Source organism: Carassius auratus, chromosome 12 (assembly GCF_003368295.1).
Source record: "Carassius auratus strain Wakin chromosome 12, ASM336829v1, whole genome shotgun sequence".
Taxonomy (NCBI): Eukaryota; Metazoa; Chordata; class Actinopteri; order Cypriniformes; family Cyprinidae; genus Carassius; species Carassius auratus.
The window spans coordinates 19,640,724-19,753,711 of NC_039254.1; the positions used below are offsets into that span (position 1 = coordinate 19,640,724).

The 112,988-nt window shown below is 39.9% G+C and overlaps 1 protein-coding gene across 1 annotated transcript; it reads left to right on the plus strand.

Moving 5' to 3' along the window:
- The first annotated feature begins 4,409 nt into the window (after positions 1-4,409).
- LOC113112089 (integrin alpha-X-like) lies at positions 4,410-99,515 on the plus strand. The gene is made up of 30 exons (XM_026277482.1): positions 4,410-4,486; positions 34,035-34,143; positions 40,110-40,213; positions 42,470-42,540; positions 42,948-43,062; positions 43,471-43,598; positions 43,742-43,890; positions 44,187-44,337; positions 47,511-47,661; positions 48,048-48,121; positions 48,393-48,501; positions 48,620-48,753; positions 53,181-53,327; positions 53,458-53,655; positions 53,789-53,922; positions 54,009-54,151; positions 54,715-54,863; positions 55,089-55,226; positions 55,475-55,548; positions 55,654-55,795; positions 55,941-56,039; positions 80,955-81,034; positions 81,108-81,194; positions 81,324-81,402; positions 83,217-83,312; positions 83,445-83,525; positions 83,836-83,946; positions 85,793-85,906; positions 98,970-99,080; positions 99,190-99,515. Exons 1-30 carry the CDS (start codon positions 4,444-4,446, stop codon positions 99,271-99,273), a joined length of 3,405 nt encoding a protein of 1,134 aa, XP_026133267.1. The 5' UTR covers positions 4,410-4,443; the 3' UTR covers positions 99,274-99,515.
- Positions 99,516-112,988: the final 13,473 nt, after the last annotated feature.

The following is a 112,988-nucleotide window of genomic DNA, read 5'->3' on the forward strand; positions in this document are numbered from 1 at the left end:
GTGCCAAGCTGAAATAATGTCCCAAATGGTTCTTTTTTAACCCTTTGCTGCACCCAACCGGAACCCGAAAAATCTAAAAGTGAAATAGAAAGTGGCATAACATTAGAAGTAAACAACATACAGAGACAAATGAACACATTTTCCCATACAATTCTGACCCCAGGAATTTAATAGAATGGTTATTTTTGACATCTGACGACATATTGACCTTATTTCTGGACAAAATTTGCAAAAAATGGCCAAAGATGTATAGAGGATCAACTATTTTTTTTTGTTTTCTCAAGCGAATAGGGTGATTTTTTTTCCACTACATATTATTTATTTATCATTCAAGTGTCTATTATAAGATTAAATTGGGTACCAAGCTGAAATAATCTCCAAAATGCTTAATTTTTAACCCTTTGCACCAAACCCGAAAAATCTAAATATGATTTAAAGTGGCATAACTTTTGATGTAAACAACTCACAGAGACAAATGGACACATTTCTCAATACAATTCTGACCCCAGAAATTGCTATTTGTCCTGTTTTTATAACATCCTGACCAACTGTGGTCAAAAAGAGCAAAAAAAAAGTTCATTTGACAGTGTTTTTATTATACTTAACAGTCTGAAATAGGGTTTATTTGAACCTTTTACTTCACCTATCCTGAACCTGAAGATATTTAAAATAGTTTTACTTTTGAACTTAACAAAAGAAAGCAAATTAGCTTAAATAAATAAATAAAATCAATAAATAAAAAAATACAGAAAAAATCCAAAATGGTCCAAAAAGTTGACTGAGCATAAACTGTAAGTTTTTGAATTTTGGGGCTTTGCAGTTGGTGGTCGTCGGTTCATACCTGCAGATCGACATCTCCCACTGCTCTCTCTTTTGGAAAAATTTCAGTAAGTATTTGAAGCTATAATTAAGACATACCTTTGTAGTCATATCTTAAAGTGATTTTTCAACAGTTTTTACTATTATCACAGGCTTTCGGAAATCGAATCTGTATTTTTGACTAGCAGTGGTGGTAGCTTAGTTGGTATCTACTAGCTAAAGTTTTTTTTTTTTTCCAGGCTCAATATTTCATACATACTTATCAAGGGGAAAATTAAACATTGTAACACAGCTAAAGTGCCTCCAAAGAGGATTCGTTCCCCTAACACGTATTTTACATGTCTCAACTCTTTCTAAGTATGGTAATTTTACAACACTCAACACTCAACACATTTCCATTCTTCAAATGTCCAATTTTGGTAAGCTCGTGCAAATTGCAGCCTCTTTTTCCTATTTGTAGTGGAGATGAGTGGTGGGGTCTTCTGCTGTTGTAGCCCATTCACTTCAAGGTTGTGCATGTTGTGGCTTCACAAATGCTTTGCTGCATACCTCGGTTGTAATGAGTGGTTATTTTAGTCAAAGTTGCTCTTCTATCAGCTTGAATCAGTTGGCCCATTTTCCTCTGACCTCTAGCATCAACAAGGCATTTTCGCCCACAGGACTGCCACATACTGGATGTTTTTCCCTTTTCACACCATTCTTTGTAAACCCTAGAAATGGTTTCCCGTTAAAATTCAAGTAACTGAGCAGATTGTGCAAAACTCAGACCGGCCCGTCTGGAACCAACAACCATGCCATGCTCAAAATTGCTTAAATCACCTTTTTTCCCATTCTGACATTCAGTTTGGAGTTCAGGAGATTGTCTTGACCAGGACCACACCCATAAATACATTGAAGCAACTGCCTTGTGATTGGTTGATTAGATAATTGCATTAATGAGAAATTGAACAGGTGTACCTAATAATCCTTTAGGTGAGTGTAGATTGTTTACAAGTGTCAAAGGCTTCTACAAAGTGTCAAAGGCTTCTCTGCGCCATGTCAAATCACTGTCAGTTCAATCGGAAGGAGCTCCAAGAAGATGTTCCTTCTTGTTTCCCAACTAGTGTTTTATGTGACAAAGCAAAATCCAAGTTCAAGGGCAAGACTGAAGAGCTTACAAAGTTTCAGAGTTGGAAACACAAGGAACCAGCCTGGAAAGTTATTGAACCTAGGGCACAGGAATTAAAGAAAGAGGCTCTTTATCGCAAGGTGCAGGGCAAAGACCTATTTGTAATGGAAACTAAGTATCATCCATCATGCAGAAACAACTTCAACACAGAGTACCAAACCCATGAGCGTGGAAGGGAGAGAGTAGAAAAGGCAGCAGACAACAATGACAGCCTGCAGGCCCAGAAGATAGCAGCACATAACAAGTCATATTGTGTGGTAAAGGATTACATTCATAGGAATGTGATTGAATGCAAAGAGGTTGTCCAGCTAAGATCCATATGCAACTTGTACATGAAGACATTGGAAAATCAAGGTTTTCCTAATCCTGAATACCGCAGTGAGAAATTGGCAATACGGTTACAGGGAGACAAAGATATCTCTCATGAACTCACATTCTCCAAGGTGCAACAAAATTAGTGTATTAAGTCGAACCTCCTATACAGAAATAACCTCCTATACAGAATGTCCCTTTGGGACATTATTTCAGCTTGGTACCCAATTTAATCTCATAATAGACACTTGAATGATAAAGAAATAATATGTTGTGGAAAAAAATCACCCTATGCGCTTGAGAAAACGAAAAAATAGTTGATCCTCTACACACACATCTTTGGCCATTTTTTGCTATTTTTGTCCAGAAATAAGGTCAATATGTTGTCAAATGTCAAAAATAACTATTCCATTAAATCCCTGGGGTCAGAATTGTATGGGAAAATGTGTTCATTTGTCTCTGAATGTTGTTTACTTCTAATGTTATGCCACTTTCTATTGCACTTTTAGATTTTTCGGGTTCCGGTCGGGTGCAGCAAAGGGTTAAAAAAGAACCCTTTGGGACATTATTTCAGCTTGGCACCTGGCAGATTATGAAAATAGACACTTTAAGGATTTAAAAAAAAACGGTGGCATAAAAAAAGCCCTATTTCCATCTAGACCAGTAATTCTTAAAGTGTGGTCCGCCATTGCCCCCTAGTGGTCCGCGAAAAGATGACCTAAAACTCTCCTCTTTTTTTCATGTGTAAAATCCCAGTAATTTCAGTGATATTGGTGGACATTGAGGGGAACATTCTTTTCAGCATTTTATTGTTATCATAGTTACAACCATAGACTTCCTATACCCACCACCTCAGTTTTAAACTAATGTAATGGCATTAAGTGGGACCTAGGCTGTGTTTAAGTTGCAGTGTTTAATTGCAGTTTTTTTTTTTTCACATGTGCAGTTTGTTGTTCATATTAAGCTGCAACTCATTTCGCATTTACTTTTTCAAATTAAATACAAATTAATATAATAATTTCTGATCATATTATTTGTGTATAATATTTGTGTTTGAATAATTAGTTTTTGACTTGAAACAGTTGCATATTAAACTTAAATGTAGCTTATCCTTCCTATTTTGTTGGTTTTTGGGGGCGTGTTAGAGTGGGATTCTGTTAGGTGGTCCTCAGAAAAAAAATGGGAGATAAAGTGGTCCTTCGGCTGAAAAAGTTTGAAAAACACTGATCTAGACTATGTTTAATGTCAATGCATTATAGCAGAGCTCACACAGCTATGTATTGTAATGTTCTAATGATAATACCTTCGAAATTCAGTTGATGTTGCGAGGAACTCCATGACCTTCATAAATTTCCACAGCTTCTTGTTTTTTTGCGTCTTCTGGTGCGTCAAACCAAAAAAAAAAATAAACGAAAACGAGACGTTTTTTTTAAAAAAGGACGCTTTTAAGCGTGCCGTTTTTCGCGTTGGTATGTGCACACTCACATTGGCGCCCTTTGTTTAGTCACGAGGCGTTAAATGTCTGCGAATATCGTGCGCGAAATTCGTCCCGGTGTGAACAGGCCTTAAGGCTGTCTGTTTTCAGTGTGATTCAGGTCTGTTGTGTTTCAGGGTAGCTGCTGAAACAGTGAGCGCACCTCTTTAAGAAAAATAAACTTCTTTCTTTAAATATAATTTGATTCTTTATCTCTTACACTGAGATGCTATTTGTTAGTAATTGTTTTTGCCACAACAGTACTTCATTTATTTGCTAAAATAGACTATGTTGCCTGGAGGTAACACCGTACCATAGAGGGTTAATCACATAAGTGATACTTAATTACAAGGTTAAAAACACAACCATACACCAAATTAAAATATCTGTTTTCTAATACTTTACTTGGATAACCTATTTTGTAATCCCTTAATGACTATTAAATGACTTTATAAACTGCAATGTAATTTATGATTTGACTGACTATTCTATATCTATGTATTCACTTTAAGTCTCATCTTTCTTGAATAGGTGCTCATTTCCTCTTTATAAAATTTTTGTTCCTGTTTAGTTTGATGCTTCCACCCCTTTTCACATCTGTGAACCACATCTAGTACTCACATTAATGTGTATTGACTCAATCATCATTCGTATCTGCTTTTGACAGGATATGATGGACCAGAACTTTTTCATCATATTATGCATCTTTTGTGGTAAGTTTGCTCTCTTATTCATTGTGTCATTGTAGGGGTTTAAATTTAAATATTTTACAGTTTTTATTTGACTGTGGGCTTACAGTTACTTAACATTCATTGTTGAACATAACATCTAATAAGTGTTGTGGAGTAACAAGTTAATATAACGGTGTTACTTAAGTTAATTACAAAATAAATGTTACCGTAAATGCACTGAGACAAACAGCCCTATAGTTTACGCGATGCAGAAAACACAGACTGGTTTGTATAATCCAGTCATAAAAATGGAATTCCTGTACCCTAATGTAGATGGAATATTCTACATATTGGACACATAAATGAAAAGTAGGTTAGTACACTTGAATCAAACCATGATATGGACTAGTGTCAGTGAATATTAAGCCACAAAAAGACAGTATATGAATCCTGCATGTTTTGTGTGTCTGTGGAAATCAGGTGCGGTGCCACCGTGCAAGGCGAGAGTGTTCACAAAGCATAACCAAATGTTTTCTTGTCAGCTGCAAGATGAAATTCACAGTGCTGGCTCTCTCTGACGAGAGAAATGCAACACTCACAAATTACACAATTTGTTTTCGTTTAAAAAACATTTCAAGCTTTCTGTGGATATATTTTTAATGTATGTGATACACCACGATATTATGTTAATTAAAAAAATATAAATTCATTTTCAGGAAAAAATGTAAGTGATGAGACGGCGCCTCCCTGATATTTATTGCACAAACACTTGAATATTAGCATCGTGGTTTTCACTCACTAAAAGAGCGCTCCATCACGAGTACAATTCATGCCAACAGCCCGTAATATAACTGCATATTGATCAAGAATTCATATTCAACATATTTAGCTATTGCTTGATCAGAAGGTTACAATGACTACAAGAGTCGAGCGGGATGTTAAGAGTTTGTCTGTTTCTTTTACTGATTATTTACGGGGTTAAAGCATGATTTAAACAGATTCACACACAATCGCTTTTGCAATAATGCATTCAAATAAATTTAATCTTACAGTGCTACTACATTATCAGCATATTATCTGATTTTGAAATATTGAAGAAGTTGATCGATCTGTTTATATAAAATAACTGACAAAGATGTACTGTTATTTTCATCACAAACAAAATGTTCACAGCAGAAAGCAGCAACTAAAGATATAATGCTTACAATTTTATTAGTTTCGGCATGTGATATAGGGGGAAAAAGTTTACACAAAATAGCTTAAGCCACTTTGAAACTCTCCTGTTATTTTTTTATTATTATTTTATATGCTACGTTATGAACATAACATTTCAAACATACAGAAATACTTTATTCACGAAGTGAAGGCGGACCATGTTTCTGGTATCAGTGTGCATGGAGGGGAAGTTGTTGCTGCTCACAGACTCTGCTGCGAGTGAGAGAGAGGTTTCACCTAACGAAATGAAGACGACCGCTGGAGCACAAGCACAGCACATCTGCCAAAAATCAACCTGCAGCAATGCTCGTTGATCGACTCGCCAAGCTTTACTTTTGTAGGTCGCATGGCAGTAATTTATTTGATAACATGACCATACAGTCAATACAGATATTTAATAAAAACATTAAAACAAGCAGGGCTGTAAAAAAAAAAAAAAAAAAAAAAACGCATGCCAGGTCTACACCAGACACAAGTGGAGTGATCCAACAAAAGACAACATATCCCAGTGATGGATACACTGGACACAATCCCCATCAGTGAACTGATGCTTGTTCTGTTTGTGACAAAATGTTCTGATACTGCATTCAGATGATTTGACACTATAGTGTGATGTGATCAAGTTTAGACACTTTTCGCTATGGGGGACAGATGACGACTCTCACGTCCGGTGTAGACACACAGAAAGTGTCTGCTCTATTTACAAATAAGTTCTATAAAAAAAAATTAAAAAACCCCGGCATAACGAGATGGAAACATAAACTAGAAAATATATTAACAGGTCCTCCGTCCATGACACTGACTCACTGCTGAGCTGCCAGTTTTAATCTGAATAGCTCTTAAAGCTGAGTGGATGGTTAGATGCATGATGGGCTAGAATTAAATAAAGGTCTTTCCAGCATTAAGGTAACAACTGTTACGGATCACTCGGGAGGCTGAGGAGTAACAGAGATGTTTATTTATACAGACACAAGCAGAGGAGCAGGTAGTGAGGGATGAGTGAGAGGATGGATCCGTGTAGGCTGGGTGAAGAAGTCCTGGGGTGAAGGTGAACCACACACACACTGGGTATCTGGGTCTTCAATGAATCGCTGGAGAGAGGGAAGTAGAAGAGGAGTTAGTCCTTAGAGTAAGCATACAGGAATGACCTTGTCGCGAACGTGACCGGACAATGACTGAGTGTGTGTGTGGCCAATATGGTGCTAAGGTGATTGGGTGGTGATGAGGATCAGGTGGATGTGATCAGTATGCCGGTGAGTGCGTAGAGGTGGAACCTGGCATGTTTGTAACAGTACCCCCCTCCCCACAGCCCGCTCCTGAGCATGGGACCCGGAAACGTTCCTCTGGATGATATCCTTCCCAGTCCACTAGGTATTCCAGTTGTCCACCACACCGGCGGAAGTCCAGGATGTCACTGACTGTATAGGCTGCGTCGTCGTCTAGGAGGAGTGGAGGGGGGCTTTGGCTTCGCCAGGTTCTGTGGAGGGAGAGACAGAAGGATGGTGAGGTTTAAGGAGGGACACATGGAATGTGGGGTGAATCCGGTACTCAGGGGGTAGCTGGAGCTTGTATGTGACCGGATTGATCTGCTGGATGATGGTGAATGGGCCAATGAATCTGGGACTTAGCTTGCGGCAGGGTAGACACAGGTGCATGTCCCGGGTGGACAGCCAGACCTTCTGACCGGGTTGGTAAGTTGGGGCCTCTGATCGGCGAAGGTCGGCTGTCGTTCTCCATCTGCGCAATGATCGTTGGAGTTGGTGGTGTGCCGTGTCCCTGACCCTCTCACTCTCCCGGAACCAGCAGTCGATGGAGGGGACAATTTAGAAGTACCACCTTTATCGGCTATGTTAGACTCATCACCTCTTGAGTTTCTATTACCGGAATCAGTGGAGATGACATAGACCTAAACAACACGCTACTGTTCCTAATACTTAAAATCATTAAACCTAAAGGGGGAGATATCGCAGACCCTACAAATGGAGCCTTAATAAATGACCCTGGTTCTACTATATTTTCACAAGTCGACATCAGTCTTGGATATTGATTGATATCGCAGAGCTTAAGCACTTACCCCTACCATTGCATCATTGAGAGTCTTATCAACTACAGCAAAGATGCGTTGGAGACGCTCTTCTCATCAAGTCTGTTTTTCAAAGACACAGCGGGTAACATGGACGACACCGACCCTGTGGGACGTAAAAGTGGACTGACCAAGAAATCACGCTACACTACCGGAGGCGAAGTCATGGAGCTGCTGGCTCCTATTCACAGTGATATTTTCTTTCAAGAAAAATTAATGCTAAATGGTGTGGACATAAAAATACAAATGATCAGAGGCTAAGATTAATTTTACCTGATGACAGGTTAGCATGTGGCGTATAAATTAAATGTAGTTTCAGCATCACTTTTAGGTCAAGAAAGTGTCCTTATCACCATCTGTGAGGCTTGCGCATGCCCAGAGTATGCTCTCGTCCACCGCCAAGTACCCGATAGATAGGGTGTGCCTGAGAAATGTCTCCATACTGGCAGGGTCCCGTGTATCGAATGCAGAATATTTGTTATTGGGGACTTTACATAAATCTATAGACATAGCTATGGTGGATAATGACGCTTTCACCAGTGTTTACGATAAAAATCTGTTTGCCTTCAAGCATTACAATTTAGAATTCCCGGCCGTCTACATAGACGGTCAGCAATTTCCCTCCAAACCTCTAGAACTTCTCCTCAGGGTCGGCCATACAAGAGTTTTACCAGTTGGCTACAGCGACTGGGAGACATCTTAAAAATCAAGTGCCCTCTATCAACAGAAAGGATTTTCTAAAAGGTTATTCGCTTTACGCCTTTAACCTCACACCCGACGAAGACTGCGGTCAACATGTATCTCTCATCAAGTCGGGCAATATCAGACTCGAAGCATGGTTCAAACAGCCACTGGCACATACTATTAACCTGATTCTATACGCAGTGTTTGACAGCATCATCAAAGTGTCTTACCATAGATATGGCCTGCTTGATTACTACTGATCAGAAGATGAACACATTACAACTCATAGTATATCAGGAGATAACCGTAAGGAACACTGGTGGCGTCTTGATAACATTTCATAAACTATTTTATGTTGGATGGATACATCTGACGTCCGAAAACCATCACTTGATGTTACGGTTTGCTAGTGTGTGAATGAAGGTTTCACAAGGAAGACGATATACAAAGGGTTTCTTTTAATGATCGCGGAGGAACAAGAGCACATCCAACATAAGCTTAACTCACATCAATCACGGACGAGGAAGAACTAAACAGACAGGGTATTTAAGCACATGTAAGGTAATCAGGGAAATGGAGACAGGTGGGGATTAATCAATTAACAAAACAAGAAAAAGAAGATGACCAAATAAGGAAACAGAAAGTCACTGAATGTAAGAGTTCGCCCCCTCCTGGAATGGTGCGTCCTCGCACCGCAAGAGGAATACTAGCGGAGGGAGGGTGGGGGTTCTGGAAGCGGACGTCGGGCAGGCAATGAGGCAATGGAGAGGACCCAGGATGGAGTAGGAGGGAGGAGCCAGGGAGGAGCCCGGAGCAGGAGGAGCCAAAAGGCTGCTGGGAATACACATGTTAAGGCAGAGCTGGAGGCTGGAAGTCCCGTGTCGAACCATCACGCCCAGATGGCGCTGACTGAGGGTGAGCTGCGGGACTGACTGGCACCAGCAGAGATGAAATTGAGGAACAGGCTGGTCTAGGAGGAGATGAGAGTGAGAGGATGGGAGGAAACACAGGAAGATCAGGGCTGAACAGAACCAGCAGAGACACAGGGCTGGGCGGAACCAGCGGAGACACAGGGGATTCAGGTAAAACCTCACTGAACTAACAGTCGATAAGGTCCATTTGAAAAATGTCCATCAGTTCCTCTTTATTATTTTCAGAAACCAAATGCAGCTCACCCTCAGTTGCGGGAGTGTGGGCAGGGCTTTCCTTCACGCCCTCGATCTCCACCAGTAATCCCATGACGCACAGTGTTTCCTGCTCACACACCTGGTCAGTTGCGCTCTCAAGTTCCTGCTCCCCGACAGTGATTGGCTCGGGCTCTGCGGCTGCGGTGGGCTATAATTCGGTGCGGCGGGATGGCGGTTGGCAGGTCTCTGGTTCGGGAGTGGGGCTGGAGATGTCCTATTCAGCAGGGCTGATGGTAAGTGGGGATGCATTTTTCTCCAGCACCCACTGCACAAAAGCGGCAAAATCCTCTCTGGGACCGTTCACTGGCAGGCGTGCCTTACACCGCTTGCTAGGGATGGGTATCGTTAAGGTTTTAACGGTATTACTACTCTTACCGGTACTGCGTAACGGTCCAGTACTTTAACGGTATTCTTATCGGTACTTTGTGTTGTGTGTGTGTGTGTGTGTGTGTGTGTGTGTGTGTGTGTGTTTTTTTTTACGAATTTGATTTGATTTATTTGATTATATCAAGAAAGCCTTACAGTAAACATAAAAAACAAAAAGGCATCAGATACAATCGAGGATAAAAACACAATAAAGTCCAGGACTTATTTCCATTGTGGTCCTCAATTACAAGTTGAGAACAGAATTAAGATTTTTTTTTTTCTTTTTAATATAAAATTAACAATGGGCTTGTCTTGGACCAGAGGTGTTAGGAGGAGTTAGTTGGTTCATAGTAGCTGCAGCTTAATATATATATATATATATATATATATATATATATATATATATATATATATATATACATACATATAAAGGTTGCAAAATGTGACAATTGGGTATTTTGTAAACTAACTTGAGTGCTGTGCATTTAAGTTAGCCAAATAAATGTTTACATTTACATACTGATTTTTCCTTATTTGGAATTTTAAAAACAAGAAAATCAGGAGAAATCAAGAAAATATGTTGATTTCATTCTCATTTTCCCCAAAAGAAATCAATAGAATTCTACGTAAGGTTAGCAAACCAGGGAGATTTTACATTTATTTTAAATGACGTGAACAACGTTGATTCAACATGATTTTAGCATACATACCTGACTTAGATGGGGCAACAACCAGAGACGAGCTAGCTAGGTAGTCGATATAAATTCTGATAAATTCTGCCCTTACATGCAAATATTGTTTTGCACTTATGACAACGAGGGTTGTCAGCATTAACTCTAGTGAAGTATAACCACACATTGGAAAGTTTTGCTCTCTCCACCATCGTCACTCTTTGTATTAAGCGGGAGTTTCCGTACTGTTATGCGTGTACCGCACTTGTTCTTGTGTGTGTGACTTTTGAAAGACAGCCTCCGCGGCACGCATACGAGTTCTTGCAGATCTCACAGACAAACGTCTTAATAATATCGCAAATTAGAAATGTTTGGTAATATAAAATGTGCACGATAACATTAAGCAAATCTTTTCGCCATCGTCACTCTTTATTATTAAGCAGGAGTTTACGTACAGTTTTATGTTTAATGTGCACGACAACATTATTAAGCAAAAATACATAGTACATAATTTTTTTCCTCCAGTACCGAAAGCAGAACCGATACCGTCAGATCTTACTGATACTATGGTCTTTCATAATTTAGCCCCGGGCCAGTTTAATACCGGGTTTCGGTACCCATCTCTACCGCTTGCTCAGGCCGGTGTAATAGAAGTTAAAGAGAGAGCAGTAGGGGAAGTGGGTAGTGGGCAGTGGGAAAAAAAATTGCCTCTAAACTACACTTTTGGGTCCGTGATTCTGTTATGATTTGCTGGTGTTTGAATCAAGGGCGCACAAGGAAGATGATATACAAAGTGTTTATTTTAATGATCGGAGAGGAACAAGGGCACATCCAACATAAACTTAACACACATCAATCACGGATGAGGAAGAACTAAACAGACAGTGTATTTATAAAAGTACAATAAAAGTAAGATGACCAAATAAGGAAACAGAAAGTCACTGAATGTAACACTTTATTAGCATCGCTGTTTTTTTAAACAAAATTAAATAATTGGTGTTCAAACTGATAGTTCTGCACAATTTACCTTGAGCGAATAAAGTCTGTACAATATAAATAGCGCTTAGATTACGATTGTGTATATACTATGTGAAGAGTTTCTGAAGTTCCCGACTATTGCTACATTCCGACATAAAATCATTAATCACAAGAAAATGTATATTATTACCGGTGAGTAAATAGTCATCATTCCGAGAGTCTGGTATCCCTTCAACAAATTTAATAGGGTACAATTTGTCCAATTCATCATAAAGAGGTTGCCAACAATTGTACATATATACAAAGTTTTCAATTATTTCAGAAATCATATTTAAACCATTCTCCACCATTCGCTTTACGAAATAGGTTTTACCGCTGTTGCTGGGTCCACTGATCAAGCATGAGAAAGGATGAACAAGTCGAAAGTCAAAATCAGAGAAAGTCCCAAACCCCTCTATGCATTATCATATCAGTAGGAGTGGTGAAATCAGGTAAAACCCTACATTTATTATGTATCACGTGTCATCATGAAACGTCACATAGCTATTAACCAGTCCAATCAGACTGTCTAAGTTGATAGCTCTAGAATTTTTTCTGTTCAGAGTTATACATCTAGCCTTCATGCACACTTTTCTTTCGGCGGTCCGGTAGATATACGATTTGGGTCCGGAAGATGTGTATTCTACGATAAAGTCGTTATCCCCTATTTCTTCCGTTAGCTCACCCAAGTGTGTCTCTGCTAAGATATTGGGCTTTGAATACCCCCATGCAACAACTCGGGAGGTTTGTAAAGTTGAAGGGGTTGAGTTCAGTACACTCTATGAACTCCTTTTTGTATTTAATGCATATTTCATTCATGCTTTATATTGTTCACACCGTACTTACGTAGTTCGTCCTTAAAGCAAAAGGGTTTACAAATCACGGTGCTTTACCATTCATTAAACTTTACTTGGTCTTTATGGGACGTTTTCATAGCCGTAAAACTTTTTGTCTGGGTAGGGACCCACATATTTCTAATTTTCGCACCTGTTGATATAGGTTGGGGAAAGTATCCATTCTCAGTCGTGGTCAGGAATAATGCTTGGAGATTTAATGCAGGCATCTTGGAAAGAGCCATCGGTATGAAGAAATAACTATCAATTTATCGTTGGTCATAGGCATCATCATCGCTTGATTCAGAGTCCTGAGAAGAAAACAGGAGAGGTTGATATCACAGGCAACAATGAAATGGCTACAGACCAGTGGCGGACGTAGGCAGATAATTATGGGCATATTCAGCCCAGGGGAGCTGCCCAGGAAGCGGGGTTGTGGCTCATTTAGCCTGACCACCCGACAAAAGACTGACGGAAGCTCCGCTTAAACGGCAAAATTCCCCACAGAACTGGGATGTGAATTGAGGACCCCTAACAGAAACAGGACTTGACCGAAGTTAGAGCTGTCAACGGCGCGGCCACTTGGCTGAAGTTTTGTATGAAATGCCGATAAAAATGAGCAAAATCAATGAAATGCTGAAGCGCTACGCGAGAGTCAGGGACTGGCCAATCCGTGAGCACCTGGACCTTAGTAGAGTCCATGCTTATCCCCTCTGCCGAGTTAACAGACCCGAGAAAAGTAACAGTGTGCATGAAAAGAACATTTCTCAGTCTTAACAAAGAGTTAGTTCTCAAGAAGGCACTGGAGGACCCAATGTACGTGTTGTACGTGAACTTGGAGAGAGGGAGAAAAAATATTAAGCATATCTCTGAGGACGTTGTTAATTAATGTTTGAAAAATGGCTGGAGCGTTTACAAGACCGGAAGGAAGAAGGCGATATTCAAAGTGCCTTAAAGGTGTATTAAACGCTGTCTTCCATTCGTCTCCCTCCTTAATGTGAACTAAATGGCGTTGCAGAGATCCAACTTTGTGAAGACCTTTGCTCCCTGCAAGAACTCAAAAGCAGATGACATAAGCAGCAAAGGATAGCGATTCTTAATGGTTATGTCATTCAGGCCTCGACAATCTATACAGGGACGCAAAGAACCATCTTCTTCACAAAGAATAATCCCGCACTGGCGGGAGAGGAGGAGGGAACAATCGTTCCGGCATCAAAGAAGTCAGAAAGATACTTCTCTAATGCTTAAGACTCAGGAATGGACAGAGAGTATAGCCTTCCACGGGGTGGGGTTGTACCAGGAAGGAGCTCTATACTGCAATCGTAGGGACGGTGATGAGGGAGAGAAGTAGCCCGGCAGAGATCAAAACGCTTCTCAATACGAATGGCTAGGTCAATAAGAGGGTTGAGAAGTTTGTGTATCTCACGGGCGATAACCTCATTGTTAATGTCAGCGTTAAGTCCCTCCAGAAAGTGAGTGACCAGAGCAGGCTCGTTCCAACTGCATGCGGTGACTAAGGTGCGAAACTCAATAGAAAAGTCATCGACGGAACGTCTTCCCTGACGGAGGGTAGAAAGGATGCAGGATGTTTGAACAGAACAGAACAGAACAGAACAGAATGAGCTTTAGTCGTTTTTTTTGGTCGCCGTGAGCAGAGCGATCAAACACAGGTATCATCTCTTCCTTAAACAGATCAAAATGATTAATGGACTCTGCCTCAGTCTCCCAGGTAGTGGTACGCCACTCACGTGCATGAGTGCAATCCGGGCATGATCCCTTGAGTAAGTGGCTGGCTGAAGAGAGAAAACCACCTCGCATTGAGTCAAAAAAGAACGACACTCCGTTGGCTCACCAGCGTAACAGGGCGGGTTGTTTATTCTGGGCTCAGGGGTTTCCGGTGTTCTGGAATGAGTAAGTGGATCTCGACGAAGCTGAAATACTTGTATGGAAAAATCTGACATCTGGGCGGCTTTGTTCTCAACAGCGTGTCTGGCTGCAGTCAGTTCCTCATCATACTTACCAAGCATAGCCCCATGGAGTTTGACGGCCATCTGAAGATGGTTGTCTTTAGCTGGGTCCATCTTGGCCAGATTATTCTGTTATAATAGGTTAGAAAGGACCCAAGAGTGAAATGCAATATAACGTCTTTAACCCTCTGGAGTCGATTAACGCGGATACGTGTTTTGAGTCATTTTCTCCTGATAACCCTGAAAAGAACTTAAGGTTTTAATCGTACAGATAAGAGCAATACATCAATTGAATCTGTAAAGGGTCTACTTTTTTTGGGATACAGACATATTAACAACAAAACTTTGTGCACTTATAAAATAAAGATAACAAACAAGTAAGGGTGCTCCGATCACGATCGGCCGATCGTTATGCGCATCTCGTCAGTTACTACACAGAGACGTTGTTAATAGAGAAGTTAAAGCTCCAATATGGAGGAATTTTGTAATAAAATTTCCGAAAATAACTTGCACAGTGTGATATATTTCCTCCAGTTGTGTACTTACAATATCTCAAAAGTCTCCAAAGATTTTTTTATTTCAGAGAAATTCCGATTTTAAATAACTGGCCGTCCCGGAAAAGAAATGTCGCCTCTCAGTGACGCAATGTCCGCTCTATACTTTGTTTCTGGTGTAGACCATGTGATGTTCCACCACACCAGAATATCACATGGTCAAATGCGGAAGGTGTGGTTATGTTATAGTCGCGCGTATGGTTTGGTTGTCGTTGTTATGGATCACGATTACTCTTTGGCGAGTATTGAAGTGCCAGTAAAACGTAAGCGTCCATATTCGGATACACGCAGACTGTGTGACAAACGGAGGAATAAAACCAGGATAAATATCGGCCAGGCGTTTACGAGATGGAGAGAGCTGCACGAAAATCTTGGACTTGACAGAGACTCTGCTCTCGCGAGTGTATTGATAGACAAGTAAGCAAATCAATTATTTATTTTGTTATTGTACAAGTAACGTAATAGTTACAGTAAAGATGGTCCAGGTCTCATCTGGATTTGATAATTCCAGTGAGGATGTATCTGTGTTTCCCTGCAACACATGCAACTGTCAATAATAGAAATTATAAACAAAGTTATATTGCTCTTTGTACTAAGGTAAGGATTTTTATCACGTGTGGTGACCGAGATTATGGCAGTACAATTAAATACAATAGGATATGTGTTGTTAAAAATATATTTAGTCTAGGGCTGTGCAAAAAATATACTGCGATTTTCATGCTCATCTCATCAGTAAAGACGCTCCTGTAATTAGAAGTATATATCCTTTGTCAGACTGTCAGTGAATTACGGCTCGGTGTAGTAAATGCCAACCGGTGTTGCCAAGTCTGTGGTTGTTTCTCATATCCGCGGGTCAAAGCGACCCCAATACAAATAACGTGATATTTAGCCCCTAAAATGCTAATTTTACCAGGGCAAACGTTACAAAAAAAATTATATTTTAACCCCGGGAAGCAATTTTTATCGGGGAACCTCCCGGAAACGCGATTGGGCTAGTTTTGGACTATTTTTAAGAAGCAACTAGGCAGGATTTGTTGTGAAAACCTGGCAACCCTGATCTGAACGCACATGCTGGAGATCTACTTCTAATTACAGGAGCGTCTTTACTGATGAGATGAGCATGAAAATCGCAGTCGATTTTTTGCACAGCCCTAATTTAGTCATTACTTGCAAATGAATGTTCAAATTTACTTTTAGAACGATTGGTTTGAGCACGTTAAACAACACGGCATTAACCATAAACACGTAACACTGCACAACATTAACCCAACAAATCATTTAACAAATAGCTGTAAGTTGTAACGGGATAATATAGCATTAAAAAACGCATTAAAAAAGACAACTCCCATCGTCACCTGCTTCATAGCGTCATCAAGCTTCGCCTTTGTTATTGTTGGAAATGCGCCCTCTTGTGGTCAAAAATCGCATACTGGAGCTTTAATAGCGAGATGCGCATTAACGATCGGCCGATCGTGATTGGAGCACCCCTACAAACAAGGTGCGCTGTCTGCAGCCTTTGTCTGCACTGATCTTCATTTGCAAACACATCATTAAAATGAACTGTAACTCCGTGAATATTCAACGAAAATACATGAGAGAGATATCTATAGAAAGCTTGACATGTCTATTTTTAAACTAAACAAGTGCCGCCGAAAACATATATTCTGTGATAAAGTAATCCATATGAAAACAACGCGATGTCTGTTTTTCACGTTTTCATTTATAGCCTTTCACATCGCTAAACTAAGCAAATGGTACCGAAAACAAATATTGCATACTGTGATAAAGTAATCAATTTCTGAGGGGACTGCCAGTCCTCCAGTGCATGCTCTTAGAAGGTGTCCTCAAGTGCTTGCTCCTAGAATGTTCCTTCCATTGCCCGCTCTTCGCTCCTCCACCTCTGTTGTCTGGCAGACTCTCTGCTCGCCCTCAGCCCACCATCTGTGCGCTTGGTTTGACACTCCCCATCAGTGTCATGGCTGGAGGATCTCTTGTCTCTGCCTCCAGGCTCTGAGTCTTGGACTCCACTTCAGCCCTTCGACCTGTTTGATAGGGAGCCAGTGCAGTGTGGACAGGACCGGGCTAATATGGTCATACTTCCTGGTTCTTGCTGCTGCATTTTGGACTAGCTGTAGTTTGTTTACCAAGCGTGCAGAACAACCACCCAATAAAGCATTACAATAGTCTAACCTTGAAGTCATAAATGCATGGATTAACATTTCTGCATTTGACATTGAGAGCATAGGCCGTAATTTAGATATATTTTTGAGATGGAAAAATGCAGTTTTACAAATGCTAGAAACGTGGCTTTTTTAAGGAAAGATTGCGATCAAGTAGCACACCTAGGTTCCTAACTGATGACGAAGAATTGACAGAGCAACCATCAAGTCTTAGACAGTGTTCTAGGTTATTACAAGTAGAGTTTTTAGGCCCTATGATTAACACTTCTGTTTTTTCTGAATTTAGCAGTAAGAAATTACTCGTCATCCAATTGTTTATATCGACTATGCATTCCATTAGTTTTTCAAATTGGTGTGTTTCACCGGGCTGCGAGGAAATATAGAGCTGCGTATCATCAGCATAACAGTGAAAGCTAACACCATGTTTCCTGATGATATCTCCCAAGGGTAACATATAAAGCGTGAAGAGTAGCGGCCCTAGAACTGAGCCTTGAGGTACTCCATACTGCACTTGTGATCGATATGATACATCTTCATTCACTGCTACGAACTGATGGCGGTCATATAAGTAAGATTTAAACCATGCTAATGCACTTCCACTGATGCCAACAAAGTGTTCAAGTCTATGCAAAAGAATGTTGTGGTCAATTGTGTCAAACGCAGCACTAAGATCCAATAAAACTAATAGAGAGATACACCCACGATCAGATGATAAGAGCAGATCATTTGTAACTCTAAGGAGAGCAGTTTCAGTACTATGATACGGTCTAAATCCTGACTGGAAATCCTCACATATACCATTTTTCTCTAAGAAGGAATATAATTGTGAGGATACCACCTTTTCTAGTATCTTGGACAGAAAACCTGGTGTCAACTCACAACGCCAGTTCAATAAGTCTATTGTGAGTAGGGGGCAGCTCGAGGAGGTAGATCTCCTGCTGAACATGGTCGGATAACCCATGCAGGAATCTATCCCACTGCGCCGCCTCGTTCCACTGGTACGCGGCTGCCAGGGTGCGGAACTCGATGGAGTAGTCGGTGACGGAAGAAGATACTTGCCGGAGTTCTGTGAGGTGATGGGCGGCCTCCCTGCCGGTCGCGGCCCGGTCGAAGACTCTCTTCATTTCTTCGATAGGGCGTGGAACGAGTCACAACAAGGGTGTTGATTCTCCCACACCGCCGTCCCCCATAAGGCAGCCTTGCCAGATAGTAGTGTGAGCGTGAACGCTATTTTAGATTCATCAGTAGTGAAAGTGCGGGGCTGTAGGGCGAAATGCATTGAACACTTGGTAAGAAAGGTTCTACAAAACTCTGGCTCACCTGCAAAGTTCTCCGGTGCCAGAAGTCGCGGCTCTGGCCGGAAGTCGCGGCTCTCTCCTGGGGGACGGATGGCACAGGCGGTGCGATGGGCGCAGTGGGAGACGTGAGCTGATGGATCTGCTGGGTGAGCTCGGACACCTGTGACACCATCGCTTGGACAGCACGTCTGGTGTTCGAGATGCTCTCCTGCTGCTGATCCATTCTCTTGACACTGTGGTGCATGAAGTCAGTGAGGGTATTGGTGCTTGCTGCTTCCATGGTTGTGAGATCGTTATGTGACGGTGGGTGAAAGGACAGTCTGGAAGCAAATGCAAGTTTACTAATTTAATGAGAAGATAGAGAATGAGTACATAAACAAACAATGACGACGAGACAGCGACACTCCGAGGGGATGGTGAAGAGGTAAGAAATCCAGCTTAAGGGCGGAGAGCAGGTGAGTAATCCGGATGATGACGGCGTGTGGCAACAGGAGAGGATGGCACAGGAACTGCGGGGAATAGAGCCGAAGGTAAGTGTCCGTGGCTGAGTGAACGTGCGAAGAGTGGATGAGGTTCTAGGGAAACACAGACATCCAAACGCAAACAACACTGAGAGCCAGACGAACAGGGTAACCATATCAAACATTAAACAACGATTTCACAAACACAAGACGTGAGACAAGCCATTATATAGTGGATGAGTAATGTTTGATTGGGTGGATTAATCATGGCGGGCGGTGGCTTGGCAGGAGCCGCAGGTGTGCTCACCAAACTTTTATGTCTGTTTTCATCTGCACCGTCTAAAGTGGCTGAAAAATGCTATGATCGTAACAATACTACAAAAAAAAAGTACCGGTATTTACCGAGGACTGAGGACTTTATACAGCGATCTGCCTTTTTGGTCTATATTATAGTGATCAGGTGATCTCACGAGACACCGCACTACCACCAACACAACCTGTTATACATAATGAATGGAGCCGATTCACCCTCTACACTGCAATACTACGGGATGGAAGAGCAACAGCACCATGTGAGCAAACTAACACTGTGAGTGATAGATCTAAAGCTCCACACTTTTACAGAAAGCTGTTCACATACCTGTTTGCTACACTTCACCTTGCTGGTGATGTCCAGCTGAACCCAGGACCCATTGTGATGCAAGATCTACCCCCGGCGAGCACGCTCGGAACTCCAGGTAATGCCGACAAACAGAGACACTCACACGGAAACCCGGCGGTTACAAAACATTTCAACATCGGTCTCTTCCAAACTGTTCAGCACTCCAAAATTATTTGGGACCCATGCGCAAAGCCAAGGGGCCTCATCGGAGGTCACCTTAACATTCGTAGTGTAAGAGCAAAAACGGAACAACTAGAAAACCTTTTTTCCGACTCAAATTTGGACTTCCTCTGTTTGTCTGAAACATGGTTAACCAAATCGTCACCCGAAACCTCGTTCATCATGCCTGGCTACAAGGTTTTCAGAAAGGACAGAAACAAGGGAAGAGGCGGCGGGCTACTTATGTATGTGAGAGATAACATTAGATGCGAACAAATTGATCTAACATGTGTAAATGAACTTGAATGTATTGCCATTACTATTACTCTCTCTCAGCAGATGTCATTTAATGTGATTGGTGTGTATAGACCACCGTCATATGATGTCACGTTTTATGAAAATTTTAAGAACCTGCTTAAAATATTGGATACAAAGAAAGAATGTATAGTTCTGGGCGATTTTAATTTAAATTGGACTGAAAAAGCAACTAGAAAAAAGCTAAAAGCACTTACAGAAAAGTTTGAACTGACTCAACTAATAGATGGACCCACACGAATAACAAACGTCTCAAAAACACAAATTGATCTTATGTTCAGTAACAAACCAGAGAGAATTATAAAATCTTATAATCTTCTCACTGGTTTTTTCAGATCATAACATGACTCTTATTGCAAGGAAATTAACAAAAAAACGGATTATTTACCAACGAGAGATAATCAAAAACTCATATGGAACAGGGAAACATGATATGAATGCGTTTAAGGAAGAACTAAGTCAAACTGATTGGAGGGATGTTTTGCTCATAGATCATATAGATGCTTCCTGTGAGTCCTTCATTGGTACAATAAATAGACTTAAAGAAAAAAAAAAAACTTTTAAAAATGGACGGCGTTAGGGCAACCTAGCATGGTTTAATGACCATTTGTGGGACCTGATGAAAAAACGTGACTTTGCCTTGAAAGTAGCACTGAAGTCTAAATTAATTACTGAGAGACAAATTTGTACAAACTTCGTAATAAAGTGGTTAATGAACTAAGGAAAGGAAAGACGGAAAAGGAAATAGTAAATTGATATGGAGCAACATAAATAAATTAACAAAGAAAGACAAGAAGCAAAATCAGGGAAATGGACATGAGCTAAAAATTTATGGAATTTTAAATAATGACCCCAGTGAAATAGCTTCTGTATTTAATACTTATTTTACACTTTTGGTGCAAGAATTAAAAATATAGCAACACCAGATTATAATAAGACCATTTTTTAGATAACTGAAATTCCTGAAAATAAAATTTGTAAGACAATAAGCACTTTAAAGCTCTCAAAGGCAAAGGACACATTCAAGTGGGATTCAACATTGTTAAAGAACAATATTCACTCCCTTAGCACCCCCATTACACACCTAGTCAATTTATAGATAAAGCAATCAATTTTCCCAGCTGCCTGGAAAAATGCAGTGTTAGTTCCGATTTTCAAGGCAGGGGAACCTACTGATGTGGCTAACTATAGACCTATCAGCATTTTGCCGGTGGCATCAAAAATTGCAGAAAAAGTGGTAACTGAGCAGTTAACCGACTTTCTAAATTCTGGACAAATACTTCATCCAATGCAATTTGGTTTTAGGAAAAATTACTCGACCGAAATGACTACTTTGTTTTGTTGAAAAAATCAAATCAAAACTAGACAGTGGGAGTGCTGTAGGAGCAGTTTTTCTGGATTTAAAAAAAGCTTTCGATACATTAAATCATAATGTTGTTCTTTCCAAGTTGTCAAACTTAAATTTTTCTGATAATGCTATGAAATGGATGGAGTCCTATCTCACCAGAGTTGGGAATAAAATGTCATCTTTCAGTTGCTGTTCTGTTGGCGTCCCGCAAGGCTCAGTCTTAGGCCCTTTGTTATTCAGTCTATATGTTAACGATCTACCACTAGCATGTCCTCAAGTTGACACCCAAATGTATGCAGATGACACAGTCATTCTGGCACATGGAAGAGACAGATATGAAGTGGCAACCAAATTAACAGCAGCAATGGCAAAATTGCCACTTGGCTCTCTGAGTCTTGCATGACGCTAAATGTCAGTAAAACTGCGTGTATGTATTTTTATATAAGGAAAAATGAAAATCAACCAGATGTCGTTGTACATGGGGAAAAAATCCAGATTGTGTCACATTTTAAATATCTGGGAGTTACTATTGATTCACAGTTGTTTTTTAAGAAACATATAAAGCAGGTTTTTTAATACAGTTAAATTTAATTTTAGACACATTTGTAATCAGTTACCTCTAGATGCTGCCAAATTGTATATGCACTCAATGATTTTCTCACATTTTACATACTGCATCACAAGTTGGTCACAAACCGGAAAAACAATACTTGCTCCACTACAAATGCTATATAAACAAACTCTCAAAGTATTAGATAAAAAGCCATCAGGTTATCACTACTGCAATATCATCCAAAAGCACAAACTCTTGACAATTTTATATGCTTTACCAATGTTTGTTTAGTTTACAGAGTAATTCATAATCTGGCTGCGCCCCCATTAAAGGAATTAATATTATTGCTCTCAGATAGTCGGTGTAATGAGTCATCACCAGACGGGGAATCCATCTTGCAAGCTTTATTAAACAACTCGTGGTTGTACAGGCAGGGGTCAAGACCAGCAAACACAACAGTAGAGATAACCAGAATCATCGTCAAACACAGGCAATAGATCGGGGTCACAGGCAATATACAGAGTCCAATAAACAATCCAAGGTCAAGAGGCGGGCGGCAATGGTTCAAGAAACGGCAAACTAGAGCTGTAGTCAAGTCCGGCTTTGTCGAGTCCAAGTCAAGTCCAAGTCCAGGACTAGTCGAGACCGAGTCAAGACCGAGTCCAAAGAGGTTCGAGTCCAAGTCAAGTCCAAGTCCAAAAGTTTCGAGTCCAAGTCCAAGACCGAGTCCAAATGAAAGAAAAAAGGGTCCTCTTCAAGACCACATACTTAACTACTGATAATGTTTGTGATGCGAGAGAAAGCATATCTCCTATTCTAAGAAAATCATTTTACATTATTATTTGTAATGATCAAAAAGCATGTGCAAAGTAACAACTCTGTAGGACAGGGGTCTCCAAACTACATCCTGGATGGCCAATGTCCTGAAAAGTTTAGCTCCAACTGGCCTTAAAACACCTGGAAGATTAGTGTGTCTAGTAAGAGCTTGAATAGGTTCAAGTGTGTATAATTAGGGTTAAAGCTAACAGGGGCGTTAAACAAGATCCTGGGCCCTATGCATAGGCAGTCCTGATGGGCCCCCATGGCCCCCACCCATGAAAATATCCAGGTAAAAAATATATATTTCAGATTCATAGTTTTCAAGGGCCCTCTCTTCCTTTGGGGCCTTGCTAATGAGTACTGGTTTTACCCCCAGTCCGACCCTGGGAGCTAAACTTGGATAAACAAACAGAGTTTGGAACTGTAAGGTCAAATAATTTTTATGTACTTTATTTTTTGTTGACATTATATCTGTGGTCAAAAACAGTGCACAGACACACGCAAATCGACTACTCCAGCATGCATTAACCATAATGCATACAAAGTGTTTGCAAGTACGACGTGAATTTTAGAATTACAATATTGCGTGGAGCTGTTACTATATGACCTTATCTATGTTGCATGTAAAAATAAAATATGTAATGTAATAATTAGGGTTGTGCCTGAAGCCGAATACCTTATTCGGAATGGCACGGATAATGGCTTAAAAACGAATAACGCTCAAGGAATAATTCTGCCTGAATACTCGGCTAAAGCTGACAGAGTCTGGTGTTTGCTAGATAACAGGTGAGCCAGGGCATCAGCGCCAGAAGTGAATGAATGTAAACTTTATGAGTGAAAAGAGAGCAAATCAAACACCGCATTGTTGTCGCCTCTCTGTTTATCTCTCAGAAATCAGAGCATTGCAAGAGTAATTTTACCTATAATAATACATCATAGCTACACGTTTTATTATTTGTATATATTTAAAAGGCAAATATTGAAAGCTTAGGCTACCATGATACGAATGAATGGAATAAGCACAGCGCGCTCACCAATCAAACAGCAGAGTTGCGCGTCTCAGTCTCTCAAAAACCAAATCAGTTCTCTCTCAAGAGTGGGCTAATAATCAGCTTCGATACGGATACATTGTCTACTTGTCCTACATGTTTGCATCTTTACCTTTTGCTGGTTTGCGCGGAACACACACATCTGTTTAGTGAAGTTCATTAACATTAAGACTCGCTCAAAGTGTTCTGCGTAATGAGAATGTGTGCATTGAATGGATTCAGTCGTGTTCAAATGATCACTAAACGTTTGTCATGACATCTCTCTGCTTGCATGATAAATATTATTTTAGAAATTAATAATTATTTCAGTTTAACACGACATACTTCAGTGATAACTACGAAAAATATATAAAAAGTCATAACAGTCTTATCAAGTAACTGAACGATGTTGTATCCGAATGCAGATAGGAAAAAATTTGTGATTGTTACAGATACAAATACTGGCTGTTACATGAAAATGTAAATATGTAATGTCATATATAAAATTTACATATGTAATTGTTGCATAAGGCTATACATTAATACGCGTTTATTGACAAAAAAAGGCTATCTAGGTGTAGACGTAAATAAAACACAATCTAACAGGTAGAAAATTAAATTAGAAACATCTAAACTTTTCAGGTCGCAGTAAGTGCACCACTGGTCATGCACATCCTTTCCCGGAACAATACTGAAAGCTAAGGCAAGATGGAGAAACAGATGATCATAGTTGTACAAAGATAGCCATTTTTTAAATGAATCTATTAGCAGAGCTACTGAAAGGGATGTTTAGTGCTGGAATTCCATTTATTCTTTGCTGAAACTTCTGCGTCATCATGAAGAGCGGGTCATGGTTGCCCAGCAACAGCAGACGCCACTGGAGCGCAAACGCAGATTACAGAGTGCTTTGGAAATAAGGAGAGCGGCGCGCCTAGCGTTTTCCACACGTTTTCAGTCGCGACATCATGCAAATGTGGTTTTGTTTTGAAGGAGAAATTTTTTATTTTATTTTTTTGCTGGACTCGGTCGAGACCAACTAGAAGACTTGGCGAGTCCAATGGCCAAGTCCGAGACAAGTCCGAGTGCAAATTCAACGAGTCTGAGACAAGTCCGAGACGACAGAAAAATGTCTCGAGTCCGGACTCGAGTCCAAGACCGGACTCGAGTACTACAGCCCTACGGCAAACAAACAGAACTGGTAAACGGGAAATCGAAACACGGGAAATAACGCTTGGAAATGTCAGCCGGAGCAAAACAAGACTTCGCGTTAAGCTGATGTAGTTGTGCAGCTTATATAGCAGTACAAATGAGCTGCACCTAAGTGGTGATCAGAGTCCAAGGCACGGGGTAGATGGGTAGTGTAGTTGTGAATCAGTTTAAGTGAGTGTGTGGGTGCGTGAGAGTCAATATTCAGGAGATGGGGCCCTCTGCTGGCCAGTAGAGGGAATCACGGGGTTCGTCTCTGTGACAGAGCCCCCTCCCTGCGAGCGACTCCTGGCGCGAGATGGTAGACGACGTCGGGGTCTACCGTGTGGTTGAGGGGCCGGTCTCTCCGGATGTAACCGATGAAACTCCGTGATGAGGTTGGGGTCTAGTATGTCGTCAGCATTGACCCAGGATTGTTCCTCCAGACCGTACCCCTCCCAGTCGACCAGATACTGCAGGATGCGTCCACGACGTCTGGTGTTAAGAAGTTCTCGCACCTGGTAAGTTTCCTCAGTCTCAATCTGGACGGGCTGGGGACTCTGCTCACGGGACCTCCCCTCTCCCTCCTCTCCAGGGACAACAGTGGGCTTGAGCAGAGATACATGAAAAGTGGGAGAAATGCGATAGGTGTCAGGTAATGCGAGACGGAATGAAACAGGAGTGATCTGATGTGTAATTTTGAATGGACCCACGTACCTTGGACTCAACTTCTTGCAGGGTAGTCGAAGATGGAGATCTCGGGTAGAGAGCCACACCCATTGTCCTGGTTGGTATACAGCCCCAGGACGCCGACGGTGGTCAGCATGTTCCTTTTGATGGCGGATGGCTCGTTGAAGATGTACATGAGCTTGGTTCCAAGTCTCCTCACTGCGTTGCAACCAGTCCGTGACGGCGGGTACGTCGGTGGGTTCCCCGGACCAGGGAAACATGGGAGGCTGATAGCCTAGGATGCATTTAAAGGGGGTGATACCAGTAGCTGGCTTGACCAGGGAGTTCTGTGCGTACTCAGCCCAAAGGAGGTACCGGGCCCAATCTTCTTGGTTGGAACTACAGTATATCTCAGGAACCGGGTGAGTTCCTGATTGAGTCTTTCGACCTGACCGTTGGATTGAGCGTGGTAACCGGAGGTCAGGCTCATGTTTACATCAAGGGCTTGGAAGAAGGCTTTCCAGAGACGAGATGTGAACTGAGGGCCCCTATCGGAGACGATATCTTCTGGTAGTCCGTAGAGATGGAAGACCCAGTTACAGAGTAGTTCAGCAGTTTGCAGAGCAGTAGGCAGTTTGGGCAGGGGAATAAGGCGGCAGGCTTTGGAGAATCGATCAATCACAGTAAGAATGACAGTGTTACCTTGAGAGACAGGTAGATCAGTGATAAAGTCTATTGCAATGTGGGACCAAGGTCGTTGTGGGATAGGGAGTGGTTGGAGTAATCCGGCTGGCAATTGGCGTGGAGTCTTGTGCGCATTACAGGTTTGGCATTGTTGGATGAAGGTAGTGGTGTCTTTGGGTAATGATTCCCACCAGAACCGGTTCTGAAGCAGATGAATGGTAGCCGTGATACCTGGATGGCCGGATGCGGGCAGACAGTGCGTGTGGTTGAGTATTTGATCGCGTAGAGTGGGTGGTACGTAAACCTTATCAGGAGGGCAAGTTGTTGGAGGTGCATGTTGAGAGTTGTGTTGCTGGATAAGCGTCATGATCTCCCATTGTACGGGTGCAATGATTACCTTGAAAGGGAGTATGGATTCAGGTTCGGATGAGATCTGTTCATCTTCGTGAATACGGGATAGTACATCTGCCTTTGTGTTCTTGGAGCCCGGATGGTAGGTAACTGAAAAGTCGAATCGGGAGAAAAACAATGATCATCTTGCCTGCCGTGGATTGAGGCGCTTGGCTGAGCGCAAATACTCAAGGTTCTTATGATCTGTTAGTACAGTGAAAGGAAAGTTGGCCCCCTCCAGCCAGTGTCTCCACTCCTCAAAGGCCGCCTTCATGGCAAGGAGTTCACGGTCCCCTACGTCGTAGTTACGTTCAGCAGCATTGAGTTTGTGGGAGTAAAAGGCACATGGGTGGAGTTTATCGGTATAACTCTGGCGTTGAGAGAGAATAGCCCCGATACCAGTGTTGGAGGCATCCACTTCGACGAGAAACGGAAGAGATGGGTCAGGATGGTGGAGTATGGGTGCAGTCACAAACTGTCTTTTTAGTTCTTGGAATGCTTGGAGAGCAGCCTCTGAGCAGTGTAGCCGATGGGTTCCCTTTTTGACCATAGACGTGAGTGGACTGACCACAGAGCTGAATTAAATGGCAGTAGAAATTAGCAAACCCCAGAAAGCGTTGGAGTTCCTTTAGTGTTTTGGGTTCGGACCATTTGAGAACGGTGTTGACTTTGCTCTCATCCATCGCGACCCCCTCTGGACTGATGACGTACCCCAGGAAGGTGGTAGAGGTGGTATGGAATTCACACTTCTCCGCCTTGGCATAGAGTTGGTGTTCAATGAGTCACTGCAGCACGGCCTTCACATGTTGGATATGTTCCTCCAGGGTATCTGAATAGATCAAGATATCGTCAATGTATACGATAACAGTCCTGTTTAACATGTCTCTGAAGATGTCATTGACAAATGATTGGAAAACCGAAGGACTATTGACCAGTCTGAACGGCATAACCCGGTATTTGTAGTGCCCATTGGTGGTTGAGAAAGCTGTTTTTCACTCGTCCCCCTCCCTAATGCGGATGAGGTTGTATGCGCAGCGCAAATCCAATTTGGTGTAGTATTGTGCAGTTCGTAACTGTTCTAATGCAGAGGGCACCAGTGGAAGTGGATAGCGAAACTTTACCGTTATCTCGTTGAGTCCCCGATAATCGATGCAAGGGCGCAAACCTCCATCCTTCTTACGTACAAAGAAGAAGCCAGCTGAAGCAGGAGAAGTGGACGGACGTATGAACCCCTTCTCCAACTCCTCCTCGATGTACTTGGCCATAGCTTCTGACTCGGGTAATGATAATGGAAATACTCGGCCCCGGGGTGGTGAGGAACCTGGAATTAGATCAATGGCACAATCGTGACTGCGGTGTGGTGGTAATGTGTTTGCTTGTACCTTGCTGAAGGCGGTGGCGAGATCGTGATACTCCTTGGGTATATTTGGAATGCTGGTGGACTCCGAGTCTAACGTGACGACTTGCACAGGCATGGGAGAGATGGTCGGAAGGCATGATTTCTGACACTGGGTGCTCCATCTAAGAATTTGTCCCTCTCTCCACGATACATGAGGGTCATGCAGTCTGAGCCAGGGCAAGCCCAAAATAACAGGAGTGTTAGATACAGGGAGCACGTAGAATTGAATGGTTTCTTGATGTAGCAGACCGGTAAACATTGGCAGTTCTTGAGAGAGGTGAGTAATCAGTCCAGACCCCAAAGGGCGTCCATCTATTGTGGCTACAGATAAAGGATTTGTACATGAAATTAGAGAAATGTTATTCTTTTTGGCAAATTCTTCAGAGATAAAATTCCCAGCTGCTCGTGAGTCAAGTAGAGCAGTGGTAGCCACACGATCATTGTTAGTCTTGATTACAAGAGGGACTGAGACACAGTTTAGGGGACTGACTGAATTTAAAGATGCACTCACCAATTTAGAAGTACAAGAAGAGCGACGTGACGGACAAGTAATTCGTTGATGCCTCGGAGCGGCACAGTAGAGACAGAGTCGGTTAGATATGCGGCGGTGGCGTTCCTCAGCTGTCAGATAATAGGAGTTGATCTGCATGGGTTCTGTAGTTTCTGCGGATCGTGTTGTCGTAACGGTAAATAGGCGTTGAGCGCTGACACGGCGAGAGCGTTGTAGGTTGTCAATGGTGATAGTTAGCGAAATGAAATCATTCAGGGTTCTCCCCTCATCACGGCAAGCGAGTTCGGTTTGCAGTTCGTGATTAAGCCCCTTGCGAAACAATACTTTCAGCGTGTCACTCACCCATGACGTTTGAGCAGCCAGTGTACGAAAGTTCATGGCATATTCCGCTGCTGTTAATTCTCCCTGCGACAACTCAAGCAGACGCTCACCTGTCAAACACCTCACGGGTGATCAAACACCTCACGGAATCGCACCAGAAAGTTAGTGAAAGTGGTGAACGCTGTTCCATCCTCGCGCCATACAGCCGTTATCCATTCCAAAGCTCTTCCTGTTAATAGTGAGCAAACTAAGGCGATCTTACCAGCATCAGTAGTGTAAAGTTGCTCGACGAACCGCGAGCATTGCAGTAGGAAGCCCTTACACTTGGTAGAATCCCCGTCAAAATTCTCCGGGTAAGCCAGTCGTGGATTAACTTGCGCTGGCGTTCCTGCCGCGTGGGCAATGGCGGCAGCTGCCGGTGGTGGTGACGTTACGGCAGTGCTGTGGAGTCTTTGAACAGCCTTTACCAGTTCCCCTGTGATCGAAGTCAAACGATTCAATTGATGCTGGTTAGCAGCAATTTGACTTGCCTGGGCTGCCATTGTAGCACACAGATGATCATAAGCCACTGGATTCGGTTGTGGCGAAGTCTTCTGTAATGAGTCATCACCAGACGGGGAATCCATCTTGCAAGCTTTATTAAACAACTCGTGGTCGTACAGGCAGGGGTCAAGACCAGCAAACACAACAGTAGAGATAACCAGAATCGTTGTCAAACACAGGCAATAGATCGGGGTTACAGGCAATATACAGAGTCCAATAAACAATCCAAGGTCAAGAGGCGGGCGGCAATGGTTCAAGAAACAGCAATCAAACAGAACTGGTAAACGGGAAATCAAACATGGGAAATAACGCTTGGAAATGTTAGCTGGAGCAAAACAAGACTTCGCGTTAAGCTGATGTAGTTGTGCAGCTTATATAGCAGTACAAATGAGCTGCACCTGAGTGGTGATCAGAGTCCAAGGCACGGGGTAGATGGGTAGTGTAGTTGTGAATCAGTTTAAGTGAGTGTGTGGGTGCGTGAGAGTCAATATTCAGGAGATGGGGCCCTCTGCTGGCCAGTAGAGGGAATCACGGGGTTTGTCTCCGTGACAGTCGGAGAACTACCAGGGCAAACAGTAGAGGTCATTGTGACGTACAGCACAGACGTACTGAGTTTGGCAGATCAGCCTTCTCTATCAGAGCCTCTAAGAACTGAAATTCAGTCCCAAATGAGATTAGAGACATCAGTTCATTTACTTGTTTTAAATATAAAATAAAATTATGGCTAAGATCGATACAATCATGTACCCATTAATCATAAATTCAAAAAACTCATTTTCTGTCGTATCCTAACATTGTATTGTTGTGTCTATTAATATGCATTTTATTTTATTCTGTTGTTTTGTTTTATTGGGTTTTTAAGAATGTGAATCTTTGTTGTCTGAAAAGCTACTTGCGTGATGACGTTTTATGGTATATTTATATGTGATTGTTAATCGTATGTTACCTTGTCCTGCCCAGGGACTACAGATGAAATTTAGCTTGTAGCTAATTCTGGTATGGCTGAGTGCCATACAATGTCCCTGTTAAATAAAAAAATAAATAAAATAAATAAATAAAATAAATGAGTGGCAGCTGTTGCTGATACAATTAACAGAGACGCCCACAACTAATCAGTGCAGACGCGGAACACACAGAATTCACCACAAAGTGTAAACACCCCGAGATCACGGTTTACCAACTGTGACAGTAAATAGCTATCTACCCTGGCACGAGCGCATCTTGCTCTTAAAGGGAATGAGAGATGACACTCTAATTGGTGTATTGAACATTACGCCCATTACTCATAAACTCTTTCCCCGCCAGCATTTTTTTTTAAAAGTTGCCAGCCACCGCCAGGGTTTTTGACGATTTTCGCTAAATTTTAATGGCCCACAGAATATTTTCTTCTATGAATATATGAACATGTTACATATCAAAATAAAGATCTGAGCCTCTGCTTTTAAACAGAAAAAAACTATTTTATTTTATCTTCATTTTTATTTTTTTTCCACCTGAACATAGATAGGTTTTGTCAAACAAAGGATAAACATTCTGGATAAAAAGCTGAGAAAAAGGCATTTTTATCAAACAAGTGCATTTTCTAGCAGAATACATTCAGATGTCGTTTTCATCATATATAAAATCTTCCAAAATATATTACAATTAAACATAAATCTAAAATATATTACATTTAGGCACTGTAATTTGCTTTTGAGTGGTACACAGAGTAACATTTCCTAGGATGTAAGGGGACGCCACAACTTTTGCAGTAGAACGAGGTCTCCTTCCGCAACCCCTTACGTACACAAACTCTGCATCTTCTGGTTGGGTGTTGCTTTTTGGGAGTGGGCAGGAGTGGAACAAGTTCATGAACAGCAAAACTGACATTCAGCCTGTTTTTTGGGTCAGTGTTGTATGGTGCTCTTGAGTGTTTTCAGTAGCACTTTTCTCCCCACAACTAGCACACTCTTGGCTGGTCCATGATTTTATAACACTCTGGATGAATGAGAGAAGAGTGTTACAATTACCCTGTGGGCTTTTCGCTTTGTAAATGACAAAAGCGTTGAACAGACTGATCTGAAACAGGTACATGACAAATTTCTTTGTCCACTTGTGTGACTTCCGGATAAATGGGTAGTAAATAAAGTTTTGGTCTAGTTTGTCAACACCATTCATTTCATGATTGTATTCAACAATGCATGCTGGTTTTTGCTTTGCAACTTTTTCTTGGTGGCCTCTCTGCCATACCTCAACACGTTCCATGTTGTTCTGATGGAGTGTTGTAACCATTTTCACTGTTTGTTTGTCTCTCCATGCCAAGACCATCAAATTTTCGTTGTGACGCATTATTGTTTCCCCAATCATTAGGTCAGCATTTCTGACATCTCGAATGACCAAGAAGAGAGACAACTGTGTCTCCCAGGTTAGCGCTTTCCCCACAATAGGGCTTCATGTTAAAACAGTAGCCTGTATCAGAATCGCACAATGTGTACGATTTTACTCCATATTTGATGGGTTTCTGGGAATTGTACACCCTAAAAGCTAGGCGCCACGCCACAGAAACATGCCCTCATCAATGCAAATGTTTGACTTGGGCTGATACATTTCGCAGAATTTGGACACAAGGTGATCCAAGACAGGGTGGATTTTGTAAGGCCTGTCAGTACAATTGTCTGGCCTTGTTGTATTATCACTGAAGTGAAGAAATCTCCCTACGATTTAAAACCTGTTGCGAGGCATGACCTTGTTGAAGTAGGGAGTAGCTAACTTGTCATCTGTACACCAGTTCATTTCAAGTTCAGGCTTATGAATGATACCAGTGAGAAAAAGGAGGCCCATGAAAGTTTTCATTTCTGAAACTGTGACAGGCTTCCATGCATGACATCTGGCATATTTTGAAGTGTCATCCATAGCCTGAATACACTGATCTGCATACAGGTTGGTCTGATCAACAATGTTCTGAATCAGTACATCAGAAATGAACAACTCGGCAAAGTCTACAGGTTGTTCTGACTCAAGAGCAGCAGCTTCACCGATAGGCCGAGGATTCTCAGTGAAGGGAAGTTTTTTTCATGCCACTCATTTATTTGTTATAACTTTGATTATGGCTTACAGCTTATGAAAACCTTTTTACAATATTCTAATTTAGAATTTGGAGTTTACATAAGCTGTAAGCCATAATCAAAAACATTATAACAAATTAAGGCTTGAAATATCTAACTTTGCATGTAATGAGTCAATATAATATATTAGTTACACCTTTTAAGTTGAATTACTGAAATAAATAAACTTTTGCACGATATGCAAAATTTTCGAGTTTAACCTGTAAATACATATTACAATGTGGAAAATGTGCACAAAAAGAGAAAAAAATAGGCCATTACACTCTCATATTTATGCAAACAGTCTCACATAAATGCATGCACACACATACACACACACTATAATGTGTGTGTGTGTGTGTATGTGTGATATATATATATATATATATATATATATATATATATATATGTATATATTTATTATCCAACATTGTGCATGTGTATAACGAATAGAACACGCTCATATATTTTCTTATCTTACACGTTCTGCCACCTGGGAAAGACGACTGAGATCTTGGCCTTGAATGTGTCCACTCACTGTCCGAAGTATCACTGTTTGAACTGTCACTGTCCACTCTTCGACACACAGGTGAACTATGCTTTCGTCCAGATCGACGGGTGAACAAACTATCTGCTGCTCGTCCGTGACTAGAACTTTCTGTGACGACATGTGAATCTGTCTCACTGACTACTTCGTCCTGATCAGATTCAGAATGATCAAATAAGGAGCGATCGGACTCTGAGTCCATCAACACCTCCAGTACTTGATCAGCCGTATACCTCTTCATTTGTCCGTCAGATAGTTTGACCTACATTCTCGCTAACATACTCCATTCATGTTAGAGACGATCGCAGTCGGTTTCTTTGATCAAAAAGTTACGCACTCTTTCAGAGCATGCGCAACAGTCTTCCTTACCGTATACCACCTAAAACATGGATACCCGGAAAATTCCGTGTTTGGCAGGAAAGCGTTTTTTCATAAAACCCAGAAAATTTGGACACGCCCTGAGTGCACCTGCACCGTGCGCTTTACACTTTGCATTTAGATCATTAAAATAGGGCCCTTTGTATCATCATCTGCCTTGTTAACATAATTCTCTTCTGCACCCATACTGTGACAGTAGCATGTGTTTTATTTATTTATTTATTTATTTATTTTGATCATAAGAAATTGTAATTTGTAATCAATTTGTAATAACTTCAATTAATGCTACACAGTGATGAGCAGCTGCTGAGCAGGTGTTTGACAATGGTTAACCTATTACATCCTGTATTTTAGCATGACTTGAGTGTCCAACTAAGCAAGCGGAATTGGAAATATACATTTTATTCATTTTAATTATGTAAAAAATGCAGTCTCTATTTACTAATTCTGTCTTTTTTATATTAATTTCTAAACACTTTAGTGTCTCAGTCAGTGACGGCCTTCAACATTGATCCTTCTTCCTGGAAAACATTCACTGAACCAAAGAATGTATCCTTTGGCTATAAGGTTATACAGAAAGATGCATCAAGGTGAGAGCAACACATCCACTCATAATGTCTGGAAAGCACAACATTGACAGTAAAAAAAAAAAAAATCATGCCAATAATGTGCTTACCTTCGTCACTCTTCATATTGATGAACATAATAACGAACTTTGCACAGTCTAAAATAAAAAAGTCAGTTTTCAATCAATCTGGACCATTTAAAGATAAAAGAGGATTGTATAAACCAATATATTTATTTTTGATGATGATGTTCATCATGAATGACAGTTCATCATTGAATTCGGTCATGTCATCATCACAGTTCAGTTTGTGATGAAGCGACCGCCACTGCTCACTTCTGGGGAAGGGAATAAAGGTAACTTGGGTCCGTGTGGATGTAAACAAATGATGGCTTACTCGCAGAGCACTCTCGTGCAAGGTGTAATTTATTTACAGTGCCAAAAACACAGAACGTCCACAGTGAAATATATATAGACAGGTGAACACTGTTTTGCCACAAGTATCCACTCTTCGTCTGCTCGGTTTGGCTGATGCAATGTTTACGCAACCCGTCTCTGCCCCTAACCCTGCCAAACGCCAGGCCAAGCGGCATTCCTGAGACGGGCGACCCGGAGTTGGAGACATCAGCTTGTCAGGAGATGGTAGCAGGACCACTCCTTCCCAGGGAGGAGGGCCGGGAAAGAATCCTTTTGTTCTCGTTTTCTTTTTGTTCCGCCACTGGCCCTGTTTCAATCTATCAAATCCTGGACTTGCGTTCCTTGAACCGAGCTCTGCACAGACTCGCGTTCAAGATGCTAATGCCCAAACGCATTTTCAAATGCATTCATCCGATGGATTGGTTTGCAGTGATCGACCTGGAGGATGCGTACTTTAATGTCTCCATTCTTCCTCGACACAGACCGTTTCTTCGGTTTGCTTTCAAGGGGCAGGCATATCAGTACAAGGTTCTCCCATTCGGGTTGGCCCTGTCTCCCCACGTCTTTACGAAGGTCGCGGAGGGATCCCTGGCTCATCTCAGGGAACAAGGTGTCCGTATCCTCAATTACCTTGACTACTGGCTGACCCTAGCTCACTTTCGAGAGCGGTTGTGCAAACACAGGGGTCTGGTGCTCAGACACCTCGCCCGACCGGGTCTTCAAGTCAACTGGGAAAAGAGCAAGCTCTCCCCTGTGCAGAGGATCTCTTTTCTCGGTATGGAAATAGACTCGGTCGCCATGTTCGTGTGGCTTATGTATAAGCGTGTGCAGTCACTGCTGAATTGCCTGAGACAATTTGAGGTGTTTTTAAAGTATTTCAGAGGCTCCTGGGACATATGGCGTCCACGGCGGCGGTCATACCGCTTGGGTTACTCCATATGTGGTCTACGCTCCCACCGCATGTCGCAACTCGCTCGCCATCTCCTCTTGTGGAGTCACAAGCATCTGAGGTTGCTTCGTGCCATTCACATTCTGGGCAGGCTCAATCGTGCTCCCGACGAGCCCTCTCGGCCCTTTCCTGGCCAATTTCTCTGAGGAAGGGCCTTCTATCTCAGACACAGGGCACCCTCTGGCACCCATGTCCCGATCTGTGGAACCTACATGTGTGAGTTCTGGATGGGTCACGGAAGGTGGCCGCCATTTCAGCTCACCATGACCCTGTTGAAGGTAAGTCTCTGGGGAGGCACAATCTGATCATTAGGTTAATGAGAGGAGCAAGGAGGCTCAATCCGCCTCGCCCTCAGCAAGTCCCCTCTTGGGACCTTGCAGTGGTTCTATCGGCACTGCAGAGAGCTCCCTTCAAACCCTTGCTCTCAGTAGAGCTGAAGTTTTTATATATGAAAACTGCGCTCCTGATGGCTTTGGCTTCGGTGTAGAGGGTCGGGGACCTGCAGGCATTTTCAGTTGACGAAGCATGCCTGGAATTCGGGCCGGCTAACTCTCAGAGTTATCTTGAGACCCCGGCCTGGGTATGTGCCCAAAGTTCCCACCACTCCTTTTAGGGAGATTAAAGGTGGTGAACTTGCAAGTGCTCCCCCTGGAGGAGGCAGACCCAGCCCTGGCACTGCTCTGTCCAGTACGTGCGCTCCACACCTACGTGGACAGAACTCAGTGCCTTAGGACCTCAGACCAGCTCTTTGTCTGCTATGGAGGCCAGCAGAATAGAAAGGCTAGGTTTAGCTTGGCTAGGGAAGTGTAGCTTCCTCCTAGGCACTGGCGCATGGTGCCTCGCTGACAGACATCTGTAGAGCTGCGGGCTGGGCGACACCTAACTCCTTCGCAAGATTTTATAATCTCTGTGTAGAGCCCGTGTCTTCCCGGGTACTCGCCCCTTCGGGCCAGTAAGTACCTGCTCGGTGTCAATCCGCTTGCTGTGATACTGGATCCACTCTGCGGACTGGATGGGTGCACTATTCCCCTCAGGTGAGGTCCTCAGTCAGAACTCTGGGTTCCTCCAGCACTGTTTATGTCCAACACTTGCGTACATGCCCTTTGGTCAGCCCTGTGTGGGACTAGGTGCCTCCATGTGTTGTGATTCCCCTTTTCTGGGCAATCCCACGTGTGTATGTCCACAGTAATTCTCTCCGCAGCATATGTCTTTCCCTTGGCAAGCACCCTTGCCAGCTCTGTCATTGAAACTTCCACACTGCGGGCTGGGTACCTCAGAGTTCTTATGTATCACCACCTTGGTGGATACCTGCGTTCTGTAAGTCGTTCCATGGGCAGGCAGCCTGCTAGCATACGTCCAGCTGGAATATGCTACCCAGTGTATTCTGTGTCAGCTATAGGCCCTCACTCGTGCTGGCCTTACGACGTGGTGCTATCACTCACATGGGTCGCATATTCGATAATATGACCATGCAGTCAATACAGATATTTAATAAAAACATTAAAACAAGCAGGGCTGTAAAATAAAACAATAAAAAACGCATGCCAGGTCTACACCGGACACAAGTGGAGCGATCCAACAATAGACAACAGAACCCAGTGATGGATACACTGGACACGATCCCCATCAGTGAACTGATGCTCGTTCTGTTTATGACAAAATGTTCTGACACTGTGTATACATGATTTGACACTATAGCGTGATGTCATCAAGTTTAGACAGACTTTTCAGAAAAAATTTACAAATATGTAGGGCTGTCAAATGATTAAAATTTTTAATCAAATTAATCAGCATTTTCAGTGGATTAATCATGATTAATCACTATTTGCAATTACACCTGAATCCTAACCATTTTTTTTTCTGAAATGCGTACCAAAAGATAAATAACAGGACACAGATACATAATTTTCATGTATTGATTCATCAATATGTGGTTCTTTTTTTTCTGAATTTCAAAAGTTTAACATTTACTTAATCAAATTTACCTGAGCACTATATCAAACCATGCCATTTAACTACAGATAGTGTAAGAGTTTTAGGTGAACCAGTGGTTAAATATAGCCACATATCTATGAAATTATGCATAGAGAAACTCGAAAGAATGAACTCAGAAACACAAACATGCGCCCTCTGCACTCTGGGCACTCTTGTTTTTAGGAGGTGTTCATTTGCTCTGCCACAATACTTTAGGATCGATATTTTCACGTTCTGAAATGCGTTAAAAAATTTGACGTAATTAACAACAAACAACTAATTAAGGTTGTTAACGCGCTATTTTTGACAGCCCTACAAATATGTTATATATATAAAATAAAATAAAAAACTAAACTAAACCAGCAGCATAACGAGATGCAAATATAAACTAGAAAATATATTAACAGGTCCTCCGTCCATGACTGGCTCACTGCTAAGCTGCCAGTTTTAATCTTAACAGCTCTTAAAGTTGAGCGATGGTTAGATGCATGATGGGCTAGTATTAAATAAATAAAAATAAAGGTCTTTCCAGCATTAAGGTAATAACATTTCTGTTTTGTTTTTAATAATCTTGTTGCAGTTATAAATTTGACTGCTAAATGAATGATAAAGAACTATATTAAAACTTGTTTTGTAAAATTTCTTTGTCATTTGAATATTGATATAAAAATCACTTTAAATCATAAATCAGATTTCATTATTCTAAAATAAAAATAAAATATAGGATTTTTTTTTTTTAGGCCATATGCTATTGTCCTACTTTAAAAGCAAGTAAAGAAGAATCCCTTTAAAAACACTTAAGTTGTCAATAACTAAAGCTCTTTTTTACATTGTGTGAATTTTGTTGATTATAATGAGATAACTTGAGATTAATCGTGAGGACGTTTTATCAATCCGTCCATTCTTTAGTGTTTCAAAGATTTAGGTTTAATTTTATTTGTTTCTGGTTTTAGGCAAATTAGGCCTAAATAATGGGAACGGAATTATACAGTGCTTCACGTTTAAACATGCAACAATTTCTTAATCAGTTTACAGACAAATGTATTTTTCCCAATAAGTTATGTCAAAATGAAGGACGGGTAACGGATAACAAAAATGCATGTTGTTTTATTAAAGGAAAAAAAATATTTATATTTAAAATATAAATTAAAATATAGGCATAATAAATGAAAATATTGATATTTTGCATATTAATCCATGTAGCCTACTCCACTAAGAAATGCACATAACTTCATGAATACCAAACTTTCATCTGTGAATATTAAATACACTAAATATTTAAACTACAGTGTTTTTCTTTCATTTTCCATGACTGAAGCAGTCAAATGTAACAAATCAGCGAGGCAAAACTGACGTCTATTCGCGAAAATGTGCTTTGATACGCTTGTTTGTTAACTTGTGGTTAAAGCACCACTCAGTCAAAAGCTGCAAATGCACTGTACAAACGCCGCGGCGGCGGTACCCGCAGCGGTAAAAAGGGCCTTTTCAATGTCTACTTACTGTACATACATTCTGCTCACATTTTATTATAGCCCAGTTTGTGCTGATTACAGTGATATTAGACTTTAGCCATTTAGATGTTTATAAGCAACTGAAAAAAATCAGGTCATGACACAACTTCTCCAGGCCCCGAAAACCCCTTTAGATCTCAGAGGGTTACTAGTGTTCTTTGTGTGGTTGACTATGTCTTGTATTATTTTTTTCTGAAAATTCCTGCCATATGCACATAAACTGACAGTCACCACCTATAAGCTACTTCTAAATATTGTAGAAACGTAATTTTCCGTAAAGTTGCTTTGAAATGATTTGTATCGTAAAAAGCTCTATACAAATAAACTTAAATTTAATTGAAAAATAAACATGGACAACTCATCAAAGAGCAAGTTACACAAACAAGCTAGAGAAGAGACAATAGCCACATGAAGGCCATAAATACCAAACAGTAAGGGTCACATGACATAAACCAACCAATGAAAACATGACATATAATCTAGACGCATGCAACCAATGAACCAATGAACCAATGGGAACAAGACAACTGGGGTACGTTCAACTACTAATCACACACTTTCAAACTTCTACAAGCACTTCCCCTGAAGTGGACGAGAGTAGTTTATGTGGAAAGACCCTATTTAATATGCTCCATAGACCACAATGCAACACAATTATGGTGTCATCGCAAATCACCTTTAATTTGTCCCCATACCAAACTACTCTACATTATATAAATTATTTAGTTTTTACATTTATAACACAGCCCAAGCATGCCTATATAGAATGCTGCATAGCAGATTCTAAGTGATCAAGGGCCTAGGACATTCCAGTTCATCCCATTTCAAGGGTTTCACCAGTAGTGGACACTCATGCAATGTAATCAGTGACTTATATCCAAGTAACCAGGTGTACAGTTTGCAAGTGAAGGGCATAAAGAATGGACTGAAACGCAGCCATGAGGGAACAGGGAATCACATGACTAGACAAGATCCATGACTAAAATAAAATTCTAAACTTCAAAATAAAAGACTTGAAAACATGAACTTATGCCAACACCCAAAACAAACTGTGACACACATCAGTCTTTAAGTTTGATGGTATACACTTATTCAAATATTCTTAAATCCTAACACATATTCTTAACTCTTTTGTTACAGCCTAATTGTGAGTGATCCTTTAATTCAAATCAGTCAAAGTCAAAGAGGACAGATTTATAACTGTTTGGTCACAGAAGGAAGATGCTCATCACTGAACATTAATGGTATTTGGGGTTTTGTACTATTGTAATAATTGAAATATTATTTGATATTTTCTACAAATAGGGAATATAGTTTCTGTGTCCTGACACACTGGATTACTTTTATTTTGTTTTTCAACAAATGACAGGAGACAAATGTTTAACCATCAGAACATCATCAGCCTCTTAAGGTTATACTTATCACCAAATAGGCTATATATATATATATATATATATATATATATATATATATATATATATATATATATATATATATATATACAGTATTGTTCAAAATAATATTAGTACAATGTGACTAACCAGAATAATCAAGGTTTTTAGTATATTTTTTATTGCTACGTGGCAAACAAGTTACCAGTAGGTTCAGTAGATTCTCAGAAAACAAATGAGACCCAGCATTCATGATATGCACGCTCTTAAGGCTGTGCAATTGGGCAATTAGTTGAAAGGGGTGTGTTCAAAAAAATAGCAGTGTCTACCTTTGACTGTACAAACTCAAAACTATTTTGTACAAACATTTTTTTTTCTGGGATTTAGCAATCCTGTGAATCAGTAAACTAATATTTAGTTGTATGACCACAGTTTTTTAAAACTGCTTGACATCTGTGTGGCATGGAGTCAACCAACTTGTGGCACCTCTCAGCTGTTATTCCACTACATGATTCTTTAACAACATTCCACAATTCATTCACATTTCTTGGTTTTGCTTCAGAAACAGCATTTTTGATATCACCCCACAAGTTCTCAATTGGATTAAGGTCTGGAGATTGGGCTGGCCACTCCATAACATTAATTTTGTTGGTTTGGAACCAAGACTTTGCCCGTTTACTAGTGTGTTTTGGGTCATTGTCTTGTTGAAACAACCATTTCAAGGGCATGTCCTCTTCAGCATAGGGCAACATGACCTCTTCAAGTATTTTAACATATGCAAACTGATCCATGATCCCTGGTATGCGATAAATAGGCCCAACACCATAGTAGGAGAAACATGCCCATATCATGATGCTTGCACCTCCATGCTTCACTGTCTTCACTGTGTACTGTGGCTTGAATTCAGAGTTTGGGGGTCGTCTCACAAACTGCCTGTGGCCCTTGGACCCAAAAAGAACAATTTTACTCTCATCAGTCCACAAAATGTTCCTCCATTTCTCTTTAGGCCAGTTGATGTGTTCTTTGGCAAATTGTAACCTCTTCTGCACATGCCTTTTTTTTAACAGACGGACTTTGCGGGGGATTCTTGAAAATAGATTAGCTTCACACAGACGTCTTCTAACTGTCACAGTACTTACAGGTAACTCCAGACTGTCTTTGATCATCCTGGAGGTGATCATTGGCTGAGCCTTTGCCATTCTGGTTATTCTTCTATCCATTTTGATGGTTGTCTTCAGTTTTCTTCCACGTCTCTCTGGTTTTGCTCTCCATTTTAAGGCATTGGAGATCATTTTAGCTGAACAGCCTATCATTTCTTGCACCTCTTTATAGGTTTTCCCCTCTCTAATCAACTTTTTAATCAAAGTACGCTGTTCTTCTGAACAATGTCTTGAACGACCCATTTTCCTCAGCTTTCAAATGCATGTTCAACAAGTGTTGGCTTCATCCTTAAATAGGGGCCACCTGATTCACACCTGTTTCTTCACAAAATTGATGACCTCAGTGATTGAATGCCACACTGCTATTTTTTTGAACACACCCCTTTCAACTAATTCAACTAATTGCCCAATTGCACAGCCTTAAGAGCGTGCATATCATGAATGCTGGGTCTCATTTGTTTTCTGAGAATCTACTGAACCTACTGGTAACTTGTTTGCCACGTAGCAATAAAAAAATATACGAAAAACCTTGATTATTCTGGTTAGTCACATTGTACTGCTATTATTTTGAACAATACTGTATATATATATATATATATATATATATATATATATATATATATATATATATATATATATATATATATATATATGGAAATGTTAAAGTGGAGAAAAAAAATCATTAGTTATAAGCTGATGATTAGCATTACATTAGAACATACATTGAAATGTATGCTTTTGTATGAGATATTATTTTCATTATAAAGAAGTTCAAAGCCTCCAGGTGAGCAAGGATCATTAGTTTGTTTAATAGATTATGTTGTATAATAGACTTTCTAGTATATTTAATAGTTTCTACCTCAATTCTGCGATGAGAGCATGCACTTCACCCCCATGGGTACTTTTCTTTTCTTTTTAATGAAAATGAACTGTCTGTATGTTAATGAAGTGCCCTCAGAAGCTGTCAACATGTCTCTTGGACTTTCCTTGGTTCAAGATTCAAAATCGTCAAAGGTGGCAGTAAGTTATTCAGCACACTATAGAGATCAGTTACATATTAAGTACATAGCATATCTATTTCACACTTGCAAATGTCTAAATCAATTTAAATTAAATTCTCAGAAAATTTACATTGAATTCATAAAAATAATTATAAATGTTAAAATACATGAAATGAGAAGACTGTTTCATGCTTAATATTACAGAAAAACAACCTCATTTTGTATGTATATAATAAAATAATACATCTAATATAATTAATTTGATATATGTTATTAATACACGTATGTAGGTATAATATGAAATGAGAGCATTTTATTTTATCTACTAAGCTGATTTTAGCAATAAGAATGATTGACATTGTCGTCGGTAATTACTAACTGATTCAGTATTCCTTTAAATTCATGTTTCAATTCCATCTCACTCAGATTTGTGGCCCAACCGTTCCAAAGAAATGTGCAGCAGCTACCAACTACAGAGGCATATGTTTTATAAGTACAAACAATGAAATCAAACCACCAATACCGAGCCCTAAATATAGAGGTAAATATGTTTTGTTATGTGCACTGCTCAGAGACTTGACTAGGACATACAAATACAAGCTTTATTGAGTGTAGACAATGACAGAAACCAGGGTAAATATCCTGAAACACAGAGAAAAACAACATTGCGCAAGACTTTGCAACATCTGGCAAAAACACAAAGGCTTAAATGTGCAAACATGGATGAGATCATTAAACACAGCTGGCAGGAATTGGAACCAAAAAGAGTCTAGACAACACAGTTCATGATACAATCCAGAAGACAGGAAAAGTGCCCTCTAGTGGAGCTTATGGGCACTCGGGCTGGAGATCATGACAAAATTAACTTAACAACTTTCTTCTCATTTGATGTAACTTTACTACAGTTTTAACTACATATGAACACACTTCTTCTTCTCTTTATTTACAGACTGTCTTGGTCAGATTGACATAGCTTTTCTATTAGATGGATCAGGGAGTGTAGGGAATTATAATTTTCAGATCATGAAGACTTTTGTGACAAATGTGATCAAACATTTTGCTGAGCGGGATGCACAGGTAGGAATAGCCTTAAATATTTTCATTTTTATGCATATAAAAAAGTGAAACACATGATGGTGTCTTTTTATGTATAAATATATTTTGTCAGAAAAAAAAAATGTGGCTTTACAGAGCACATAATGAGAATTTATCTGTTGCAGTTTGCCATTGCACAGTTCTCCGGTGATTGTAGTATTCATTACAATTTTGCTCAACTCAAAATTGAAGACAGCACATGGGAGAGTAAGGTGGCAGGAATACCATACTTTATGGGTTTCACTTACACTGCAAAGGCCATCCAAAAACTTGTGTAAGACTTTGTTTTTGTTATTATAATAATCTGAAAATATTTTATTTGGCAAAATGTGTGTTATCATATAAATTTATATCTGTAGTTTAACAGTTTAAATGTAAAGCATTATGAGAAATACAAATGATACACTGAACTGAAGTCAAGAGTGGAGACATAATTATCATGAAAAACTAGAGGCTTAAATTTTCTGTAAAAAGTGAGTGATGCAATGAAGTTAAGCATTTCTGGTTGGTTATTTACAAGTTATTTGGTATTTATGTGGGTTGTAATTTTTCCTAAATCTCAAATACTAGGAATGAGCTTTTTATAACAGCTGGAGGGGCAAGACCATCAGCCAAAAAAATCTTGCTTGTTATTACTGATGGACAGTCAACTGACCCGAAATCATTGCCATCTGTAGTATCACAGGCAGAGGCAAAGAACATCGTACGATTTGCCATAGGGGTAGGTTTTTTCAAGATCTTAAATATTTTAAACAGTTTATACCTGAATCTGTTGTTGTGAATTTCATGTGTTTATTTCTGAGCTGCTAACATTTTGATGTGCATAAAGCTTAAAATAAATAATTGCATGGGAATAAAAAAAAAATGAAAATTTTTTACATTAAATTAATATTTTATATTCCTATGAATGTATTGCTCAAAGTGTATACTGCATTGTGGCAAATTAGCTATACTGTCTGTTAAATGTTTTAACCAATTCCATTTTTTTGCTCATATGTTACACAGATCAACTGTGTTCACGTCCCATGTAAACAGGAACATTTTGAGATTGGTTTCAGGCCTCATTTATTTAGAAAAAAAAACATGTAAACATGCAGATCAGATTTTCAGAAGAACTGTTTTCTGTACACCATTAAAAGTGTGACAATTTCTCCATGGTGTTATGATGTCTTATTATTCTTTAAGCATGTACAATATTTTGAATGGTATGGCAAGTGTAAACACATGAATCGGACATTGGTCAAATTTGAAAGAACATGTAAACAGACATTCAAAAAAAATTATATAACCAACAAATCGGGCATTAATACCTGCAGTGTAATGAGGCCATTCTGTTTTGGTTCTGGCCGGTGACCTAGTTTTCCTCGGTCTAATTAATTGTTCTGTTAACTTGTGTTCAAGTTAATGATCTAATTTTGTTCCTGTTTATTTATTCTTCATTTAGTTTTGTTCTTTGCATTTCCTTATTTTTATGTGATTAGTATAACACCCACATGTGACAGAACACCAGATTACAGTTGAATTATTTGCATCATATTTGTTTCTTTTTTTCCCCTTCATGCTATTTACATGGACCTTTCTGCTGTACACCTGCTGTGCCTAGAGTATAGAGATTCTTGGACTTTCTTCATCTTGCACGTCAGAGGAACTACCTGGACTGTTCACTCTGTGTATTTTACCACACAAGCCTGAACAAGTGGTCTAAAGCAAATATTCAGGTGGATGGTCCAAAGGAAGATACTTATGAAGTGGGTGCTAGCAAAAAAAATATTGCCCATTCACCATAAGCCTGGCTGAGGACTCTATATCCAGAAAGCAGCCATCCACCAACAGTGATTGGTCCAACAGAGATTAAGAGATTGTTTTAGAGCCAGTAGATGGATGCAGTAGATATTGGATCTGGAAGCTTATAGAAGGACACTTTTGAGGAGACCTTTTTGAGGAGGATTTAATTGATTGGTTTGGGGAGATAATACCAAATGTTCCAAAGTCTCCTGTGTGTCCTGTACTTCCTGAATCCCCTGTGTTTCTGCTGTTTCCACACAGCTCACTGACCCATTGAATCCACCTTGGCTCCTTGCTTCCTTGTATCCACTTTGGCCCATCATCCAGCTCCACTTTGATCAGTCTTTGACCTGTCCACTCCTCTGGCTTCTCCTCATCCCTCCATCCCTCCGCATACTCTGGTTCTGCTGCAGTTTTCCAGGTCCCTGCCTCTGCATTAGTTGCATGAGCCATCACTTAGGTCTTGACCCTCCAGACTTCCAGTGTCCCCTTGGCTCTCCATCTGTTGACTCCACCTGGGTCTCCACCTTCAGCAGCTTCATCTCCATTGCTCGTCCTCAGGGTGCCTTCCATTATGTCACCTGCTACATGGCTCCTCTCTCTCTTGACTCTGCCCTGGTGTCTCATCCTGGCTGGTCTCTGGATCAAAGACTAAGTTGTGACAGAATAGAGAAAAAACCTTGGGAGAAACCAGGCTCAGTTGGGGGGCCAGTTCTCCTCTGACCAGACGAAACAAGTAGTTCAATTCCAGGCTGCTGCAAAGTCAGAATTGTGCAGAAGAATCATCTGTTTCCTGTAGTCTAGTCCCGGTTGTCCTCTGAGACAAGGTCTTTACAGGGGATCTGTATCTGGGGCTTTAGTTGTCCTGGCCTCCGCTGTCTTTCAGGGCAGTAGTGGTCCTTTCTAGGTGCTGATCCACCATCTGATCTGGATACAGACTGGATCTGGTGGCTACGGTGAACTCGGAATAAGAGAGAAACAGACAAATATTAGCACAGATGCCATTCTTCTAATGATGTAGCAAGTACATAGGGTGTTATGGGAAGTGTTTCCAGTTCCGGTTTACCTAATTAATTAATGCAGCCTAAAAATCCTTTAACGGATTTGGATATTAAAAGCATATTAGTATGTTATTTGTAAGCCAGGTTAAAGAGATGGGTCTTAAATCTAGATTTAAACTGCAAGAGTGTGTCTGCCTCCCGAACAATGTAAGGTAGGTTATTCCAGAGTTTAGGCGCCAAATAGGAAAAGGATCTGCCGCCAACAGTTGATTTTGATATTCTAGGTATTATCAAATTGCCTGAGTTTTGAGAACGTAGCGGACGTAGAGGATTATAATGTAAAAGGAGCTCATTCAAATACTGAAGTGCTAAATCATTCAGGGCTTTATAAGTAATAAGCAATATTTTAAAGTCTATACAATGTTTGATAGGGAGCCAGTGCAGCGTTGACAGGACCGGGATAATATGGTCATACTTCCCGGTTCTAGTAAGAACTCTTGCTGCTGCATTTTGGACTAGCTGTAGTTTGTTTACTAAGCATGCAGAACAACCACAACCAAGTGTAGTGGCCCTAGTACTGAGCCTTGAGGTACTCCATACTGCACTTGTGATCGATATGACATACAGTATCTTCATTCATTGTTACGAAATGATGGTGGTCATATAAGTACGATTTAAACCATGCTAATGCACTTCCACTGATGCCAGCAAAGTGTTCAAGTCTATGCAAAAGAATGTTGTGGCCAATTGTGTCAAACGCAGCACTAAGATCCAATAAAACTAATAGAGAGATACACCCACGATCAAGAGCAGATCATTTGTAACTCTAAGGAGAGCAGTCTCAGTACTATGATACGGTCTAAATCCTGACTGGAAATCCTCACATATACCATATTTCTCTAAGAAGGAATATAATTGTGGGGATACCACCTTTTCTAGTGGTTGGTGTTGTTTTTCATTGTGGATGTTATCTCATCGTTCTAACCTGTATTCTGTGGATTACTTTATTAAAGCCCATTACTTTGTATTCCTCATCTTTGTGAAATTAGTTTAACATCCACACATGATAAATATGCTTTAAAGAAACAATTTTTTTGTTTGTTTCTAGATTGGCAATGCTTTTGATTATTTCTATGCAAAAGAGGAGTTGAACACAATCGCTTCTGATCCAGACAACGATCATGTGTTTAAAGTGACAGACTTCAATGCACTAAATAATATTCTTCAAAAATTGGAAGAAAATATCATTGCTATTGAAGGTATATTATACTGTAGATATATATTTTGGAATAACTGAAAATTTTTCCCTAAAGCTTTAATGCAACTGTGGGTAGTTTTGTGAATTTTTGTGACTTTGGAACCCCTTACAATTAAGTAAGTGGAATTCACTGTGATAATTATAAATGGATACTTTAACTGTTCATGTGCATTTGTTGCTGCCTTGACGCAATCTGCCCTTTTTGCTGAATTTGGTATCTGCTTCAAAAACATACTCTGAGAACAGGCATTGAAATGAAACATTTGCCTTATTCAATGTTAATTTTATTTAAAAAGGATTATTTAAGCTAAAAAAAACTTTATATAGTTGCTTTAAATGACTTTGAATCAGTGATTAATCTCTGTAACTTCTGTTGCTTTGCTGCAGGAACTCAGACTTCAGGTGATTCCTCTAGAATGGAGTTTGCACAGGATGGATTTAGCGCAGCTTTCACATCATATGTAAATATGTGACTTTACCAAATAATTAACATTTATTTCTTCAGACCAAGTGAATGATCATAGTATGGTTATATAGTTATACTTTCATCTGAGGTTGAAAATATAACGGAATAATTAAACACTATAACACTGTGCCTCAAAGACAACATTGTACCCTTTCTCCTTGTGTAATGATTTAAAATAGTTTCTCATTTGAAAAGAAAGATATGCAGTAACTTGAGTTGCATTATATGTTCCTAATCCAGTGACAGTTTAGTTTTGCTTTGTTTAGGGAAGTGTGTTAGTGAGTGCTGTGGGAGCTTTCCAGTGGAAAGGTGGATTTCAGGAATATTTTCCAGACTATTCCTTTCAAACAGGAAGAGAGCATGAAAGCTATTTAGGTGAGGCTTTTTGAAACAACTAAATTTATAAGACATATGAATTTAAATTAAATTTCTTCTATGCATCCAACACCACTCAGAACATGCTTGCCACTGAAACTTTGAATTTTATCTGAAGGTTATTCGATGGCTGTTGCAACAGTGTCAAGCATCAGTTATGCTATTCTAGGAGCTCCAAGATACAAGCATCAAGGACAAGTTACTGTATCACAAATCAGAGCCAATTTGGATAAACTGCTGGACTCTCCTAAGGTTGTTCACTTATGTTTTTGGCATCAAAACCATGCATAAAAACTAATCATTGTTTTCACTATGCAATAATTGTGTAATAAGTCAAGAAACTACAATGCTGCTGTAAGTTTTATTTTTAACGTTGGTGAAAACCTAAAAGCAGCATCTCCATTGCCCTACACCTATTTCTGTGTTAATGATAAATGTTTCACTACAATTTAATGTAATTTAAAGCTAATTTATTTAATCAAATATATTTATATATATATATATATGGCAGCCAAAACACTCATAACTCAAAAAGGCAGTTTTTTATTATTATTATTTTTTTTTATATGAACCAACAATATTACAATTTAACTTTCTGTATTTCACTATAGATTATATAAACAAGCATTCATAAATGAATGAAACATATTTCAAGGATTGGTGTTAAATAGACTGGACCCGGTTCCCCAAAACGTTCTTATCGCTAAAGTAGTTCTTAACCTATTCCTTAACCTCTCTCTTAACCTTATGGCACGATTCCCAAGATGTTCGTACGCTAAATATATCTAAGTAAATCATCTAAGTATATAAGTCACACTTTCGTAAGGTTGGTCTGGACCATTCCTAAGCCCTCTCTTAGCGTTGTATGAGCTCAAGACGTTTGTCGCCACCACTGTGCAACAGTCTTTATAAATCAGCGCAGCGCAGTACTGTCAAACTATGGTATGGTAGTCAAACTATGGTATGACAACAATGATTTTATGTTACGGACTTTAAGACTAATAAAAAAAAATGTGTTCGCAATGGATACAGGCCTATTTATGAAGTTGACTTTATGTAGTATCAGAAATAATATGGTGGTAATTAGCTTAGGGTATTTCGTAATGTCATTAAAGCATTTAAAATGGCAATCACTTTTGATAATTAAAATCTGGCAAACAATTTGGCTCTAAATGACTAAGATCTATACATGGGTAAGTATGGTGGTGTCCAGTAAGCGGCCAACTATGGCAGCGATCCAACGTGTCCTCGTATTGAATCAAAGACAGCGCCGGCCGCGGAGCTGTTTAGTCCATGTCAGTTTTTATATTCAGCAAAACTTAAGCCCTTTTGACATTTTGCCTGACGTGGCTATATTAAAAAATAATTTGCCTCCCAAGACAACTCATTATGGTTAGGGTTAGGATTATGGAGCTGCTGGACCTTCTCAGACCTGCGCTTGCCAGGATAACGCAGCGGAATTTTGCTTTAAGCCCTGAAGTCCAGCTGCTGGCAGCACTTAGGTTTTTTGCTAGAGCTTCATCAAGGTTGTGGGAGGGGGCTACGGACTAAGCAAGACCTTGGTGTGGAAGTGCGTCCACACTGTCACCAACACCCTTCTGCGCCATGCCGGGGATTGTATCCAGCTGCCGGCCACACGTCAGGAGTTCCAAGAGGTGCAACAGGGCTAACATCAGGCGTACATATCACGAAAAGGATACGCAGCCATAAACTTGCAGGTTATAGTGGACCAGAGGGGTGTGATCTCTGACCTATGGAGCCAAAAGAGTATCAATAAAGATAAATGCACACACAGGATTCATACATGCATACACATGATTCATAAATACACACACAGGATACACAAATGTGCACAAAATTTACAAATGCACACACAAAATTTAAAAAGAACAGAAGATTCACAAATGCATACAAAATTCAGAAATGTACACAAAATTCAGAAATACACACACAATTCAGAAATTCAAACAACATTTCCAAATGCACTCAAGATTCACAAATGCACAGAACAAGATTCAGAAATGTATTTCTGATGCACACACACATATATATTGATTTACAAGCTGCTTGCGGTCTGTGAACTTCACTTTTTTTAAATAGGGAATGATCAGCAACTAATCAGATATATCCCTTCTTTTAGCCAATCACAAGAACGCACTCCACGTGGGGGATTGTTTACTTATAAGCTAATCACATGAACGTGTTCACACAGCGCAATATGCCTGTGGTGCGGCATATTATAGCCTACTTATTTATGAAATTGTATGAAAATACATATGTTTAGATTACAATTCAGGTTTATTTTTTTTTACAAAATATAAATTTAAAAATGTCTCAATACATATAGCCCAGACTGTGACTGCAGAAAAAAAGTTAACCATGGATTCATAAATTTGCAATAGGCAATTATTTCATTTTATTGAAATATTTTAATGAAAGTAAAAAAAAAAATAGCATATTTTAAATATTTAAATATATCTAAATATTCTTTTGGATGCAATATAGAAGTCACTTTAATTATAATTTTCGGTCCCTACATGAAGAGAGAGTCAGTGGTCTGCTGCGAGAGGAAAGTGACTCTGCGGCTGCGCAAAGTGAGTTGATCGTTGCGTGAGGAAAGGGAATCGTTCGTTCAACTTTGCTGGGTGAGGAAAGTGAATCGTTCGATGAGGAAAGTGAGTCGTTGCTGCATGAGGAAATTGAGTAGTTCGCTGCGTGACTCATGAGGAGAGTGAATCGTTCGATGAGGAAAGTGAGTCATTCGCTGCGAGAGAAAAGTGACTCTCCGGCTGCGGAATGTGAGTCCCCTGCTGCGCAAAGTGGGTGTCCGGCTGCACAAAGTGAGTCGCCGACTGCGTGAGGTAAGTGAGTCATTCGCTGAGGAAAGTGAGTCGTTCGCTGAGGAAAGTGAGTCGTTCGATGATTGGCTTATAAGTAACGTGGGGTGCATTCTTGTGATTGGCTCAAACAAGGGAGATATCTTATTGGTTGCAGATCATTCCCTGTTTAAAAAAAGGCATTTGTGTGTGGAGCCAAGTCACCCTTACGAAAAATAACCATGGTTTTATTATAGTAAAACTGTAGTAACCTATGTTTTTTTGGCGTATTGACTACCATTTGTACCATGGTAAAACTATGGTTAATATAGCAAAACCATAGTTAATTTGTGGTTACCATGGTTTAACTACAGTAACCATGGTTTTTTGGTTTTATTTGTAGTAAAACCATGGTTAATTTTCGTAAGGGCAGAGGAGTCTCAAAATTCACACACAAATGCAGTGAAGTTCACAGACCGCAAGCAGTTTGTAAATCAATATATATGTGTGTGTGCATCAGAAATACATTTCTGAATCTTGTCCTGTGCATTTGTGAATCTTGAGTGCATTTGTAAATGTTGTTTGCATTTCTGAATTGTGTGTGTATTTCTGGATTTTGTGTGCATTTGTGAATCTTCTGTGCTTTTTACATTTTTTGTGTGCATTTGTGAATTTTGTGCGCATTTGTGTATCCTGTGTGTGTATTTATGAATCATGTGTGTGCATGTATGAATCCTGTGTGTGCATATGTGAATGTAGTGTGTGCATTTATCTTTATTGATACTCTTTTGGCTCCATACTGACCTGGTGGCAAGGTCCAGCAAAACTTCAGTTCGATCCTCTGACGAGAAGCTTGGTGCCCTTTTTTAACGTTGCTTCCCCATCATATTCTGTATCTAACTCTCTCTCTCTGTTCATTGTAGATAGGTTGCTTTTTATTCAAAAAATTAACCAATTGCAATCAATACTGCATTAAACAGAAGTAACTGCAGCTGCTTGCCAATCAATTCTGATTGGAAAATACCTTACCATTAATATAAAAGTGTATTACATATTTTTTATAAGTCGTTAAACCCATGTCAGGAAGCGGCACAAGTGGCACGACGGGATAAGGAGGGTGGATGATTAGCGAGGGATACCCGATTCGTCTACCTGTCACAACATACCGTGTGAACATATTACTGACCATTTGATAGTTTAATTTATAGTCTATATTTTACTGATAACTTAAACTATGTTAAAATAAATCTTACTGAAATCATTTGAGGAATGTTTCATTTGCATACAACGTGTTGTCTTTCTTAACGCTGTAATGCACCTTCGCGTGAAGTGGAAAATTGATTCCTGAGCAATCGATGCCGACTAATTTAGCACCTTCAATTGGGACAGCACCTTTGTAACACCGGACGTAAGAGGCAGTGTGTTAAGAAGCTTTATAAGGGACACTTCGGGGAACACACTTAGGAACATAAACAACTTTGGTAAGATATATCTTTCGAGTCTTCTTAGCGCGCCAAGAGTGAGTGTTATTGGGGAACCGGGTGCTGTTTATTACCTTGAGACAGCTGATCAAATATTTGATCAAAATTATTGATTTTATAACAGTTATGTATTTGTTGGACATTGGTGAATATTGGACATGTTCCTACTAGATTCTTGTGCTAGAGTAAAATCAGGTTTTGAAAGAGAGGATTGGGAGAGATCTAAAGTTTTTAAGTGTAGGATCCATACATGGTTTTAAGAAGATGTGGGATGTGTGCATTGATAGTAGTAAAGAATCAAAAAACAAGTGGACAGTAGTTTGTTACCAACAGCAGAAAGTAAATAAAGATAATATTAATGTTCAACCTTCACTTTTCTCAGCCTCAGATTGGCTCATATTTTGGTGCTGAGGTTTGTGTGGTGGATTTGAACAGTGACTCCAATACAGACCTTCTCTTGATATCTGCACCGACATACATGGAGCCTGAACGGGAGGGCAGAGTGTTTGTGTATGCCTTTACAAGTCAGGTACAGTAAACGATGGGGATAACATTTTTTAGAACAATTTGGAAATGAATTCTGATTCATATAAAAATAATTTTAATTAAATATATACACGATTTTTTGTTCCTTTACTCTCCCTGATTTATCTTTATAGTTCATTTTCTCTGGGTTGGTGCTGGTGGGAATCGCAGGTCAGATGGGTCAGTTTGGCTCTTCTCTGGCCACTCCAGTAGATCTAAATGGTGATGGTTTCAGGGATGTTCTGATTGGAGCTCCTTTGGAGGAGAATGGACAGGGCAGCATCTACATTTTCAATGGAGGAGTAGATCAAATAAATCCAACATATTCACAGGTGAAGTAGACGTAGTTGGTGGCACTTAAAGTGTATAGTAGTTTAAAGCACCCTCCTTGCATTACGCTGGTTTACTTCACAAGCTCATTCTAATATTTTCATTGTCTGATTCATTCCCTGTGTGTGATGACAGAGGATTGCTGGGTCATCTGTGCAACCAGGATTGCGTTACTTTGGGATTTCATTTAGTCAGTACTCTCTGGACCAGAGTGATGACAGCCTTCCTGATATTGCTGTTGGGTCCATAGGAGCAGTTCTGCTTTTTAGGTCTGTTAAAGGAACTCAAGATATATACAAATACAGAGTTTTTGCCATAATCAATTATATAAGTGTTATATATGTGGATAATTTAGATCCAGACCCATCATGCTCTTGAACACCAAAGTAACTTACAACCCATCCAAAATACCAACCAATGTAACAGACTGCACAAAGCCACTTCAAAACATCCTGACCGTGTGCTTCACCATGAGTGGATTCAAACACAGCCTCACAGGTTTACTCATAAACTAATTACATATTAAAACTGTTTTTATATTTGTGAACAGACCTCTCAAAATCCTTTATTGTTGCATTGCTAATATTTTTAATATCTTGAAATGTATCTCTGTCTTGGGGTTTTGTTTCATGTTCTTGTTTTCATGTCTTTTATTTTGTAGTTTGAATTATGCTGTTTGTGTCATGCTTCCCTTGCCCTCTTGTTGTCTTGCTATTAGTTCCTTTTGTTCCTTGTGTCATGTTCCATTTCATGTTCTGGTTTATTGTCTTGTCATAAGTCTTGTTTCCCAATGGTTTGTTCTTGTCATGTGACCTGTATTGTTTGTTATAAGTAGTCATGTTTTTGCCATTTGTGGCTTGTCGTGTATTAATATTGTAACATGCTGCCGGTGAGTCAAGTCTGTTTCATGCCAAGTCAAGTCTGTTTCATGCCAAGTCTGTTCAAGCCTTGTCAAGTGTTTGTTTATTGTTTGGATTATCACCTTGTAAATAATCTTCACTTGGGTTCATATTCACTTGCCTTCAGTGGACTATTCGTTACATTAATAATTTTTTTTTCAGGTTTGGCTGCAATTATCAATTATACCATAATGCTGGATGCTAAGCGACAGAAATATCGAGCATATTTCACACCCAAAAACCGCCTCCACAATGATGTGATGAACATAACCCTGAAGGAAGCTTGCAAAATTCATAATTTCTTAATAGAGGTAAGCATCAAATTCATAATTTTGTTGTCTAGATTTTCTGATTAAACTTTCAGTGAATCTAATGATGAGTAAAGGTGAAAATCTTTGAGAGCCATTATTGTTTCTAACCTCATGATTTGTCATTCAAACTTTAATTATGACTTATTAGAATGAAAATTAGCAGGCTGCAAAACAGGATATTTTGGAGAATTGCTAAATTCCTTTAATATTTATTGTTTCTATCAGGCTTGTCCAGAAGATGCTCTGAATCCAGTGTCCAGTGAGTTAACATTCACATTTCAGGGTCTTCCATCTACATCTATAATAATGCAAAACTTGAGGCCAGTATTGCTGCCAGAGATAAAGACTACCACAGACCAAAATGTAAGAGAGCGTCTGTGTCGCTCCTTAATACCGTATAGTCTGTTCTTTAAAGTTCATTCCACAGTGTATTGTCATACCCAAAGTATTCTAATATTAAAGGAAGTTTATTTTGACCCTTTGACCCTTTAAATATGTACCAATGGTCACCATAGCCAGTAGAATCAAAAGTGCAGAAAGGCACAGCGGTTTCAACCTCATCATATATGAGAGATTATTCACACTTGCTGTCCACTTACTTTGTTTTACAGCTGGATTTTGAAATAAACTGCGGAACTGATAATATATGTGTCGATGACCTCAGAATGGATTTCAATTTCTCTGGGTGTGCAAATAATTTGCTCTATTTCTAACCTTTAATATTTATAGAAATTAGTAATTCAAAATTATCTTGTCACCCACAAATCTCTCTTTTGTGTCTGTGATCTAGATCTACAAACATAGAGATTGGGATCATGCAGGAGCTCAATGTGACTGTGTTTATAGAGAACAAAGGGGAAAACTCCTACAACACACTCTTCATCCTCAGCTATCCCTTTGGACTTTCCTACAGGAGAATCACATCTAAACAGGTAAAACCAGACATGGATGTACAAATGCTGAATCTAATATTAGTTAATCATAAGAAAGATGATTTATCTAAGGCAAATTAGTTACTAAAATGAAGATGCAATAAAATGTGTGTTGAAATTTATGATAAATTATCTGTATGAACAGGGTAGAGTGGAGTGTGTGTCTCTGGATGGTGTGCAGGGAGTTAAACTAGGAGAAACCACCTGTTACATCAGTAAACCCATCCTTAAGGACAACTCTCAGGTCAACAATTACAGCTGTGACACTAACCCATCATTTGCTTGTGTGTATGGCTGCATGATAATGGTTAAACTCAGTGATTCAAAAATTTGTCTTGGGAACTCCCACCACTACAAATTTTGTATGTCTCCCTCGATGAACACATTTTTCTAGTCTTGTAAATTCTACTAATGAGCTGAGTTGAATCGGGCATGTTTGATGGAGACATACAAAACATGCTTTGGTTGGGGAGAGGTTTTAGAAGCAGTGGTTTAACGCTTATGTGTTGTTGGGGACGTTTTTGTCCACTAGGGGGTAAATTTGAGTCTTATTTTGGCCACAACTTTCTCTGTGTTTGAGCTAATGGAATGATGTTTGGTGACAAATCTTATTTTGACCCATATTTTGGGAAAATGCTTTGAAATTTTTCAAAAACTCAACTGTACACTCTGGGCAAATTCACTACCCTTTCGTTATGTTTGTGGATGAAAACATCCACTAAATCAATCAATCACCTTTATTTATATTGCGCTTTAAACAAAATACATTTCGTCAAAGCACTGAACAACATTAATTTGGAAAACAGTGTCTCAATAATGCAAAATGATAGTTAAAGGCAGTTCATCATTGAATTCAGTTATGTGATCTCTGTTCAGTTTAAATAGTGTCTGTGCATTTATTTGCAATCAAGTCAATGATAGATGAAGTGACCCCAACTAAGCAAGTCAGAGGCGACATCACAGAATGCTCTCACCAACCATGGAAGCAGCGAGCACCACTTCACTATTGGAATTTATTCACCACAGCGTCATCCGCATGGATCAGCAACAGGAGAGCATCCTGAACACCGGACGTGCGATCCAAGCGCTGGTGACACAGGTGTCCGAGCTCACCCAGCAGATTCACCAACTTACCTCTCCCACTACGCCCACCACACCGCCTGTGCCGCCCGTCCCCCGGGAGACCTCCCAGGACCACTTCTGGCCAGAGCCGCAACTTCCGGCGCTAGAGAGTTACTCCAGTGAGCCAAACTTTTGCAAGACTTTCCTTAACAAATGTTCCATGCATTTTGCATTACAGCCCCGCACCCAGAGGAGTCCAAGGTAGCGTTTGCGCTTACTCTACTATCTGGTAGAGCCGCCTTATGGGGGACAGCAGTGTGGGAAAGTCAACATCCGTGTTGCGCCTCATTCCACGCCCTCTCCGATGAGATGAAACGGGTCTTTGATCGAGCCGCGGCCACCAGGGAAGCTGCCCACCAGCTCTCAGACCTGAAACAAGGGAAATCATCAGTGGCAGACTATTTCATCCAGTTCTGCACCCTGGCGGCTGCATGCCAGTGGAACGAGGCGGCACAGTGGGATCGATTCCAGCTTGGGCTGGCCAACCGTGTTCAGAAAGATATCTACCTCCTCGAGCTCCCCCCAACGCTAAATGGTCTAATCGACCTGGCCCTTCGGGTAGATGCTCGGTTTAACCGCCTGAGTAGACAAGTCAGACCTGCACGGCATCCCATCTCTCGAGTCGAGAGAACATGGTCGGTCCCGTCGATGATCAAGAACCCATGCAGGTGGGTAGAGCTCTGCTTTCCCGGAGGGAGAGAGATCGGCGGAGGTCCCAAGGACTATGCTTATATTGTGGTGGCTCGGAGCATTCCATCCATTCCTGCCCGGTAAAAATGCAGAGCACGAATTCTGAGTATGGAATTCTTGGACCTGAAGGAGGTGTTCAGTAAGTCCCGTGCTGCTTCTCTTCATCCGCATCGTCCCTATGACTGTGCAATAGATTTAGTGCCAGGTAAGTCTCCACCTAAAGGCAAACTTTACTTTCTTTCTATTCTGTATTTCTGGAGAAATACATTTCTGTTTCCTTGGCATCGAGGTTCATCCGCGCTTCCTCTTCTCCAGCGGGGGCGGGATTCTTTTTTCTGGGTAAGAAGGATGGTTCTCTGAGACCTTGTATTGACTACTTAGAGCTTAACAACATTGCGATAAAGAACACCTATCAGTTACCGTTGATGTCTCCAGGTTTCGAGAGGTTACAGGGAGCATCCTTATTCACAAAATTGGATTTATGTAACGCTTATCATTTGGTCCGCATCAGGAAGGGGGGTGAATGGAAAACCGCCTTTAACCCTCTGGAGTCTAAGGTTATTTTTGGGGCCTGGAGAAGTTTTGTCATACCCTGAAATTTGTGCTTTTTTTCAGTTTCTTATAAACATCTAAATTGGTAAAGTCTAATCTCACTGTAATCAGCACAAACAAGGCTATAATAATATGTGAAATGCCTGCAAGGACATGATTGTATTTTTGAGAAAACATTTTTTTTATGCGTGGTTAGTGAAAAACTAAAAGCGTTAAATCACTTGAATAAGGCAATAAAACACATAGAGAACATTGGTTCCCGGGATTTTTGAGAAATGGAGCTTGTAGCCTAGAATTTTTCTAAATTATGTGAAAATCATCTTGTTTACTCAATTAAAGAAAACAATATATTGATTTACATTTTCTAAGAAACGTTTTGTTGGTAAAATCATTTGTGAGTAGGCGTCAACTATCATGAATATCATTGTGATTTACAACTGAGAAGACAAAGGCCTGCATGATGAGCTGCATAATGAGCCTTTCAGTCAGCTGTGTCTCTGAGAGGGAGGAGTTACAAGAAAGAATGTGAGAACAAAATAAATGTATATAATTTTATGTTTGTAGTTTATTAAGAATATATTTAATTATCCCACAACATAATTTAATATTCACTTGGGGGAGCAGTTAAGCAGTTTATTAGAATAATCAAAGCTGACTTTCAAACTAATTTTTTGGAATCCTTACAACAGTCACACAATCCTTCAGAAATCCTTTTAACAATCTTATTTTCTACAAAAAAACCAAAACATTCATTGTTATTATTATTATCATTATTTTTAATGTTTAAAATAGCTGAGAAAATTTTTCAGATTTTTTAGCGGGAATAAATTGAAAGAACAGGATTGTTTTTACATTTGTTACAGTTATATATTTGTTACATTTATATTATTTACATCAAGCTTTTGAATGGTATAGTATTGTATATTGTTATTGAAACTTCATAATGTTTCACTCGATTATACATTTAGTCAGTAATTATAGTTTGGAAAAAAGTCTTTGGAAAAAGTCTAACTAGTAAAATGTTTACACGTTATGTGAAAACTAGTACAATTATATAAATAAATAAAAAGAGACTTACTAATGTTTATGATCTCTGCTGAATAAAGTGCTTCATTCTTTTATTTCTGAGGAAATCCATTTCTCAAATTCTCAACCACATCACATCTTTTTGGGGTGATTTATGTCTTCTTCCTCTCATCGCAAAGCAAACAGTAAAATAAAAAAACTTGAAGAACAGCCTCGCTGCTTGTTCTTCTGTGTGGGAGCGTATTCAAGCCGCGCGCTTCAGTTTGAAACTTAATAGCGCATTCAGCGCGGGGGCGTTGTATTATTAAATAAAATGAAGGGAGACGTGAAAAACGGACATCGCGTTGTTTTCATATGTATTACTTTATCACAGAATATCTGTTTTCGGTGGCACTTGTTTAGTTTAAAAGTAGACATGTAAAGCTTTCTATAGGTATCTCTCTCATGTCTGTTCGTTGAGTATTCACGGAGTTACAGTTAATTTTAATGACGTGTTTGTAAATGAAGATCAACGCAGACAAATGCTGCAGACAGCACACCTTGTTTGTTATCTTTATTTTATAAGTGCACAAAGTTTTGTTGTTACTATGTCTGTATCCAAAAAAAAAGTAAACCCTTTACAGATTCGATTGCTCTTATCTGTACGATTAAAACTGAAAGTGTAATTTAAGTTTTGGGGTTATCAGGAGAAAATGACTCATAACACGTATGTGTAACACATTTCTATCGACGTTTCATTCGCAATTTCAGCCAACTAGTCTCACCTCTGATGGCCTTGACCTCCCCCAGTACTCCGTTCAGGTGGTTGGATACAGCCAAAACTGCATTTACCAACCTCAAGAGCTGCTTTGTTTCGGCTCCCATCCTTGTAGCCCCTGATCCCACACGGCAGTTCCTGGTGGAGGTGGACGCATCAGAGGTGGGGGTAGGAGCAGTTCTTTCCCAATGTGCTGCCTCGGACGATAAGATGCATCCCTGCGCATTTTTCTCCCATCGGTTATCTCCTGCTGAACATAATTATGACATTGGTAACAGAGAATTGTTGGCCGTCAAATTAGCTTTAGAGGAGTGGCATCACTATTTGGAAGGTTCAGGGTACCTTTCATTGTTTGGACTGATCATAAGAATCTAGAGTATATTAGAACTGCCAAAAGACTCAATTCCAGGCAGGCTCGGTGGGCACTTTTTTTCAGTCATTTTGATTTTACTCTGTTGTACCGCCCCGGTTCCAAAAATGTCAAACTCGATTCTTTGTCACGTCTTTTTGATCCCTCTGCCCGCCCGGTGACTCCCGAGTGTATTTTACCTGAGAAAATAGTTGTCTCAGCTCTCTTATGGGAGGTCGAGTCGAAGGTCAAGACAGCCTTAGAAGGGGTAATGCCTCTGCCCGGTTGCCCACCGAATCGTTTATTTGTGCAGAAGAGTTACGGACTGAAGTCATTCAGTGGGGTCACTGCTCTAACGTTGCTTGTCATCCAGGGATAAGCCAAACCAATGGGTTAGTTAAACAACAATTCTGGTGGCCACTTATGGCTTGTGATGTCCAGGATTTTGTTTTGGCTTGCTCAGTTTGCGGCAGTGGTAAGTCATCTAACCAGCCTCCTGATGGGCTCCTTCAACTGCTGTCTGTCCCTTCGAGACCCTGGTCACATATCGCACTAGATTTTTTTTACCGCCCTCCCGCCCTCTATTGGCATGATGGTCGTTTTGACCGTATTGGACCTGTTCTCGAAGGCGGCACATTTCATTACCTTGCCCAAATTACCGACAGCCAAGGAGACAGCGATCACTGTCCAAGATCATGTCTTTTGGTTACATGGCCTCCCGGTAGAAGTGGTTTTTGACAGGGGATCCCAATTTATATCCAAATTTTGGAAATAATTCTGTAAGTTGCTAGTAGCATCGGTTGGTCTGTCTTTGGGTTATCATCCCCATAGTAATGGGCAGTCTGAGAGAGCCAACCCAAGATTTAGAGAGGACGTTGCGATGTTTGGTCTCCCAGAATCCTTCTTCCTGGAGCCATCAACTCTCTATGGTGGATTACGCTCACAATTCGTTACCAGTGTCAGCCATGGGCGTCTCTCTCCGATTCAGTGCAGCTTAGGTTACCAGCCACCAGTTTTTCCTAGTCTGGAATCTGAAGTCGCGGTCCCCTCCATTCATGCATTTGTCCAGAGGTGCCACCGCACCTGGACCAGAGCCCGCGAGACTCTGCTCTGGGTGAGGGAGCGCACTAAGGCCAAGGCCGATCACAACCGGTCAAAGCCTCCCATTTACATCGTTGGTCAAAGAGTGTGGCTTTCTACTTACAATATTCCTCTCTGTTCCATCTCTAACAAATTAGCTCCCAAATTTATTGGCCCGTTAACTATCATCAAGATCATTAGTCCGGTGACTATCCGCCTCAAACTACCTCCAGCGTACAGGAGGATACATCCCGCCTTTCATGTGTCCAAAATTAAACCCGTGTTTTATTCACGTATTAATCCAACTACCCCGGTTCCCCCACCGCCGCGTCTCGTAGATGGGCAACCGACCTATTCGGTTAATCGTATTCTGGACTTGAGAGGAAGGGGATGAGGATTCCAGTACCTGGTGGACTGAGAAGGTTACAGTCCAGAGGAGAGGAGTTGGGTACCTGCTAGGGACATACTGGATCACTCCCTTATTGATGATTACAATCAGCAGGTAGGCCCTTCTAGGAACTCCAGGAGGGGTTCTTGGGGGGGGGGGGGGGGATAATGTCATGGTTAATGTCATGGTGATCTCTGGGTTTTGTACTTTTGAAGTCTGTGTGTTACGCGTCAGCACTGATTAGTTAGTGGGCGTCTCCATTGTCATCAGCAATAGCTGTCACTCATTACTCACCTCTATATAATGGGCTTGTCTAGCGTCTTGTGTTCGTGAGAGCGTTGGTTCCTGTTTGTAACTCGTGCCTTGCTTTATTGTATGTTTCTGCGTTGGATGTCCGTGTCTTCCCCCGAAACCCCGTCCACTCTTCGCAACCGCCATCGAACAACACAACTTACCTTCGGTTCGCTTCCCCGCAGTTCCTGTGCCGCCCTCTCCTGCTGCCTACTCACCTCCGCCTACCGGATTCATCACTTCTCTCCACCATCTTGGACAGTACCTTCCTCCCAGCGTTATTTGTGTTCCAGTCTTGTATTGTCTTCATATTCTTATTAAACATTGTTAACCTCGCACTTGCTTCCAGCTCCTCCTTCACCCATTCGTCACAGATAGGCCTGCGCAAAAAAAAAAGGCTTAGTTTCTGGCTTGTGTATATATTGCCGCGTTTCCACTGAAATTACCCGGAACATTTGTACCAGGAACTTTTTTTTCCAGGAACTTTTTTCCCCCCAGACCTGTTGCTTTCTGCGTTTCCACCGCGGTGTAAAGTACCGGGTAGATTAGGCAAATAGACTGGTGACGTAGGTCTGCGCGCGTTTCTCAAAACAAAGTACCGCTGATAAAAAAAAAAAAAGTACGCTGATTTTGGACGTGCATCCTTGGTAGTTGGTTCAGACTTTGTGCATTGGTCTCGGGAGTGTGGTGTCCGCGACGACGCAAGTCCGGTAAATTTATAAACAGCAGAGTACTTGATAACTTCAGTCTGCTTGTCATGGCTACTCCAATTTTCCTTACTGTATATTTACAATAAAACGAAATATGATATCAAATACCACTGCCTCCTTTCGTTTTCATTTAAGCATAATAACAACTGCAGAAATGTACTTAGTTCAGGGAAATGTGTATATGCAGCCATTACAATGAAACGAAATATTATATAAATTTGCCTTTTTTATTTTCATTTTAACATAAAGATAAATTGAATACAGACCAAAGAAACCTGTTAGATTTACCCCGCAGCTGAATTATATGTTATGTTTAACCACTAAAGACACATCAGAGCCAGCGGCACATATCAGAAGGTCTATCCCAGGAGAGGCTGCTCTCTGCGGATACATGAGGACTGAGCTCCCGCTGATCGAGTGGAGCTCACGGTCTACGAGATCGGCGAAACACATTTTTAAATAGGCGCTGTCTTTATAAATAAACCATAGATTTGAGTTTTAAACAACTACATTCTCGCCTGAAATACTTTTAAAATTACATTTCATGACACAATAACAGTAATATTTGAAAATTATCCGAATAAATGGTGGTTGAACTCAACCAATGCTGCGTGAACTCAGATCGCTTTGGCTACTGTTATTTTCCCCTCAGTATATTTACAATAAAACGAAATAGGATATAAAATACCACTGCCTCCTTTCATTTTCATTTAAACATAATAACAGCTGCAGAAATGTAGTTCAGGGATAAGTGTAACGTTATATACAGCCATTACAATGAAAGAAATATTATATAGACTTGCCTTTTTATTTTCATTTTTACATATAGATAAATTGAATACAGACCAAAGAAAACCTGTTAGATTTACCCCGCAGCTGAATTATATTTTATGTTTAACCACTAAAGACACATCAGAGCCAGCGGCGCATATCAGAAGGTCTATCCCAGGAGAGGCTGCTCTCTGCGGATACATGAGGACTGAGCTCCCGCTGATCGAGTGGAGCTCACGGTCTACGAGATCGGCGAAACACATTTTTAAATAGGCGCTGTCTTTATAAATAAACAACAGATTTGAGTTTGAAACAACTACATTCTCGCCTGAAATACTTTTAAAATTACATTTCATGACACAATAACAGTAATATTTTGAAAATGTTGATCCGAATAAATGGTGGTTGAACTCAACCAATGCTGCGTGAACTCAACCAATCAGCATGTTTAGCGCCAAAGTCCAGCCCCCGAAAGTTCAGGAACTTTAAAAAAGTACCACCTCGCCAGCAGGGACTTTCTGGGGGGCATTTTTTTACCCGGAACTTTTATTTAGTTCCTGGTTCCTGCGGTGGAAACACACCAAGTACCGGACCAAGTCTCTAGTTCCTGGGTAAAGTTCCTGCGGTGGAAACGCGGCTTATGTAGTTATATGGAGTACAACAGCAAATTATAGTGTGTGTGTGTGTGTGTGGTGTGTTTGTGTGAGAGAGATTCTTGTTTGTTGGTGGTTTTCCCTGTTGGGAAGAGGTAACATTTGTTATTTTTTACAATTGATCACTAGGTGGGAATATTAACCCTTTAGATAGGCCTGTGTAAAAAAAGGCTTAGTTTCTGGCTTGTATGTGGAGTTATATGGTGTATAACAGCAAATTATAGTGTGTGTGTGTGTGTGTGTGTGTATGTATGTGTGAGAGAGAGAGAGAGAAAGAGAGGGTGTGAGATAGACATTTGTGCACTTACCTTGATGTATCTGAAAAAATCCAAATATGCACCTCATGCTTTCAGAACTACATGGAGTAAACAATAAGAAAATAAGTGTTTATTCACCTGCTGCCTTTTGATGGTGAAAAGTACGGATGGTCTATGTGTGAAATGCTCATCTTTTTTGATGGTAAATCCAGTTTAAAACCTTAAAATCCTGTAAGAAAATCTACTTTGCATCAAATTTATGAACATAATGTATTATGAACCAAAATGCAATACCAACTTCAATTAAGCTGCAGCTCGATGGAGGGGTCAAGCTGCATTATCATTTCTAAAACTTCAGTTCAAGTCAGTCCCTTTCTCGTGTTGCTTGCTGCTCTTCTCACCATTAAATGCCCAGCACGATGGCATGCAAGTGTTTAAAGGGGCGGTGAAATGCTATTTCATGCATACTGAGTTTTTTACACTGTTGAAGAGTTGGATTCCCATGCTAAACATGGACAAAGTTTCAAAAATTAAGTTGTACGTTTGAAGGACTATTTCTGTTCCAAAAATACTCTTTCCGGTTTGTCACAAGTTTCGGAAAGTTTTTTTCGAGTATGGCTCTGTGTGACGTTAGATTGAGCGGAATTCCCTTATATGGGTGCTAAGGGCGCGTCTGCCGGAAGAGCGCGCGCTCCCGTATAGCAGAGCAGAGGGAGGCTGTGCACAGACAATCACTCATCACAGCGAGAGCGTCGCGAAATGTCACAAAAAGGAGTGTGTTTTTGGTTGCCAGTGCAAGACAACCCTGCACAGATTACCAAAAGAGAAACAGCATTAAGGGACCAGTGGATGGAGTTTATTTTTTACAGAGCATCAACGGAGTTGTGCAAGTGTTTGTGTTTGTTCCCCTGCATTTCGAAGATGCTTGTTTTACAAACAAGGCCCAGGTTGACGCTGGACTTGCACATCGTTTATTTCTTAAGGATAATGCAATCCCAACGAAAAAGGGTCACGATCGTGTGTTGGAACCGCAGGCGGTGAGTAAAACTGCTTCAAATATCTCTGTGTTATTAACTTAGCTATCGGCGCGTAAGCACATCAAGCAAACAACATGAGATGTTGTCATCAAACTGCACGAGTAAAACTGCTTCAAATATCTCTGTGTTGTTTACTTAGCTATCAGCGGGTAAGCACATCAAGTAAACAACATGCGATGTTGTTATCAAACTGCACTTTCCACATGTACAGCTTAAAAAAAAAAAAAAAACTTAGTCATTTTCCAAAACCACTAAGGAAATATATACAGTTTCAGTACATACCACATAGAGAAGCCTTTGCTGATGCTGCTCTTAAATTTCAGCCTCTGGATCTGTGTCACAGCTTCCAGACGCGCTCAACACAAAATCCTACTGGCGCTCGTGATTCTTTAGCTCCGCCCACACGTCACGCCTCTAGGCGCTCGTGTTTTCCGGGAAAAATTGGTACAGACTATCTTTCTCTTATGAATATAATAAAACTAAAGACTTTTTGGAGTTATGAAGGATGCAGTACTACTCTATAGGTACTCAAGATTAACAGGATATTGAGTGAAAACGAGCATTTCACCCCCCCTTTAAATCCATGTAATTTGCTTTTGTTTAGTCTATACTTATCACCACCATAAGGCAACAGTTGCATAAATACACTTTTGTTTACTCCATGTAGTTCTGAGAGCTGATGTGTACATATTGATTTTTTCAGGTACATCAAGGTAAGCGCGCAAAGATCTCTCTCACATTCTCTCTCTCTCTCTCTCTCTCTCTCTCTCTCTCTCTCTCTCTTTCTCACACACACACATACACACACAATATAATATGCTGTTATACTCCATATAGCTTCATATACAAGTCAGAAACTAAGCTTTTTTGCACAGTCCTATCTAAAGGGTTAATGGTCCCACCTAGTGATCAACTGTAAAAATAACAAATGTAACCTCTTCCCAACAGGGAAAACCACCAACAATCAAGAATCTCACACACACACAAACACTATAATTTACTGTTATACTCCATATAACTTCATATACAAGTCAGAAACTAAGCCTTTTTTTGCACATGCCTATCTAAAGGGTTAATGGTCCCACCCAGTGATCAACTGTAAAAATTACAAATTTTACTTCTACCCAAATGGGAAAACCACAATCAAACAAGAATGCATGATTATATGGTGTCATGGCTTTTCAATCAACAATAGAGTCGAACAATAAGGTCTCTCAAAAAAAAAAAAAAAAAAACTAGTTTCTGCATTAAAATAAAAAAAATATAAAAGATTATTGTTGAGTTTATATCTTGAAATTCTGACTTTTTTTCTTTGTATTACAAGTTAAGGGGACATAGGATGCAAAATTTAGTTTTGCATGGTGTTTGAACTTAAAAGTGTGTTGGCGACGTGTGTACAGAATCACACTATAATAAAAATACACCCAGTGCTTTTTTATTTTTTATTTTATTTTTTTAAATCAGATCATAATCAGATCAAGCCATTCACAAATTCATGGCAGAGTGACTTCACACAGGTAGGCCCCTTCCACAATTGTTGATGGACACTGCCATTTAGACATAGACCCACCCTGAGGAGCTGTCATCAGTCCACCATTGTTTCAACACTGCAGCAGGTGTAGACAAGAATGGCTCAGACGTGATTGAAGTGTTTTAGTGTTGCATGTAATAATGAACAAAGCAGATGTAATTTATTCTCGACATCTGAGCTGCTGAAGACTCTGTGGATTACTTATGTTTTTGAAGGGAATGTCTTGACACCCATCAGATGCAATCTATTTAAATTCCCATTCATCAGGGTCTCTTCCATCGCATCGCTTCTTGCAATTAACCCCCTGGAGTCTAAGGGGATTTTGGGGCCTGGAGAAGTTTTGTCATGCCCTGACATTTGTGCTTTTTTCAGTTCCTTATAAATATCTAAATGGCTAAAATCTCACTGTTATCATCACATACTGGGCTATAATAATATGTGCGCAGCATGTATGTACATGATTGTGTTTTTGAGAAAAATGTTAAATCACTTGAATAATTCAATAAAACACATAAAGAACGTTGGTTCCCGGGACTTTTGAGAACTGGAGCTTTTAGCCTAAAAATTGTCTTTATAAATTATTTGAAAATCATCTTGTTTACTCACTTACAGAAAACAATATATTGATCTAAATTTTCTAAGACACTTTTAGTTGGTAAAAGTCATATGCGAGTAGGCGTCAACTATTTTGAATATCATTGTGATTTACACCTGAGAAGACAAAGGCCTGCATAATGAGCCTTTCAGTCAGCTGTGCCATTGAGAGGGAGAAGTTACAAGACAGAATGTGAGGACAAAACAAATGTATATGATTTTATGTTTGTAGTTTATTTAGCATATATATTTAATTATCCCACAACATAATTTAATATCCACTTGGGAGTGCAGTTAAACAGTTTATTAGGAACAATCAAAGCTGACTTTCAAAAAGATTTTTTTTGCATCATTACTCTAGTCACACAATTCTTCAGAAGTCCTTTTAACAATAGTATCTATCTTTCAACAAAAAAAAAAATATTTATTATTATTATTATTATTATTAATGTTGAAAAGAACTGATAATTTTTTGTCAGTTTTTAGGGGGGATAAATTGAAAGAACAGCGTTGTTTGTTAAATTTGTTACAGTTACATTTATTTGTTACATTTATAATATTTACATCTAGCTTTTGAATGGTATAGTATTGAATATTGTTATTGAAACTTCATACTGTTTCACTTGATTATACATTCAGTCAGGAATTATAGTTTGGAAAAAGTCTTTGGGAAAAGTCTAACTAGTAAAATGTTTACACTGTCGTGGCAAAATTTAAATCAACTCTTGTCAGTGTAAGAGACAGACTCAAATTTAGGTATAATTAACAAAAAGCTTTTATTCTTTATAAAGAAGGTCAGACTGTTTTACAGAATACAAGTGATTTCTGCAGAGTGAAACCGACCCAGGAAGAGGGCAGTCCTCTACCTTATATCCCTTTCCTTCTCCAAGGTTGCACACACTGAACAGCTGAAAATTTCCATAGATAACATAAAACACATTCTCTGTGAATCCCTTCCCACATATTTAGGACCTGGGTGACCCCCTCAGGTCATCCCTAAGCACTGCTCCCCCACTATATGGCCCAGTGACCCCCTCAGGTCACACTCAGACATCTGTTTTCCCTCCAGGTGTCATTCCCCTGAGCCCACAGTCTCCGTGAATCACCTGCTTGCCATTACTCTTAGGCCATAAAAATTCCCATAAGAACAGAAAGGAAAAACACATGCATATATGGGTATACAGAAACAATGTTAAAATGAATTTTTCCACCACAACACGTTATGTGAAAACTAGTATATAAATAAATAAAAAGAGGACTTATGTTTATGATATCTGCTGAATAAAGTGCTTCATTCTTTTTTTTCTGAGGAAATCCAAATACTCAACCACATCACATCTTTTTTTGGGTGAATAATGTCTTACTCCTCTCATCGCGAAGCAAACAGTAAAATAAAAAAAAACTTGAAGAACAGTCTCGCTGCGTTGTCTTCTGTTGTGTGGGCGTATTCAAGCCGCGCACTTCAGTGAAACATTATAATCTCAATAGCATGTTCAACGCGAGGGTGTGGTGCATTAGAAGATAGTGAAGGGACACATGAAAAACGGACATCGCGTTATTTTCATATAGATTACTTTATTACAGAATATTTGTTTTTGACTCTCTCACGTCTCTTCGTTGAATATTCACTGAGTCACAGTTAATCTAAATGATGCATGTCTAAATGACGATTGGCGCAGACAAAGGCTGCACAAAGCACACCTTTTTTATTATCTTTATTTTATAAGTGCAGAAAGTTTTTTTGTTATGTCTGTATACAAAAAAGTGGACCCTTTACAGATTCGATTGATGCATTGCTCTTATCTGTATTCTTTTTGGGGTTATCAGGAGAAAATGCCTCATAACGTGTATACGCATTAACGACTTCAGATGGTTAACTCCCCTCCTCCAACCCCAACTCCACCAACTGAACCTGTAATCTGATCTAACTTTGTTCTTTAATTAAAGTCTCTTAATTGGAAGCAGTCTCGGGGAGCCAGTTCTCCTCTGGCCAGACGAAACCTGCAGTTCAATTTTGGCAAAGTCAGATTGTGCAAGAGAATCATCTGTTTCCTGTGGTCTTGTCTCGGTGGTCGACTGAGACAAGGTCTTTAAAGGGTATCTGTATCCGGGGCTCATCTATATGTCCTGATCTCCGCTGTCTTTCTGAGTTGTAGAGGTCCTTTCTAGGTGCTGATCCACCATCTGTGCTGGATACGTACTGGATTCAACTGACTGCAGTGACCATCTGATCTGGATACAGTCTGGATCTGGTGTCTGTGGTGAACTCGGAATAAGAGAGAAACAGACTAATATTAGCGTAGATGCCATTCTTTTAATTATGTAGCAAGTAAATTGGATGCTATGGGAAGTGTTCCCAGTTTCAGCTGACCTAATTAATGCAGCCTTAAAATCCTTTAACAGATTTGGATATTAGAAGCATATTATTTTGTTCTGTGTAAGCCAGGTTAACCCTCTGGAGTTGTTCTCTGTGTATACACGTGATGAGGCATCTTCTCCTGATAGCTCTGAAAAGAAATTAAATTACACTTTCAGTTTTGATCATACAGATAAGAGCAATACATCAATTAAATCTATAAAGGATCTACTTTTGTTTGTATACAGACATAATAGCAAAAAAACTGTGCATTTATAAAATAAAGATAAGTTGTGCTGGCTGTAGACTTGGTCTGCGGTGATCTAGATTTAGAAACACATCATTTAAAATGAACTGTAACTGAGTGAATACTCAACGTAGAGATGATAAATGATAGATATATCTATATAAAGCTTGTCATGTCTACTTTTAAACTAAGCAAGTGATACTGAAAATAAATATTCTGTGATAAAGTAATCCATATGAAAACAACATTATGTCCGTCTTTCAGGTGTCCATTCATTATATCTAATGCGACCAAGCCCACACGCTGAACGCGCTATTGAGATTGTTTAACATTACTGTTATAAACATGAGCCACGTCTAAAAGGCAAAGGAGGAGGTGTTGCTTCAATTTATAACAACGTTTTCAGGATTTCTCAGAGGGCAGGCTTCAAGTATAACTCATTTGAAGTAATGGTGCTTCATATAATATTATCCAGAGAAACAAATGTTAATGATAAATCCCGTTGTGTTTGTACTTGCTTCTGTATACAGGCCACCAGGGCACCATACAGAGTTTATTAAAGAGTTTGGTGATTTTACATCAGAGTCAGTTCTGGCTGCAGATAAAGTTTTAATATTTGGTGATTTTAATATCCATGTTGATAATGAAAAAGATGCATTGGGATCAGCATTTATAGACATTCTGAACACTATTAGGGTTAGACAACATGTTTCAGGACCTACTCATTGTCGAAATCATACTCTAGATTTAATACTGTCACATGGAATTGATGTTGACCGCGTTGAAATTATGCAGCCAAGTGATAATAACTCAGATCAATATTTAGTTTTGTGCAAACTTCATATGGCCAAAATTGTAAATTATACTTCTTGTTACAAGTATGGAAGAACCATCACTTCCACCACAGAAGACTGATTTTTAAGTTATCTTCCAGAGGTATCCAAATTCCTTAGCATATCAAAAACCTCAGAAAAACTTGATGATGATGTAACAGAAACTATGGACTCTCTCTTCTCTAGCATTTTGAATACAGTTGCTCCTTAACACTTAAAGGAAGGTTATGAAACCAGTATGACACCATGGTATAATGAGCATACTCGCACTCTAAAGAGAGCAGCCCGAAAAATGGAGCACAGCTGGAGGAAAGCAAAACTAGAGGTATTTTGTATTGCTTGGCGGGAAAGTAACCTATCCTTCAGAAAAGCCATAAAAAACTACTAGATCCGATTACTTTTCTTCTCTTTTAGAAGAAAACAAACATAACCCCAGGTATTTATCCAATACAGTGGCTAAGTTAACGAACAATAAAGGCTCAACAAGTGTTGACATTTCCCAACATCACAGCAGTAATTACTTTATGAACTACCTTACTTCCAAAATCGATACTATTAGAGATAAAATTGTAACCAGTAATCAGATTGTAAGTGTAATCAGACATTGCACTATAGACCCCCTGAGGAACAGTTCCAATCATTCTTTACCATAGGAGAGGAAGAATTGTATAAACTTGTTAAATCATCTAAACCAACTACATGTATATTAGACACTATACCATCTAAGCTCCTAAAAGATGTGCTTCCAGAAGTCATAGATCCTCTTCTGACTATTATTAATTCCTCATTCTCATTAGGATATGTCCCCAAAAGCTTCAAACTGGCTGTTATTAAGCCTCTCATCAAAAAAACAAAAAAACAAATTTTGACCCCAAAGAACTAGTTAATTATAGATAAATCTGGAATCTCCCTTTTCTGTCCAAGATACTGGAAAAGGTGGTATCCTCACAATTATATTCCTTCTTAGAGAAAAATGTTAAATGTGAGGATTTCCAGTCAGGATTTAGACCGTATCATAGCACTGAGACTGCAATCCTTCGAGTTACAAATGACCTGCTCTTATCATCCGATCGTGGTTGTATCTCTCTATTAGTTCTATTGTATCTTAGTTATGTGTTTGACACAATTGAACACAACATTCTTTGGCATAGACTTGAACACTTTGTTGGCATTAATGGAAGTGCATTAGCATGGTTTAAATCGTACTTCTATGACCACCGTCTGTTCATAGCAGTGAATGAAGAGGTATCATATCGATCACAAGTGCAGTATGGAGTACCTCAAGGCTCAGTACTAGGGCCGCTACTCTTCACGCTTTATATGTTACTCTTGGGAGATATCATCAGGAAACATGGTGTTAGCTTTCACTGTTATGCTGATGATACTCCGCTCTATATTTCTTTGTGGCCCGGTAAAACACACCAATTTAAAAACTAATGGAATGCATAGTCAATATAAACTGGATGACGAGTAATTTCTTATTGCTAAATTCTGAAAAAAAACAGAGGTGTTAATTATAGGACCTAATAATAACCTAGAACACTGTCTAAGACTTGATGGCTGTTCTTTCAGTTCTTCGTCATCAGTTAGGAACCTAGGTGTGCTATTTGAACCCAATGTTTCCTTAGAAAGCCATGTTTCTAGCATTTGTAAAACTTAATTATTCCATCACAAAAATGTATCTAAATTACAGACTATGCTCTCAATGTAAAATGCAGAAATGTTAATCCATGCATTTTTGACCTCAAGGTTAGATTATTGTAATTCCTTATTGGGTGGTTGTTCTGCACGCTTAGTAAACAAACTACAGCTAGTCCAAAATGCAGCAGTAAGAGTTCTTTCTAGAACCAGGAAATATGACCATATTAGCCCAGTCCTGTCAACACTGCACTGGCTCCCTATCAAACATTGCATAGATTTTAAAATATTGCTTATTACATATAAAGCCCTGAATGGTTTAGCTCCTCAGTATTTGAATGAGCTCCTTTTACATTATAATGCTCTATGTCTGCTACGTTCTCAAAACTCAGGAAATTTGATAATACCTAGAATATCAAAATCAACCGCAGGCAGCAGATCCTTTTCCTATTTGGCGTCTAAACTCTGGAATAACCTACCTAACATTGTTCGAGAGGCAGACACACTATTGCAGTTTAAATCTAGATTAAAGACCCATTTCTTTAACCTGGCTCACTAAATAACTTTAATATCCAAGTATGTTAAAGGATTTTAAGGCTGCATTAATTAGGTAAACCGGAACCGGGAACACTTCCCATAACACCCGATGTACTTGCTACATCATTAGAAGAATGGCATCTACACTAATATTAGTCTGTTTCTCTCTTATTCTGAGGTCACCGTAGCCACCAGATCCAGTCTGTATCCAGATCAGAAGGTCACTGCAGTCACCCGGATCCAGTACTTATCCAGACAAAGTGGTGGATCAGCACCTAGAAAGGATCTCTACATCCCTGAAAGATAGCCGAGACCAGGACAACTAGAGCTCCAGATACAGATCCTTTGTAAAGACCTTGTCTCAGATGACCACCAGGACAAGACCACAAGAAACAGATAATTCTTCTGCACAATCTGACTTTGCTGCAGCCTGGAACTCCTGGTTTTGTCTGGTCAGAGGAGAACTGGCCTCCCAGCTGAGCCTGGTTTCTCCCAAGGATTTTTTTCTCCATTTTTTTCACCTTCATCTAAAGTGATATAATTGACTTGATTGCAAATAAATGCATAGGCACTATTTAAACTGAACAGAGATGACATCACTGAATTCAAAGATGAACTGCCTTTAACTGTCATTTTGCATTGTAGACACACTGATGAATGTTGTTCAGTTGCTTTGACGCAATGTATTTTGTTTGAAGCGCTATATAAATAAAGGTGACTTGACAGAAAACAAAGCAGTGAGATTGTTCTTCAAGTTTTATTATCTTACTGTTTACTTCGCAATGAGAGGAATAAGATATAATTCACCCCAAAACGATGTGATGAGGATTATCTAAGGTTTTGAGTTTCGTTTTTCCTCAGAAAAAAGAATGAAGTGATTTATTCAGCAGAGATCCTTAACATGAGTAAGTCTCTTTTCACGTATTTATATACTTGTATTAGTTTTCACATAATGTCTAAACATTTTACTGGTTAGACTTTTTCCAAACTATGATTCCTAAATGTAATATCAAGTGAAACATTATGATGTTTCAATAACATTAAACACTATACCATTCAAAAGCTTGATTTTTAAATACTATAAATGTAACAAACAAATGTAAATGTAACAAATGTAACAAACAATGATTTTCTTTCAATATATCAAAAAAAAAAAAAAAAAATTCTGATGATATCTCCAAAGGGTAACATGTAAAGCGTGAAGACTAACGCCCCTACAACTGAGCCTTGTTGTGCTCCATACTGCACTTGTGATCAATATGATACCTCTTTGTAATGCTGTTTGTAAGAGGGGAAGAAGGAGGCGGGAACAGGCGGACTCTCTTTCTCTCATCCTTCTGTCATAACTTTTCTTTATCCTTCCAGAGCTACTCCTTAGGACTTGAGTCTGTCGAGTGGCACAGGTGTCATTCATTTTCAATTACACCACCGGGCTTGCTCCATTCACATGGCTCTCGGACCTGCCTCACTCGTTACATACACACATCACCCCTCACAGGCCAGGGTGTACTCCCCCGAGACGGCGCTCTACTCTAACCAAGTTTTTAAATAAAACTTTAATGACAATGTAAACACAAAATAGCATCACAACCCCTCACAGATGACTGCCGCGCACAAACAAAGCCAAAACAAAATAGAACCCAGGCCTGGTCCTTTCTTGTCCTTCTCTGTCATTACTCTTCCTCTTTATCTTTCCGGAGCTCCTCCCTGGGACTCTAGACCAGTGAGTGGCACAGGTGTCATTCATTTCCAATTACTCCACTGGCCTCGCTCCGTTCTGATGGCTCTTGGCCCCGCCCAACTCATCACACTCTTCATTCACGGTTACGAATTGAAGGCGGTCATATAAGTACAATTTAAACCATGCTAATGCACTTCCATTAATAGCAACAAAGTTTTCTAGTCTATGTAAAAGAATGTTGTGGATAATAGTGTCGAATGCAGTGCTAAGATCCAGTCGCACTAATAGAGAGTGTAATGCCCCCACTTAAATCTGGCAGCCCCTTTGCTCACCCTCAGGTTCTGCCAATCTCCATTGGTATCGTGGCTGGAGGATCCACTGTCTATGACTCAAGACTCAGACTATGCCTCGGCCCGTTGACCCAGTGGCTCAACCATGGCTCCTAGCTCCCTCTTCTATGCCATTGCCCTGCAGTCCACTGGCTCCCTCATCTTTCTGGCTATGCCTTGGTCTGTCGTCAACCATCTGTCACCTCAGGACTCCACTCCTCTGGCTGCATCTCGTCCCTCTGGCTCCGTCAGTCTACTCCGTCAACCATGACCCGCTCTCCGTGAAGACACAGAAGTTTCAGCAAATAATAAATGTATTTCCAGCACTAAAAATCCCTTGTAGTAGCTCTGCTAATAGATTAATAAAAAAAAAATGGCTATCCTTGTACAGCTATGATCATCTGTTTCTCCATCTTAGCTTTCAGTATTGTTCCGGGAAAGGATGTGCATGACCAGCGGTGCACTTACTGCGACCTGAAAAGTTTAGATGTTTCTAATTAAATTTTCTACCTGTAAGATTGTGTTTTATTTACGTCTACACCTAAGCCTTAAACGTACCCTTTACAATAATGAAATTGTTGTACAGTATAGGGGTTGCAAGACTACTGTTTTCTACTAGTCGATTTTTTAAATAAAAAATGCTTGACTTACTCGACTACTCATGGTTCATGCTATTTTAAATGAAAACACATTAAATCATTTTTTTTTATCAATAAACTCTTATTAATGTATAGCCTTATGCAACATTTACGTATGTAAATTGTAAAAACTTTATAATTATATAAGCATATAAATAATTATGTAACAGCCAGTATTTGTATCTGTAACAATCACAACATTTTTCGTATGCATTCGGATACAACATCGTACAGTTACTTGATAAGACCGATATGACTTTTTATATTTTTTTTCGTAGTTATCACTGAACAAGTATGTCATGTTAAACTAAAATAATTCTTAATTTCTAAAATAATATTTATCATGTCATGACAAACGTTTAATGATCATTTGAACATGACTGAATCCATTCAATGCGCACATTACGCAGAACACTTTAAGCAAGTCTTAATGTTAAGTGAACTTCACTAAATAAATTTGTGTGTGCCACGCAAACCAGCAAAATATAAATATGCAAACATGTAGGACAAGTAGACAATGTATCCGTATCTAAGCTGATTATTAGCCTACTCTTGAGAGAGAACTGATTTGGTTTTTGAGAGACTGAGACGCGCAGCGTGGCTGTTTGATTGGTGAGTGCGCTGTGCTTATTCCATTTATTCATATCATATCGTAGCCTAAGCTTTAAATCATTGCCTTTTAAATATATACAAATACTATAACGTGTATGATGTATTATCATAGATAAAATTACTTTTGCAATGCTCTGATTTCTGAGAGATGCACAGAGAGGCGACAACAATGTGGTGTTTGATTTGCACTCTTTTCACTCATTAAGTTTACATTCATTAACTTCTGGCGCTGATCCCCTGGCTCACCCGTTATCTAGCAAACACCAGACTGTGTCAGCTTCAGCCGAGTATTCAGGCAGAATTATTCCTTGTCCGTTATTCGTTTTTTTAAGCCATTATCCTTGCCATTCCGAATAAGGTAATCGGCTTCAGGTACATTACCGAATCAGAATCAGAATCAGAATCAGAAAGAGCTTTATTGCCAAGTATGCTTGCACATACAAGGAATTTGTTTTAGTGACATAGGCTTCCAGTACACAGAGACACCAACACACAGACTAAAAAATAAATAAATGTAGGCAAATAAATGAGTGTATAAACAATTGTGCTATAAATGATAATGGAATAGGATTGAATAAGATGCAGGGATGTACTAGGATGGAGGGGTAACAAATAAATATAAGGATATTGCACTTTTGTTTGCATAAGCATAATAGGGAACATTTAACTGTTCATGAGGTAGATTGCCTGGGGGAAGAAGCTGTTTTTGTGCCTTACTGTTCTGGTATTTGCAGCTCTGAGGCGCCGGCCAGATGGCAAAAGTTCAAAAATGGGGTGACTTGGATGTGAAGGATCCAGAGTGATTTTATGAGCCCTTTTCCTCACTCTGGATGTAAACAGTTCTTGAAGGGTGGGCAGGGGAGCACAAATAATCCTTTCAGCAGTCCGAACAGTTCTCTGTAGTCTTCTGATGTCTGAGCCAAACCAGACAGTTATAGAAGTACACAGTACAGACTCAATGACGGCTGAGTATAACTGTTTCAGCAGCTCCTGTGGCAGGTTAAACTTCCTCAGCTGGCGAAGGAAGTACAACCTTTGTTGGTCCTTTTTCACAATGGAGTCAATGTGATTGTCCCACTTCAGGTCCTGAGAGATGGTGGTTCCCAGGAATCTGAATGACTCCACTGCAGTCACAGTGCTGTTCATGATGGTGAGTGGGGAAAGTGCAGGGGGGTTTCTCCTAAAGTCCACGTTCATCTCCACTGTTTTGAGCGTGTTAAGCTCCAGGTTGTTAAGACTGCACCAGACAGCCAGCTGCTCAACCTCTTGTCTGTAAGCAGACTCAGCACCGTCCTGGATGAGGCCGATGACTGTAGTGTCATCTGCAAACTTCAGGAGCTTGACAGAGGGGTCTTTAGAGGTGCAGTCGTTGGTGTACAGGGAGAAGAGGAGAGGGGTGAGAACACACCCTGAGGGGCACCAGTGTTGGTGGTGCAGCTGTTTGACATGATTTTCCCCAGTCTCACTAACTGTTGCCTATCTGTCAGAAAGCTGGTGATCCACTGACAGATAGAGCTAGGAACAGAGAGCTGGGTCAGTTTGGTCTGGAGGGTTGTTGGGATGATGGTGTTGAAAGCCGAACTAAAGTCCACAAACAGGATCCACACATAAGTCCCTGTTTTGTCCAGATGTTGCAGGATGAAATGCAATCCCATGTTGATTGCATCATCCACGGACCTGTTGGCTTGGTAAGCAAACTGCAGGGGGTACAGTAAGGGTCCAGTGATGTCCTTCAGATAACCCAGAATCAGTTTTTCAAACGACTTCATGACGACAGACGTTAGAGCCACAGCCCTGTAGTCGTTAAGTCCTGTTATCTTGGGTTTCTTTGGGATGGGGATGATGGTGGAGCGTTTGAAGCAGGAAGGCACTTCACACAACTCCAGGGATCTGTTGAAGATCTGTGAAAATATGGTGGCCAGCTGGTCAGCACAGATTTTCAGACAGGCTGGTGTAATGCCATCTGGGCCTGGTGATTTTCTTCTTTTGTTCTTCTTGAAGACCTGGCGCACATCATCTTCACAGATTTGAAGAGCAGGAGGTGTTAATGGTTGTGTAGGCAGATGGTCAGAATGGGTGTTGGGGGTTTCAAATCTACAATAAAACTCATTCAGGTCGTTAGCAAGCAGTTGATTAGTCTCAGTGCAAGGGGATGGTGTCTTGTAGTTTGTGATGGCCCTCAGTCCTCTCCAAACTGAAGTTGAGTCATTGGAAGTAAACTGGTCTTCCAACTTTTTAGCGTAGGTCTTTTTAGCCGCTCTGATCTCTTTGTTCAGTGTGTTCCTGGCCTGATTGTACAAGACCCTGTCCCCATTTATGTAGGCATCCTCTTTGGCCTGACAAAGATGTCTGAGTTTTACTGTAAACCATGGCTTATCACTGTTGAATGTTAAATAAGTCCTGGTAGGAATGCATACATCCTCACAGAAACTAATATTAAATATTTTATTTTTTAAATGCAACATAGATAAGGTCATATAGTAACAGCTCCATGCAATATTGTAATTCTAAAATTCACGTCGTACTTGTAAACACTTTGTATGCATTAGTTGATTGTTTCCGACAGCGCCGAGTAGTCTATGCAAGCGCTAGTACAGTATGACAAAAATTTGCTGTCTTTATGTGCGCATGCCCAGTAGAGCCAAACGTATCCCTTCTAGCCTTTAACCGCGCGCATTTTTCATACCCCGAGCTTTGCGTGTGTCTGTGCACTGTGCCAAGGCATCAGTCATTTTAATCTTTGACCACAGACATAATGTCAGCAAAAGCAGCATTAATAAGTAAATAAAATGAAAATAAAGTATATAAAAATAATTTGACCTTACAGCTCCAAACTCTGTTCTAGAGGGCCACTGTCCTTTAGAGTTTAGCTCCCAGGGTCGGAATGGGGGTAAAACCAGTACTCATTACCAGGGCCCCAAAGGAAGAGAGGGCCCTTGAAAAGTATGTTTACACACAGAAGAATTTTTTTCACGAGCTTCCAGTCTAGAAAGTACATACGCATGCAGACACACATATTATTAAGGAAATAAAACTAATAATAATAAATAGTAATAATAAAATATTAATTCCGCCAATCTGATGGTTTTTTTGTGCACTTGCTTCATGTTGCATATATTTTTTGTTTGTTTGTTTGCTCAAGGTTAGTTTGGCAAGTAACAGAGCAAAATAAACATTTAATAAATGTAAAAGAAAAAAAAAAAAGAATAAGAACTAAATAAATTGGCAACGAGAATGGGAATCTGCTCATTTGATTGTAAAATAAATAAAATCCTGATCAGTGCATCCTTAACTGGAATAGTTAGGCCTACCCGAAAGACCTGAAAAAGCATGGTTTATTAAAGTTTTATCTTTGAACAATTGTACCTATTTGTGCAAAATTGTTATTATTTATTACAATACAATGTTACAGTCAACAATGAAAACAATATGTCTTATTGATTGATTGATTGTGGCAAGTCCTGTGAAAATTTGCCAGGGTAAGTAAAACAAAAATAAACCACTGGCCGAACCGGACCAGTAGAATTTTTTTTTTTTGTGTTAAGCCCTGTTAATACTATCAAAATCAGTGTCTTAGAACTTGCACACAGATCTGTAGAACACGTAGGTTACATAATGATATGTTCAAGTTAAAAACTTAAAATATGTACTTGAAAAGAAAGCAGGATGACTTTGAATAGTAGGAATAATAGGAAGAGTTGAGCAGGTCTTGCACATTTATTTCCTCGTCTGAGAGTGAAAAAAAAAAAAAAAAAAATATATATATATATATATATATATATATATATATATATATATATATATATATATATATATATTTTTTTTTTTTTTTTTTTTTTTATTTATTTTTTTTTTTCACTCTCAGACCAGGAAATAAATGTGCAAGACCTGAAATAAATAAAAGGAGAATGCATGTGTGTGAAAGCGAAAAAAAAAAAAAAAGAAATCAAGAATATATTTATGAAAAAGGAGAATGTAAGTGTGTGAGAGAGAGAGTAGAAATGTATGTACGTGTAAGGAGAGTGTATGTGTGTGAGAGTAGAAATGTATTTATGTGAATGGAGAATGTAAGTGTGTGAAAGCAAGAATATATGTATGTGTAAGGAGAGTGTATATATATATATATATATATATATATATATATATATATATATATATATATATATATATATATATATATATATATATATATATAAAGAAACATTTTTCAGGATAAATAACCAGGCCAGTATTGCAATAATTATGGTCAATTAATCTAGAGAAACCGTGATCATAATTAAAATGTGATTAATCATGCAGCCCTACTTACATGCACATACACATTTATTTACTCACTTTAAACTCAAAGCTGTTTTCTGCTGTTGTCTTATGTAAAGCAACTTTAATTTCATGTTATGTTGCTGTATGACATATATATGACTTATCTTTGAATTGGTCAGTTTTGATTTTTTTATTTTGTATTTTTTTGTCCAAACTGTAGGTTGTGTTTGAGATTACATACAGTATTAATAAAGAAAGTACACTGGGCCAAAATTTGACGTTAAAGGCTGAGGTCACAAGGTATGACATACATTTTAACAGAATAGTTTAACTGATAAATGCTGCTGATAAACAAAAACTATATCTCTCACAGTGGGAATGACAAACATGCAAAAAGCAGTGAGTTTTTTAAAGAGAAGACAATTGGTGTTAAATATGCCATCTATATTGCCTTGATAAGGTTAGTTCTCTGTGTAATGTTTCTGTTTAAACAATCGGAATCAATGCTGTTTTTTTTTCTTTATCCTGTACTGTAATATTGTTATTGTCTTTCTTCTGCTTCTTCTTTTTCTTCTTATTCAAATGAAAGGCATGAAAATTCCACCATCCACATTAATTTTACTGCAGGGAAAAAGGACCTCATGAAACCAGTCCAGCAGATAATAAAGGTATCATTTCCAATTCTGTAACTTAACATACCCTAAATATCATTTGAATATAATAATGAAAATTAATAATTATTAGATATTACATATAATTTGGCAGTAAAACAAAGTTGTACATTTTATTGGTGCAAAGGTGAATAGGTGAATATTTTGTACATAATTTGCAACTGTTTTTTATCACTTAATTAGAAGCAACATCATTGAATTCAGTGATGTCATCTCTGTTCATTCTAAATAGTTTCTGTGCATTCATTTGCAATCAAGTCAACGAAATCGCGGTAAATAAAGTGACCCCAACTAAGCAAACCAGAGGCAACAGTGACAAGAAACCAAAACTCCATTGGTGACAGAATGAAGAAAAAAACCTTGGGAGAAGCCAGGCTCAGTTGGGGGGTCAGTTCTCCTCTGACCAGACAAAACCAGTAGTTCAATTCCAGGCTGCAGCAAAGTCAGATTGTACAGAAGAATCATCTGTTTCCTGTGGTCTTGTCCTGGTGGTCATCTGAGACAAGGTCTTTACAGGGGATCTGTATCTGGGGCTCTAGTTGTCCTGGTCTCCGCTGTCTTTCAGGGCAGTAGAGGTCCTTTCTAGGTGCTGATCCACCATCTAGTCTGGATTCGTACTGGATCAGGGTGACTGCAGTGACCCTCTGATCTGGATACAGGCTGGATCTGGTGGCTACGGTGACCTTGGAATGAGAGAGAAACAGACTAATATTAGCGTAGATGCCATTCTTCTAATGATGTAGCAAGTACATTGGGTGTTATGGGAAGTGTTCCCGGTTCTGGTTTACCTAATTTATGCAGCATAAAAATCCTTTAATGGATTTGGATATTAGAAGCATATTAGTATGTTATGTGTAAGCCAGGTTAAAGAGATGGGTCTTTAATCTAGATTTAAACTGCAAGAGTATGTCTGCCTCCCAAACAATGTTAGGTAGGTTATTCCAGAGTTCAGACGTCAACTAGGAAAAGTATCTGCCACCCGTGGTTGATTTTGATATTCTAGGTATTATAAGTATTGAGAATGCAGCGGATGTGGAGGATTATAATGTAATAATGTAACGTCATATATATATATATATATATAGTCAAGTGATCAAGTGCAACAAAGCAATAGTGGGTATTTGGATAAGGGATCTGAAAAGGTTCCTCTGGTGGGAAAGCTCCTAAAAAGACAAAGGTGAATACAATCAGTGACGATAAGTCCAGGCAAATGATTATGGGAAAATAAGTCCAAGACAGTGACAGAGGTAAGAAATGGAGGGCCCTCTAGTGGCTATCAAGGGCACGCAAGGTAGTGATCTTGAAAATAATTATGTTCTAACGTTAATAAATTCTAATTTCTTGGACAAACCCATTAACTTTGACTTTTTTTTTTTTTTTTTAACTGTTAATTTATTTGTCATTGATTTTATTTTATAGGCTTTGTTAATATTTTGAATTTACTTTTTATTTCAGGGTTTATTTTAATTTAAAAGTTGTTTCTATAATTTTTTTAACATATTTGTTTATTTATTGTTTAAAATGTGTATATATAGGTTTTCTTACATATTTGCTATTTTGATACTTTTTTAAACTGAATTAAATGCTGCCTTGACAATTAGCTGAAATAAAATAGGCTACAAAGTTTATATTTTATTTCTGTTAATGTTTATTTCAAGTAATGACTTTATGGTTTTATTTCTAGTTTTAGTTTTCAATAATGATAATAGCCTTGAGTATTTTATTTTTTAAGATTTGCAACAGAAGAAATCACCCTTTGCAAAATGTATATACTTTAAATAATCCTTCCTTATTTTTCTTTTTTTTTTCAGATCGAAAATGATCTTAGAGAATTAACTTTCAAGGTTTTTATCAAAGTACCAGTTAAAGTTGGTCATGCTGACATTTGGAATAATTCAAGTCTGCAAGTGTGTGAATTTATTTCTTATATTACAAGCCATTAACATGGCTATACAAAAGCATCCCATTCTTCACCCATTATTGTAAATTTTAGCATCCTTTCATTTCTAATTAATCTATTTATTTTTTTAATTGAAAAGATTTCTGGCTGTACGATGGAGAAAATTCAGAAGCCTGTTACCACCAATTTTACGGACATTATTAAAAGTTCGCGCATGGTGGTAAGGACACTTTTTTGAGTTTTGTTTTGTTTTTCCACATTTTAATTCCTCTTTTACTTAATAATTTAAAGTGTTCCAAATGATCAAAATGACAAATCAGAATAATTTTACTTGCTGTTGCATTTTCATAGCTTCTGTTTTAAATCAGGTCAATTGTTTGACATTTTGATCATATATTTTAATATTAAACTTAGGGCAAAATCACTGTTTCATGCTTTTCATTTTCTGAAAGATCTGGTATGCCTGATATGTCACTTGCATAATAATTTGAATCAACACACTAATGCAACTCTCTGGATCTGTTTGTCAGGACTGCTCTGTTGCTGAGTGTGCTGAATTCAGCTGTGATGTCACTCTCATAAGGAATGAAAGGATTCTCTATAATATAGCTGCCAATGTCAGCTCTGGATGGATCGAGCAGGTCGCTGAATTTAAACCAAATTCATTTAACAAAACTATGATGACCATTAACTTGTGTAAATGTCATATTAACATGTTTGAACTTGATGATGTGTCATGATTACTAGATCATTTTGTCGAGGTAACGACATCCTTTAACCGTGGCCATGAGCTGTGAAGTCATGGCCTCGAGACGGTAAGTTAAGGGAATGAGAGCCTTTAAACTTGCATGACAAAAAGCAACCTGGGATTATTAAACTGTTAACTGGGTCTATTATTATTATTATTGTCAAGTTAGGGCTATATTTTTATATTTATTGTTTATAAATGTTTATTTACCCTTTCAGTTCTTGTATCTACCTAATTAACATTCTGCATAATTTTGTTAGTATTATTACTATGTTACCACATATTTTGCAAATAATGAATATGCCTGCCAATTAAGTTTTTACTTAATGATTTTATTTACATTATATGATGTGTTTTCATTTACAAATTAAACTATGCAAAGTATTTATTCCTCAATGAATCACCATATATTTCTAGTCTATTCATTAGCCGAAATTAAAATTAATTATGCTAAATTCATCCTTTTAACTGCACTTCCAGTAAACATCCCAGTCACACAGGTGCATCTCAATAAGTTATAAAGTCATGGAAAAGTTCATTTATATCATTAATTCAACTCAAACTGGGAAACTTGTGTATTAAATAAATTCAATGGACACAGACTGAAGTAGTTTAAGTCTTTCTTAAGTCTGGTTCTTTTAATTGTGATGGTTTTGGCTCACATTTAACAAAAACCCACCAATTCACTAGCTCTACAAATTAGAATACTTCCTAAGACCAATTAAAAAACAACAACAACAAAAAAAATGTTTAGTGAATTGGAATCTGGAAAGTATTTTAATATACTGTACATGCGCTTTGGCGGCTCCTAACCACTTGAGAGACCTCTCGAGGTGTCTAAAATTATTGGGAGTGTATGAGTGATTCTTAGCTTTAGGAAATTTGACAACTTGCTTTTATACTTAAGTTTAAAAGTAGGAGTACGTTTAATGAATTCTCAGCACTTAAGACTAAAATAACATTTATAGTGAAGTGACGTGACATTCAGCCAAGTATGGTGACCCATACTTAGAATTCATGCTCTGCATTTAACCCATCCAAAGTGCACACAGAAAACAGTGGACACACACACAGCAGTGAACACACACCTGGAGCAGTGGGCAGCCATCTATGCTGCAGCACCCAGGGATCAGTTGGGGGTTCAGTGCCTTGCTCAAAGGTGCCTAAGTCATGGTATTGCCAGCCCGAGACTCAAACCCACAACCCTAGGGTGAGGAGTCAACCTCTAACCACTAGGCCATGACTTCGACTTTATTATGACTTTTATTGATAATAAAGTTCATTTGAATGTTAGCTACATCTCACACAATACAGTCTAGTAGCCAAGGCCTGTGGTTAAAATAATTTAATAATGTAATAATTATATTAATAAATCCATCTCTAATATTCCCAGTTTGCTATGGTCATGCAGGTTTGTGTATGCATTAAACTCTTGGCCATGAGAGAAATGTCTTTCCCTTAACAAAAATATTTGTGGCCACGACATAAGGATGCCGTTATCATGACAAAATGATCTTGTGGGAAATGTCCACAATTGTGTCATGGCCACAAGATAATTTTGTCATGAGAATGACATCCTTATGTCATGGCCACACATCATATAATATCATATTTTTTCTTGTGGGGTTACCCTAACCACAAAACTAAGTGAACTAAACATGTCCTCTCCTGGTTACCATACGAAACAGGTCATATATTAATATTTTTGTTTCATCATTCTCATCATCTGTCTCTCTTAGACTGGACTCAGAGCTGCTGTTTTCCAGCTGGTCAGTTCTGCATCTGTGGATTACGACAAGAGCAAATATGTTTTCTTTTCCTCTGATTCTCAACAAACTGCAACTTCTGTCCAGGTAATTTAGTGGACGTTCATGTCAAGTCTAATGAATGCATGAAGAGCTCTCAAAGCCATTTTCTGTTTGACTGAACAGACCTGTAAAAGGGGAAAATATTTATTTGATCTCGCTATCATTTGGCAACACAATTTCAGCTCCCCCACAGTTTTTCTATAGGACTGAGGTCTTGAGACTGGCTAGGCCACTCCATGACCTTAATGTGCTTCTTCTTGAACCACTTCTTTATTGCCTTGGCGGTATGTTTCTGGTAATTGTCAAGTCACCTTAAATTATATATTGCTTTAAAAAAAAGATTGCCTCAAATCAACTGAAAAACATTAATTATGAAAGCAGTGTGTCAATAATGTAAAATGACAGTTAAAGGCAGTTCATCATTGAATTTAATGACGTCTTCATCTCAGTTTAGTTTAATTATTATCTGTGCAATCATTTGCAATCAAGTCAATGATTTTGCTGTAAATGAAGTATCCCCAACTAACCAAGACAGAGGCGACAGCAGCAAGGAACCAAAACTCCATCGGTGACAGAATGGAGAAAAAACCTTAGGAGAAACCAGGCTCAGTCGGGTGGCCAGGTATCCTCTGGTTAGTTGAAGCCAGCAGTTCAATTACAGGCTGCACCAATGTAAGACTGTGCAGAAGAATCATCTGTTTCCTGTGGTCTTGTCCCGGTGGTCATCCGAGACAAGGTCTTTACAGGGGATCTGTATCTGGGGCTCCAGTTGTCCTGGTCTCTGCTGTCTTTCATGCCTGTAGAAGTCCTTTCTAGGTGCTAATCCACCATCTGGTCTGAATATGTACTGGATCTGGGTGACTGCAGTGACCATCTCATCTGGATACAGACTGGATCTGCTGTCTATGGTGAACTCTGAATAAGAGGGAAACAGACTTATATTAGCATAGATTCCATTCTTCTAATGAGGTAGCAAGTACATTGGGTGTTAAGGGAAGTATTCCCAGTTCCAGTTAACCTAATTAACAAAGCATAAAAATAATTTAAGGGATTTGGATATTAGAAGCATATTAATGTGTTATGTGTAATCCAGGTTAAAGAGGTGGGTCTTTTAAACTAGATTTAAACTGACAGTGTGTCTACCTCACGAACAATGTTAGGTAGGTTATTCCAGAGTTTAGACGTCAACTAGGAAAAGTATCTGCCACCCGTGGTTGATTTTGATATTCTAGGTATTATAAGTATTGAGAATGTGCCAAATAGGAAAAGGATCTGCCACCCACAGTTGATTTTGATATTCTAGTTATTATCAAATTTCCTGAGTTTTTAGAATGTAGCAGACATTGAGGATTATAATGTAAAAGGAGCTCATTCAAATACTGAGGTGCTAAACCATTCAGGGCTTTATAAGTAAAGGCAGTTTTTCACAAGTTCATCAAACAACCGCAGTAAGAATATTTCAGGGCAACTGGGTGACGGTGAGGCAGCGTAGTCGTGGGTCAAAACACCGCTCTTCTGTTCCGATCAAAACATTAAACAGGTTCTCCCCACTCAGTGATGCACCCACTGAGAAACCTGATGAAAGTGCTCTAGTTATTGGTGATTCTATTGTACGGAACGTGAATATAGAGACACCAGCCACCATAGTCAAATGTTTACCGGGAGCCAGAGCGCCTGACATCTTGGCAAATTTAAAAGTGCTGGCTAATGCTAAACGTAAATACAGTAAGATTGTTATTCATGCTGGCGCTAATGATGTTCGACTTCGCCAGTCGGAGATCACTAAAAATAACTTTAAAGAGGTGTGTGAACTTGCAAGCACGATGTCAGACACTGTAATATGCTCTGGTCCCCTCCCTGCTTACTGTGGTGATGAGATGCATAGCAGATTGTCATCACTCAATGGCTGGATGTCTAAGTGGTGTCCACAGAATAACATAGGTTTCATAGACAATTGGACGAGCTTTTGGGGCAGACCTGACCTGTTTAAAAGAAATGGTCTTCATCCCTCCTGGGCTGGCGCCACTCTTCTGTCTAGAAATATGGCATATAGTCTTAGTGTTTATACTTGACTAACTGGGGCCCAGGTCAGGAAGCAGACAGACTGGCTAAACCGACCGTCTGCTAGCTGCCTCCCGTCACAGAGGTCAGTTAATTCTCAGCACATAGACACTCTTTTACCTAGATATCACACTATAGAGACTGTGTCTGTTCCACAAACTAGAAAATACAAAAAACGTCCAAACCAAGTTAAGGTTAACAATTTAATTGAGGTTCAACAAATAAAAAACAAATGCAATATGGATAAACAAATGATAAAGATTGACTTATTGAATATCAGATCCATTTCTACGAAAACACTTTTTGTAAATAATATGATAACTGATCATAATATAGATGTGCTCTGTTTGACAGAAACTTGGCTAAAACCTGATTATTACATTATTTTAAATGAGTCCACCCCCCCCCCCCCCAAGATTATTGTTATAAACATGAGCCGTGTCTAAAAGGCAAAGGGGGAGGAGTTGCTTCAATTTATAACAACGTTTTCAGGATTTCTCAGAGAAACCAATGTTAATGATAAATCCCCTGTTATGTTTGTACTGGCTACTGTATACAGGCCACCAGGGCATCATACAGACTTTATTAAAGAGTTTGGTGATTTTACATCCGAGTCAGTTCTGGCTGCAGATAAAGTTTTAATAGTTGGTGATTTTAATATCCATGTCAATAATAAAAAATATGCAATGGGATCAGCATTTATAGACATTCTGAACTCTATTGGGGTTAGACAACATGTTTCGGGACCTACTCATTGTCGAAATCATACCCTAGATTTAATACTGTCACATGGAATTGATGTTGATAGTGTTGAAATTATTCAGCCAAGTGATGATATCTCAGATCATTATTTAGTTCTGTGTAAACTTCATATAGCCAAAATTGTAAATTCTACTTCTTGTTACAAGTATCGAAGAACCATCACTTCTACCACAAAAGACTGCTTTTTAAGTTATCTTCCTGATGTATCCAAATTCCTTAGCATATCCAAAACCTCAGAACAACTTGATGATGTAACAGAAACTATGGACTCTCTCTTTTCTAGCACTTTAAATACAGTTGCTCCTTTACACTTAAGGAAGGTTAAGGAAAACAGTTTGACACCATGGTATAATGAGCATACTCGCACCCTAAAGAGAGCAGCCCAAAAAATGGAGCGCAGCTGGAGGAAAACAAAACTAGAGGTATTTCGTATTGCTTGGCGGGAGAGTAGCATATCCTATAGAAAAGCATTAAAAACTGCTAGATCTGATTACTTTTCTTCTCTTTTAGAAGAAAACAAACATAACCTCAGGTATTTATTCAATACAGTGGCTAAATTAACGAAAAATAAAGCCTCAACAAGTGTTGACATTTCCCAACACCACAACAGTAATGACTTTATGAACTATTTTACTTCTAAAATCGATACTATTAGAGATAAAATTGCAACCATTCAGCCGTCAGCTACAGTATCATATCAGACAGTGCACTATAGACCCCCTGAGGAACAGTTCCACTCATTCTCTACTATAGGAGAGGAAGAATTGTATAAACTTGTTAAATCATCTAAACCAACAACATGTATGTTAGACCCTATACCATCTAAGCTCCTAAAAGAGGTGCTTCCAGAAGTCATAGGTCCTCTTCTGACTATTATTAATTCCTCATTGTCATTAGGATATGTCCCCAAAACCTTCAAACTGGCTGATATTAAGCCTTTCATAAAAAAAAAACACAACTTGACCCCAGAGAACTTGTTAATTATAGACCAATCTTGAATCTCCCTTTTCTGTCCAAGATACTAGAAAAGGTGGTATCCTCACAATTATATTCCTTCTTAGAGAAAAATGGTATATGTGAGGATTTCCAGTCAGGATTTAGACCGTATCATAGTACTGAGACTGCTCTCCTTAGAGTTACAAATGATCTGCTCTTATCATCTGATCGTGGGTGTATCTCTCTATTAGTTTTATTGGATCTTAGTGCTGCGTTTGACACAATTGACCACAACATTCTTTTGCATAGACTTGAACACTTTGTTGGCATCAGTGGAAGTGCATTAGCATGGTTTAAATCATATTTATGTGACCACCATCAGTTCGTAGCAGTGAATGAAGATGTATCATATCGATCACAAGTGCAGTATGGAGTACCTCAAGGCTCAGTAATAGGGCCGCTACTCTTCACGCTTTATATGTTACCCTTGGGACATATCATCAGGAAACATGGTGTTAGCTTTCACTGTTATGCTGATGATACTCACTGAAACACACCAATTTGAAAAACTAATGGAATGCATAGTCAATATAAAAAATTGGATGACGAGTAATTTCTTACTGCTAAATTCAGAAAAAACAGAGGTGTTAATCATAGGGCCTAAAAACTCTGCTTGTAATAACCTAGCACACTGTCTAAGACTTGATGGTTGCTCTGTCAATTCTTCGTCATCAGTTAGGAACCTAGGTGTGCTACTTGATCACAATCTTTCCTTAGAAAGCCATGTTTCTAGCATTTGTAAAACTGCATTTCTCCATCTCAAAATTATATCTAAATTACGGCCTATGCTCTCAATGTCAAATGCAGAAATGTTAATCCATGCATTTATGACCTCAAGGTTAGATTATTGTAATTCTGTATTGGGTGGTTGTTCTGCACGCTTGGTAAACAAACTACAGCTAGTCCAAAATGCAGCAGCAAGAGTTCTTACTAGAACCAGGAAGTATGACCATATTAGCCCGGTCCTGTCCACACTGCACTGGCTCCCTATCAAACATCGTATAGATTTTACAATATTGCTTATTACTTATAAAGCCCTGAATGGTTTAGCACCTCAGTATTTGAATGAGCTCCTTTTACATTATACTCCTCTACGTCCGCTACGTTCTCAAAACTCAGGCAATTTGATAATACCTAGAATATCAAAATGAACTGCGGGTGGCAGATCCTTTTCCTATTTGGCGCCTAAACTCTGGAATAACCTACCTAACATTGTTCGGGAGGCAGACACACTCTTGCAGTTTAAATCTAGATTAAAGATCCATCTCTTTAACCTGGCATACACATAACATACTAATATGCTTTTAATATCCAAAGGATTTTTAGGCTGCATTAATTAGGTAAATCGGAACCGTAAACACTTCACATAACACCATACTTTCTACATCATTAGAAGAATGGCATCTACGCTAATATTTGTCTGTTTCTCTCTTGTTCCGAGGTCACCGTGGCCACCAGATCCAGTCTGTATCCAGATCAGAGGGTCACTGCAGTCACCCGGATCCAGTGCGTATCCAGACCAGATGGTGTATCAGCACCTAGAAAGGACCTCTACTGCCCTGAAAGACAGTGGAGACCAGGACAACTAGAGGCCTAGATACAGATCCCCTGTAAAGACCTTGTCTCAGAGGACCACCAGGACAAGACCACAGGAAACAGATGATTCTTCTGCACAATCTGACTCTGGCTTGCTTAGTTGGGGTCACTTCATCTACAGCGATATCATTGACTTGATTGCAAATAAATGCATAGACACTATTTAAACTGAACGGAGATGATATCACTGATTTCAATGGATGAACAACCTTTAACTATCATTTTGAATTATTGAGACACTGTTTTCCAAATGAATGTTGTTCAGTGCTTTGACGCAATGTATTTTGTTTAAAGCACTATATAAATAAAGGTGATTGATTGATTGATTGATTAATAAGCAACATTTTAAAATCTGTATAATGTTTGATAGGGAGCAGTGCAGTGTTGACAGGACCGAGCTAATATGGTCATTCTTTCTGGTTCTAGTAAGAACTCTAGCTGCTGCATTTTGGACTCACTGGAGTTTGTTTACTAAGCATGCAGAACAACCACCCAATAAAGCATCTCAATAATCTAACTTTGAGGTCATAAACGCATGGATTAACAATTCTGCATTTGAAATTGAGAGCATAGGCTGTAATTGAGATATATTTTTGAGATGGAAAAATGAAATTTTACAAATGCTAGAAACATGGCTTTCTAAGGAAAGATTGCTATCAAATAGCACATGAAGTTTCCTAACCGATAACGAAGAATTTACAGAGCAGCCATCAAGTCTTAGACAGTGTTTTAGGTTATTACGTATTTTTAGGTTCTATATAATTAACACCTATATATATAATTATTCATCATCCAGTTTTTTATATCAACTATGCATTCCATTAGTTTTTCAAATTGGTGTGTTTCACCAGGCTGCGATGAAACATAGAGCTGAGTATCATCAGCATAACAGTGAGCGCTAACACCATGTTTCCTGATGATATCTCCCAAGGGTAATATGTGAAGCGTGAAGAGTAATGGTGTAATGGTGAGACAGAGACGTTCGGATCCATGTGCAGAACTTTAATGATGAGAATGGTCAGGCAATGATCAGTAACGGCGTCAGGTATGTAGGGATAACCAGAATCTATGACAGAAACAAGCAGATGTCAGGGGCAAGCAGCAGATAATCAGAGTTGGTATAAACAATCCAAAGGTCAGGTACAGAAGGAACAAACACAAGGAAAATGCTCGGAAATGTCAGACTGACTAAACAAGACTTCGCAGACAGTGCGAGTGAGTGTGCTGCTTTTATGTGTGTGTAAATGAGGTGCAGGTGTGTCATGGAAATTAACTGATGAATGATGTGCAGGTGTGGCGGGGTGATTGTGATGCAGTGACTCATGGGGAATGTAGTTTGGGTGTGGTGCAACAGATGAGAGGTGCTAGAGTCCGAGTGACATCTGGTAGTTGATGTGGAATGGTCCTGATTGGAGTGCCCTCTACTGAAGTTCATTGTCACTCCATCTAATGATCGTGACATAGCCCCCCCACCCAAAGGAGTGGCTTCCAGATGCTCAAAACAATCTAGGAGGGCGGTGGAGTGGAGGCGAAACAGGGGGAGGGATGGAGGGCCAGGTCCATGAGGAAGTGCAGTGGTCGAGGACCGGGGCAGAGCAGGCAGAACTGGGCCTAACATGGAGATCAGGAGCCTCTCCTGGACCTGACATGGGAAACAAGGGCCCTTCCTGGGCCTGACAGGGGAAACAGGGACCCGCCGTGGGCTTAACTCAGGAACAGGGACTCACCATGGGCCTAACTCAGTAACAGGGGCCCACTGTGGGCCTAACTCGGGAACAGGGGTCCACCAAGGCAGAGCAGGTGGAGCTGGAGCCCACCAGGGTGGAGCAGACGACCACCACAGCTGAGAAGAGGAGACAAAAGCCCTCCAGGGCAGAGCAGACGACCAACACACCTGAGAAGAGGGGAAAGAAGCCCACCAGGGCGGAGCAGAGGACCACCACAGCCGAGATGATGGGACAGAAGCCCACCAGGGAGCGGACCAGATGACCACCATAGTTGAGCAGACATGACAGAGGCCCACCAGGGTGGAGCAGAGGACCACCACAGTGGAGTTGATGGCACAGGAAAGCAAGTCTGGTCAGGTGGGATGAAACAGGGAACATAAACAGGTTAATAGCGGCCTCCGTGGCCATGATGAGATGGTAACTGGCCTCCATGGCCGTGACAGGGCAGGCGGTGAGTTCATGGAGGACCTCCGTAGCCATGACCGGAAAGAATGAGAGCTCATAAACGGCCTCCATGGCCGTGAAAGAATAAGATGAGAGCTCTGGAAGTGCGGCTGAGATGTGACGAGGCTCTGGTAGATCCGTGGTGATTTGACTGGATTCATGAAGATCGACTGTGACTTGACCTGGTTCTTGAAGATTGACTGTGACTTGACTTGGTTCCTGAAGATCGACTGTGACTTGACTTGGTTCCTGAAGATTGACTGTGACTTGACTTTGCTCATGAAGATTGTTGGGGACTTGACTGTGCTCTTGAGGATTGACTGTGACTTGACTTGGTTCCTGAGGATCGACTGTGACTTAACTTGGTTCCTGAAGAATGACTGTGATTTGACTTAGTCCTTGAAGATCACCAGTGACTTGAATCTGTCCTTGACGATCACCAGTGACTTGACTCTGTCCTTGACGATCACCAGTGACTTGACTTGACTCTGAATGGTCAACGGTGAATAGCCTTGTCTCTGGAAAGTCCATGGTGACTAGTCCTGACTCTGGAAGGTCAACAGTGACTAGCCCTGATTCTGGAAGGTCAATGGTGACTAACCCTGACTCCGGAAGGTCAACGGTTACTAACCCTGACACCGGAGGGTCCACGAGCACCTGACTAGACTCTGGAGGGTCAACCGGAACCTGACTCAACTCTGAAAATTCAACTGTCACCTGACTCGATTGTGGAAGGTCAACAGGAACTAACCCTGACTCTGGAAGGTCAACGGTGAATAACCCTGACTCTGGAAGGTCGACGGTGACTAACCCTGACTCTGGAAGGTCGACGGTTACTAACCCTGACTCTGGAGGGTCCATGAGCACCTGACTCAACTCTGGAAAGTCAATGGGCACCTGACTCGACTCTGGAAGGTCAACAGGAATCTGACTTGATTCTGGGGAATCAACTGGAATGTGACTCGTCTCTGGATGGTCAACAGGAGCCTGTCTCGACTCTGGACAGTCAACTGGAATTTGACTCGACTCTGGAAGGTCAACAGGAACTAGCCTTAACTCTGGAAGGTCAACGGTAAGTAACCCTGACTCTGGATTGTCAGCGAAGACTTGACCTGACTCTGGATGGTCAACGGTGACCTGATCAACGGTGACCTGACTAGACTCTGGGAAATCAACAGGGACCTGACTTGACTCATGAAGTTTAACTGTTGTTTCACTTGACTCTTGGGTGTTAATGGTGACCTGACTTGACTATGGAAAGTCGACGGAGACCTGACTTGACTCATGAAGTTTTACTATTGTTTTACTTGACTCTTGGGTGTTAGTGGTGACCTGACCTTGTTCTGGATGGTCAGTGGAGACTTAACCTGACTCTGGATCATCAATGGTGACCTGACTAGACTCCAGAAAATCAACAGGAACCTGATCAAAGGTGACCAGACTAGAATCAAGAAGATTAACTGTTGTTTCACTTGACTCTTGGGTGTTTGTGGGGACCTGACTTGACTCTGGAAATTCAACTGAGGCTGCCATCTTGTGCAGCGGCGCTGGACTGGTGACCATCTTGTGCAGTGGCGCTGGGCTGGCGGCCATATTATGCAGTGGCTCTGGGCTGGTGGCCATCTTGTGCAGTGGTGTTGGGCTGCCGGCCATCTTGTGCAGCGGCGCTGGGCTGGCAGCCATCTTGTGCAGTGGTTTTGGGGCTTTAAAGTCCTCTGTCTCTCCCACAGTGAAAGGAGAACCACATAACAGGAGTGCAAAGTCCATTATGTCCCTTAAGCTGCAATTAAACTCCCCTCTATTCTGACTAGAATCAAGAAGATTAACTGTTGTTTAACTTGACTCTTAGGTGTTAGTGGGGACCTGACTTGACTCTGGAAAGTCGACGGGGAGGGACCTGACTTGACTCTGGAAAGCCGACGGGGACCTGACTTGACTCTGGAAATTCAACTGAGGCTGCCATCTTGTGCAGCGGCGCTGGACTGGGGGCCATCCTGTGCAGCGGCACTGGGCTGGCAACTATCTTGTGCAGTGGCGCTGGGCTGGCGGCCATCTTGTGCAGTGGCAATGGGCTGGCTCCTTGCTTTAGATTTAACAGCAGGTCAACTGCTATATTAAAAATATATACAAATAAATAAATAACAGTCAAGAAGGGTTATTGAACAGGGGTAAAACAGAGTGTGGGATGGATGGCAAGGTCCATGCAAAGGAAGTAAACATTTTAAACAAGTAAACAAGACTGTGGAACCATGGGGGATTTTGACAGCAGTGCAAACAGAGTCATGGTGTTTCAGGCAGGGAAGGGAGCCATGGAAGTTCAGGCAGGGCAGGGAGCCATGGTGGAGCAGGTTGGGCAGGGAGCCATTGTGGAGCATATACATGGACAGACCAGTTGTCTGTGGCAGAAGAGTTATTGAATGGCCTCCATTGCTGTGACAAGGCAGACAGTGGGTTTGTGAATGGCCTCCGTGGCCGTGACAGGACTGTAATTAAGTTTGTGGATCGCCTCCCTGGCTGTGATGGGACAGACAGAGAGTTTGTGAATGGCCTCCATGGCTGTGACAGGACAGGAAGAGAGTTCTGCAGTGACAACCATCTTGCCTGGGGACTCAGGCGTGGTAGCCATCTCGGTCGGGGACTCCAGAGTGGCGCTCATCTTGGCCGGGGACTCGGGCGTGGCAGCCATCTTGGGATGAGCCTCTAGGCAGGCAGCCATCTTGTCAAAAGAAACTTGTGTAGCAGCCATGTTGCAAAGGAGCCTTTGAATGGCTTGAGCAGGCTCAGACTTGGCATACATGAAGCTTGCAGGTTCTGGAGTAGCAGGCGTTTTGTTAGCAGACCGTGGAGTAGCAGGCATAATGTTAGCAAACTCTGGCTAGACTAAGAAAACAAGACAATAGCATGAAACAAGACATTGACGATGGCAGGGAAAATGCTTGGTAGAGTCCGCATGAGTAAAACAATGCTTTACAATATCTGTTTGCCATGGCCATGCTTACATGGCTGTGAAACAGGAAATAACAATAAAGCAAGATAAAGTGAAGTGACATACAGCCAAGTATGGTGACCCATACTCAGAATTCGTGCTCTGCATTTAACCCATTCAAAGTGCACAAACACACAGCAGTAAAAACACACAAACCGTGAACACACACCCGGAGCAGTGGGTAGCCATTAATGCTGCAGTGCCTGGGGAGCGGTGCCTTGTTCAATTGCACTTAAGTCGTAGTATCGTCAGCCCAAGTCTCAAACCCACATCCTTATGGTTAGGAGTCAAACTCTCTAACCACTAGGTCAAGACTTCCACACAGGGAAGAGGGTGCAGAGGGATTGTAAACATTAAGTGCAGAGGTGAGAGTTCCATCTGCTGGCTAGGCGTTACACCTAATCTATACCTCACAGAATCAGTTTTGCTGTGCAGGTGCAGTTAATCATCTGCGTCAGTCACAAAATGTATATAGTCCTATATATCTATACAGAAAATATGCTAACCATGAGGATGACTGCCAACAGCTGTTCTTAAATTCTTTTGACATTGCATACCAAACGACTTAAATGCTGACTGGAAACATTGACTCAGCCCAAAAAACATTCATAACCTTCCCGACAGTATGTTTACCAGCTGCACAGAATGAACCGGTTCATGCGTAGAACTGTCTTACCATTACTTGTGGACTGATAGTTGGGCTTTCTCCCTCATCAGTTCAAGTTTTAAAAAGTGCATTGCTGCTGTTTGTCTAACATTTTCTAACAAACAACTAAAAAATTACACTCCAACTGAATAGGTGAACATGCACAAATTTACATGATTGACATGCCTGAAACAGCCTTGATAACAATTGGCTAACACTGCTGTCAGTCAAATTCATCAAGAATTATGCAAAAACACATTTTATTTATTTTAGTTATTTGAGATGTTATTTTTAGTTTTCTAATTGTGTAAAATAGATTAAACTAATTATTTAACAAATATTATATTTGTTTAATAAACTGGGAGGATGTGAGATGTAAGAACACAAACTCCTCAATCAAACACAATAAAATCAATCAATCAATCAATCACCTTTATTTATATAGTGCTTTAAGCAAAATGCATTGCGTCAAAGCACTGAACAACATTTATTTGGAAAACAGTGTGTCAATAATGCAAAATGATAGTTAAAGGCAGTTCATCATTGAATTCAGTTATGTCATCTCTGTTCAGTTTAAATAGTGTCTGTGCATTTTTAAAACTAGTCAAAACAACAGGCACAGTTGTCCAAGTTATACAATTAATTAGCTTAATGAATGGACCAAACTTTAAGTGGTGATAATCCTCTCTATTGAGAAGCAATCGGAAAAAATATTGCTTAGTCAAAAATGGCAGGGCTCATTTCCTACGGTTGCAAAATTTTTTGTTATAGTTCATTTAACAACCAAAGTTCGCTAATAATGCTTTTGGGAAACACACCTAAGATTTTTTTTAGTATGTGAACCATTGGTATCTACACTGGTTTCGTTAAACAAAATAACAATTATGGTGACCCATACTCAGAATTCGTGTTCTGCTTTTAACCCATCCAAAGTGCACACACACAGCAGTGAACACACACACACCCAGAGCAGTGGGCGGCTATTTATGCTGCGGAACCCAGGGCGCAGTTGGGGGTTCAGTGCCTTGCTCAAGGTCACCTCAGTTGTGGTACTGAAGGTGGAGAGAGCACTGTACATGCACTCCCCCCACCTACAATTCCTGCCGGCCCGAGACTCGAACTCACAACCCTTTGATTGCGAGTCTGACTCTCTAACCATTAGGCCAGGACTTCCCTCAAATGATTATAAATTATTATTTTAAAAAATTGACTCAAAAGAATCATATGTTCATAAATCGGATCATGAACTTGCGTTACCACGCCAAAGATTATTTATTCTTGAACATTTTGAATGAATAAAGACTACAAGTTCATATGTAAAGCACATTAAGCTATCATTTGACTTTATAAACTTTTATTTCATGCATGATTCATATGGACCTGTTAACTGAATGCAAAGTGTGAAGTCTCAGAGAATTTTTAAGTTGTGATGATGAGCATATATGTATGCTGACTTGGAGCTGCTAAATAAACATGCAGTTGTTTTTTGTTTCAATGGAGAATCAGTTGCTCTATTGGTTAAAATCCCCAGATTATTTCCTTAAGTATTAAATTAAGAAATTATATTAAAATTAAAAGTAATCACTTTGGTAATCTAAAATACTTTTCGGATGTATCTAATCTTATTAACCGCTTTTTAAAAATTTAATTATAATGAAATACAATTACTCATTTTATATTTTAAGTACTTAACACTGTTATATGTTTTTCGCTACTCCCCAGCCCTGTCAATGTTTTGTTGTAGTAATATAATTCACCAAGATTATTAATGAATTAAGGTGCCCAAATTATAATCATGTATCTATTGTTTGACATGGGAGATCTGTGTAGGAAGTGTGATTAATGAGAGACATTTGACTGCACTAAAAAGTCACGTTTTCATGTATGTAGATTAATACTCAAGTGGAGGTGTACGAGGAGGCTGACCTAACTAAAGAGATCATTGGAGGAGTAATAGGAGGACTGCTGCTACTGGCTATCATCACTGCAGCCCTCTATAAGGTATGTCACCATCATAACATCAGTTTTAATCATTGGCACTTCATTTTCACATATCTACACTATCTATATTGTTAAATGCTTTATTCCTGCTTATATCTCCCTTAACAAGGCTGGATTCTTCAAAAGCCAGTACAAGCAGATGCTGGAGGAGGCAAAGAGGGATGCAGGAGGACAACCAAACATGCCAAAATAATATGCAATATTCTGTTAACAGATACTAGAGTGTTGTGTGTGCTTGAAAATGATATATGTAGGTCTAATTTAGAACACTTTATAAGAATTATCATTTTGAAATGATGCCACATCACTACTAATTGTTTTCTTATCAGTAAGCTTAACAATGAGTTACCACAACAAATGTGATTATAGCATTTCAAATATTACTTAACTTTCTTGTTTTAATGGAAACTGATTAAAAAAACTATAGCAAAAATATGTAATGTCAGAGGACTTTTTTCTCACATGCACAGTGTTTTTGATTTTTTTTTTTTTTACATTTCTTCACATTACTGTAATATGGAAGCCCTATTCCAGAGTTTAGGCGCCAAATAGGAAAAGGATCTGCCGCCCGCAGTTGATTTTGATATTCTAGGTATTATCAAATTGCCTGAGTTTTGAGAACGTAGCGGACGTAGAGGAGTATAATGTAAAAGGAGCTCATTCAAATACTGAGGTGCTAAACCATTCAGGGCATTATAAGTAATAAGCAATATTTTAAAATCTATACGATGTTTGATAGGGAGCCAGTGCAGTGTGGACAGGACCGGGCTAATATGGTCATACTTCCTGGTTCTAGTAAGAACTCTTGCTGCTGCATTTTGGATTAGCTGTAGTTTGTTTACCAAGCGTGCAGAACAACCACCCAATAAAGCATTACAATAGTCTAACCTTGAAGTCATAAATGCATGGATTAACGTTTCTGCATTTGACATTGAGAGCATAGGCCGTTATTTAGATATATTTTTGAGATGGAAAAATGCAGTTTTACAAATGCTAGAAACGTGGCTTTCTAAGGAAAGATTGCGATTAAGTAGCACACCTAGGTTCCTAACTGATGACGAAGAATTGACAGAGAAACCATCAAGTCTTAGACAGTGTTCTAGATTATTACAAGCAGAGTTTTTAGGCCCTATGATTAACACCTTTTTTCTGAATTTAACAGTAAGAAATTACTCGTCATCCAATTTTTTATATCGACTATGCATTCCATTAGTTTTTCAAATTGGTGCGTTTCACCGGGCTGCAAGGAAATATAGAGCTGAGTATCATCAGCATAACAGTGAAAGCTAACACCATGTTTCCTGATGATATCTCCCAAGGGTAACATATAAAGCGTGAAGAGTAGCGGCCCTAGTACTGAGCCTTGAGGTACTCCGTTTACTATCTAAAATCAAAGGCTTTCTCACTCCAATAACTCTGGAAATGGCGGTTCATGCTTTCATCATGTGTCGGCTGGATTATTGCAAATCACTATATTGCGGTATATCAGATTCTCAAATCTCCTGTCTTTAGTTGGTCCAAAATGCTGCGGCCAGACTCATATATAATTGTCGCAAATATGATCATATCTGTCTGTCTGTCTGCTTCCTGACCTGGTCCCCAGTTAGTCAAGTATAAACACTAAGACTATTTGCCATATTTCTAGAGAGAAGAGTGGCGCCACCCCAGGAGAGATGGAGACCATCTCTTTTAAACATGTTAGGTCTGCACCAAAAGCTCATCCAATTGTCTATGAAACCTATGTTATTCTGTGGGCACCACTTAGACATCTAGCCATTGAGTGATGACAATCTTCTATGCATCTCATCACCACGGTAAGCAGGGAGGGGACCAGAGCATATTACAGTGTCTGACATCTTGCTTTCAAGTTCAAACACCTCTTTAATGTTATTTTTAGTGATCTCCGACTGGCGAGGTCGAACATCATTAGCGCTGGCATGAATAACAATATTACTGTATATACATTTAGCATTAGCCAGCACTTTTAAATTTGCCAAGATGTCAGGCGCTCTGGCTCCCGGTAAACATTTGACTATGGTGGCTGGTGTCTCTATATACACGTTCCGTACAATAGAATCACCAATAACTAAAGCACTTTCATCAGGTTTCTCAGTGGATGCATCACTAAGTGGGGAGAACCTGTTTAATGTTTTAATCGGAACAGAAGAGCAGTGTTTTGACCCACAACTACGCTGCCTCACTGTCACCCAGTTGCCCTGCTGCAGGGGCTGTGTTGCTGGAACCGAACAATGTACAGGAATCCCTGAGCTAGACGCATCCAAAGCCATATCTAGAACCCTAATATTCTTACTGTCCTCAATTAAAGTTTGGATGCGTGTGTATAATTCTGAAATCTTCTCTGTCAGCCTAACTATTTCCCTGCATTTATCACATGTGAATCCCTTTAATATGCGACAGAGATAGATAAACTGCACATGTGGCAAGAGGTGCAAATAACAATAGCAGGAGAAGCCATTACTCACCATGCTTGATGAAATATTCTTACTGCGGTTGTTTGATGAACTTGTGAAAAACTGGACCCAGAGAGAGGAGGGGAGAAAAGAAAACCGATAGGATCAAATGAAAATGCTAATGACAAGCTTACGAGTGCTAACGCTTTGCACGTGTACTGCACTCAAATATTGAATTTAATATTTTAATATTGAATTTTATAGAATTTAATTGGATTGCATGTTAGAGCAATAAAAAAATTTTTTTACGTACAATAAACCAAATAGGTCTGTAGTGTTAAAAACTTGGCCTAGAACGCTCCTAAAAGGTCAATGGTCAAGATTTGGGGATTCCTGGACCTACCTCCTAAAAATTCTGACAAAACAATCATACATTATCCTCACAGAAGGATAACTGTGGGATGCGATAACTTAAAAAAAAATTACAATATGTGAAATTGTCTTCTATTTGCTTGTTTTTTTTAATACACTTTTACATGATTGTGAATGCAAAATTATTTTGGAGATTAGACTCATCGTGTGACTCGCCAAATATGTCCGACAAGACTAGATCGATTTCTCAGGATTTTTTCACAGATTTTCAAAGCTTTGTTTAACATTTAAAGTCAGCTTCCTTGACAGCTTATTAAAAATGCAGATTCCTGGTCCAATAATATTTAAAGGCCTATTTTGATATAATCCTATTAATATAAAGCCTGATTTCTGATCACTGTTGCTAATTGTTCCGTTGTTAATAGTAGTTTGCTTATGTTAGCATGTTAATGCAAATATTACTCTATTAATCTATAATAAATTACTATTAAAAACTCTAAGGAAACCCTAAACCCTAACCCTAACCCTAACCCTAACCCTAATCTAACCCTAGGATTAGAGTTAGGGTTAGGGTTAGGGTTAGAAAAAAGGAGAGTTTTCCCAGGATAGGACCCTGAGGGTCCCACTCTGGGTTGTGCACGGTCCATCCCTCCACTGGTCACCCCCAAATCACATACAGACCAAGAGAGGTCACAGCAGGCCAACTGTTAAGGGCTGTTCATAGGGCTATTGAGGCCAGGGCTATTCAGTTTAGGTCTGGTTAAGTTTAGGTTTGTGCAGGATGGGTCTGTAAAATCCAGGTATGAATCCTGGGGTATCTGGTAGGTTTTAGGTTTGGATATGGTGGGTTGGTTAGGTTTAGGTTGTGTTATGGTTAGTCGGTTAGGTTTTAGGTTTGGGTTAAGGTCAGGTAGATCTGCTAAGTCTCATTAAGACCTCTTGGGAATTTTGTATCCAGTCTCATGATCCATAATCTTTCATATTTAAGTCTATCACACAACGACCAGAATGGGTCGGATTGAAGTCCAGTCACCCTGAAGGCCTCAAGGCCGTGGGTGAGGAAGTGCTGGACTACGTGTCTACGTTTCTCTATTTTATTTTTTATGTTGTGTGTGTGCTGATAGACTCGGACCTTTAAAGCATTTTTTGTCTGGCCTACATATTGTTTGGAACACTTTGTACAATAAATCAAATAAATACAGTTCTCTGTTACTGGAGTGAGATGCTGTGAGATCTGAAAGACTTGTTTTGTTGAACGATTGAATACCCATTTTTGCTGATCAAAGTATTTACAGAGTGACTTTTTCTTCTGTGGTGCCATAGGTCTGAGTTTGCTATTTACTAGAACGTCTGATAAATTTGTATTTCTCCTATAGGCAGCTATTTGTTTGTGTTTCTGCAAGAAGGGAGTGTTTTCAAAGAACCTTTCAAAATTAGACTTAGCTGCACGGTTTAATTGTTTGCTCATTAGCGAGAAATTGGACACTAATGGAATAATTTTGTTCTTTTCACCCTCTTTAGGGTCCCTTGGAGTCCCGGGGAGGAGAAAAGTCTTCAGAGCCCTTCTTAAGAAGGACCTCGAGTATCCTCTGTCCCTCAGGGCCCTGAACAGAATTTTGGTTGCTTCCATAAAACAGGAATGTTCTGTGCATATCCTGTGAAATCTGAGTAATTGAGATTTCACTATACCTTTAAATGTATGTTTAGGATGGAAGCTGTGTTTGTGCAGTAAGGAATGCGTGTCCGTTTCTTTGAAATACACTCTAAAGTCTAGCTGTCCTGTCTCTTCAAATTTCTGTCCCTTATATGACACCACATCTAGAAAGTTGACCTCTGTGGGGTCAATTGTATATTTAATTGTAATCGATCTCTGATGGGTATTCAAGTGTTCTGCAAAGTCCTTAAAATCATCCATGGAGTAAGACCACACTCCCCATATGTCATCCAGAAATCTAAAGTAATGCAGAGGCCTTTTTGTACACGAACCCAGAGCCGATTGTTCCCATCTCGCCATGAAGATGTTGGCGTAGGAAGGGGCAAACTTTTTGCCCATGGCTGTGCCTTTAACTTGCAAATAATATTTAGAATTAAATTCAAAGTCATTTTTAGTTAAGTTTATATCTAATAATTTTAAAATATAATCATCAGGCCTTTTTGGGTCTGGATATTGAAGCATGCACTCCTGGACCGCCTGGAGGCCTGCTTCAGTTTCTATGTTCGTATATAAGCTGTCAATATCTATGGTGAACAAAAAGGCTCCTCTGGGAATACTGATGTCTTTAACTTTCTGGATGAAGTCATAAGTGTCCTTCAGATAGCTCGGGTGTTTCTGAGAGATGGGGTTCAGATAATACTCGATGTACTCAGCTGTCTGATAAGTTTCACTGTTGCAATCAGACACTATGGGTCTGCCGGGTGGAATCTCGTGTGGAATACTCCATTTTTCAGGCTCCTTGTGAATCTTTGGTAATAAATAAAATCTTCTCATTCGAGGAGTACCACTGCCGCTTAAATAATCCCTCTGTTTTGAGTTAATGATACCCTTGTCATACATCTGTTCTAAGATTTTTCTAACCTGTTTCATGGTTTCAAAATAAATGGGTTCTTCTAAGGGTTTGTAGTGGTCACTGATGTTTAATTGTCTCTCTCCCTCCCAGACATATTGCTCTCTATCCATGATGACAATGGCATTTCCCTTGTCAGCAGGTTTAATGACAATTTCTCTGAGGTTTTTTAGTGTGTTCAAGGCCCTCAGTTCCTCCCTCTGGAGGTTGGGCCTTGGTTTCAAGCTCCAATTCAAGTTCTTATAAGCATACTCATCAGCTGTGATCAGCTGGCCTACTTGTTTGGGAAGTCTGCTCAAGGCCGGAGTCCAATCTGAATTGAGTGTGAAAGGTAATCTTTGTTTTTTAATCTTTTTACCCTCAAAATAAACCTCTAATTTTATTCTTCTATGAAATTTTTGTAAATCTAGTCTAAGTTGATGTTTAAAATCTTTCATCTTTTGGACAGACGGAATAAATGTGAGGCCTTTCATGAGCAGGGATGACTGTGAGGGAGAGAGAGTAAAGTGTTTGGAAAGATTCACAACAAGCCTGTGTGCACCCTTTCTCGGGTGTTCACTCACTACAAGTTTAAATATCGTGCCCAGTGTTCCAACATGTTCCTGGCTGTCTCTGCAGTCCAGTGCAGGCCGTCACTCTCTACCTGAAACTGATCCTCTGGCAGGAGGGGGATGAAGGAATAATTTTCCTCTATGTAATTGTTTAATTCATCTAAAAATATTTTTTCTCCTTCTGGGAGAGATTGGGGGATATTGATCAGGGGGATCCACAGTTGGGCCTCTGGCAGTCTCTCTTGTGCCACCTGACTCAATCTGGCACACTCTCTCATCGCTGAGATGCGTAATCTTTGTGTGCGGTTATTCAGGCCGAATGCCAAGACTATTTTTTCTACTTTTGTGTCTACTGTGGCTTTTTCTATCAGATTGGCAGCGTGCTGCAATTTAGCCCCTGGAAAACTGTCAATCTGTAAATCAGGAATGTCAAAAGCGGGAATCCTGCTCAAATTGGAGTCCCCGATGACCACGTGTTTCTCTTTGAGTGCCAGTTTCCACTCATTGAACTTTTTGTTAGTTCTAAGGTGCGTGTACGGCCTACGTAGTGCCCTTTGACCTTGAGTGTCGGCTACAGAGGTTTCAACTGTTTTACTCATTTTCTCTGCTTGTCTGTTTTTTTCTGTTTCAGAGATAATGTTTTCCATTTTTTTGGAAGTTTCCCCCTCCTCTGTCTCCTGAGGAGCCCCTGGTTGAAGAGATGTCACAGAATATTCTGAAAAATCAAAGTCTGAGAGATTGGGTGACCCTGACGGATTTTGGAAGATCTGGGCACTCTCAGCTGTGTCCCTTAGAGGATTTACTCTATGTACTGCATTGGCTACAATGGGGACCAGAGAAGGCAGGCCCGTGGTTATCGGGGCCTCAGCCTCAGAGGGGGCAAAAGGAGAGAAAAGTTCCTGTGACAGCTGACCCGTAAACTCATCTAAATCATCCAGTCTGTCACCCTGTGCAGGAGTTAACTGATCCTCCTCCTCATCATCATCATCAAAACTCACTAAGAGATTTTTCTCAGCTTGTTCTGTAACGACTGGTGGAGTTTTTGGTCTCTGTTCTGTCAGGTGTTTTTTCTTTTCTGGTCTTTTCCCCTTAGGAGACTGTATAGGGGCCTGTATAGGGGCCTGTACAGGAGGGTTCAGAGGTGGAAAATCATCTCCCAGAAGCCAGTCGTTCCTCATAGGAGACCAGCCTGACATTAAAGTGGGCGATGTTTGTATCTGGATGTGTGTGACCCCTGTCTTAGGTCTGACGACCCCTGTGTTGACCGTTTCTGTCCCCTGCTGAGCTGAGGCTAGATCTGCACCACTAACCACCTGAGCAAATGTTCTGTTGCTACTGGTTTCAGAATTCGATGGTACTCTAGACCCGGATGGAGTCCCAGAACGCAATTCGGTCAGGACCAAAGTTTCGGCCTGCCGAATTGCCCTCTGGGAGATCCTTTTGCCAAAATTTCTCATCGCCCATTTAACAGCGATCTCAAAAGCGTGTAACCAGTCTTTTCTCTGTGTCTCTCCCCGTAAGATCCCCAGTGTGTGCTTTATGATATCCTCATAATGTTGCTGTAACACCAACTGTGTCGTAAACGCCCAGTTCTTTGCATTACCCTCCAGCAATTCTTTTGTGGACATTGTGGGGGCAAAGGGTTTGATCACACTTTTAAGAAGCTCTGTTAACCTTTTAAGAGTGACAGGCTGGTTATCTTCTATCCGTGTGTCAATATTACTGAGGTGATGGACAGATCTGATCAGATGATACATATTCTTAATAATTCTCCGAAAAGTGGGAGAAGCAGGAGAGTATTCTGTATTTTTTTGTGAATCAAAGTGACTTTTTTGGCCCATTCTTTTTTTCTGGTGAACATATTTTTGTGCAAACTGGCCATTCTCACGTCTCCTGTTCTTTTCTACATTACGAGGAGAATTTTGTGTGTTTCTGTATCTCTGGTCAGTAAACCTGTTCTGTTCAGTGGGGTAAAAAATCCTATTTTCCCCAAAAGTCACTCTCTTTTGTTTGGGTTTAAATCCCCGATTTAAAGGGCGTCGATCACGTGACTGACGACGGAAAGGATTTACAGTATTCTCCGATCGAGTTTCATTCTGTACTCTGTTACTGTAACCCGCGAGTGATTCTCCGTGTCTGATGACCTCATATGGGAAGTCACGAGATCGCTCGACAAAATAATCGTCCCTCATAAATCGTCCCCGTCTGGGGAAATCCCTGTTATCTGTGTGAGGGATCAGACGCGCTCGAGGGGTCGTGAAACGACCCTTGTTCTGAAAAACGAACACCATCCTTATTTTACTGAACGATCAAATCCACAACTGTGTATTCTTTTAATCTTTTATTCTATTTCTGAAAATGTAAAAAAAATGTTTTTTTGTCCTTTTATATTTTTTTAACTTTTTTTTGGATTTTCTTGTGTTTTTTTTAACAATAAAGAGATAAACCAACTTTTTTTGGATTTTGTAGTGTTTTTTTTAACAGTATGAAATGAACCAGATGTGTGATTTTATATGAAATCAAAAGAAAAAAGATCAAAGGATCAAAATAAAATTTCAAAATAATGGAAAAAAAAAAATATTTTCTTTTAGGGAAATAAATGTTTCTGTGTTCAAGCCTATATCGCGACGTTTCGATACTTTGATGTATCTTCTTCAGGCAGGCTTGAACTTTTCAATTTTCTGTTTTATCTCGAGATACAAAATAACCGTTTTACTAAATCACCAACCAAGATGTTACTGCAAGCAGTGCAACAATCCTTCTGACTCAGACTGCGTTCCGTTAGGTATATCAAAGCCAGTCGATGACGTCATCGGCACGCCATCCTCCAATCCCTTCAAACCAATACAAAATTTAAACCAAACAAGCACACGATGCATTTTTCAAATTTGAATTATGTGCGTTGCATTTTTTATTTTTTATTTATTTTTAGTCGATGCATGTTGCTTTTTTTATATAGAGAATTTTTTTTCTTTGCTTTTTTCAAATTTAAACGATGCTCTTTGCCTCTTTCAATTTGAAAAATGCAGCTCCTCAGTCTGCATGTAACAAAGAAAACAATGCATCCCTCAAATGTGCTCCAAGTAGCCATAAACAATGTTTTTTAATCATTTATGACTATTAAAGCCCTCTAGTGCCTCATAATATATGTATTTTTATTTATTGTATATTTATGTATATTCAGTTCTGTTTCTATATGTTTTTCACAATCATCTCTTTCTGTTTTATAGATAGATACTGAAAAAAATATATTCTAGTGCCCATGAAGTATTTATAATTTTATCTTTATGCTTTTTTATGCTTTTTATATTTGTATTATATTTAACCTCGTGTGTCTTTATAAGTAATCCATGAAAACCATGAATTCTAGTGCCCATGAAGTATGTATTCATATTTTAATTTTTTAATATGTATTAAGGTGTATATTTATTTATTTTAATAATAATAAAAAATAAGAACATATGAAAGCCCATAAAGTGTGGTTCCGCTGAGTACCCACTAGAGGTCATGAGAAGAGAGGGCCCAGAGAGGGAGGCTCAGGCTGGGTTAGGAAAAAGGAGAGTTTTCCCAGGATAGGACCCTGAGGGTCCCACTCTGGGTTGTGCACGGTCCATCCCTCCACTGGTCACCCCCAAATCACATACAGACCAAGAGAGGTCACAGCAGGCCAACTGTTAAGGGCTGTTCATAGGGCTATTGAGGCCAGGGCTATTCAGTTTAGGTCTGGTTAAGTTTAGGTTTGTGCAGGATGGGTCTGTAAAATCCAGGTATGAATCCTGGGGTATCTGGTAGGTTTTAGGTTTGGATATGGTGGGTTGGTTAGGTTTAGGTTGTGTTATGGTTAGTCGGTTAGGTTTTAGGTTTGGGTTAAGGTCAGGTAGATCTGCTAAGTCTCATTAAGACCTCTTGGGAATTTTGTATCCAGTCTCATGATCCATAATCTTTCATATTTAAGTCTATCACACAACGACCAGAATGGGTCGGATTGAAGTCCAGTCACCCTGAAGGCCTCAAGGCCGTGGGTGAGGAAGTGCTGGACTACGTGTCTACGTTTCTCTATTTTATTTTTTATGTTGTGTGTGTGCTGATAGACTCGGACCTTTAAAGCATTTTTTGTCTGGCCTACATATTGTTTGGAACACTTTGTACAATAAATCAAATAAATACAGTTCTCTGTTACTGGAGTGAGATGCTGTGAGATCTGAAAGACTTGTTTTGTTGAACGATTGAATACCCATTTTTGCTGATCAAAGTATTTACAGAGTGACTTTTTCTTCTGTGGTGCCATAGGTCTGAGTTTGCTATTTACTAGAACGTCTGATAAATTTGTATTTCTCCTATAGGCAGCTATTTGTTTGTGTTTCTGCAAGAAGGGAGTGTTTTCAAAGAACCTTTCAAAATTAGACTTAGCTGCACGGTTTAATTGTTTGCTCATTAGCGAGAAATTGGACACTAATGGAATAATTTTGTTCTTTTCACCCTCTTTAGGGTCCCTTGGAGTCCCGGGGAGGAGAAAAGTCTTCAGAGCCCTTCTTAAGAAGGACCTCGAGTATCCTCTGTCCCTCAGGGCCCTGAACAGAATTTTGGTTGCTTCCATAAAACAGGAATGTTCTGTGCATATCCTGTGAAATCTGAGTAATTGAGATTTCACTATACCTTTAAATGTATGTTTAGGATGGAAGCTGTGTTTGTGCAGTAAGGAATGCGTGTCCGTTTCTTTGAAATACACTCTAAAGTCTAGCTGTCCTGTCTCTTCAAATTTCTGTCCCTTATATGACACCACATCTAGAAAGTTGACCTCTGTGGGGTCAATTGTATATTTAATTGTAATCGATCTCTGATGGGTATTCAAGTGTTCTGCAAAGTCCTTAAAATCATCCATGGAGTAAGACCACACTCCCCATATGTCATCCAGAAATCTAAAGTAATGCAGAGGCCTTTTTGTACACGAACCCAGAGCCGATTGTTCCCATCTCGCCATGAAGATGTTGGCGTAGGAAGGGGCAAACTTTTTGCCCATGGCTGTGCCTTTAACTTGCAAATAATATTTAGAATTAAATTCAAAGTCATTTTTAGTTAAGTTTATATCTAATAATTTTAAAATATAATCATCAGGCCTTTTTGGGTCTGGATATTGAAGCATGCACTCCTGGACCGCCTGGAGGCCTGCTTCAGTTTCTATGTTCGTATATAAGCTGTCAATATCTATGGTGAACAAAAAGGCTCCTCTGGGAATACTGATGTCTTTAACTTTCTGGATGAAGTCATAAGTGTCCTTCAGATAGCTCGGGTGTTTCTGAGAGATGGGGTTCAGATAATACTCGATGTACTCAGCTGTCTGATAAGTTTCACTGTTGCAATCAGACACTATGGGTCTGCCGGGTGGAATCTCGTGTGGAATACTCCATTTTTCAGGCTCCTTGTGAATCTTTGGTAATAAATAAAATCTTCTCATTCGAGGAGTACCACTGCCGCTTAAATAATCCCTCTGTTTTGAGTTAATGATACCCTTGTCATACATCTGTTCTAAGATTTTTCTAACCTGTTTCATGGTTTCAAAATAAATGGGTTCTTCTAAGGGTTTGTAGTGGTCACTGATGTTTAATTGTCTCTCTCCCTCCCAGACATATTGCTCTCTATCCATGATGACAATGGCATTTCCCTTGTCAGCAGGTTTAATGACAATTTCTCTGAGGTTTTTTAGTGTGTTCAAGGCCCTCAGTTCCTCCCTCTGGAGGTTGGGCCTTGGTTTCAAGCTCCAATTCAAGTTCTTATAAGCATACTCATCAGCTGTGATCAGCTGGCCTACTTGTTTGGGAAGTCTGCTCAAGGCCGGAGTCCAATCTGAATTGAGTGTGAAAGGTAATCTTTGTTTTTTAATCTTTTTACCCTCAAAATAAACCTCTAATTTTATTCTTCTATGAAATTTTTGTAAATCTAGTCTAAGTTGATGTTTAAAATCTTTCATCTTTTGGACAGACGGAATAAATGTGAGGCCTTTCATGAGCAGGGATGACTGTGAGGGAGAGAGAGTAAAGTGTTTGGAAAGATTCACAACAAGCCTGTGTGCACCCTTTCTCGGGTGTTCACTCACTACAAGTTTAAATATCGTGCCCAGTGTTCCAACATGTTCCTGGCTGTCTCTGCAGTCCAGTGCAGGCCGTCACTCTCTACCTGAAACTGATCCTCTGGCAGGAGGGGGGATGAAGGAATAATTTCCTCTATGTAATTGTTTAATTCATCTAAAAAATATTTTTTCTCTTCTGGGAGAGATTGGGGGATATTGATCAGGGGGATCCACAGTTGGGCCTCTGGCAGTCTCTCTTGTGCCACCTGACTCAATCTGGCACACTCTCTCATCGCTGAGTGCGTAATCTTTGTGTGCGGTTATTCAGGGCCGAATGCCAAGACTATTTTTTCTACTTTTGTGTCTACTGTGGCTTTTTCTATCAGATTGGCAGCGTGCTGCAATTTAGCCCCTGGAAAACTGTCAATCTGTAAATCAGGAATGTCAAAAGCGGGAATCCTGCTCAAATTGGAGTCCCCGATGACCACGTGTTTCTCTTTGAGTGCCAGTTTCCACTCATTGAACTTTTTGTTAGTTCTAAGGTGCGTGTACGGCCTACGTAGTGCCCTTTGACCTTGAGTGTCGGCTACAGAGGTTTCAACTGTTTTACTCATTTTCTCTGCTTGTCTGTTTTTTCTGTTTCAGAGATAATGTTTTCCATTTTTTTGGAAGTTTCCCCCTCCTCTGTCTCCTGAGGAGCCCCTGGTTGAAGAGATGTCACAGAATATTCTGAAAAATCAAAGTCTGAGAGATTGGGTGACCCTGACGGATTTTGGAAGATCTGGGCACTCTCAGCTGTGTCCCTTAGAGGATTTACTCTATGTACTGCATTGGCTACAATGGGGACCAGAGAAGGCAGGCCCGTGGTTATCGGGGCCTCAGCCTCAGAGGGGGCAAAAGGAGAGAAAAGTTCCTGTGACAGCTGACCCGTAAACTCATCTAAATCATCCAGTCTGTCACCCTGTGCAGGAGTTAACTGATCCTCCTCCTCATCATCATCATCAAAACTCACTAAGAGATTTTTCTCAGCTTGTGTCTGTAACGACTGGTGGAGTTTTGGTCTCTGTTCTGTCAGGTGTTTTTTCTTTTCTGGTCTTTTCCCCTTAGGAGACTGTATAGGGGCCTGTATAGGGGCCTGTATAGGGGCCTGTACAGGAGGGTTCAGAGGTGGAAAATCATCTCCCAGAAGCCAGTCGTTCCTCATAGGAGACCAGCCTGACATTAAAATGGGCGATGTTTGTATCTGGATGTGTGTGACCCCTGTCTTAGGTCTGACGGCTCCTGTGTTGACCGTTTCTGTCCCCTGCTGAGCTGAGGCTAGATCTGCACCACATAACCACCTGAGCAAATGTTTGTTGCTACTGGTTTCAGAATTCGATGGTACTCTAGACCCGGATGGAGTCCCAGAACGCAATTTCGGTCAGGACCAAAGTTTCGGCCTGCTGAATTGCCCTCTGGGAGATCCTTTTGCCAAAATTTCTCATCGCCCATTTTACAGCGATCTCAAAAGCGTGTAACCAGTCTTTTCTCTGTGTCTCTCCCCGTAAGATCCCCAGTGTGTGCTTTATGATATCCTCATAATGTTGCTGTAACACCAACTGTGTCGTAAACGCCCAGTTCTTTGCATTACCCTCCAGCAATTCTTTTGTGGACATTGTGGGGGCAAAGGGTTTGATCACACTTTTAAGAAGCTCTGTTAACCTTTTAAGAGTGACAGGCTGGTTATCTTCTATCCGTGTGTCAATATTACTGAGGTGATGGACAGATCTGATCAGATGATACATATTCTTAATAATTCTCCGAAAAGTGGGAGAAGCAGGAGAGTATTCTGTATTTTTTTGTGAATCAAAGTGAGTTTTTTGGCCCATTCTTTTTTTCTGGTGAACATATTTTTGTGCAAACTGGCCATTCTCACGTCTCCTGTTCTTTTCTACATTACGAAA

Bases quoted from the DNA above. Each gene is read 5' to 3' on its own strand.
- LOC113112089 (XM_026277482.1), top strand. From the start codon at position 4,444: ATGATGGACCAGAACTTTTTCATCATATTATGCATCTTTTGTG. The intron at 34,144-40,109 runs GTGAGAGCAACA...CTTTTGTTACAG, and splicing joins ATACAGAAAGATGCATCAAG to CCTAATTGTGAGTGATCCTT. The intron at 83,947-85,792 runs GTCGCTGAATTT...TGTCTCTCTTAG, and splicing joins GCTCTGGATGGATCGAGCAG to ACTGGACTCAGAGCTGCTGT.